The sequence below is a fragment of the Gavia stellata genome, chromosome Z, assembly GCF_030936135.1.
Source record: "Gavia stellata isolate bGavSte3 chromosome Z, bGavSte3.hap2, whole genome shotgun sequence".
Lineage (NCBI taxonomy): Eukaryota > Metazoa > Chordata > Aves > Gaviiformes > Gaviidae > Gavia > Gavia stellata.
The window spans coordinates 47,408,852-47,512,518 of NC_082637.1; the positions used below are offsets into that span (position 1 = coordinate 47,408,852).

Here is a 103,667-nt window from a genome sequence, read left to right on the forward strand (position 1 = left end):
GTTAAAATACACCAAAATCAACATAAGAGACTTTGGTCAGAAGTGTATTTTTTTATTCACTCTACTTTCTCAACTTGCTGAGTAAGCAGGCCAGAAATTTGGATGTAAATCATACATACTGTTCTAAAATGGGGACCTAAGTGCGTAAGGGAGGATCTAGGTACCTAGCTTTAATATTCAAGACTGAAAATGTGGTGTAGAAAGCTCTCATTGTCTCATGGCTGTCCCAGGAGATGCAGGGGGATGTCAAGGGGCAGTTTATACCAGATGTCTGCCACGATTCTGCTGCAGCCACAGACAGTGACTGATAGTCTGTCTCACTTTGGAAAACTCTTAGTTGTAATGTTGAACTCTATCTTTGCCCCCAGAAACCCAGATGTACCAAAATATATGCTACCATGGCTTGCACAGAGTCTGCCAGTATGCTCTTAACCAAGAAAGCTCTTTAAAAAGAAAAAAAAAGGACAACTGACCCTTTACACACAGGTTATGATTAATTTGTGATTCTTGAAATGCCATTATGATGGGAAGATGAGAGGACACAGCAGAATAGCCAAGGGGACCATTTGCAGCCTCTTTGTCTTTCTGCTGTGTTTTAGGAGGACTGACATTTTCTGAAGCGCATACTGCAGTCACTGTCAAGGCCAATCCCATCAGCTGCTCCCTCAGCAAAGCACTCCTCACTCCTACAGCTCCTTCATGCTATTACCACATACCAGTATATCGCAAATAATTTTTTCAGGCAAGCTGCCATATCAAATTCTTTCTCTTGTGGGTGGTCCTTGAGAACAGTAGGGCCCTGTCTGTATTACCAGTCTTGATAACAGACTGTTTACAACATTAGGATTCAATGGTTTAGGTTTTTTTCACCCTGCTGTAAATTGCTTGTCTAGACAGATTTGGAGCGCCAATCTTTGTGAAAGTAAGGCTTTGACTCAGCTACTGATGTAATCCACTGATTGAGTACATCATGTTGTTAAAAGCAATCTTGCACTGCATAATTCCCGCTTTCCTTAATCTAGCAGTTTTGCAAACTGACTAAATAAATTTTTTTCTTTACTGATTGTCTCCTTTACCTGAACATGGGACTAGTTTAATAACTGAAATCTGTGTAAGTCAAAGATTTGCTGGAACCTCTTTAGTCAACAAGCAGTGATTTTGGGGAAAAGAAAAAAAAAAAAAAAGTCAAAATTAAAAAAAAGCCCTCCACAACTATATACTGGCCTTAGCATTCAAAACCATTAGTGAATGCTTTCACTGTGATGCTTAAAGGAGCCTGAAGTTCCACAAGATCTGATTTTCTGCAAACTGGGGCCCTTATTGAACCCCAGCTTCAAGGGAACCCAAGCTGCTAACACTTTGGCATCACACCTGGGTGACCACACTCATGCATACATGCAGGTGCTAAGCAGGGGAATGTAATCAGCACAAGCATATGAAAGAAAGAAAATTATGTTCTTAAAATGTGTTGCTTTGTGTGCTATGCTTTATTTTCAGACCCTGTTTGCTTCTTTCCATAGGTCCAGTGCTCTTCTTTCTAGCTTCCTTCTGCTCACTGATCACTCAGAAAAATAGCAGAGGTTTAGTTCCCTGTAGTAAAATCCCCAAATAAGCCCCTTTTGGGAACAGCTGTGGATACAACACGCTCCTGAAGGGCTTGCTATCCCATGCCCTTCACTTAATGTTTTTGCACTGCCGTCAGTTGGGTGATTGTCTCAGGTCCCCAAACAAAATGGCAGTTCCTCAACCTCCCTGGCATCTGGCCTGTGAGGAAGGTAGCAAGGGCCAAGAGTCTTGTGCCACAAAGGCGCCAGAGCTGAGGGGAACTGGAACTGATGGTGGCCTTCCCTGCTGCCTGCCCGCATAGCAAGAGGGTGTGCAGGCAGGTTTTGGGGTTTTTTGCACTGCATGGCCCTGGTTGGGGCCAAAATTGGCATGCAGTGGGTAGATGGTTGCTGAGGGGGCCCCAAGAAGCACAAGCCTCACTGGATGGAGCTCTTCTTCCAGCTGAAGGCACCATGAAATCTTGAGGTGTCCTGTTGCTTGGGACTGGTGCTGTCCAATATGTCCAATCAATGACTTAGACAGAGGGATTGAGTGCACCCTCAGCAAATTTGCAGATGACACCAAGCTGATTGCTGCAGTTGACATGCTTGAGGGAAGGGATGCCATCCAGAGGGACCTTAATAGGCTTGAGGGGTGGGCCAATGTGAACCTCATGAAGTTCAACAAGGCCAAGTGCAAGGTCCTCCACCTGGGTCAGGGCAATCTCCAATATCAATACAGATTGGGGGATGAAGGGATTGAGAGCAGCCCCACAGGGAAGGATCTGGGGATACTAGTAAATAAAAAAATTACCTATGAGCCAGCAATGTGTGCTTGCAGCCTAGAAAGCCAACCATACCCCGGGCTTCATAAAAAGAAGCATGGCCAGCAGGTTGAGGGAGGGGATTGTCCCCCTCTACTCCGCTCTCATGTGACCCCACCTGCAGTACTGCATCCAGATCTGGTGTCCCCAGTACAAGAAAGACATCGACCTGTTAGAGCAGGTCCAGAGGAGGGCCACGAAAATGATCAGAGAGCTGGAGTGCCTCTCCTATGAAGACAGGCTGAGATAGTTGGGGTTGTTCAGCCTGGAGAAGAGAAGGTTCCGGGGAGACCTTATAGCCATATTTCAATACATAAAGGGGGGTTATAAGAAAGATGGAAAGAGAATTTTTACCAATATCTGTAGTGATAGGACAAGGGGCAATGGTTTTAAACTGAAAGAGAGTAGATTTAGATTAGATACAAGGAAGACATTCTTTACTGTGAGGGTGGTGAGGTACTGGAACAGGTTGCCCAAAGAAGTTGTGGATGCCCCATCCCTGGAATTGTTCAAAGCCAGGTTGGATGGGGCTTTGAGCAAACTGATCTAGTGAAAGATGTCCCTGCCCACAGCAGAGGGGTTGGACTAGATGATCTTTGAAGGTCCTTTCCAACCCAAACCATTCTGTGATTCTATGACCCTGGGGAATGGAGGCGTCACCCTGCATTTAGGGCCTGGATGGGTAGTTTTTCCTCAGACTCCCAGCTAGAGTCAGGGTAGAAGCACACAAGCACAGCAGGGTTTGGCTCTAGGTGGTTAGCCATTATTTTGGTTAATTAATTCGATGATATTCGACTTTCCCAACCCTGGGGCTCCCTGGCGGACAAGGCGTGCGGTTGGGGCTGAGGAGAGGTGGACAGTGTTTGTCCAGAGGTGATCCTCCTTCCCCTCGGCAGCTTAGGGCAGATGCTTTGCCTTTTTGCAGTTCTCCTTCCCACTCTGTAAAACAGGGGTAACGCTGAGTCTTCCCACAGAGTCCGTGGAGGGTCATTGCTCCAGTGTGCAGGCATTTTTATTGTTATTAGCAATGTTTTATCACAAAGCAGGAAATCCTCTGTGATGAGTGCTGGGGGGAAGCAGAAGGTCCCACATGCTGGTCTGCTCCTCTACCTTCTCACCAGGCAGGGAGTGCTGGGAAAAACTCTGCCATTTTCCCCCTCTGTTTCTGTTTCCCCATCAACCAGGTCCAAGTTTAGCAGCACGAGCAGATGATACAGCTTTTGAGCTGTTTGTTCGGCACTCTGAGGAGACATGTGGCCTACAAAACAAAAGGGAAGGCATAACTGCTTCTCCTCCAGGCTTACACACCGATGGCTGATCTACCCACTGACTTCTCTGAAAGGCCAAAGTAGGAGAAAGCTCTCTCTGCAGCCTTGTGTAAATGCCCTGTCAGGGAGAGCACCCTGAAGATTGCAAGTCAGCAAGATCCCAGCCTAATACTGTGCAAATAATGAGTGAAAAGGACTAAACATGGCTACTTTCACAGAGTGACTACGCAAGAGCAGTGAGTAACAAGATCCTCCTGTTCCTTAAGAGAAACAAATCTGTGCTGAGCTGATTGCTCAACTTCAGTAACAGCCTCCAAGGCTCACGAGGCATGCACAACTGTAAACAAAAATGAGACAAGAAATACAGAAATGTCACTTGTCATAGATTACAGGACTTATAAACCTTGGAAACCAAGTCCCCATTGCTCACTAACCTCTGCCTGTGCCAATGCTACTTCTATGTTACCGGGGTCCCTGTATGTCAGATAAGCAGGTATTTGTCTCCAGCGGCATACATACAGACCTTTTGTTATTGTGTGGAGGGTGAAAGGTGTTCTCTAACCTGAGTTATAGAACTCATGTGAAAATCAGAGAACGAGGGAATGTGTAGCTGTATTATGTGGTATTATGACAAGCTGCAGGCAAAGGAGTCCTCAGGGTTTGCTGCTGCTGCCGCTGAATCCCCTAAGTGGCCCCCACTGACTTGAGCAGAGCAGGAGCAGTCACTGCTCTGTAGGAGTTGCTTCACCCTGCTGGGACTACTCACATGTCTAACCCAAACATGCAAGGAGCTGCCTGTGGGCAAGGCCTCAGTATGTGTCTGGAGTGGAGAAGCAAGGGAAGGAGACGTGCACTGCATTTCATGCTGTATCTGAGAACGTACTGCTTGAAAATATGCATCCATGGAGAAATGAGCACTTACATCAATGGCAAACACAAACTCTGCATTCCACACTCAGGCCTCCTAGTGAATGTTCATTTCCCCCAGGGACTTCAGCTTTTGGCCCACATGTAGTATTTATCATATATTATTTTCCATACTTATTTGCTGTGCAGCTGTACAAATATCACACTTTTAGAATATAGTTTAATCACTTGAAAACATAGTCTTTATGAAGTGACGAACAAACCGTTCCTATTTCTTGCTTTTCAAACCAACAACACTGAAATGTCCAGCACAGATGTCTCATTTTCACTTCCAGATGTTTTCTATATTGGGTGGCAATATTCAGTAGTGGTTTTATTTGAAGAATTATTTTATTTTAAGGCATGAAATACAAGAGGCCATAGAGAAATATCGAAGCCATTTAATTAAAAAAGCTATGAGATGTGATGGGCATATAGTACAACAGGAGTTTTAAAAAATTTTCTACAGTCATAGAAAGAAATGGCTTCCTGTTCCAAAGAACAGAATGTCATCATTTGATGATGAGACAAAACCTAAGAGAAAATAATTAGAAAACATTTTGAAAATACTGATTTCATAAGTAAGTGATACTTTTGCTCCTGAACCACAGAACTGATTTTTAAAAAACTTTATCCACTGCTTTTATTTCTACTGATGATTAAGAATCAAAGAAATAATTATTTGATCAACAAAAAGAAATGTCTCCCTCACTCCTTCCTTAAAAACCAGCAAACCTATCTTGAAATGTACACTTCCACATGCACTAAGTAGATGTTAAAACTTCCGCTTGCAGACCATTAAAACTTGTAGGCAAAACTTCTTCTGGGGGCCGGAGGTGATATTTATTAAGCTTTATCTCCTGTAAATGTAACTGCAGCTGTTTTGTCTCAGGGTAGTTCTAGAGAAAGGTTCCAAACAGGGATGACCTCCCAAGTGCACATGGCTGCTGCAACATTGCAGTGCTCCCACATCTCAACCCTTTTTCTACTGTCCTTCAAGTGTATACATAAAATAGTTGTTTGTGGGTTGGTTTGGGTTTTTTTGGGGGGTGGCACAGAAAAAACATTGAAAATGTGACCAAAGCAGGAATATAAAATACTTGCAGTATAGCAAAATTTCATCATCTTAGCTGTGAGCCAAGCCTTTTTTAATGCTGGGTTTAGCAATACTGATCTCTAAGTGACCTACTTTTCCATTCCCAATTCTGACATGAAAGAATGTAAGTGTAGCAGCAGCTTCATTGAATTCAATGGAAGGACCTGGTAACCCATGTGAATAAGGTGATTTTTTATGACTGTTTGCAGACATGGATCAAATCTCATTTTACTGGGGGAAAGATGCATATCATTTTACGTATCATGATTTTCATTATTTCAGTTCAGAGACCTCAGCGCAATCCTTAGTTGTTCTTTTTGAGAATTACAGCAACAAGTATAGGAGGCAAGTGCAGAAAGTTGGGACCCTATGGTGCTATATTATAAGTCTATGACGTAGTGTTGCCTGTATATGTCACTAGCTTGAATGCAGCAGATGGGATTTTCTGGAGCCAGTAGGATACATTTTGTCATTCCTCTCCATCCTGTGTGGCAAAGATTACAGGGACTCTTCCTCACCTTTGGCCAAAACCCACCAACGTATACTTACTTTTACTAATAAGGTCTTTGCTATCTTAATGCAGCTTTAAAAAAAAAAAACCTTTTTGGAATGAATAAGTAAAATAAACCTGCAAAATGAGAAGATACATTAAAATTCCTGATTTTTAACAAACGGAAGTACATCTGAATAAATAGACTAGACTAGACTAGACTAGAGTAGAAAAGAATAGTTCAGTTGGAAGGGACCTACAATGATCATCCAGTCCAACTGACTGACCACTTCAGGACTGACCAAAAGTTAAAGCAAATTATTAAGGGCATTGTCCAAATGCCTCTTTTTAAGGCACTGGCAGGCATGGGACATCCACCACCTCTCTAGGGAGCCTGTTCCAGTGTTCAACCACCCTCTTAGTAAAGAAATGGCTCCTAATACCTAGTCTGAACCTCCCCTAACACAGCTTTGAACCATTCCCACATGTCCTGTTGTTAGATCCCAGCGAGAAGAGGTCAATGCCTCCCTCTCCACTTCCCCTCCTCAGGAAGCTGTAGAGAGCCATGAGGTCGCCCCTCAGCCTTCTTCTCTCCAAACTAGACAAACCCAGAGTCCTCAGCCACTCCTCACAGGACATGCCTTCCAGCCCTTCCACCAGCTTTATTGCCCTCCTCTGGTCACATTCAAGGACCTTCACATTCTTCTTAAATTATGGAGCCCAGAACTGCACACAGTACTCAAGGTGAGGCAGCACCAACGCTGAATACAGTGGCATAATCACCTCTTTTTACCAGCTGGTGATGCTGTGTTTGATGCAGCCCAGGATGCGGTTTGCCCTCCTGGCTGCCAGGGCACACTGCTGACACATACTGAGCCTGCTGTCCACCAGCACCCCCAGATCCCTTTCTGCAGGGCTGCTCTCCAGCCACTCCAACCCAATTTATACTTGTGTCTGGCGTTACTCCATCCCAGGTGCAGAATCTGGCATTTTTTCTTCTTAAATTTCATGACATTGATAATTGCCAATGCTCCAATCTATCTAGATCCCTCTGCAAGGCCTCTTGTCCCTCAAGAGAGTCAACAGCACCTCCCAGTTTGGCATCTTCAGCAAGCTTGCTAACGGTGCATTCAACTCCTGCATCCAGATCGTTGATAAACATGTTGAGCAGAACTGGCCCTAGAATTGAGCCCTGAGGCACACCGCTAGTGACTGGTCACCAGCCAGATATAGCCCCATTCATGACAACCCCTGGAGCCCTGTCATTCAGCCAGTTCTTCACCCACCGCACCATATACCTGCTCATCTCACAGTTGGACAACTTGTCCAGAAGGATGCTGTGAGGGAACGTATCAAAAGCCTTACTAAAATCAAGAAAAACTACATCCACTGCTTTCCCTTCATCCACTAGGCAAATGACCTTATCATAGAAGGATATCGGATTAGGTAAGGAGGACTTTCCCTTTGTGAACCCATGTTGACTGTGCCTGATGATTGCGTGGTCCTTGAAATGCCTTTTCATAGCACCCAGTATGATCTTCAAGGTATCTACAATCAAAAGGTTTGCCTTCTGGATTCATCCAGGAATGCAGAATTACTGCTTATTTTTTGCCTATGCTCCTGCCTCCTCCAGCCCATATCAGATATTGCAGAAGATGAAGTCATTCACAGGCTCCGGACAGAAATACGTTTTTTATGGTTGCAGACTTCCAAAGGTCCAGTGTGTACTTTATACCCTGAAAGCTTTCTTTTTTTCTTCTTGCAAATTTCCTTGACTTTTCAGAAGAAACCAAAGACACAAAACACTCACTGAAAGCATCAAAATACACTGTGAACAAGTTTGGAAATAAAGCAAATTATTGGTTTATTCATGAACATCAAATAAGTGTAAATATCTGTGGACTCCAAACTTATGTTAAAACAGTAACAAATTTTTTAGAACCTATCTAAGGCCCACAGTAGTCACTGGAACAGCTCTAGCAAATTTTATGGTCTTTGGAAGGGGACAGGTATGAATTTGCATAATAGTTTCATTGGATCAAATCACTTATCACTTGATAGGTGATTTGGATGGTGCTACGGCTCGAACTGATTTAATTCTTTCCACATTCACACACAGAGACACAGTAAAATGCATCCTGCTGGGGTTTCCCATTGTACATCTTCTGAAAAAAATGACTCTGTTAGGGGTTCCTCCACCTCTTCTTCAGATAACTGGTAAATGCATGCAGGACTGCTTCTTGAAGTCTGTCGCTATGGAATACCCACAAAGGGATGAACTGCAGGACACATGCCTTCAGAATAATCAAGCAAAAACAATACAAAGGCAAAGGGTTATATGAACCTCTTGCAAGAAATTAACTGAGTATTCAGAAGGGTCGTAGAAAACAGTAAATGCAAAAGCTTTTACTTCATACTTTCAGTATGTATGTTTCTTTCAGAGGGAAACGTTCATCCCTCTCAGTTTTCAGCAAATTTGTTCTTGTCCCTACACTTTCATTAAATGCTCCTCGTTAACAGCTGCCATGTATAAACATTTATTCTATTTTGTTAGCTTGGTATCCTAAGGAAGTTATGTTTATGTGATAGCACAGTCTGTTTTTATGTCCTTGCCCTTCCCCAATAATAACTTTTGAATCTGCTGACCAATTTCTGTAAAGGAGTAGGGGTCTCAGAAATATTCCTAATAGGGTCATGAAAACAGGCAGCTGAAGAAAGGATAAAAACTAACCAGATATCAAACTGAGCTCAGCTCAAGACACAAAAGTGGAGAAAGCCACACTGTGCTGATACCACTGTGGTTTACTTGTGTATTCCTCCCTTCATAGTTTACTGGTGCCGTATTAGCCCTAATAACCTATTCACTGTTTCTCATTTGATGTCCAACCTTAAAGTCTCTGAAATCAGTCAAAAGAATCTGCTGAGCCCAGAGAGCCTTGGTTCAGCCTTTGGGACCCATTTACACACTACCAAAATCAATTACCAGCATTTCATGGGCTAAACATCCAAAAATCTGATCTCCAAAGGTGACATAATCCAGTGATTCACCAACAAACTCTTCTGCCGTCTTTGTAATAAGACTGGGTTTTTGGTACATTGTCATTGGAGTAGAAACACCGTAAGGAGCCACTACCTAAAATAAGAAATCATAGTAACAGTGTAATGTCATCTAACATTTAGATAAGACCATTGACTCTGCAGAATCCTACAGCATCTGGCAAATTATAACAGATATTTGCAGTGGAATAAGGCACTATATGGAATAAGTAATTGTACTATGGTGGAATCAGGAAAAAAGCCTATAGCTGCCTACAGGTAAGAGAGAAAGCTTTGACAGGGTCACCCAGCACTTCACCAAGGATGGCTACACTATACAAATTTAGGCATCTCGGATATTCTCCAAGAATTTGTTAAAATGAAGGCAAATATGGCAAGATATAGAATCACCTGTATGATAATTCCCTTTGCCTTATACTCTGCTTGTAGTGCTTTGGAGAAAGTGCTTATAAAAGCCTAGAATGAAATAAAACAAAATAACATTAGCATAGGGAACTAAGTACTTTCACACATGCTCACAAATATGTGTGAACAGGTCCTTAGTAAGAATGGCCAAGCACCATATAACCTAAGGCACAGTGCAGTGGTGAAAAACATAGAAATGAACTTCACAAGACACATTTTCTGCTGGTGCACGTGAGCAATGACAAGTGTGACTGTTTATCTGCACCAGAAAAGATGGAGCCTGGCATTGGCCCAAGCCAGATGTGAAATAAATACTACTGCGGACTGGACTGAAAGGTTTGTCACATCTATGAAAATGCGGAGATATAAATGCCTGAGTCCCACTTATTCTAGCTCTTGTTTCATGTGGCTCTCATATCTAGCTAACACCTACCCTGCCAGCTCAAGGCTTACACTGCTGTTTCTCTTGCAATAAGAAGGGGAGTGAAATACAACTCATGCCTTCAGTGTACACCTATTGGCATAGCCTACAAATACGATTTTCGAAGTCATGTATTTGGGGGTTTTTGTAGCTTCAACCTTTAGGGTTTATCTTTCTAAGCTTTTCTCCACACCATGAAGAGTACACATAAACTAACCTCTTTGTGTAAAAGTTAAGGTTCTTTAGGAGTGATCTTAGGAGTTAGATCTTTGAGAAATATTCAGAAACTTGACAACATTGGATCACTCCTCTGTAATTAGAAATATAAAATTCCTAGTAAGGAGAAAAAATTACGCTGTTTCAAAGCCATCATTTGATAGGTCTTACAATTTAAACACCAATAGTGTTGTGATATTGTATGAAACATCAAAATGCTGACAAGTAAAATAGTTTTCTTTCAGGGTATTGCAAAAAAAAGTCCATTTAAAAAGAAACAAAGGTAAAAGATACCCACAAATGAAAAAAGTCAAAATAATACAACCAATATGTACTATATTACTTTGAAATAACATTAACTAAACTTTTTAAAGGAATTAATATTGTCTGATTTGAATGTAGTTCAAGTTCTGAGTAATGTGAAACTTATGTTAGAAAGAGAAAAAGGAAATGGAAAACTAGAATCTCTTACCAAGAATAACTAGCTTTTTCTTACCCAGCTGAAATTTAGCTATGCTCAAGCAAATATTGTTAGAATTTTTAATTTCGAGTGAACCTGAGCTGAACAAGTTGCTTTTGGAGTTTCAATAAAAATCATTCACTTCTCATTTTTATGAGCTCTAGGATTTTAATTCAGAGCAAAATTTCAAAGTGAAACCTATGAAGTCAGGCAACTCACCACCCACCTACCAGGAATTTTATTCTTGGTTCCATAAGCAAAATCTAGCACTTCCGTGCATCTACAGTTTTGAATAAACTAGCTAAGCCAGCCTGGTAAAAATCATCACTTCCCGGAATGAGGATAGACTGTGAGCACTGGTATAATACTATTTAATCAAAGGCAAAAGTGTTCCGATGATCAGACATACCTTCAGCTGATTTCATTTACATAGCTTCACTGATTCTTAGTTCTCAGCCAGTGCTCATTTACACCACTTCATTATTTCAGTGGAGCAACACTTATTTATGTCCTGAAAACCTGGCCCTATACTGCTGATACAAATGCTTTGGTAAACACTTGATCGGGATTTCTTTATAAAGCAATGCGAATAACTTACCTTAGAAGCTGAGTACATTGTGTATAATGGACAAGGGAAAGTACCCAGACCAGAGGACAGATTCAGAATAAGACCTTTTTGTCTGAAATTTAGTTTAAACAGTTACATTCAGTTTACATTTGACAATATTATAGTAAAAGCCTGCACAAGTTTAAAACAATTTTTTTCCCCCAGAAGGCATAGCTCTCCTATTATACTGTAGACTACACTTTAAAAAGACCCAATTTTTATGGTTTAGTTAGGTGCAATTAAGTCTAAACCAGCTAAGAATAATGTCATAAGTGAAATTTAAATGCCTAGTGCAATCAGAACCATGGGAACATTGTATATGCTATTGTACATCTAACAGAGCAAAAACTTCCATCAGAGGAAAGATTTTATGCTCCTATGTAATTGGTAGGCCCCTTTGCTCATTAGCCAGCACGTTCTTTTTCCCACTCCATGCATCTGTTGTTCTAGCTTCCCTATTCACAACTCCCTGTACAAATCACTAAAAACAATTCATTCAGCAACAACCACGAAACAAACAAACCAAAACAATTAAACAGTAAGAGCTTATTTTGTTGCCAAAACAAAAAGCATGCACTGTCCCTCTCATTGTTAACAATGTTTTCTAGAAACTCCATCTGAAGACCTTAACTTCTGGTTTAAGGACCAGCATGTCTAAAATACACATTGTATTAAAAGGAGAAAAGGCATCCTTAATTGCATAGCTGAATTAATCCCTCTGATGTAGTACAGGTATTTCCAGAGCTTGAAAACTACTATTCCAAGTACAGCTACCACTCTTAGAAGAATATGACAATATATTCAAATGCCATTTCTTGCCTAATTAGACCCATCACATGCCATTTTATTTCTGCAACACCTGTATGTTTTTACTGGACTCAGACCTATATTTTGTATTTTCTGTCTTGTTCTATAGTTGACTGACAATTTGTGGCAGTTCCCGTCATTTATTCAGACAGCACTAACAGCAACAGAAGAAAATCTTACTGATTGACACACTGTAAAGTGCAGAAGTTAATAATGAAAAAGCACAGCTACCACTGAATGAACTGGAGGTAGCAGCTAAAACCTATTGAAAGTTCTATAAAAAATTATTTTTACCTTGGCTCCATTTGTTTCAAAATTATTTTTGTCATCTGTAAGACAAATATGTTTAAAATTATATCCATTCTCCCTCTTTCTGATTGCGTGCTTCAACTGATCTTGTTTTATTCCACCTGCTCAAGCCCCAGCCATATGTATACAGTTCAAATAGCTAGAATGTGGCACAGTCAAAGTTTTGGAAAATATTTTAGAAATGCTAATGGCTTGCAGATCATCTGACTTGTCAAAAAACCCCAAAGGTTAGTCTTCTAAGTAGTGAAAGTCTTATGCTTAACCAAAGCTTTTCAACAGTATCTGAACTTCATCATTTTTCGATACTGAATCATAACTGTGAGGAGAAAGTCGACTTCACAGTGTTTTTCCATTTTCACTTCTGGCTCTACCTGGATCAGAAATAGAAAATCAAGAAAAGAAAACTTTTTTTCTGCTGCCAAAGAGAGGTTTAGGGTAATTTTTGATGCTAACTATTTAATCATCCATTCTTATTTTAACAACAGACCTAATAGTGCTTGTGATTTCTAAAGTGCAATTAAATCCATTTGTAGGTAAGATATCTGCTTCTGTTTGTTGTATTTGAAGAACGTAACTGATAGTAAGCCTAAGTCCCTACAGAATTCATACTCATACCATTGACTTTTTATAAAACATACATAATGTATGAATCTTCTCAGGATAAAGGTGTGACTTAACTTGTAAAGGGCAGAAATGAAAAGTAGTGCAAAAGAATGATGCAGCGTAATTCAGTCCCTGTTAATTCTGTATTTTTTCAATAGTGTCATTGTGCACAACACGATAGTAAGAGCACCATGGGGTTCACAAGCTTCATTTTCAGAAAGGATGACAATGCACGTGGGTCACACCAGCTTGGGTGAAGGGGAATTTCCAATTAAAGTGGAAAACATGGGAAAAGGTCCTGCTTTTGCAGTGCTGAAAATCCCGCTGGCATCTGTGGGAGCCAGGAATACCTGGAGCTTGAGCACCCCACTGCAAGAAGTGGTGAGGAGGACCCTAGCAGGAATCAAGGCAGGGAGCGGGGGAAAAAAAAATGAAACAGATTTAAAGGTGATTTGGCCCTAACCATGAGGAATGCTGGTTAGGAGCATGATTTCTTCTTTGTGTGTTGGAGGAAGGTGATTGTGAAAGACTGAAAAGGATGTGGTTGCAGCAGTGGGGGAATGGGATCGCCAGGCCCTGGTGAGGCAGAAGAGGTTGATTCCGAGGTATGTGTAAGGTGAGAAATGATAAAGGGAGAATCCTTTTGCATCCAGACTGAGAGGGTACAAAATGTTTGCCTGTTTTTTGTGAGGCATCTATATATAGCATCCAGATATTGTAGATATTTCTCTTTTGACGTATAAATGGAATAAAACCTAGGAGCAGAAAGTTCACCAAACTACTTCATGGAAGAATTTGTTTCAACTGACCGATATTACATGATTTACTATTTGAAGTCATTAAGCAGCAGTACAAATTTGGGATGTAAAGTTTGCTAGCCAAACAAAGATGAACATCTGTTGATAATTTCCATGTCATATTTAGAAAGATATTAGCCAAGGCTGAGATGAATTACAAAGCTCTTGTTCTGCTCTTGTTCGTGTTAACATGCTGCTTGCAAACAGCAGAGCAATACAAATCTTAATCAGAGGTGGAAAGCATGAAATACTAACTGCTCTTGTAAGGGAAGTAGCCAAACAAAATTAATACCAAGAGGTAACAACACAGAACTGGGAGTCAGCTCCTTACGTTTCTGTCCTGCACTGATACAAAAATATTTTTACAGAACGGAATTGTGTCAAAAATGCACATACAGTACAAAAAGTCAAACTGCAGATGTTCCTGTCCTGAAGATTTTGATTCTAAAATGAACCTCTCTGTTTAGCAAAACCAACATGTTTTTGCAAACTGTTTCAGCTGCAGTGTAACGATGTGTCTCAACCGAGCAACTGTGTTAAAATGTTTCCAGTCAGCTCTGATCAAAATATTTCATGGGCAGTAGAAACAGACCGGGTCCTTCAAGTAATGCTGACATTCCTGTTAAAAATTACTATCTGCAGATAAATTGAATGAAAATACACAGGAAAGCTAGTTGGTCGCTCTTGTGTGGGACTAATTTTTTTTCCAATAAAATAATTACAGATGTAACACAGGTGCGAGTGTGTCACATACCTTTGTAACAGAAATAACGTTGCAGTTGATAAGGTTCTGCAGGAAGCAAGAAAAAAGTAAGTTCGTAGTTAACTTCACCGAGCTTGTAGCTTATCTAGGTAACAAAGCTAGCAATTCCAGCTGGAAAGCTTTCTAGCAAGGCAGTTGCCTTTAGAGCTCTCCTCTGACTGTCACTGACTGTGCCTAAGATGTGGGATACTCACAGGCAGGTGGGCCCTGATTAATTTTATTTTAACATGGCATTCAAACCTGCTTTGCACCCCTTTGAGTCTGTGCCCTCCCTTTTACCCAGCCACGTCTTTGCACGTGGCGCAACCTGGGAGGCTGGTGTCCCGGCCGTGACGGCACCAGCAAACCGAGCTGGACGCAAACGGACAACAAATTACAGAGGTGCCAGGCTGAGACTGAGTGGCTCTCAGTGACAGAGGTAGACTGTCTGTGCAGCAAAAGCACTGCCATGTAGAGATATCCTCCCAAGACCAGCAAGCAAACACAAGTCGTAGCAGCAGCAGAGCTGCCATCATACGGCTGCAGCTCTGAGGGAAGCAGCCTGCTTGGGGGTCTCTGGTTTGTAGTAGACAGTGATATATAGACCGAATGGATTCTAAGACAGGTGCTAGCAAGAAATACATTTAGAAACTCCATTTTTTTTCATGTCTAATACTACAGAGGTAAATAACAATAGGGCAATGAAAAACTTGATCACATCCTTAATCCTGTCAAACTATTCTACATGTGTAAATTAATTCTCCCAAAAAAGTAAACGGTGTTTAAATGAGGTTTATTTTTTCATTTTTTTAACATACTCAAGCAATGGTGTTCCAACGAAAGCAAGTTTTAATAACACTAACAAGAACCCAACCCTACAGCTGTGGCTGTGACCAGGCTGGACCCCATTACATTACATGTGAGCAGTGAGCCAGAGGGGCTGCAGATCCCTGCTACAACCACGCCAGCTGCGCTCTCCCCTCTATTGCTGAGTGTTTGCTGCAATTTAGTTGAAATCTACTGTTCTTTTTCTCTTGCAAGCTCTTCTGAGCATTAAAAACAAATCAAAATATGCTCCTTCAGGCCCAGTTCTTTTCCCGCTCAACTGAACAGTTAAATACGCGCTGATTGTAGCAGGGACAGAATCTGTCCCTTGTTAAGTGGAATTACAGTTCCTCATTGTTACATTGGAAGTAGAAACCCACAGAGTAATCCTACCTCATCTATGTCTGGTCCATTAAGGAAACGGCACGGAAGAGGATTATGAAGCATTCCAACATTGTTAACTAATCAAAGGAAACATAATGATAAGAACAAAATCTAGACAAAGTGTATAGTTCAGCTAGTTAAACAAATGGCTCCTCCTCGAGACTGAGAAACATTTGAGCTCTATGTGAAGAGAAATGCTGTTTAGCATTGAGTCTTATTCTCACTGAAGTCATTGGTACTGATCATTACTGACTTGAGGGAACAGAAAAGCAGTCTGTTGCTACAGTTTGGGCTTTTGTTTGTTTGTGTTTTGTTGTTGTTTCATTTGTTTCACTGTTAAAAGGAGGATTTTCTTAAAAAAAAAAAAAAAACACAAAACCAAAACTTCCCAAAAAAACACGTTTTCATTGTTGCTGAGTGGATCGTACCAATTAGTGTTAGCCCCAGGCTCATTTCAGATTGAATGTAAGAATTGCGCACAGCTGTAAAACAACCAATAGCAAAAATTAATTCCTTGAGGCCAAAGAGGGAAGAAGTCACCCCACAAGCTGGATGCTGTTTATAAAGCGGCAGAAGAGGTTTCACAATAAAGAAACCACTGTACAGGGGAACAGGAAGCCTTTGGAGATTCTTAATTCACTTTTAAAACTTCTTCATGTTAACTAATGCTCAAATGCATTAGGCAGCTGTACGCTTGGTTTTAAGTGTTGGCTAACAAGTTGTTATGACACATCATTTATACAATTCTCTGTTTAATACACTGCAGCCATAAAATACTCTTCCATTAACAGACCTTAGTGACTCACCCAGAACACCAATATCCAACCCTTGCAGACTTTTTTCGATGTTCTCATACACTGAATTTTTGGTGAAATCAGCTTGTATAACCTTCACCTTTTGACCTGTGGCCTGCTCTGTAATTAAGAAAAAGAAATAGAAAACCCCTTTGCATCTATCCCAAGAGAGGGACAACTGTAATTAAGTAATGGGAGAAACAATCAGATGTCTCATTTAGTAGTGTCTGCTGTAGAGTAACCAATTGTTTTAACTTTCTTGCTTTAAAAAAAGATCAAAACACAAGCAAAACACTCTCGCTGTACCCAGTTGTTTTCAAGGAAATGGCCTGGCAAATACAGGATTAATTTATGCCCTGAAATCAATGGAAGTTCCCTCACAAAATCTAAACACCATTTGGTTCTTCAGTAAGAAAAATACCCCAGAAATAAACAACACAGGACTTCTTCCCCTTGTTATCGTAATATTTATAAATGAACACTGTCAGCATACATTAGACAAGTGAGTGTGGGTGCCAGATCCTCTACATAAGCACAGTTTTGCAGAATTGTTTTAAAGTGTTTTCATGTATAAGATGAACATTTTAACAAGCAGAGCTTATCTTTTCACGTAGGAGGAGGGAAAACAGGGCTGGATGTGATGCAGTATTTTCGGCATTATTTTCAAACAAGTCCTCGCCTATTTTGACATTTGCACTGCTGTAGATTGAACCTTCCCCAGGACTTTGCAGGACTAAAAGGCATTTAATGAAGGGTATAGCTTAAATTTTACAAGGTCAATTTACACAGAAGGGAAAGGGAAATGTGTATGATTTTTCCAGTGTCATTGCTATGCAGGAGTGGAGCCCAGCTGTACATTACAATTTTTCTCAGCAGTTGATTTATTGGTGTTCATATTTTCAATGAAGCTTCATGAGGAAAAGAGGTAGAGGCTCTTATTTACTCATTTTAAAGGCAAGGTTCTCTTTTAACGGGGCCCAGTAAGGTCTCTTCTAACTGGATGTTCACATTGTAAATTCTTGCTACTAAACCTGCTTTCAAGTTTTATGGGCAACCTGAAATCCAGATGAAGTATGCTGAAAAAGTGACAAGCGAAGCTTGGAAATGTCAGTAGATGATCAGATTGCAGACTCACTGCAAGTGGCAGGAATTCAGGTGCACGTGGATGGCAGAAAGCCTGCTTTCGGTCCTTTTTGGGAAACTGTCTCTGCTTGTTTGGAGCCTGATTTTATCATACAGGGGACAGAGAGCATTGCCTTGAATAGGAATCAGACTTGCTAATTTCTACGCGGAAATCTTGCCTCATCCCTTCTGTACATTCAGAATTTAGGAACAGGCGTTGCAGGAGAGCAGGGCTGGCAGAAAGCTGGCTTTGGGTCCAGCAGGCCAGTTTGTGACAAAACAGTTGGAGGGCGAGAGGGTGTTGTTCCCTCCCAGTTGTTTCCTCCTTGCCCCTCGCTACGCTGTAAGTCTTGACCACTTCACGCTATCCAAGTAACACAAGTGGTCTGAGGAAACAGCAGACACTCTGACTCCAGATCCGAAACGCGGGCTGCGTCTTGTGTGCAATTTTAGAGGACATCTGTCTCCATGACAGAAGAAAGGAGGAAGGAGTGCCCTTTTTCTTGCCCTTTTTTCAAGCTGCAGTTGTGTATATGAAAGGGACGAAACACCCTTTGAACCTTCAACCTATAAAAGCAACTCTAGTGGCAAATGACCCCCCAGTGGTCCCCGGCCGGGGGAATGCTACAACTATAAAGAAAAGGACGTTGTGAGTGTAAATGCAGGGAAGGGAAAGAACAGAGCAACAGCTGGAGCAGACACCTACAGTGACCTTCTGATTGAAGAGCTCTATAAACAAAACGAGAGGGTCTTAAAAAGTGTAGTGATGTTGTGGCCATCTTTCTTGCGGGCAATGAGAAGGGCAGCCAAAACTAGAGCAACATAAAATGGGATCAAACAAACCAGTTGGACTTTCTCTGCATCCCCTTGTCTGTACAGAACGATACTGCTGCAACCAGCACTGTCAGCCAACAAACAAGTACTCCAGATGGCTTTCCTCTGTCTCATTTAAGAATAAAACAATATATTAAAAAACAATAAAGCTATCATGCTGATAAATGAATTATCCAGGGATAGCTCTTCAGAAAACGATAACAATTCTGCAAAAGAGAGAGCCAAAAAATAATTTCCGATGTTTCTTATGTCTCTCCCTCTCTGTGACAAAGATTTATGACAGTCCTTGAAGACACAAGCCATTCCAAATCTTTTTTAAAAGTCCTAGGTATGCCAGAAGCAAAAAGCCTACTTTTTCAAACATCAGGACAGGTTATTGTCTTTTTTAAAAATTAAGAGAAAACTAATTTAAGAAAAATTAAAAACTTGAACTGAGTTGTTAAATCTGATGTGTTATAAACTGTATCATTAAGAAGGATACATCCAACTCCTTCTGACCTCAGATCACTTGGGAATCCCACTTGTCAGATAGGATAATGTGCTGCCTTTCAAAATTTACCAAGAGGAGAATAAATCAGGATGAAGCATGAAGTTGATCAGGACATGCAGTCTGCCAGAAACCCTCCCTTTCTGTTTAGAGAGTTATGAAGATCTTCTGAAAACCCGAGGTAGCAAAGTGAATGCATGAGTGTCACAAGAACTGATCTTTGCAGAAAGAGGAGACCCTTTTGAAGTACTATAGCAAAATTTGAATATGACGAGAGAAGCACTCAGGCTAAGATGGCATTCATATTCAGTGGAAATTTGCAGAGAGGAGAGCAAAATGAGAAGTCATTTTAACAAGAGAAGGAGGTTTAAAAAGATTTAAGACTGCAGAGAAATACAAAATTTTCTGTTAGATTGTAAAGCACAAGTTCTGGGTACGTTTTGAAAGTCTTTTGGAGAAATGCATCTCCCCAGAAATATAAGATAACTCAGTTTCAGAAATAACAGAAAAATAGAGAAGAAACAAAAAGACGGAGTGTAAAAGCAGAACTGCAAAAGATGATAGATGATACCAGAGAACACAAACTCAGTGAACTAAAAAACATGGGAATTGCTACTAGTTACCAGAGCACTCAGAACACCGGTCAAGGCCCTGAAGTGCTCTGTTACGTAGTAGTGCGTATTGGGAAAACAGCCCTGAGCAATAATGCTTTACCTCAAGTGATCAGCAAGGCACAACAGGCATTTTTAACAGCCTTTAAGGATGAAGGAAGGGTGTGCCAAGTGAGTTGTTTTATGCTAGTCAGTGACCTCAGCCTTGTTACTTGCTTAGCTCTTGGAGCCAGCTCTGCAAGGAGAAGGGGCGGAGGACACAGTAGACCACACTGGAAACTGAACCTGCAGCAGCGGGGACAGCTAAATGAATTAGCACCTTTACAGGTCTTAGTGAGAGCAAGACACATTTGGTTCTTGACAATTCTGTGGGGTGACTTTTACGTTCACTGCTTTATTTTGTACTGACAGGCACGATTCAGGTGACAAACCCGAATTCATGAACTGCATGCTTATCTAGTCTAAACTGGTGTAGCTGTATTTTCTAAGGTTTTCTGAGGGTCACACACCTTATCCTTCCTTAAATACAGATTTGTTTATTCTCAAATAAAACCCAAAACCCAAAACTAAAACCCAAAAAACCCTACTCTTGTTGTGAATAATTTTTATGTCTTACAAAAGTGGCTTTTTGTTTGTTTGGCATTAACAGCTAAACAGTACAGACCCTGGTCATATAAACAGATCCCAAAGTGTAACTTTTCAATCAGGACCTAGCTCTGTCTGTACAGCTTGCTTAGGAAGTATAGGCAGAAGAAATAAAAAAGGAGTGCAGCTAGTAGCATTCCATCATTTCTAATCTCCTGGTTTTATGGTTTGATCAATGTTTCACAACCACAGTACTAAATGTGTTGAATGAGCAGTATACCTGGTATAACGGTCCTCTCTGTCTGCCCTCCACAAGACTTACTTTGTCATCTTTTATCTCATTCTAAATGAGCTTTCCTGTCCAAACGGATGGAAATCTGGCTTTTAATTCCAGTGCTTCTTTAAAGAAGTGTTTTTCTTATGGTGGGTTTCTGCCTGCTACAGCTCTGAGAGCTGTTCCCAGACCCACCTGCGGCTCACAGGACTGTTCGAAAGCCAAACACCAAGGCCTGTGGAATTATCCACACTTTAGACTCCTTTCATTTACATTGTTCTGTATGCACACTGAATGTGACAGTATGATTAGGCAAATAATATTGTCACATTGAAAAGGGAGGCAAGCCTTTTCATTATGGTGTCCAACTGATTGGAAAAAGATATATGGTGTAGCTGTTAAGAAAAAGGAAACATGAGTAATGCATCCAGTCCTACAAGAAATTTACGCTGCCTACAACATACTTTTTGTCTCTGTCTCCCTGTGCTTTAATCTCCTTGCATGTTAGTTCAGGGTAATGATAACTGCTTGGAGAGAGACACTGCTTGTTTAAGCAGTTTAAAAAGAAAAAGTCAGTGAGAATTAGAAAATTTAGAAAACAGTAAAACCATTCTAGTTAAGTTTCTGCTTCATTTTTAGTTTCTGCTGTTTATTTACTCACATAAAATCACAGTAAGTTTAACTTTTCTTCCTCCCCAATGACTGCTTAGCTTAATTACAGTGAAGCCTGAGTCTGCAAATTGGAATCAGTGGAACATTTCCAAAGCTTTAACATAAGCTCATGTCCAGAGCTCCCTGCTGATTTTAGTGGCCTCCAGATCAGAGAGTCTGTGCTTTTCATCACTGTATCTTCCTCTCCTTCCTTTTGTTTGTGCCATCTACTTGTTGTTATGTACTCATTTCCAACCTGACACAATAAGTAACACGTGAGTCTCTCTGGGCTTCAGCCAAAACCCAAGGAAAACAATGAAAAGATCTCACTGGGATTGGCCACCAATTCCAGCAAGCTTTGGGAAACCTCTTTATGCCCTCAGACCAGCTGAACATGGCATGGAAACCTGAACGGTGTAGGCTGAGCTCCTGGGCTCACACCATCCACCTTCCCACCCCTTGGATTACATGGATAGTGCGGCTGCAGTCAGGGAAGCTTCCTCACGTGCGAAAAGTCACGGGTTACTTTTGCATAAGGCATAGGAGTGTTTGTAGGCTATCATCTCAGCAGTACCTTTCAGGACAGGACAAGTCCTTCTTTATGTGTTGCTATACAACTCAGCACAGTATGGCCTCAATTAGGAAGGGGGCCTGTGGATGGCCTTATAATAAATCATAGTGCAAAGGAATTTACAGTATGTTATCTTTCGGGGCTCCACCACTTTTTTCCTTTACTTAGCTATGTTAGTCTCAGGAATCTTACTGTTTTCATTCTTTCCTTCTGATCATAATTTACAATGCAAAGAAACTATAAAAACTCCTCAGCCTTCTTTTTCCCGAGGTTTCTATTATTTTAATTCTTTAACATTTAGCTGCAAAGAAATGCAACAATGACACCAGGGCTGGCACAATTCCCAAAGAAGTTGATTTTTTATGGCTGTTTACTTAAGACAGGCTAGTGTAGGCCATAGTCACATTGGTCTCACAGATACAGCTGCTTATAGAGACTCTTCAGGGAGTTAGTGCTTTGCTCCTCTGATACCCCTTGTGTCCTAAGGGAAAACAAGTCTGCCCCTGGAAAAAAAGGGAGGGAAATTGGACAGAAAATTTCAGACTCCAACCCTTGATTTCGGTAGCTGCAGGTTCAGAAGTCACAGGCTTTTTCACCCACTTCAAATCTGCTACATCCCTGAGAGATGCACCGCTCTCCCTGCAGATAAGGATCCTGGACCTGATACTCTGTTGGAGCCACCTGCCAAGGTGCCAACCACCACCTGGTTAAAGGCAAGTCTTTCTGACAGAGGTGTAGTCTTGGGGGGACACATGCTTAACACAGGAACCTGTGAGTCAAAGAATGTAGTGGATAGAAGCCATGAATAGAATAAGAGTCAGTGGGAAGAACAACCTTGATTACAGCAATCTTTAAAGTTAATGGAAGCTATAAACTCATTTGACTCCTAAAGAAAACCTAACTGTCAATCTTAACATATTTAAACAAGCCATTCCCCGCAGTAAATGGTGAATTTCCTTTGAAGAAAAGAAAGGGAACATTAATTCTAAAGACATACTATTTAACCGCTTTATCAAAAGCCAAATATAACTTGAAAACCCTAAAAAGCTATATTAATTTCATTTTTACTCCTTTGCTATGTTCCAAGAACTAGCCTAAAGGTAACTTTTCTATCCCAAGCATAAACTGTTTCATAGATTCCTCCGACAACTCTCCTTTGCCTGTATTTACAGATTTTAAGGGTAGCTGAAGCAAGTAAAGAACCCACATTCACTTTTTTTATACAACCTATTGCACTGTTTGAATTATAGCATGTAAGTGATCCATGACCAGAAGGGTTCCAGCAACACGGTATTACCAGAAATTATTTGCAGCATTGGAGCAATACCTGGGGCTGTATCTGGAATAATATCTGGGGTCCTACTGTACTGAGGAAATAGACCTCCAGATCCCTGTAAAGCCAACTTTATAAATGGGAAGATAAGTTTGAGACAAACACTTACCAACTTCAGAGGCTACTCTCTGCAGTTTCTCAAGAGTTCTGCTTATCATAACTACATTTAATCCACGTTTTGCCAGCTACAAGAGAGGAATATAAAAGTTGTTAGAAAAGAATAAGGTGACAAGAATCTCTACAATTTTTCCAGTTTTGCAATAAAAACAATTATGGATTTTTTAAAATTGCTTTCATTCACCTGCCACCTGCCTAATGGGAAAAAACCAGATATTAAAACCACACCAAACGATACTCAGGCTTCTAATAGTCTTCCAAAACACATCCTTCAGTGTATAATCCTGGACCCTTACAAGAAAAATACACTGGACAACAATCAAACCCCAATAATATGAACAAAAATAAATAATCTGAGCCAATTTCAAATGAATGAAAGTCTGCAGGGAGTGAAAGCAACGTGACATTTTCCAGAAACATATTTTTATTTTGACTTGGATTTGGGAGGCCAAATATGTTGATGACTTCCTAGTCATTTTACAACATCACCTTCCATCCTCACATTTTTTTATCCTGAGGAAGTAGATTAAGCATATTGAATTGAAAGCTCAAGAGTTTGAAAGCATTTCGACTTTATTCATTTTTTTTTAATAGAAATAAAATCTCATGCAGGTCAGCTGGATAAATTTTAACTGTTTTTTTTCATCAGATGCAAACTGAAAAAAAACCAAAAAGGAAAACAACAAAAAAAGGTGAAGTCCATGCATAAAAATTCAAAATACAGTCACACAAATATACATCCACAAAGATGTTGGTAATAGTTGAATTTTATTGCTGTGAACACCATTTAACACAGCAGTTCGTTTATAGTCAGTTTGGTATTACCACGTGCAGAACAAATAGAGAAGAGTTTTCTCTTGTTTTCCCGAGGCCTCCCATTCCCATCAGTTAAAGAGTTTTAGGCAAAGCTTGAGAGAGAAACATGACCCCAGCTTGTGAAACTAAGTTATTAACAAGAGGAAGCTGAACAGAGTTGTGTGGTAAAAAAAGGAAAGATGAAGCTGAAACTAGAAAAATGCCCATGAGAGCAAGGAGAAAGAGAGCTAAATTAGTCAGCACAAAAGGTAAAGCCAATGTCATCTGAAAGTACCAGGTTTGCTTAGAAGAAGAAACTAACTGGTGAAGCCCACACACTGACAACCGATTAATTTCTGTAGCTGACTCCCTGCAACGCTTTCTCCTTAAACCTATTTGAGTGAAACAGTTTGTCTTGTTGGGCTCTTCTGAAACAATGCAGAGAATGTTAAGGAATAGAGACCTTTGTTCAAAAATTCACTACATCAAGAATACAAGGGGCAGATGGTCTATTAAATGTATCAGTCGCAACCATTTGCATTTTCAGGACAAAGACCATGCTCACAATTCTGTACTTTTGGAGACACTCTCACATAATTGACGGGTGCTCCAAAGAGACCTGCACAGACTTAGACACTCAGGAGTTTGACAGCTTATTTTAAGGGCTCCATTTCAAGTTCTCAGGAAGAGAACTCTAAATTGCCTGCATAGTGGAAGGTTTCCCATTGTCCACAAGGAGCTTGACTCAAGCTGTTTCCAGTTGGAGACATGGTCTCTGTTTCCATGGTCACTTGCTCCTTTCTGCCATTTGGAGGTGTTCAGATGGGGATTATTTTAATTCTTGTGTCTTCAAACCCAAAACCAAATACTAGCCATGTCATATACAGAGTAAAAACAAAGTTCTACTTCACTGGGCTTCTCACTATAATCTCAGCTATGTCTCTATATTTCATTTGGTAGAAAAATCCCCCCAAAATATAAGTAAAAAATTATTCCTATTGCTAAGATTGCATTGTATTTCAGCTAAAAGCACATGTTTGTGGCAATCTTATAAAAGTCTTGCCCATTGGGTGAGAGGACTCTCCCTTGCTGCTGTATACCAAACTAACCAGAATTATAAGGCTGTAGCAGCCATTTCTCAAGTCAAAGGAGGCTACACACCTGACTCCTCTTTTTTGCTTCCTCACCCACACAGAAAACGTGCATCCTTTTCAGAAATAGGTTTCACAGGACATTGTAACTACCATGAGGTTCAAATGCACCCTCAAGCAAACAAAAATAACTGCTTAGAAAATAATTTCCTGGCCACCCACAGCGAAGGTTAAATCAGCTTTAACACTACCACGTTTCAAACAAAGGTAACTTTTAGTGTGGACGTCTTTAGCACAAAGCCTTTTCCTAACATAAAAAGGCTTTGACGTTAGAGGGTGGTGTTTCCCCTCACAGGTAGGAATAAGCACCGGCTCCCAGCGGTGTAATGTGAAGCTGCTTGTGTTAGGAAATCCTGTCTCCTAGTGGCAAAGGACTGAAATGCTCCTGAACCGCTCAGAAAGCTAAATGACTCTAGCCGTAACGAATTACAACTTAGTACTTAGCAATGGGGCTAATAATGAAGAAAGATCAAGCAGGATCTGCACTCTGGAATCTCACAAGCTCCTTCTTTAAAAGGTTAAACCAACATTAGATTAGTATAAAGTCACTCTGCATTTTCTTGCACATTTTTGCAGCACAGTCTGAGATGAGTTTTTAAACAATAAAGCTTCATGAAAGGCAAGACACAGGTGTTAGATTCAAACCATGCATGTAAGTACTACAGTTACACTGAAAAATTGGTTATACCCTACACGGATCATTAGATATAATAATTTAAAATCCCTAATCATGCTTTATGGAATCTGTAGCTGCCTACCGTAAATTTCCACCTATTACGAATGAGATTCTTCTCTCTTCTCCAAGATTGTGCTGTTATGGCCTCAGTGTTTCACCCCTTTTCTCTCCTTGCCTGGGGTTCAGACCTGTAAGGTCTCTATGATTCGAATCTTTCAACCCTTTTTGGTCCAGCAGACCAGGACTGAGACAACAGGGCAGAAGGATTCTGCAAGCTTTCTGCTAGCTCTGCACCTGTGCAACACAAGTAGAATAGCAGTATTTCCCGGAATAAATCCAGGACCAAGTGGAGTAATTAGACTGCGTATGCAACTGCAGTAGGAAAACTCAGATCATACTTAGCTTGTATTATATTGCTGGTAATACTATGCACAAATTCACTAAAAGAAACAAAGGTTTAAGATTTGATAAACTGTTGTATTAATAAATGAATGCAGTGCCTGTCTCAAAATGGTCTGCTAAAACATTGATTTAGGCACGAGCACTGGCCTGACTTATAAGAGAGTTATGAACTATTAACAATAACAAAAATGGTGACCATGTGAGCCACTAACATTCTGTTTGTACCCTGACATCAGAGGAGACGTGTGCGGAGGCTAAACCATAAGTCTCAGAATATGACCTGGTCTCATCCATAAAACCAGTATGCTTGAGGTGCTAAGCCAGTAACAGATGCTAAAGCACATCTGTAGTTATTACATCAGAAAAACAGAACAAACAAGACTGCACCGGTACCTGAAATGCTAACAGATGAGTAGAGATGTGACAGCCTAGCAGCACACTCACAGTTGACTTATTTCTGTTCCTTGTTATAAGTCTGGTGAGTCTAAACCCCATCAGCCCAAGAACTAATAGACCAAATCTAACAGAAACCTGGCTTTTGAAGTAAGTATAGCAAACTTGACCCAAAATCCCAGTACTCTGACATCACAGTCAGTTAAGAGGTTGGGGTCTTTATGCTCAAGGCCAATTGTCCAAAATCACCCTGATGTGCTAGAATTATAAACAGAGACTTCATGAAAGCCTGGACTTTCATGCAGAAGAGGATAAGCTCAAGCTGTGGTGCTTGCCTCTCAACACAAGCTCAGAAAATTAAAGGGACAATAATTTGCTCTGACAAACCTGTGTCCTGCCATCAACAAAGTAGTATTCTGAGACCTCACAGCTGCCGGGCTCTTCATACTGCCCCAGTCAGCTCTTGAGCTTAATAGACTTAGCAGAGACCTGTATTTAGCCGTAAACCTTGGAAACAAGGGTACTGAACCAGTAAATATTGTAATCTTTCCTTGGACCTCTGTCTGCCAGGTTTTACCCAATAAACCACCTACTGGGATTTCCACATAAAAGACCGAACAGAGAAAGCCACATCACACTAGCCTTCCAAAACACAAGAACTGCTCTCCTTAGTCTCCTATACCATATGCTACCAACAAATGTGGAGTACTTACATTAGTTTGTGATTAATTTTCAGCCTATGCCTGAGCTCAGGATGTCAGAAAGAGATTCATCACCTGTTGTCAGAGCTCAAACTCTAGAAGAACAGACACTGCGGCCATCAAACAAGGCTTGCCTTCACATCAACCCATAACACCAGAGGGACCTATGCCAGACGAACATCAGAGAATTTTGTACCCTGACATCAGACCAGCAAGACAGTAGTGCTGAGCCAGAAACTCCAAATGTACACAGGCATTAAAACAGCAGGATCAGATTTATTTATCCACAAGCCACACACAAGTGTATGCTTTGACCTCAGCCACCAAGATGATGTGCCAAGCTATGAGCGCATGTGGTGTGGGCTTTGGATCTGCCCCACAGAGCAGTAGCTGAGCACAGCTTCAATCAAAGCGATGGGGAGGAAGGTACATCTCAGCATGGATAAAGATGGCTCTTAGTCATCCCACAAAGGCCAAAAATAATGAACAAATGTTCCACAAAATCTAGCCATGTCCAGCCAAGCTTTTTTTAAAAAAAAAAATCACAGTAGTTGTTTTATTTTTTCTCACGGTGTAAAGAAGCCATTCACGTGCTATAACTGGCCTTTTAAATGGGATTTACTTTTGCATAACCCATATAGCACAAAGGAAGCAGAACAATGACAGAGGCTGTGATCTAGGTGCCTGCAGCCTTCTCATGGATAAAATATCACCAGGTGCTCACACACAAAGTTAGTTCAGCAAGCTGCATGTGCTCCTGACTACACTCAGCGGTGTGGTGCTAAATAAACATTAAGCATTTCTGATGTTTCCTCTCCCTGTCTTGATCCCATCGCATTCCCCCCTAAGTATTCATGAGGCCCTTCCCATTTGCTCATCACTACAGCAACACACTGAATAGACAGAAGGCAACATTTTCCCTTCTTTCCCACAGGAGAGCTTGTGATCTTTATCACAACTATGCTAAATGTTAAACTACAATAGCTGGTATTTGTCTTTGTGCTCCCTACATTCAATGCACTTTCAAAAGTAGTTATTGTATTGCCACTCCCAGTAATGAAAATCATGAGGTAGGAGCTTAAACAATGCACACACTTAAAAAGACTATCTTAAAAATTCTGTAAGTTAATTCAAAAGCAAACTAATTTTCTTTTCCTGTGAGATATATAATTTATGAGCAGAAGACATCACATCCAAACTCTTGCCTATTACAGGCTGCTAATTTTCACCTGGTTACCTCAGCTCTGAAAACAACAACTCATGTTTCATTGCTGTTTAGCTTCTAGAAAGGGAGCAGGTTTTGAATGAAGACACCCAAGAGAAAATGAACCATTCAGCCACTATCACTAACAGCAAGGCTGTACAAGATGGTACAAGGCCACCCTGCCTTCAGTGTTGATTAGCATGGGTGAATAGAGAGGGACTGCTGTAGTGACTGCACAGCAGCAGCTACAGGGTCAGCACAGAGCTCCTCTCTCCTGCAGGCTTCTAGAGCTATCGATTCTTAATTAAACCATTAGGTTTCCTTACAATTCCCATAACATGTAGTTTATATTAATTTACACAGATTTCTCCTTTATTTGTTGTTTGAGATATATCTTTAAAAATCTGTTTGGAAGTGTAAATGTTAGAAAATTACATTTTGTGTGTTACTGCTAGAGCACCCCACTGAAAGTCAAAAAGCAGATTACCTGTGAAACTGGGTAAAAAAGGACAATGCAGGCAACTTCCTAACCTGGACAGAAAATATGAAATTTTTTTGATTACTCAGTGTTTCCATTTTATTTTCTTGGTCTGACAAGACCATTGAAACATGAATGACTTTCCTCTGAAATGCAGTTATCAGCTTTCTTTCAGAACTTGATTAACGTTATTCTGCACATACAGAGGAGAAGGATTAGTACCATGTTTGTCACAGTGGCTTTGAATCCCAGAATAATTTTACTAACTTGCAGAGACTGATGAAAAGGTAGCAATTGCCATTTTGTTAAAATAAACTTAAGGGTAAGTAATCTATCTTACCTCAAAGGAATATGCTTTTCCAAGGCCATCTCCTGCTCCTGTGACCACTGGAGAAAGTAGAAATAACAATCAGGATTGTATTTGTAGCTCTGCTTTAGCTTGTTCTTTCTTGAATTCCTAAATCTTCATCATCTCTGTTTCCTGAATGCTTCTACTAAAGCACAGAATCAATCTTCTTAAAAATTTATTTCCTTATGACTTTTTAATCCGTTACTTTGTTTAGCACATTTTGTCTTCAAAGCAAATCCCTCCCCACAGTAACCTATCTGATGCAGTAGGTAGTTATTACTCTCATTTTCAATGGGGAGACACTCTGCAACAAGTCAATTTCCTAAGAGGTGGTAGCATTTTCTCCTGTTACTTATTTTTACAAGTTCTGCTTTGCAAGTCTTTCACTTACATGCTGGTGGCAGAATTGTGGGCGATAACAACCAAAACTGATACAACACTTTCTCACACAAGAAACCTGTATGTAAGGAAACATCACAGCAAACTTACAACCATCTATAAAACGTTCTTCCTTCAGAGCTGTCCTATTCATTTTACCTTTAGATTTAGTGTAACTGGGAAAGTAAACAAGGTTCAGCATTTGTAAAGCACCCTGAACTTTAAATATTACACAAACAAATACTAAAAAGGAACTTTAGAAAGAAAATCCTTATCACCTTAGAAATAAAGAAGAAATAAAGTAGGAGAGTGCTAAAGCAATTTCAAGGTAAACCTGTTAAGTTTTCAGAGCAGAACTGAGTCAATGTCTAAAAAATGTGGATTAAAGACTTCTAAATTGCAAGAGACAGTGGGGAAGCAAGGTGATTTTGAATGGTTAGGTTCGTTGCCAACCGAAGAACAATTACTCTCATTTCAGAGAGAAAAGACCCCTAAGTTAAGCAGCAGTGGATCTTTGGCTCTCTAGCAGACCTGCAGATGAAAACCAAGAGTCTGTTGGAAAAGAAGCTTCCACACCCCAACTTTAATTCTCATGATTCTCAGGATCTCACGTGCCATGTGATAGAGCAAATCATCCAAGCCTTATGAATTTTACTGGGCCGAGAAGACTTTATGTTTTTAAAAGGACAGAGTATAAAAGGTCCACTGAAGTAAACAAGTCTCTTAGCCTTCAGTGGAAACAAGGACTTTACACAGAAAGTTCCCCAAGCTGCTCCTCACCTTATGCACAGAACAGAGGTCCTTGCCTCACTTAAATCAAAATGCTTCAGAAGCAACTGGTATTCAGGCAGCTCTTCTGCAAAGGAGTGGATTTCATTTCTTATTAATCCACTGTGAGATGTGCTTATTAAACACGTACTCAATCCAGACACACCAAGTCTCTAATGCAGGGCAAAGGAACAAAGCACAGGAGTAGTGTTCGGGTCACTTCTTACCAAGATGCCACCGTCAGTGACATCTGTAGCCCAGGAATTCAGAGACTGTAGTACCTGTTCATTCTTGCTTAATACTGATAATCTAACGAGCTTAAGAAAAACATCAGTGATCAGTAGGAAAAAGAAGGTGTTTATTAAACATTTGTTATTTTATGAGAATGTGTAATATCTTTAAAAAAGTACTGCCAAGTTGCAGTCTTTGAAGTTTCTAGGCTAGAGTAGATTTGGCTCGTTAATGATACCATTAAGGATAGTCACCAATTTGGAAAAACCAGACTGGAACAAAGTCACCAGGAACAAAGAAAAGTTGCTTTGAAGAGTGGAGACCACATGCCAGACATAACTAGTTGCTTCACATATCAGGAAACTGAGGATATAGGCAATACTAGTAAAACTAAAGCATTTGCAGTAGAGAAAAAACATCAGAAGTAGGAATGGGGAGAGAATTCACATCTATACACCAGGTGCATGAGCTGTTACCAGTTTGACTATTTCTCTATTCTCTCCAAACGCAAAACCTTCAGGCTCATAAAACCAAAGTTACTAGGAGAAAACAAAAAGAAATTAAGCAAACCGCAACTAGTGGAAACTGTGTTTTGCTCTGAAAGGACAGGGTAAGCAAATGCAAGGAAAACCTCTCCTGATTAGTAATATAACAATCCATCACTCAGTAACAAGAAGAAGGTGAGGACGTTTCCTTTACCTGCCCATTCTCCCAGCGATCGAAAGAAAGTCTGAGGCAAAGCACTCCAGATATGTGGGAAAATGTATTTCATAAATCTGATGCATTTTACCAGAGTACAGAAACAGATCAGACTGCCAATAAGAGTGAGGAGCTGATGCTGGAACGCTTCCATGGCGAGGGAAGGCAGTGAGCTAGTATGAATCAGTCGCTCTCTCGCCGGGAAATGCCTCTTTCCAGCACGCTGCTAGTCTCCGGGTACTGGCAGAGAAGTGAGAAGTCTAATCAAATCACGTGATTTTCTTTTTCCAAGGAATGTCCAGGGTTTAGATTAGAATAACATCTCTACATTACACCCAGATTTGTAAACTACTGAAAAAATCCAGACTAAACAATGATTTCTGGCACTTGCTTTAGAGAAAAGGTTTCACTTGTTTTCTGGAAACTACCCAAGAACAAAAAGAAAAAAAAAAATTATTGTCATTGTTTAGGATTCATAGAGACTAAAGATGGGTCTAAAGCAAAACCCTGGATAAGAATACTCCAAGTCTTGGGGATAACACACATCAACACATCAGCACTACTTCTTACAGCGCCGAACAGTTAAACACTAGCCCAGACACTTCCAGGGCAAGTTCACACCGAACTTGTGCGGAGGCCAGAAAAATAGATTTATCTACAAATTTGAAGACAAAACAATGAAAGGTTACTAAAGTCACCTAATAATTTCTATACAGAGAAAGCAGTATTCTATAACTTTTCAAAGAACTTTCTGAAAAGAGGTTAATATCATTACACCCATTTTACAAAGAGTGTGATTATGCCATGAACAAGTGCAGTAATCTATTAACAAGGGAATAGAACTTTCAGCTTTTCTCAACAAAGTATGTTTGAACTAGTATTAAAGTTGAGGACATGTATCGAAACCTTAAGGGGAAAAAATGCTTACAAGAACAGTATCTCACTACAAGACGAAGATGAAATCAATGGAATTCAGACTTCAAGTGATTTAAAAAAATTTTAAGTTAACATGGAATTTCTCAGGGAAGACACAGAAACAACCTTCACTCTTCTTCGTAGTGGCAATTTGAAACATTATCAATTTTTTAAATATCAGTTTAAACTGGAGAAGTGGAACACTGATGCTTACACATGCACTTAGGATAAAGTGAAATAAAATTTGTCTATGCATTTTAATGATATTCTTCCAGATTTAGCATGAATCATCTTTAAAACTGAACCTAAACCTGACACCCAGGAAGTTCTCCAACTGAACAGCAGCAATATACGTTGAGTGTCACCTTACTGACACCTTCAGCCAGAAAACCACAATATGCAGACGTATTACAGAGCAAAGATGATGTCTGAATCACAAGGAATATAACACTAACTGTAACAAGAAGATACAAAAATCATTACCATCTCAGCTTAACAACAACCCAGTTTCCTCACACATAAGCTCTCTTAAAGTATATTTACTGTTTTCTATACCATAACACCTCGTTTTACCCCTTAAGTAAGGCCACTCAGATCAACAAAGATCTGAATATTAAATATCAAACAGTATGTACATACAATCACAAATTCCCCAAAGAATCATTCACTATTCAAGGAATACTTCAAATTTTAACAAGTTGCACTGTGTTCTTCATATGCAACAATGATGCTGAATACTTCCTTGAAATGCAAAAGAAACAAAAACTTTTCTATTTGACAATGGAACCAAAATGCAAACTTCTACAGCTGTTGGTCTTTTCTTTTGCACTTCCAGTTCTACCCGTGCTCCCTGGACATTTTGTTTTCCAGAGGCAATGAATCTGAGATATGCTTACAGTACTTCATGGGCCTAATATTTCTAAATCAGGCTGAGATGCTGAGAGTAAAAATAATAAATTCTTATGAATGTGAAGAATTGTTCATACAGCCCAGTCTAAGTTTTTTCCTGAGGTATTGCTTCTCTGACTTTCACAGGAATCATTGCAAGAACCTTACACATTGCATGGGTAGAAAGCTTCTTTGGATGACCACAGCGCTTTTTCACTCTTCACCTCATTCCATTACAGCTAGCCCACTGCTAAGCAATCCCTATAAAATTAAGAGTACAAACAGATCAATGTACAGTACAATACTCCTTTCCAATACAGTTACCGAAGTCTCTTTGTGTGTTCCCTTGTAAATACACCTTGCCACCTACAGAACTTAGAAAGCTTTAAAGTTACTGGACTGACTTCTGAAAATCAAGTTCTGTAGCTACCAGCATGTAACCACAAGACACTTCTGTGAGGGAATGTGACTTTCAGAAACCAATCCAGTATTTCTTAAAACTAGCTTACTTAGTAATTCTTTTAAATATGTATTCTGAAGACTAATGTTTGCTCTAACGGTTTTTACCATTTTTCCGAAAGAAAGAAAAGAAAATGAAGCTTCACACAGCAAATAAGTCATCTAGTTTTACAACTGTTTTAATATTTCATTAAGCTAATACGAAATCTGTAGAAAACTAAGGTTAGGACTATCTACAGATGCATTCTAAGAGAAACCAGTTTTAAATTACTACTATTTTAACTGAAAGACACAATTACTGAGGTTCTGAATGAAACAGCCATTTCCATAATTGTCTAAATTCTAACATGAGAGTTGTGCCTGGTTGAGCCCATATTCCCAGAGTTTCAACCACCAAATTTACTGGACTCAGTATTATCTCCGCAGATACAGAGGAAAATAGTAAGTGACTGAAGCTGAGTTGCTTTGTGAAAGGATGCAAGCACTTGCAAGTTCTTCTAGATAATACCTACTTTTGACTATTCCTAAATTTGTATTTTAAATTATTCTGAGTAATACTATCATAAAGCCTTTGGGAATCAGGTCTGTATTTTAGGTGAGAAGTCTAAGTCTGAAGGACTTCAACATGACATGATCAATTAATTAAATAGAATCACTTCCAGTACAGTACAAAATGGACTAATGAAACTACTTCAAGTACAGTATAGCAGCTGATCATACAGAAAGCAAATATTCATGCTATCCATGTGTGCTTAAAATCATTTTATGTGTCCATCCACACAAAAAACGAAAAACTTCTTAAAAGTATAATCTGCATCTCTTTATTTATAAAAGGTACAGCAAAATATTAATGAATTAAATGCATACAGTAGCTGCTCCTTTGTGGGAACTAGATCTTACTTAGCAGGTGCCATTATGTGTCCATTCATATTGCAATCAAATGGCTCTCATAATCTTTTCATAATTAATGAAAACCTTCCAATGCCTTGTCCCACTGCAGAGAGATGAGGTTCAATAATTAGGATTCTGGAGGTAGAGATGATCTGGAAAAAGAAGAGTCCTATAAAAGAATACACTCAAAAATATCAAAGGCTTTTTAAGGATAAAGGTGTGAAATCCAGCTGGCGGCCGGTCACAAGTGTAGTCCCCCAGGGCTCAATTTTGGGACCGGTCTTGTTTAATATCTTTATTGATGATCTGGATGAGGGGATAGAGTGCACCCTCAGCAAGTTTGCAGATGACACCACGTTAGGCGGGAGTGTTGATCTGCTCGAGGGTAGGAAGGCTCTGCAGAGGCATCTGGACAGGCTGGATCGATGGGCCGAGGCCAACTGGATGAGGTTCAACAAGGCCAAGTGCCGGGTTCTACACTTTGGCCACAACAACCCCAGACAACGCTACAGGCTTGGGGACGAGTGGCTGGAAAGCTGCCCCGCAGAAAAGGACCTGGGGGTGTTGATTGACAGCCGGCTGAATATGAGCCAGCAATGTGCCCAGGTGGCCAACGGCATCCTGGCCTGTATCAGAAATGGTGTGGCCAGCAGGAGCAGGGAGGTGATCGTGCCCATGTACTCAGCACTGGTGAGGCCGCACCTCGAATACTGTGTTCAGTTTTGGGCCCCTCACTACAAGAAGGACATTGAGGTGCTGGAGGGTGTCCAGAGAAGGGCGACGAAGCTGGTGACGGGTCTGGAGCACAAGTCTTATGAGGAGCGGCTGAGGGAGCTGGGGTTGTTCAGTCTGGAGAAGAGGAGGCTGAGAGAAGACGTTATCGCTCTCTACAACTGCCTGAAAGGAGGTTGCAGAGAGGCGGGTGTTGGTCTCTTCTCCCAAGTGACGAGTGACAGGACTAGAGGAAATGGCCTCCAGTTGCGCCAGGGGAGGTTCAGGTTGGGTATTAGGAAAAAGTTCTTTACTGAGAGAGTAGTGAAACATTGGAACAGGCTGCCCAGGGAGGTGGTAGAGTCACCCTCTCTGGAGGTATTCAAGGAGTGTGTGGATGTGGCATTGTGGGATGTGGCTTGATGGGCATGGTGCTGTGTGGTGTGGGTGGGTTGTTTTGGTGTGGGTTGTGGTGTGTTTTGTGGTTTGTGGGTGGTTTTGGTTTTTTGTGGGTGTGTGTGTTTTGGTTTTTTGGGTTTTTTTGTTTGGTTTTTTTTTTATGGTTGGACTTGATGATCTTACAGGTCTTTTCCAACCTTAGTGATTCCGTGAAATCTTTAAAAACAGGTATCTCTCTAAAATAGTGGCAGCAACCCCTTCCCTTCCTAGTTCCTCAATAAGTAGAAAATGAAAGTCACATTTCTTAGCCAGTTGTGAGAAACTGTCCAGACTTCCGTTTCCAGTTGGATTATGCTCTTAAATTCCACTTCTACTATCTGCAGTCACTCCTCCTCTTGCCATTCAAATCCACGCAGGCAGTGGGCAGCCCAGTCATTCCCTGAAGCTTCTGGTGTGAGCTACTCACATGTTTCTTAGGCCTAATCCAGTCTGGTTGTTCATGTGTTACACACAGAGTAGTTATGCGTTACAGATTTAGCTGTATTTTAATTCAAGCAGGGATAAAGTAAGTCATTAGATCACACTGGTTCCATGTCATGGTCTTCCAAAATCTCCTTTTGATTTGGTTATTTTAAAAAATCTTGGCTCATGCTTGCAGGGAGTTGAAAACTTCAACAAGATTAATACTCTGCTGTCCTCCAGTGCTGCAATGCTTCTATGGTGTTTTCAAAGATAAACACTGTATCCGCAGAGACACAGGTAAACATTATCAGCTGTATTTTCAGAGAAGGAAATAAAGATACGGAGCGGTGCCATTATTGTCCCAGATGATAACCCAAACAATCAGGTTCCAGACCTTTTTTTTAACCACTGGACCAGCCTTGCCCACTGTAGCAACCCCTTGGGCTTGTTACGATTCCTTATTCTGAATTTTAAGCATAAACTAGTACCAGATAAGCTTCCATTGCGTATGTAAGACACAACAAGACACTGATCCTTTCTCCTCATCTAAACATAAGTTAGTCTTCCATATATCCATCAGTTTCCCGTCTTGCAGTTTGTATATAGTAGCATCACTTCCCTGCAGCATTGAAAGGTAATTACAGACAAAACATCAGAGGAGGGGACTGTGATATAAAAAGACAAATGTACCTACACAAAAATAGATTTACCTTTGTTATCTCTCCTAATTACCTGTTTGGTACTGGCTCACACACAAAAAAAATCTTTTTAAATATAAAAAATCTTCTATTTCCTTCCTTGATCCTGCAGCAAAGTTATCAGGGTTCACTTGTAACAACAGTGACAATTGCAGCAGAACACCATGATGTTATTGAGGATGAGGAAAAGATTGAGAGAGAATGTCTACACACCGCATACCAAACACACTAGGCCATACCCTGAATTCTTCAGTCGACACACAGGGAACAATCTTGGGGCACATCTCTTCGCTCCATACGTTCTACAGTCACTTACACAAATGCTTACGTGAAATCATTCTGAATCACTAGCATCTTTCATCTCTTCACTGATATCAAAGATTGCGTATGGCATAAGGCAATGGTGAATCAAGCCTCACAATCTTTACAGGCAGTTTTGCCTCAGAGAGTACTGACAGACACTGAAACAAAACAAATCGCACTGAAGTACAGGTAAATGAAGAAATTTACAACTTGAGATCTGCTCATGGCATCCCTTTCTATAAATTAGCTCATGGTGTAAAAAAAAGCTAAAATTAAACTTGTCTACATGGAAGAAACATGGTGTGCAAGAATATTTCTGAACCAATGATTTGTGTGCACATCTGTGGTAATGGAGGTAGATTTTTCTTCTCGTTCCAAATATGTTCCAGCATATACTTAAGTTCTCAGCAACGCTAAACAAACTTGTATCTTCAGTCTCTTTCAAGGCAGGCATTTTGGCTAACTCTTTGACTCACGAAGTGCATTCTCTTCATCCCCATGTTGCGTAGGCTTGCTGTTTCCTCTTAAGGTTAAAAACGAGTATCTCAGTCCTCCTGCCATACTACAGAAAAGAGAATGAACAGAGGTGTGAGACATACCTGATGTTGTACATACCATTTTACAGGTAAGTACCTTTCCTTCCAAAGGATTAAAGAATGCCAGAGAGCTATGTAAGCCATCTGAGATACAAGCCCTGACTAGACAAAGATCAATAACCAGTTGCTCCAACAGATTCATACAAAGAGATGTAACAGTTCATCCAAACACAAAAAGTAAGAACTCACAAGTCATAACTCATATTCAACAGGCACAATCATTCTATCAGTGTTTTCACTTCCCACACCACTTGGCTTTTACTTGTAAGCCTCGCAGCTCAGAACTGTTGCTCATAAAAAAGAATGAACTCAACCCCACATAGTAAAACTACAGGCATGTTTCTATAGTTAAGATCTTACCATAGTAAGATTCAGTATCTGAAAACAGACATGAAAAGACGTAACTAATTGTAATGAGCTTTACATCCTGAATGCAGTGAGTCCTCCGGCCAGTGGTTTCAAGACTGCATCATCCAAGTGGGCCAAATCAAACAAATCATAAAACTGTATCTCACTGAGAAATCCTCAGCTTTAACAAATAAAAGCTATTCAAGTTCCACTCACCAAATGTTTAGCCCTATAAAGTTTAACACGGAGAATATGTAATCTCCACCAATCAACATTCCGATGTAAGCAATAGATATATTCTGAAAGGAAACAAAAGCCATGCATTTATTGAAGTCAGTTTTAATCTCCAAAAATATAGATTATATCAATTAATTTACTTTTCTAAGTAAATAGCTATACTCTGTTGCTGCCCACTCTAAAATCAGTGTTTATATTAGTTTCACAGGATGTCAGTCTTACGGGTAACATAAAAACAAAATGGAATAATAAAATCAGTATGTTTTCTCAATGCATACAATGCACTGAGAGTGACTTTCTGGGGAAAGAAAAAAAAGAAAAACAATAGGAAAGAAAAAAGGAAAAAAGAAAAAAGGAAAAAAGAAAAAAAGAAAAAAGGGAAAAAAAGAAAAAAAAGAAAATTAGCTATTTGATGTTAGGTAAAATGGAGCTATAGCCACCTTCTGAAAATGTACTTCTTTTTAATCTTTGGAAGGCTCATTTCAAATTCTATTTCTTAAAAGCAGGTTTTGGGTTCTCAGGCATAAAAATTATGCTTTAAAGTTACAATAAATGCTCTTTACTATTGCTTTAAAAGGGTTACCTCCTTACTTTGCCAACTAAATATATACTGAAAGCACTTGGCTCAAGTTCAAGGCAGGCACAGTTTAAAGATTCTACCCCTCACCCTGCCCCCATCAAGTTTTGGGAAAATTGTCCCCTATAGACAGAAGGAAAGCTATAGAACTGTGCGATCATTTTACCAACACTTTGTTGGTTTCAAATGTTCTAGCAGTTAGCCTGGAAATGACATAATTTCTACCAATTTCTATTGGGGACTACTGCATCATAAAGTGCTTCTCAACTTAAGCTGTTCAAAATGTCTGAAAGACTAATTATTACTCAGAAATAGTGTTGCTCTATCTTAATGGTTCAATGCAGACATGTAAAATTGAAAAGAACACTTTCAGGACGACAGAATGAAAACTACTAGAGTAATCTTGCCAGCTTTCAGGAAAAAAAACAACTGTAGAAAGAGAAGTACCATCTTCCTTTTGCAGATTTTGCTATGCTGGAGGTATTGTTTTCCTTAGTCACCCATGGAAGGGAGCACCTGTTATCCCTGTGCCTAAGCTAGTTTGGATTCTGATAGTTATTTGGCCCACAACTGCACAAGTTTTATCTTTTCTAAAACTCTTCCAACTTACAGGTCCATGCTTCTCTCCAAACTGGCCTACAAAAAGGTGCTTGTGCAGTCAGTGATCATCCCAGCTCTGACATGCTGGCCTTATCAACACAATTAAACTGGGTTAGAGAAAACAGACTGTAAGGACACCAAGTTCAGTTTTTAAGACAGGCGTGTTTTGGTGTTGATCAAATTGACCAGAATTTATACAAACCAAAATGAAATAGTTCATTCGGCTGGAATACAACCTCTCACACAGAGGCAGAAGCTGTGAACCATAAAGCAATAAACTCCTTACTACAGCTTAGCCATTATTCTGTATCTATGAATGCCCTATTTATTAGCAGCAATGGAAACCAGTTCAGTCCAGAGTGAAAGTGGTTAGTCTGTATCAGTTTGCAATGGATTTGCACCAGGCTACCTTGACTAACTCACGGTAACTTGATAAGGAACAGAAGCAGGTGACAGTACCTGGTGAAATGTGGTTAGACATTTTTTAATTAAAGTGGTTCAAGCTTCTCATGTAGGAAAAATAAAAACAAATCAACACTCACATTGCTTTTTAGAGTATACCTGAGCTTCAATGGAAGAAAACAAGGTCACTTTGTTGTGTGGATCTCCCAAATGTATGGCACAAACAGTGTCTCAGTATTAGCCCTCATTTTGAGTTTCCAGCTCTGACCATAACCAGGATCACTGCTGAGTCAATGCTCTTCCCTGTCTATTTGAGCATTCTCATCCCCCTCTTCTCCATAACTCACCTTGATGGCACCGACTACTGTCGTTGTAAGCGCAGAATTGTAATGACTGCATAGGACAGTAGAATACATCAAGAGAAACCTAAATAAAGCAAAGGAGAAAATTTTATAAATTCCTTCCAGAGGGCTCAGAAGTTTAGCAACAATTTGAAATGTTCAACATTTTCTGGATCAGTATTTTGCTGGAATCTTCAATCACACCTGTTCCAAACCCTAAAAAAAGATTCTGTGGATTGGTATTTCAAGTTAATGATGTGCATACACAAAGCACTCAAAATACACGTTAAAATGTGCTGCCTGAGCTCTAGCAGACTCATCCCTACTTTCTGTCCTTCTTAAATGTCAGTATTTGAAGTTAGTTTGACCCCTTGGTTGGTGACATGTGCAAGAGCAGAACAGGATCCAACGCACTTTTTTATTCTTGCTTTGACTCTGCAGTTCCAACAGGAACAAAGCATTGTTTCCTTACTTTTGAGTCTACCATACTTTTCCAGGTACTTTAAAGAACAAACACACTGAAACAGTTACTATACTAAAGGGCTTACATTCTATTAACTGCAAAGAAGTTGTTAGATAATCAGAAGACACGGCCAGCAGAGAGGTACTGAGTACAGAAAGTAAAAAGCTAAATGTCACGTTGTTGACTGCTGTACTTGTGAAGTCAACAACATAGATAGTATTGAAACAGTTATTTACACTATTAGAAATAATTAAAAGACAAGACAGAAGCCTGGGGGAAAAATGTATTTTCTTTGAATTTTATCCTACTTATTATGATAAAGTTTTACATTTGAGATTTGCAATTTGAAACACTGTCATTAAAACGTCTTACTTGATTGCCCTGTGTCCTTACCCCAACAAGCAGGAAAGAAGAAATTGAAAGACAAATAAAACATTTGTCCAGTGCTGGAAATGTGTTGCCTATTTAAAAAAAAAAAAAAAAAAAAAGAGAGAGCGAGAATTATGTGCTATATAATCAACTGTAAACACATATAAAATGCAGTTAATACGAAAATGTGCAAAATCATAAAATACATTTATTCATATTATAATTACAAAATTTTTATATTACTACTGGAAACAGTTTAATGCATTTAACTTCAGAGACAACAGGACAAAAGCAGCCATAATACCTAGATACATTCTTGTAACATATATAGCAATGCAGACATAAGACTGCACACTGCAAGCAATGAATATAAATACAATATAAAGAATCTGTATTTTTATATTTATTAATACAGATACCAACACTGTGATTAATATTATACAATAAATAGTGTTGATATCAGACAGAGAGAAAAGCAAATAAATAATCTCCTTGAAGTCTATTTCATACCATGGGTTCATTCATGAACAGCTTTCAAGGTTTGAGCCTGCACTTTTGAGCTCAAAAGTAGGTTAAATAAGCATTACTAAGGTCTCTCATCAATGAAGGTCAATAAAAAGGCTAAATCATCACTTCGAAGTCTGCTCCTTAGTGACATGCAGCAAACAAATACACAGTGCCACACAACAGTCACTAAGACACAGGTCACAGATTCTTTTCCATCTCTAGTAACTCCAGGATACACCTCATTTTAATCTGGTCAGTTTAAAGTCACCTGTATCAGCACAAAACTCAACAAAGGCTGAACACACCCCTGAGAAACAGGGTAAAGGCTGTTGTCCATGCTGATTTGTGGCTAGCTGAGCCTCCAACACCTGAGCTAATAGATTAAAGGGACCTCAGGCAGCTCTGCCTTGCTACAATTGTGCTGGTGTGCAGTAACAAATTGCAAAGTATTACAAAGAGACATTCTGGGGCTTCATTTCTCTTCCATTGCATCATGCTTTCCTGTCCTCCTATCCAGCCAGCTGGTGAAGGAGAAGTGAATAACTGGGTCACTCACACACTGCAGTCTCTACAAGATGTGGTAGCTACCACTCCAGAAAGAGCTAGAGGAGCAGAAGCAATCTCCCTATCACATAGACAGGGTACTGATATTTTGACTGGCAAAAGGTACCTACTATGCATTGTCTGTGATGGATCAAGGCAAAAATCTCTGCTAGGGTGAAAGCAAGCCAACTTCTATGGCCTGAAAATCTGCTAAATACAGGTGTTATCTACAACAATTTGTTGACTTTTCATCAGTATTTTTCCATTTTCTACCTTTTCTCTGCGATTTAATCTCTGTGCATCACATTGACACTAGTTATCCACATCATTTAATAGGACTTTTAATATTGAGTGACCAAGCCAATGCATATGCACAATAGGCACTATGCATTCCTCTGATACCTATTTATTTTTTTCAAGTAATTGAGCATTAAACTGTTTGTGCCAAATCAACATATAGGCACAACACACTCTTTATTTTTCCCATGGAATAAATCTAGCAACAAGGTAAATTTCCCTGTCCAGTTCTCCCAAAATGCCTCGAGCAATGACTGCTGGGAAAGCAGTTGAAACCTTACAGCCATACAAATTTGGCCTCCACTAAGACTGCCAAGAACGGCATCAGCTGCATGTTTCCTAAACTGGCACAAGGTCATGCTGGACTGATGTCACAAGAAGAGATTTCATACTCAGAGCAGATCTAAAGCCATAATTTTTCAGCAAGTGACAATTTTTGCACTTAAACAGACTTGGTAAGAATACAATGACAAAATCACCTGAGTCCAGGGCACAACAACATACAACAAAGGACATTGGAATGATTTATGACACCCACAAGCTCTGTAACAGTTTTCAGTGGCAAATCTTAAATATTTCCAAAAGGGAATACAAGTCTCTAGACTCATTCTACTGGTAAGAAAAAGGCAACTCAGCAAGTCTGTGAGGGAGCCAGAAAAACAACACAAACCTCCTGGCCTGATACTTTACATGCAAGGACATACTGCCTATGGTATTATACTGTATTACGATTAGCTATGGAGTGTCATGCTGTTGTTCTACAAGAAGGTTACTAAACTAGACTGAGACTGAGACTAAACAGGAATCTTTCCTGTACATCAGAATGAGACGACTGGAAATTGTCTGGTTTTGGTATTTGCAATCTCATTTTAGAGCATGTGGCAAATCACACAGTGCAGCTGGATTCCCAACAAACTGCTCTAGCTGAGAGTCCCCAGTCATACATTAGTTTTTGAACAAAGACTCATATAACGGCTATCACACAGCTTCAGCTTCTCCTCAGAGTGAACAATCACAAGTCCTTACTTATGAAGGGAAGTCTAAGTCACAGATTTCAAACGCTAGTCACCAACACGGAGGTAGGAGTACCTCTTAAAAAAACCCCAAACCCATCCACCCCCTGCAACTGAAAAAACTGAACAAAATATTGTTATCAGTCTGAGACATGGAATATTGCTCCTTACCTGTTGAAAGTCTCCAGTAGAAAAGCTAATAATAACTGTTGGAACCACCATGAAACAAGCATTATAGAAAAGGACACCATATTTTCCCAACTCCTGTGCAAAATGAAACATGATGTTTGGAATTACAAGCCATTTGGGAGCAAAATACTAAATATTACTCTGGCAATCCTTCTGACACTATTGTCAATGAGCAGACAAAACATAATACGCTTCAATTTAAAATACAAGCTTGTGATAGTTGGATTCACTGTTTAGTACTTAGCTGAGTTTCCATTTCAGTCACTTTGTAGATTCAGCAGAATATCACTGCTCTGCTATACCTTGAGAAATCTCTATACAACACCAGCTGGTCAGAAACTTATCAAGGCACTGGTCCAGAACTGCTTTGTGTTAGACTGCAGATAAGTCTCTGCCTGGCCAAGGGATTACCCATTCCGTCTACTGCAAATCAACCACAAAAGCACAGGGCAGAGTGGCTCCCTGGGGCTAGCACTGCAGGAAAATTCATGATGCCTGACTCCTAGATGGAGCATCTGTAATCACTGGTAACTGATGTAACTTCAAGCAACTTGAAGAATGCCATATATCCTGTTGGTTTACTTGCTTGACACAAAGGCAGAAGATTAGGGGAATGAAAAAGCAGCCTTCCCTTCCTCCAGATTCAGCCATGCTACGCTGCAAACCTCTCCAGCTTATCTCTCGCTTTAAAATGAAACCCTGTATTTTGCAGAAACCCGTGAGGCCGTTAAGTGCTGCTCATAAAGAAAAATATGAAGTCTGGATTCGATGTGACTCCTGAGATTATTAAAAGACACATAATTCCACTGTACAGACTGACCCACAAAAGTCAGTGACAAAACCTCAATCCAGCATCTCCAAGACTGCTCTTTGCTACGGCTTGGTATGTTTTCATGGCACTGTGTTTGAAGAGCAGTCTGCTCAATCTTTACACGAAGTATAATGTATCAAGGTATGGCCTAATTCTTTGGCATACCTGGGTTTGGTGTAGACCTGCTTTTAGATAGCCAAAAAAGGTATCAGTTGTTATTGACTCAAACTGGTCAGGTCTCTGTTCCTACCCACAAGTGTATTTTACATAAACCTCACTTAAAGTGTGTTTCTAGTAAAAAAATAATCTTCCTTAGATATGTGTATATATATATGTCAAGTTTATAGGTAAACAATTTGCTTTTGGTTTGGATTTATTTTATTTTTTAGCCAAAACCAACATTTTAAAGCCACTACAAACTCTGCCTAAAAGACTTGGGAAAAAATAAAATACCCTGTTTATCTAAGCCTGGCCTGAGATACTAAAAACAAGTTTTTCCCAGAGTATTCTGTATTAAGAATGCATATATCAACTGAAATATGAAAGCAAATGAAAGTATTTATTAGTTCATAATTGTGTGTTCATAAAGTTATATAATCAGTAATCCACTGTTACCATATTGTCATAATTCAACCTAATCTCCCAACAGTTACCTTTGGATCAATTTTCTGCTTTGTGTAAACTCCATTTGCTGCTGTGAAGATATCATTTAGCAATACAAATGTGTAGCCCTCCAGATTAAAAGACAGATCAGACCTGGGAAAGAAATATTATATTGTAAAAAAGCAAACATTATACAATGCATTGCACTACACTGTTTACCTAGAGAAGTATCATAAATGAGGAAATGCAAATCCTGAGAACTCCAGAAAGTCACAGGTTTTGCTTTAAGCCTTCTTTGCAAGTCAAGGTACTTCACATTCCTCTAGCCACAGGACCCTCACAAATGAGTCATCAGAGAGTTCCCAGAACTCAGTTCGGAAGTGGCAGGAAACATTCTGTTTTCATTCTGTGAAAAATTCCATCTGTCTCAACCCTGACAACCTGTCCAATTATTACTGAGTATACTTATCTATTTCTTTTAACACAAAAAGTAGCTAGGGAATAAAGTATGACTATTTGTGTTTTACAGTCAGACCAGACATATTGTCATCCTTTCTGTTTCGACTAGTCACCTCATGGATATAGGATAATTCATTCAATGGGACACGGCTCTATCCGAGTCACATCATATGGAAATTATTTAACTTTATACATAGCGAAGCCAACAAACAAGAAATAACACTACATTTCCAGTTAAGTAAAGGAATACCCACACAGAAAAAAAACAGAGGAGACTAACATATGAGTGCTTTGTGAACTTAATCTCACATTTGAACTTGTTAAGAGTCATTAAAAGAATAGATGTTGCTTAACTCAAAACAATATTTGACAACCAGAATATCAGCCTTTCCACCCAGAACAAGAATATATTTTTCTAAGATTATTAAAATACACTGATACTATGAAATAAAAGCAGCATTCCTCACACAGTTTTAACTTGCTTCATTTATGATCCTGCAAAGATGGAAAATCCCGGGGGAAAAAAAAGAAGTTCCCAAATACTTCCAGCTGGGGTTAAATTTTTCCTTTTGTATTACTGCACCTCCCAATGATGTCAGTAGAGAGATCTTCCAGATCAACTTAATTCAGAGTAACTGATCTCAACTTAGGTTTACTTGGCACTTAACAAGCAATAAAATCCCCCTGTTGTTCCTCCTCTCGTAACATGACTTAATATAACAAATTAAAATCTTACCCAGCTGCTATGAAAGCCCCAAGAATGATGGTAAATACGCTGACTATAATACTCAGTGGGTGTCGTTTCCTGTAGACAAAAATTAGACAGTTCACATTTTCATTATTTGAGGAGATTAAATGGCTGTCTGCCTGAAAAGTTTCAAAGTAATTAGTAATCACAGAATATTTAACAGGAGGGCACAGTGTTGATAACCTTACAGAAGCAATGTAATTGACTATGTGCCATGCTGTCAGACTTTGGCCCTGAGAACAGAGATTGAAAAAGCATTGTGAGCATTCTGCTACTAGATAATTTTAAGAGTAAACATTAAAGGTTTAAAGTAACAGTGCTGGAACAAACTGTAATTTAGTGTGTATTGGTACTCATAATGGACATATTTCAGTGTCTTCCAATAATCCAATAAAAGAAAATCACTACACATCTCTCATGTAGTTTTTTGTCTCACCTTTCTTGGGGAAGGTGCTACACAGCAAACTATCTGGGCTATTTTTTGAAATAGATACTTATTTTGAAGTCAAACTGAAACCTTGTACTTGGAGGGGAAAGCACAGAAGCTTTACATTCTTCAGTATGTCTACATCAGCACTGCCACAGAGTACGGAAAAGCATACCATAAAACTATCCTGCTTCTTATAGCTGTATTACTTTATTTAGAAATGTCTTAAGTATTTTTGCACCATACTGCAATATGCCTTACAGACATTCCCTAGTCATTCTCCCAGGCCAGCCCCCAGCTCTGAGCTGGCCTGTGAGAAAAGATCCATCAAAACAAAATGTACAATGCTCTTGGAGAAATCCTGTGTGTCAAAGGAGCACAGACATGGACCACATGGACCACTGTCCCAACAACAAAGCTGTATGCAGTCTCTAGATATATTAGGCTTTGATCATAGTGAATCTCAACAGTAACAACCCAAACCTTGACTACTTTTCAAATCCTGAGGTAAGCCAGTGTAGACTTTCTGGAGTCCTTTTATTTTCAGTCCTGAGGAAATACACTGTGGCAGTCTACGAATACAGCGTTCTGCTCTTAAGCTTCCCTTAGGTTAGGATGTTGCTTGCACTCATACACCACATTGCTGTAGTCCAGCTGAGAACTCATGACAATCTCACTGACTCACATTTTCCTCACTTGCTTGTGGGTGGCCTCAGGCCAACAGGAGAAGACATCAAGTTCTGCTTTCCCTGTGAGAACTTATAACTAAAAAAGAATTGTGGAGCATCCCCAAATATGAATCACATTGATCAACTGCTGCTTCAGCCAAAAGGAGATGCCAATCTACTTGGAGGCTTTTTGAAAAGCTCTTCCCCTGACCATCACTCTCATACTGCCTGGGTTGAGCTTTAGCAAGCTGCTTTTCCCTTTGTGACCTTGCCTTATCCAAGCACAAGCCATCTGGATAGAACTATGATGGTGACAAAGTATGACATATTTATATTCCTGTTCTTCCACATCAGTACAACTGAAACTAGTGATCCCAAGCTGCAATAGCGTACACTTCTTAATTTCTTATTAAAAACAACTGATGTACCTATAATTAAGGAGTCTTCTGATCTAACAGCACACTGCTAGATACCATTTTGCCTCATTAAACTGATGCGATTTTAGACTTCACCCAGAAAGCTACTCTACATAAGCAGACTGCCATACTATCATCACTGTTTTGAGACATAGGATCCATCTGTTTGAAGCAGTTTGCAGATTAGGGGCCTCCAAGACAAGACACAAACCATAATCGCTAAAAGAAGTGTCTGAGTCATGTTCTGCTTACCTGATTCCTGTGCAAAAGTCAAGAGAAGGAGCTGGGTAAATGAGAGCAAGCTGATTTTTTTTTCCTGTATTCACTAAAGTGCATGTACCTATGTCTTCAAAAAATTTTGAAACTTTCTTTTGTTTTCTCTATTTTTCAGTAAAAAGCACTCATTCAATATTCTGATGAGATGTCACAAGTAATCCATTCGATATGATCTAAAATAAAGGTCTCTTAAATGAAAAAAAAAAGGATCACCCAAGTATGATGATTTCCAGCAGTAAAGTAAGTGGAATGGTAAACTTCCTGAGCACTGTAAACATCGGCAAACTGTCAAAAAAAGAAATAAAAATCCAAGCACAGTGTCAGATTAATAGTATTTTTATGTTCTAATTCTTATCTAATTTTACCAAGCAGAGGATGAAACCATTAGTCCCGCAATAAGCAACCAAAACAAATTCCCAGCCACTTAGCATACATAAAAAAGTCAGTCTGACACCAGAGGCAGATTAGATAACCAAATCATTGAAAAATAACAAGATTTGCCAGTTTGTAAAACAATGCAACTGGCTACCTTCTAAAAGGCACCTCTGCATCAGTGAAATGAAATATAAAAGCTATTTTCTACCTAGCATAGCCCCTGTGAAATAATTCTTCCTGTAGAATTCACTGACAGCGTAAGTAAATATTTTATCTATTGTAAACTTAAAGGACACACAATAAACCTGTCTCTGAAAACATGTAACAGAAATAAAATGCAAAGCGAACATGCTTAGTAAACAAGCTGTATATTCAAAAAAGTAAAATAAATCCACAAAAAAAAAAACCCAGAGAAAGTACAAGAAACATCAAAGGTGGGACCAGCTGCAATTACCAAACAGTTACTTTTGAACAACATATTGTTCGTCTACGCAAAGTGAAGCAGTTGGAAACCTTTTTGATTAATTTGAGAAAACACTTGCATCTAACACTTTGGAAATCTGACAGCATGGCCATATGGACCAATTAATCCTCTGTTTAAGATAACTATTAGCAACTGCATTGATGACTTATACAAATCCTAACACAGTTTAACCACTTTACAACAGACATTTTGAAGTTATGCATAGGATCATCTACACCTTACAGACAACCCAAATAAGGTGTAAACAAACGTCACACAATGTAACAAAATGCAATGTAACAAACTGTTCATGAAAATGCAGTGTACAAAAATGTTAATGGTAGAAACACTACAGCCATTCTTACTTTTCTGTTATAAAAATAAGTTATGAATAGTAAATCTAAAGGAAGTAAAACAGTCATAGGAAGAGGAGATGGTACGCTTATGTTTAAAATAACCTAATAAACTTTTTATTTTAAAATTAGTTAGGGAAACAGGGGAAAGAAGAACCCATGAATCAAACTTTTACAGGATTGAAACTACTTCCATATTCACACTGGCTGAAGTGCTACTAAGGACAGTACTGCCAAAGTCCTTATGCCTGCCTGAACAGTCACTTCAGTGGAACAACTTCTGAATGCGTACAACAAAAAGTTGCAGAATCAGGCGCTTAATGTTTCAAAGTTATGAAAAGCTGAAAACTTACAAAATTCTGTGTTTCGATTTAGCTTACTATCAAATCCTTAGCAGCCTGTAATAACATACAAGAAATGACCACAATGGTAGTGCTATATCCTCCAATCCTGGTGCAGCCATCATGTTTCTGCACTCCTCTTCCATAGAAAATTTTGGTCATTCAATCTATTACAGCAGGTTCTCTAAAAGCTTACACCTTTTTAGCACTAGAATGGGAGCAACTTTCATGGATCTATGCTTACGGGCATACAGGAGCCAGCGAGCCCTTTAGCAATCCCCCCACAACCTCTTGGTGCTCAGCCGGGCTACACTGCTGCCACCACCCCACTACAGAGTCTTGTCTTGGTGTGTCCTAAATAACCTGAACCGACATCATAGTACAAATCTTTCCCATCTTCTTCTTCCTTCAAAAACATCTTTCTTACAGCTTTCAAACTCCCTGGTTAGAACACCCAGGAAGAGCTGGACACTTGGGTATGAAGGGAAAGTGAAAGCACTTTCACTGTCACAGGAGTATTGTGATTTTCTGTCAGTACAGGCCTAGCGAAGCCCCCCTTAAAAGAAGCAGACAACCTGTAAACAGATCAAATATTTGGGTAAGAGTTTCATAATAGTATCAGGGGTTTAGACAAACAGACATCATATGCATTTAAGTCCCTAAGCAATGGGTTTTTTTTAGTGTTTATTTTTTACCCCCACAAAAGAAAAGGGTAAAATCCAAACAGTCTACTTATAATTTCCATTTACTGTACCTGAGTTTGCTGGTACTTGATAATCCACTTATGTGGTTTCCAACATAAATCAGAGGCAGAGGAAACAACTGTGATAAAATTAAAAGCACAACTCAGATTATTATGTTTTGAAGTACTGTTGAGAAACCTTATTTGATAGAATTTGATAACTATAGTATCAGATTTTTAAGGGAAAAAATACAACTATGCTGCAAACTGATCTACAGCTCTCATTCATGTGACTGTTCACGACCACAGCTTCACTGATTTCATTAGAGGAGTCATAATCTTCCTCCAATGAGACTCAGACTCCATTTAGTGTAAATGTTAATCAATCTTATTTTAATTACTATAATCCTCAGATTAACATTCATTCTAACATTTGAATTTTAGGTATAAAAGTAATACAAATAACAGTAACTAAATAAGAGAACAGGTGGAATAAAAGAATGAATAAGCTACGCTATATGAATGAATAAGTATGCTATGCTTCCCTAGGTAGTCTATATATATTAGCATGCCTGGAAGATACACCATTTTAGATCTACCTAACAAACTGTGCTATGCGAAATACTACAAGGGAAAGATAAGGATTTGGGGGTAAATTAAACTTTACCATTTCCAGCTTCTAGCATAATGAGACTGACTCCCACAGAAACATATGGGCCCTAACACAATACAGAGAAGCAATAACAGAACTTCAGAGCCTTAAGAAAATGTACCAAAAGTCAGGGATCCTTACACAATATTCAGCTGCAGTTCAAAGCTGTTATTCTCCCACTACAGTAAAGTTGCTGGAGATTAAAACCAGCCAAAGTAACCACTGGGGACAAAGGTGGTGTGTACATCTAATCGCATTCACTATCAGTCAAGCGGAGCTGAAATGGCAGAAAGACAAAACAGATCCTCTATCCTAACGTGTAATAGCTGCTGTTGTTGTGCCTATACATTCTTCAGGAGACACTGTGTTTGTTAGAGGCTATGTCTTCTCAAAGCATTATGTGCTGGAAAAACATACAGAGGAATTGGCTGCATTTTACCAATGTTAAAAATTCTGCCTTTCTTTTACAGTGAAGAGGAGAGAGGAGAAAAGTACAGTAAAAGTTAACTATAGTTAACTAAAGTTAACTTTTAAATGAAGGTAACAGCAAAAGTAAACTGGAGTATAAAGTAAGAGGATTGTAAGTAACAATAAAGATTCAGCCTGTCAAGATAAGCTTGCACAGATTTTTAATATACTATCTCTTCTGCAGATTTTTGTTTAGAAAACTATCTTGATTCATAGCATGAAAACAGAGCTGACATTACATTCTCTTTCCTCTGAACTTCATCTATTGTAAAGGCAAAATTACAACATGCAGCACAACATCAGAGATTAATGAAACATTTACTTAAAAAGTGTCAAGAACTCCAAAGCTTCCTCACTAAAATAAGCACTTTGCTACTTTAAAACTTTAGCTGAAAGCAATGGTAATTTTAGTGTCAATGAAAGAAAAAGTTGTCAAAAGGGTAAAGAGTCAGTCACAGGGTGCTTTAAAAATTAAAGAAATCAACAATGAGCAATCCAGTTGATTCACTGTGACTAGTCAAACTCGGCACTACAAGCAATACGCGAGCCCTGGATGCTGCAGTGCTGACTGCTCCTGGCATATCCAGGAAAGTCTTCAAAAGCATAGATATTATTAGGACAAAGAAAATGGGTGCTGTACTTTTTAATGCCCTTGTACTGATTTTAAAGTGAAGGCCACAGCAGAGAGGGAGTGTAGTGGGACTGGAGGGGTGCAGAGGGAAGAAACCTCTTGAGGTCTCAACAAGTTGTTTATAAGCTGAACTCAAAACTACCCACTGGGAAACCTTCTTCATTCATGTTCTGGAAAAAATAAGGATTGTCCGTTTTAGAATCGATGCTATAGATATTGCTACAAGATTTCTACATGCAGAAATGCTAATGATTTCCGCATGCATTAAGAAAATACAGCATTCACCAATGGCTGCGAGACATTCATAATAAACATCATACTGGTAGTACAAGAAGATTCTGCAATGAAGATGCTGACCTGAAACACTATATCTGAGCTCTACAGCAGAGCTGGCAGCTCTCTCTCTCTGTATCTCTGAGCAAACACTGACCAATATCTTGCAACATATCTTGCATACGTAAGACATAAATATGCAGGCTTATGCATCAAAGCAAAGCTCCAGCAACACTGCACGTGGATGCAAAAGTCTACAAGGATCATTGCTATTGTTTCAGATTCTAGTTCCCAAACTGAGACAATAAAAGATCCTCTCTCATATTCTTTCTATCCTGCCTCTTTAGATCATATGTATTTAAGGTCTGCACGATGTAGCTAGCCCCACCTAAGGCATCTTTGGTGGGTATTATTTTAGCCCCTCCTTTGGAACATAAATCTTACATTTGGAATCAGCTGTTGATGGGGATTTTGCACTATCACATATCCTTTTTCTATTGTTCTATCACATGTCCCATTCAAATTTCCAAACAGCCTTTCATGCTGTCATCAAAATTCTTTCTTAAACACAGATCTCCCATTGATCCTGCAGGGAGCTGTATACATCCAGAAAAATACTTCAGGAATCTGAAAGAGTTCATCCAGCTGTATGAAGGTACAGCATGCTTTCCCACGTACTGCAGAACCAAATGACACCAGATTTCTCTGCAAACAAAAGGCAAGAATACTGCAGTGAAATTAGAATTATCAGATCTAATACTAAAGGAAACAAAGATACAAATAAATACATTTGACAAACAAAGGCAAAATTGTTTTCTGTTCTTCTTTTATATCTTGTCTCCATAAGAAAGAATGCCATTAGAGGAGGTAACATTTTCCGATTAATATCAATCCTTACCTTCACAGGTATACTTTTGTCAAAATCGGGGAAGTGAACAATCTTATTTAATTTTGACACATACAAGATAAGTATAGTGGCTGCCATCTAAACAAAAAGAAAGAAGTCATGTAAGAGCAAAATTGTAATGTATGACAAAGACAAAATCTTTATATGCATTTGACAAATGCTAGGTGTTATGTATTTTTTTCCAAGAACAACACAGCACGTAACGAATAAACTGGAATAACTTTATTCTTACCAATTTTGCCTGCTACTTATTTCAAAGTACAATACAGACATATGTTTTACTGGCTTGAGAAAATTAGTGGCACTCTGTGAAACAATGCATGCTGAGAAGGAGCTGAGAAAATAAAACAGGAGAGGATCCTGGAATAATCATGCTATTTTCACTCAGGAAGTTTAGTCTGCAGAATCACTCCTACAGCTTTTTTGGTAATGTGAGGTGGGGGTTGTGCATTGATCAGTCCGTTGACAACAAGAGGAATGAATAATAAAGATATGGACAGAATGAAGAGGAGTACCTCAGCAATCACACATCATAAAAGTTAATACTGGCCCCAGGAAGGAAAAAAAAACGTTAAATTTTCCTTATACAAAAATCCATTAATTGTCTATCTAGAAAATGGGGTGGAGTCATGTTCTACAGACTAAAGCATTATACCATATTATATGCACTTTACAAACCATTCATGGAAATCTTTGAAGGATCAGTCAACAAAAAATGGAAATGCCATTGAGTCTTAGGTTCTGCAAAGAAACAAGGCCATATCATTGCCATTAATATGAAGTATTGCTACATTTTCTAATCTTTGGCTTCCACTGAAACATGATGTGTGGTTCCGTGAGCAGTCTGGATGTGAGAAACTCCCTTTCTCTCCTCCTCCCATACAGCAAAGACTTCACAAGACATTTTACTCTCTTCAGCACCAAAGAGCAGAGATATCAGACCTGCAGTACCCCATTTTTACCTCTTCCTCACTACCCCTTAGCTTGTAACCTTGGCAGAAAACAAATCCTCTCTTTTAAATGTATTTGCCTAAACAACACTTGCTTCAAGGCCCCATCCTTCCCAGCCATCCCTCTGCAGAGTCACAGGTTCTTCTTTATGGACCACTTACACAAACTGTTGAACTCTGGTTTTACTATGATGCCTACTAAAAACAAAAACGACAACAAAAAACATATTTCCGCTGCAGTACTGCAGATTGCCTACAGGCAAATAAGGCAACAAAGAACCAAAACTGAGTGGCAGTCCTGTTGGAAAACTGCTGGGAAAGGGGGGAGATCTATGAGGAAATACACAGTTTGTCTACTAATAGAGGCAATGTCTCTTCATATAATCCACAAATGCTCACAGACTCTCAGAAGATCTATGCACCTGTTAGAACAAATCTTGGCAGTTTTGAAGGCCAGGCCTCTTAACTACTGAACTCCACCAGGGGAAATAAATGGCATTTCCAGTCCTTCATGTGACTCTTCCCAGGCAATAGTTTTGACTTGAGCTGAAATTTCCTTGACCTCACTAAAACAAATCCCTCTTCCTTATGGTGTATCTAATACAGAAGACAAGCAGTGCAGTATAACAGAGATTTCCCCTCTAAAATACATCTCTATGCTAACATTAGTTTAACTTATAAAATAATGAGTATGTTTAGTGTGCTTTACTTCTGAACATACCTGTCCAATTCCAAGAAACATTGGTGATGGGAAGCTGAAAAGCATAAACAGATATTTAATACTAAGAAAAGGGGGAAAAAAAGAAAACCAAACAAGCAAAACAAAACAACAAAAAAGAAGAGTTTAAATTTAGCACTGAAGTCAACAACTGGACATGTGGACTGTGGATGACTGGCCAGTCTTTCAGAAGAGCTCAGGAACCGCTACAGTTATCGGAGTCTTAAAATTTTATTTCTGCAGCAAAACATAAGCTGCATCCAAATAATATAGCGTATGCACAGCTGATCAATTCTAAAGAGCTAATTGTTTTGGGTATATTTGTACGCAAAGGTAACAGACTTGTAAAAACTCTAACAATGCGTAATTTTGTGAGTGGCCTCACATATACACTATACATCCTGAGGTGGTACAGTAGGTTAAATCTCTTGCACTTGCCCTAACTTGGAAGCTTATCTCCACAGCCCAAACACACCGTTTTTGTGAGAAGAAAGTACCTAGGTAAATGTTGTAGAAACATCTGTTGTCTGCTGAAATGGATAAATTCCTACCATACCCCTTCAATGAGCTTTAGCTGAAAGCATGGATACCTGAATGTTAAGAAAGCAGAAACTTTAGCAGGACACTTGAAGAGCCTGAGCCCCTCCATTTTTTCCCCTAATTCTACATCAGGTTAAAACTGATAAAGGTGTGGCAGTAACTGCTAATTCTCTGTATGGGTACTGAAATACAAGCAAAGAAGTTATTTACGATGGATGGCTGCTTTACGCCATCACCAGCAGTGTCTGGAGCCTCTCTGCCCAAAAGCCTTAGGTGTCAAGGAGCTCCCTGAACTCTGACAGCTCCTGCTGCGTCCCAGGAGTCACGCAGCATTTTGCTGGACTGCACTATCAGGGATGGTCACACACAAACCTGCATCCAAGGAATCTAAATAAAACTCATTCTCTGCGGACACCTGCACTAACAAATGCCTATGGAGGGTCCATGTTCTCAACAAGCTTTGCAATTTTCCATTATCAAGGCTCCTTGAGGTTGTGGCTATTTATCACAGGAGCCACCAAGAACTGCTGTACTACTACTACTAGGTGTGCTGAGAAATGTACATTTCAAATGAGCACCACTGGGATGGGAACATAGCATTAGCAAAAGAAAGAAATGCTCTGAACTGCAGCAGGAAAGCCATAAGGACACTGGAGTCATAACATAGATAAAGGGTTATGAGCAGCCAGTAGCAAAAGTGATTCCGGGAAACAGAGGTATTAAGGGGGAAAAAATGAAAAAAAAAAAGAGCAGAAGAAACAAGACTTCCATGTATAATCACGTGACACCTAAATTGTGTTGTGCTTCCAGCTACGCAATATAAATGTGGAAACTTCACTCATCTGCACTACACAGATTTCTCCAGACTTTTTTGATTTGCAGAGCCCTAAACATTACCAGCAATGCTGTAAGCTTTTATTACAAAATTTAGGCTTACTGATGGACATACTGTCCTTGATTGTCTTTCATGGATGTGCTAGATGTATACCAGGGACTTACAGGGAGCTGCAGATTGCATGATGAAAACCACTATAAAACAAAATCACAACTTGCCTGTTGTATTATTTCTGGGAGATGTTATATACAGCTCTTGTGTGTTCAAATAGCACTGAATGTTAGAAAATAATGGCAAGTTTTGCCTTTTTTTTTTTACTTTTTTCCTTTCATTGTGTTGGGGTTTTTCCCTCTTCTGTTGTTAGCTCAGAATGAGTTAAAACAGCAAAAACAGAGCAAACCTTTCAAGTAAAGAATATGTACATTGAGAAGATCACAGCTACAGGATGATGACTCCATATGGGACCCCACATCAAGTCAACAGACATAGTTCTTCAGTGTTTTTATGATTAAGAGGCTGGCTGAGGTTCACGTTTCGTTTTTGGCTACCTCGGAAAAAAAAGGTGCTCGCAGGAAGGTACCAAGATTGTGCGGCAGGAACAGCTATGGGAAATGCTGCTTCCCTGAAGGGTCTAAGCTGGTGCGACCAGCGAAACGCCAGCCTCGACGGTGGGAATAAAGACCTCTGAAGAAAAGCCTGGCATGTTTCAGAAATATGCCTGCAAAGGACTCTGCCATCGGGTGGTGCTGCAGAAGCAGCACACGCTGGGCTTAAATCGGGTGTGAAAGTGGAGAAACCGACCCCAGTCTCAGCACATTCCCCGACATCTCCGGTGTCAAAGGGCCGGTGCAGACGGCCCCGGGACCCGAGCAGCACGGACGCCCCTGGGTTGTGCTAACGGTCATGAAAACGCTTCCCCGGCAGGCGGTGTGGTGCGGCCCCGCTCCGCTTCGGAAGCCACGCACCACCTGCCCTCGCCGGGAAAAGAGCAGCACCGCCGCCAGCCCGCGGCACGGCCGGGCCGGGACAGGCCCCGCCGCCCCGCGCTGCCCGGCAGCCGCTCTGCCGCGGCCTGCCGCCCAGCTGGCGCCGCCGGCCCTCACCTGTAGGCGCTGAGCAGGGCCTTGTTGACCAGCACGATGAGGAAGGAGCACGTCCCGTAGAAGAGGGCTGAGAGCACCTTGGGTAGCGCCGGGGCCGCGGCGGTCCCCGCCGCCTCCCCCGCGGCCTGCCCGGAGCTCATGGCGGCGAGGAGCGGCGGCGGCGGCGGCGGGCAGGGCCCCACCCCGGGCTGCACGAACGCGGCCCGCCGGGCCGCCCCCCCTCCTCTCCGGCCCGGCCCGGCCCGCCTCAGCACCGAGCGGCGGGGGCCGGCGGCGGCCGCAGGGCGCCCCCTGGCGGGGCGGGCCGCTGCGCGCAGCCCGGGCGTGGGGGCCCTGCCGGCGGGATCCCGCGGCCGCGCCTCCCCTCGCCTCCGGGGGGGCGCTGCCGCCCGGCGCCCGCGGCCCTCCGCCAGCGCCGGCCCACCGCCACCGCGGCCTTCCGGGGCTCGGCCAGAAGGGAAGGTGCGCGGGGTACGGCGTGCCGCCGCCTCCGGGGGACGCCACGCCAGCAGGGCTGCTCCCGAGGCGCGCCGGTACCCTCTGCCGCCCTCCGGCAGCAGCTTGCTTTGCTTTTAAATCAGCCTCACGGGAAGGGAGTTCAGCGTCTCCGAGCACTCGCCCTCGAAGAGGGGAGGCGTTCAAAGCAGGCGAAGGCGGACGGCCGGGCAGGGCTGCGGCCCACCCCCGGCCAGCATGGCTTCCACGGGCCCCGGCCCCCTCCGCGCAGGGGCAGGGGCTGCCACAGCAGACCGGCCCTGGACATGGCTTCAAAGGAACTCCCCCGAGTTTGCCAAGATCTAGAAACGCTCTAAAAAAGTTGCGTGTGTCAACTTCCAACAGCCAGGGAAAACAAACACCTTCGTGCTCTGCGGCAAGTCAGGCTGACGGGATGACAGAAACAGGGAACAGCCCAAGCATTTAACAATTACCAAACACAGTACACACGAAACTTGAAAATTAAAACCAGTTTTTATTCAAAGCATCTATTAAAATGACAGCACATCCACTCTTCTGCTGTTAAGTCACACCAAACTACAACTTAATCTTCCGAAGCACTGAGCACTTCAAGATTTCTTGTATGTAATCACTTCTTAATAAAAAGCAATCTTCCACATCTCAATTTTTTTTTTTTACTTGGTATTTTACCCAAAACTTGGCACAACACAAAACTGCTTCAGCTGTCTGAATTTTGTCTACAGCCAAGTACAATTCAGTGTACTTGTTACACTTGAAGAAATACTCTGCAAGTTGCCTGAAGCATTACAGCTGACTGGGAAAAACACACACAAACAAACAACAACAAAAAAATCAATCCTAATGAATAAGTTACAACTCCAGTCTGCAACTGGCTGGTAATTACACAGTCTTATGCCCCGTGAAATATACTCAGGAGCAATCCTGAGTTACAACAGATGTACACTCATTTTGGGATCAGACTATTTGCATGCAGCCAACTGAACAGTCAAAAGCATGTAACTTATTTGAGAAACTCCAAATCTACACATGCAAATTACCAGTTTTACATAGGCTAAGAAGCCTAGAACAACTACAGTGTTTTTAAGCCTACAAGATTTAAACCAGAAACAAGTGAGCCTGATGTCAGCTAAGTTTAGGAGCTGAAAGCAAAAGTTAAACCGTATCACTGGTGCAAAATTACTTACATTCAATGAAAGTGATTTTTTTTTTTAATTATTCAATTACTCTTCAGTTAAGTGCATCAATACATGATTTAAATGAACTGGGTTAATGAGATTTTCAACCACAACAAGTTATCAGTGAGAACATAATCCATCAGTTGCAGTTTCTGGTGTAAAATCATGCTACTTTTCTGGAACAGCTGTACACATCTGGTCAATCTGTATCAAGTGACTGATAAAATGATTTCTTCCTCTTTTTTAAGTGAAAGGGAAAGTGGCTTCCCTTCTCATCTGAATTTCCTGACCTTCAACGAGGAAGGAGTTAAAGCAAGCAGGTCAGTACATACAAATTATTAATATCCCCTAAAGCAGTAGCTTAATAAAAAAAACCAACAAAACCACACAACAAGAAGTCCAATCTGAAAACAATGTTTCATTAGCATATTAGAAATCTCTGGTTGCCTTCAAAGCAAAATACGGAAAAAGATCACCGTGAGACAATGCTATTTGAAAGTATACAACATTCACTAAGTGACAAGATATCCTGCTAAACATTTTATATCAGCATCTGAGTACTAGGCAGCATTCTGTAACTTCATTTATTTGGGAAATACATGAAATCACACTGTTAACACACTTGTAACTATCTTTGGAAGCCTATTTTCTAGTTGTATAGTGAGTATTTTTCTGCAGTGTTTAATTGATAGCTGTGCTACAGTTAGTGAACACAAAATGGGCATGTTATCCTGAAGTAAAGCAATAAGGTGGCTTTATGCACAGAAAGTACGGAGGCTTCTATTTGCTAATAATCATATAAAAGCAATACTTTAAAACTTAGTGTTTGCTAATAGGAGATCTAGAATAGTTTACTACAAATCCATACCACCCTGTAAATACCCCCTTTATTAACAAAATCAAGTGCCAAATCACACAGGGTCCAAAAATACCTGAAAAAAGAATTACCAATTGTTTACCTTTGTCTAGACTTTGCAAGACTAATCATTTTCAGATAAACCCAACAATGTGCAAAAGTTCCTAACATCACATGTCAGGAATAACAACAAGTGCTACCAAGAGATTCTGCTGAAATCAGATCAGAAAACGTAGAACAGCAAAGTCAAGCCTCATACCTTGAGCAGTCACAGTGAAGATCCTGAATGATCTTACAGTTTCCTGCCTGAAGCAGTTTCTTCCCCTCTACAAGTTGAGATAACTAGGCTTTGCCTTCTGCCTCAGTGATACTAGGTAAAGATATACTGACATTAGAAAAACACGGTTTCATTGCTGCTGAACAGTATCTTCAGACCTACCACTTAATATAAATTTGCTTAAATAGTCAGATAAATACTTTCCTTTTTGTCAGCCTTCTTTGGCCACGTGTACCATTCTGCTAATCACGAACACTTTATTCAGAAAGTGCTTCCTATGAAAACTGCTTCAAATAAATGAGTTAACCTTGCAAAATCTAGCTTCCCACAGCACGTAAATTTGTCAACCCTGCATTATGCAGTCCCATATTTACAAAATACTTAGAAACTTTACATCTGTCTTTTTCCTTACAAAAAGTGCAATTCTCTCACCCCATGTTATGGGGCAACAACATTCTTCATAAATTCTACAGAATAGCAGCCTATGATAAGCAAATAAGGTGCTTAGCTTATGCCCAGGATCTAACTGGTTCAGTACCACCAGGAAGTACATCCTGTGTAGGCAGACTCTCTTCCTATCTACTGTCGCAGCGGTGCCACAGCTAGGTTTGCAAGCTCAATGAGAGCCAGCGCACCATGCATGCGTTCACGCTGTTCCTGGAGGCGGCGGCGGCGAGCAGCTGAATGAGCGCTGTTTTTCTCTTCATCATCCTCTTCATCAGATTGAAGATACTCCATTGGGTCCTGCTGTTCCTGATCCGTTTTCTGGATTGTTTTAGTTTTCAAAGCAGGAGCACGCTGTTCTCTGGTCTCCCAGTACCTACAAAATCAAATGCAGGGAATGCTTTTAAAATACATACAACTGACTCACACACCAACAATTCAAAGCTGGCAAAAACCTCCCAAGCACTAGCTTGCATCCGACTAAGCACTGCATTTGGCTTTATCTTTCAGCCCTTATGTGGTAGTATTTAAGCTGTCAGAAACCTCCTTTATTCAGTATTTTAAGTGTGAGGTGCCCAAGTGAACACCTGTGAGGGACTTCTCCTCTACACGGGTGTTCCCAGCAGGCATTTCTCCCTAGGCATACACAATTGTTGCCCCTCATACAGATGCATAATTCAGCAAGACTGTAGCACTAAGTAATGAGGTATTAGCAGGTGTTGATCAAGCAAAGACAAGCATTTAAGCAGAGAATAAAAACAAACAAACAAAACAATAAGAGAAAGTCTTATGAGGAACTTTGTCTTGACCAGGAGTTCACACTTCTTTAAGGAAAGGCAAGGCCTGGCTGATTTGTACTGGAGGAACAGCTGGTTTTGGTTTGTTGGGGTTTTTTTGCCCCTAAGAATAAAATGCTTTCTCAGACCATCCTTACAAGTATTTAGAGAAAGATGACACCATGAGGGAGCTTACTTTGCTAGCCACTCAGCCACAGCTTTATTGTCAGCCGTCTGCTTCTTACTCAGCCTGTCTGTGAGCTCTTCCCTCTTCAGTCGGGCATACGGATGTTTGGGGCAATGACGGTTTGCATGCGTGAATCTGCTTAAACAGCCTTAAAAAACATGAAGTGACAATTGTTACAGAGAGCAGCCAACCAACGAGTAAGCGTAATATCTGTGGGATGAAGATGCTGCCAAATCCAACCTTCTTCACTCACAAAACCCTAGGTTTGGTTGAAAACAGCAAGGTCTAGTTGCAAGGTTCATAACACGCCCCATCACTTTAAACATTAGTATCAACTGACAGAATTACTGATAACCTACTTACATAATAACGTATGCAATCTTTAGATACATTATTTGCATGATTATGCAGATTCTGTGTGGCTCCTCCCTTCCTTAGAAGGAACTCCAAAATTAAAATCCAAATTTGCCATGTGAACATGCATACATTTCCAGTACTAGACTGACCCTAGTTCTGAAAGCTGCAAATTGTTCTCTGGTGGCTCACCATTCTCTGAGCAGACGAAAGGTTTCTCCCCTGTGTGGAGACGCTGGTGAGTTTTGAGCTGCCCACTCTGAACAAAGGCTTTCCCGCAATCTGGGTAGTCACACAAATAAGGCCTTTCACCTTAAAAATAATAACAGAACAGATTTAGGAAAGCTGTATATAAAAGAATAGTCATAGTATCCAGTGGTGGTCCCTGGCTTGAGCCTTAAATAAGCAAGCTCTCCTTTTACCCACTGAGATGCTTGCACCTGCTTAAAAAGCCCTGTTGTACTAAATAGCAGAGATCCACTTTTACTCCAAACAGATTTTTACTTTGAAGTACATGCGCAATGCTACTGGATAATACAATTCTTTCCACAGGAGGAAAAAAAACACCACCAAAATTATGTTTTTCCTTGTCATATTTTCTGATTTATGCCTCTTGCACAGCACTACATAAGCTTTGTCCCCTGAAACTATGCACCTATAGAGCAAGAAATATATGAAGTGAATGAGTAAATTGACAAGTAATGTAATTCAAGTTGTAACCAGATAAATTTTATCCTTAACATAGCCTGAACTAGGGTAAAAATCACTGAGGTTAACAGTATAGTAACATATGAAGTTGTAGGAATATCTCATTAGGGAAGACTATTTGAGAAAAGCTGTAATGGATAAGTGGAGGTCACAAGAGAAACTTATTCCAGACTTAAGCCAAGAAAGTTTCCTTAGGCCAGTCATCAAGGAAGACTTCCCCATGCAAACTGCAATGAGAAGAACAGAGATAGCAGGTGTGTCCTCCCTCAAGAGGATCCGACTGCATGCAACTATGCGAAAGCATGCCATGCCACGGCTCAGGAAGGACAAGACGAGGGTGATGCTGACTTACTAAGTCAGAGGAGTAACACCCGGGTAAGCTCTGCTCAGTTAAGTAGTTCATACAAGTTCAACACCTAATACAACCAAGTGAAATAAAAACATCTTTTGACCAAAGTGCATGAGGAAACTGCTGTTTAATACTAGTATCTAGATTAGTCTTAGTGACTTGAGTCAGAAAAAGAGACCATGGGATCGAAGGTTTTTCCAGGGTTTTGGTTGGTTGGTTTGGGTGTTTGGGGGGAGTGTTGGTGGGCGTATCCATATTGTGAGCTACATTAGTTCACCCTTCATTGCAAATACAGAGTCCTGTTGGAACAACAAAAAACCCCACATTTGCTTGCTTTAAAAAACCCAGCATCTCCTGTTCAGTTCAAGCTTAGATAGGTATTGCATTGATCCTACATTTCAACTTAACCGTGAGTTACAATTCAGTAAATTAGTGTGGCCACCTCCATCCCAGAAAATTAATTCCAGGTGGTGGAAGAGACAACTGGATGGTGATTTTAAGCATTTGAACTCTTTTCTCAACACATAAGCTACACTTCTAGGGTGTTACACTGCCCAAGTTACCAGCTACTTTTTAAGTTACTTCTCTTAAGTACTTTTTAAAACTTGCACGTGTGAAGAATACACCAGCAAGAAGGAAACAAATCACAAAGAAGCAGTCAGAATGAGAAGTGCTACCACGTACAGAGCACCAAGCTCAAGAAAAGTTCTCCCTCATACAAAGTAAGCCTGTGACAGCTGCAGATAAAATATTTACGTGATTTGCCTATACCACTATAGCCTAAATTGCTGCTACGCTTTCCCATGACAAACAGGGTTACAAAGGCTTTGATTGCACTAGCAATTAGAAGAAAAGTACAACTGATTTTAACAGTTACAATAAAATATTAACAGGTCGAGTCTGTTGGGTTTTTTTTGTGGTTTCGGGTTTTTTTTTTTTTTTTTTTAATTCCTTCCCTGCTGCTTCCTAAGCTGCTCACACCAGCTATTCACACCTTCCCTTTACTCACCAGTATGAGTTCGTTTGTGGGCCTGCAGCGATTTCTCTCGCGGAAAGACCCTGTTGCAGATATTGCAACGTATTCTGCTGGAAGAGTGCTCCCCTTCATTGATCAGGTCACGGACGGTGTCTGCTCTGGGCCGGCCACGCCTTATCCCATCCTGCATTGGAATAATGACAGAACTGAACTCCCGCTCGCTCCGCCTCCGCCGTTCAGCCAAACCCCGCAACTTTTCCTGAAGCGACTTTTAAGGGGCGGGTGCAACCGAGGGCCGGTGCCGCGACGGTGTCAGCCATTTAGCCGTTCACCGAAGCAGGGCGTGCCGAGCCCCCGCCGAGCTCGCTCCGGACGGCCGGGCTGCGGCCGGCAAGGGCGGCGGGGTGGGGGACCGCCGGGCACCGCCAGCGCTCTGACGTGCGCTCCGCGAAACGGGGACGAACGGACAAAACAGCAGGCAACTTCCCTTCTTCTTTAATTTCAAACGGCGGGGAGGAGGGGCAGCGGCGCCGCGCGCCGCGCCGCTCCCCGCCCCGCGCCGCGCCGCTCCCGGCCCCGCCTTCCCCCGCCCCCCCGGCCCCCGCCGGGCGGCACCGGGGCGCGCGCGCCGCTGCCGGAAGTGACTTCACTTTAAATCTCCAGGCGGAGGCGGGGGAGGGGCACCCGGCGCGGAGTCACCCTTTAACTCCGCCGCCCGCCCGCCCGCCCCGCCGCAGGGCCGCCCGCCGCCGCCGCCCGCCCCGCCCCGGCCCCGCACTCACCTTCAGGTGCAGGTGCCTGCCGCCGCCGCCGCCCGGGCTCCCCGCCTCCTCCTCGTCCCCGGCGGGGGCTCTGCCCACTCCCCCGCGGGGCGGCGGGAGGGCCGAGGGGGCGGCGGCGCCGCCGGGGCTGAGGGTCACGTTGTGGGCGTTCTCGCCCCAGCGCCAGGGGTAGACCATGAAGTCGCTGAAGCCGGGGCTGGTGGGGACGGGCGGGGCGGGCGCCGGCTCCTCGCCGCCCCCCCGCAAGGAGGGTTTGATCGGGGTGGTTTTGATAACGGAAACCAGGACGCGCTTCGGGGAGTCCTGGCAAAAAATTACTGGGGGGCCCGGCGGCAGCCGCTCCGCCATTGCCGACCCCTCGCGGGCACCGGCGCGGGAAGGAGGGTGAGGGAGCAGCGGCGCTGCGCGGCGGCTCAGCCCCGCTGTCCGAGCCCGCGTCCCGGGATGGGGGTGTGGAGCGGCACGGAGGCCCCGCGGCCGCCGCCACCTGTCGCCGCCCGGGTCCGCCTCAGCCGCTCATCGCCGGGGACGGCGGCTCCAGGCGGGGTCTCGGTGCCTCCCCCCCCCCCTCCGCGGCCACCCCCGAGCGGATCCGCAAAGTCAGCGGCAGCCCCCGGCCATAGCAACGGCCGGGATGAAGCAGCCGCAGCCTCCCCGCACCTTTCCGAAGTGGCGCCGGCCCCGCTGGCAGCCCCGGTCCCGGCGATGCCCGACGAGGAGCCGCCGCGACCCCTCCGTGCCCACAGCCCAGGCCGAGCCCCAGATTTTCCCGCGTTACATTTCGCGCCTGGGCGTAACCAATCACCCAACCCGGCGCTGGCGTCACGGAGCGGCGGTTCCCGACGACCAACCGCTAGGCGGGGAAGTCAGAAGTCCCGCCCCCGAGGGCGGGGTCCGAGCGGGACGCGGATTCGCTTTCGCCGCCCTATTGGACAGGCTCCCGGCTCAGCGGCGGCATTCGAAACTGAGTGGGCTCGCGGGCCGGTGGGGCCGTCCTGCCCCGCCCCGGCTCCCGGCCTCGGAGGAGACGCTGATTGGCCCGCCGCGGAGGGGGAGGGGGGAGGAGGCGGGGCTGGCGAGCCTGGGCAGGCTTGGCGCGCGCTGCCTGCGGCCGGGCTGCCTGGGCCAATGGCCGCGGCAGCGCAGGGGTATTGGCGCGCCCGGCTCGCGGCGCATCACGTGCGCCGTTTAAAGGGGCCGCCGCGCGGGGCAGCGCTGCCCGCCCCGGCCGTGCGGCGCCCGCTGCGGCAGGGCCCGGCGGCGGCGGCTTCGCTTTTCCGCGGCGGGGGGAGCCCTTCCCCTGCCGCGGCTCTGCCCTCAGCGACGGGCGGAGCTGGGAGCGCAGTTGCCGGCGGGGAGGGCTCCCTCGTGAGGTGCGGCCGCCGCCGCGGCGCTGGGAGGGCGGGAGGGCGCCGTGGAGGGGGCGGCGCCGCCGCCGTTGTGGCGCTGGCGGGGCGCGCGGAGAGACGCCCCGTGCAGCGGCGGCCCCCCGCGGTGGTTAGCGGCGCGGAGCCGGGGCTGCGCGCCCCCGCAGGCGTTCGCCGCCGGCAGCGCGGCCTGGCGGGGGTCCTGCAGCCCGCGGGGCTGTCCTGCCGGGGCTGTCCGGCCCGGCGGCCCCAGCGGCGCCCCCGCCGTGTTGCTGCAGAGCAACAGGCACCCGTCCCCGGAGCGTGCGAAGTGGGTAGGAGATGTGCCAAAGGGCGGCGGGGGCTGCCGCGAGTCGGGAGCTGCAGGAGGTTTTTCAGGCACGTGGTATTAAAAGTTTGTGCAGGTTACTAATTTTAGTGTATGACTCTTCGAGGGGTGGGTGGTTTGGGTTTTTTTTTTTCTCTCAATCTGATGCAGCAGTTTAGGTATTTTTACTGCGATTACTGAAACGGGATCTTAAAATCTAGATTTCCATCCTCTGAAACCGAGAGCCGATCCAGTTCTGCAGCCGGTTAGCACAAAGCACTGCGCGCAGGGAAGCTGCAGGTCCGCTTGGGCCACAGGAAAAGGGGATTTCTGTCGGCTGTAACCCATCGGCGTGAGTAAGAGGTGTGTGGCTGCTCTGTGAAAGATCTGGTGGTAGCAGGGAATGATTTGGAAACACGATGGCGTACACTGATCTGACTTTAGGTGGTAAAAACATGGAACAGGTGGTATGTTCAGTTTTTAAAAATGCAAGTAGCCGCTGTGCCTCATTTACTGAATCCTTTGGAAATCTCGTTACTTGAAACTCAAAAGGCTCTAGCTTTATCAGATACAGCAGTACTTCATTTATTTTATGCTGGTTTTCTGCATTTTTTAAGCAGTAGATCTCACTGTTCTAAAGCAGGAGCACATTTCTCGGCACTTGGTGTGGGCCTTTTATGCTGAAGCTAACTAGTAGCATTACATTAACATGCTACTTTTGCCTCACTGTCTTACCATCACATTGAGTTTTACTGACTATTTAGTTATAGGTTGTGAAATAAGTAACTCACATTTCTTACACTAACAGCTACATTTTGAGACAAATATCAAGAGCACAGAGAAGCCACGAGGCTGTAAAAATGGTGCAAGGTTTTTTCCCCCCATTCTGCTTTGTTCACTGCAGTTTGTACTGTAGGCTGCTGCCCTGTAAGAGTGTTAGCAATCATCACTGCTGACAGGAACAGGAAAGTCAGGGGAGACCAAATTTGCAGCGTATAACTACTAACTAACCCACCTCTCGATAATGGGAATCTCTACCAGTTCTTCCAACGTAGAGACTGTAGTACTGGACTGCAGTATTAAGTATCCCTCCAGACATAGGCAGACTTTTTATTATAAATTACAGTTCAGTTTGTCACAACTATCCTTTTCAACTAACTGAAAAAGCCCCTGATTTTTGCTTAGGTAAATTAGTGTTGGTAGTCATGGTGCCCCAGCTTCTCAAACTCAGTGTTGCGTGTCAAAGTCCTACCACTACTGTGCCAGGTCAGGCCATACCTACCAGGCCAGAAAAACACTACAACCTGTAATTTTTGTTTCCAAAATGAGCAAACAGGTTTCCACATGCTTAGATCTGACCCAGTTAAAAAGCTTCAGCCCTAAAAATAACCCATGGAAGAAAGTTCCGGTAGGAGAACAATGTTGTAGAGGAGTGGTAATACAGAAAGATGTGTTAAAATCTATTTGCGAAAAAAAATGACTCGTGTTAAAATAATTGCATCCCTAAACCAAACTGTGAATACCCTTCATAACTTTCCAAAGCTACACGACTGATGCTTCAAGTAGTACATGTAGCTGATGAGGAACTCCAGTGACCGATGGAATTAATGTTATGATTGGGTACATAAAATTGTAGATACTGTGAATGGTGCAATGCATTGCGAGTAACTGAGTATTTCCATACTTACCCTATGCCACCTCAGTGTACACATTAAATTTTGTAATGACACTCAAAGGCCTGGCAGCAGGTTAACTTCTTTACATGGATCTTGTAAATTTTTCTAATGCTAAAGAATAGATCTTTGTTAATGGAGGCAGCTCAAGAGAAGGAAGAGGTGAGCTGATGCCACTTCCGATATTTTAACTGCTCTGAACAGTAGTGTTTCATGTAGTAATAACAGTGACCCAAAAGAGAGAAGTGACCTCTCTGTCCAGATCCTGCTCCTGGAAGAGGAAACTTGCACGCAGAATGCACGTGGCCTAAAGGGCTTAAAACACTGCTTTTCAGTACATACAGCCATATGTATTAAACCAATAGTTCATGTAACATGATGTAAAACCAGTTCTAAATTAATCATCTGAGCTATAGTATCTTAACAATATTAAATATGTTCGCTCTTTATAGTACTTTGATGCTATGCTGCTAGCTTAATGTATAAAAGCATTAATATTTCAGTGTTAGTGTAGAAACAAGAAAAAGTTCTCTCTGAGAGGTAAAGGACGAAGATAATGAAAGATTATACAACCTATAATCAGATCAAATCCTACTTATTATTACAACAAAGCATACCTTTTATTACACACAACATAATACAGAAATAGTGAAAGGATAGGGAGCATGAATTCAACAGAAAACAAGGAAAAAGAACCTGTGTTCTAGCTGGCTGGTTGGACTCAGGAAGGACATCGTGATTCAGGAGTTGGAGGATAATAAACTCTTTTAGAAATAAAAAGTACAACAGTTAACTCTCTGAGGTGGGTAAATGCTGTATTTCTCCAACTGAAACAGAACACAAATATATGATAAATGAAGAGGGAGGAAGATACTTTGTCTCTCTGAAGCATGCTTCAACCATTTCTAGTGATATTCCAAAGATCAAACGAGAAAAATTTGAGACAGTGATGGCCTTTAGGTAGGTAACAGCAAATACTTAGTCATACTGCAAGTAACTTTATTGTATGTTGTAATACGGATTTATATAATAACTTATAAATAGACATAATATCTTTTATCTAAGCGTTTATTACTACATTTTCCAAGTTGCTTTATCTCAAATCAATACATCAAGACAATAAAATGGCTTATGTTAATAGCTCACTTGAGGTCAGCTACTCAGTGTTCCAGAGGGAAGGACACAGCATGAGGTAAGCATGCCCATAACAAAGATAATTTCCTATTTCTTCCTGTGAAGGTGATGGAAGAATAGTAGTCATCATAAGCAGGTCCGTCTTCAGTGACATAGCTCTTTACTGCTTAGCTTAAAATTTCATGTAGCCAATTGAATTCAGTAGAATTACGCTGCTGGAAAATGTACGTGATGGCTAGATCCACTAAGTGATGCAGTGTTACCCTCTCTACCTGTTTGGGTGCCCTGTGCCAGAATGGGACCTTGAGGCCTGCGGTGGGTTCAAGATGTTTCTACTCCAGGCAGGGAAGATTCAGGCACTACAGAATGAGATTCATGTCCGGGGGTGAGTGGCTGTAGGAAGGGTGAGGGACAGGATGCCCCTCACTGGTGATTAAATGGTTAGCTGTAAAGGTCAGAGGAACATCATACTCTATTCACAATTCTCTGTCTCTTGTTATTGGGCACCTTTGCCCTTTAAAAAAGAATGAAGCAAGGGATCTTTTGGTAAAGGTGCCATATTCCATATCTATACCTGCTTGGGAAGCTTGTATAGGGCTGCTGTTGTTGCGCGCATCAAAAATCCACTTGCAGAGAGAACCTGGGTGGGGGAGTAACTTTGGCAGGCACCCTCATCTTGACTGAAATAAGATGAGTAATCTGCTGTCAGAAGGGTTAGGCATCTGTGGTCACCGCTGCGAATGCGAGAGTCGGGCTTTGCGTGCAAATACGTAGTCATACCAGATCCATCACTGCTACTTATTAAGTGTGAAAATCCAGGCAGAGTCAGAGAATCACAGAATCACTAAGGTTGGAAAAGACCTGTAAGATCATCAAGTCCAACCATCAACCAAAAAAAACCACCACCATACCCATTAAGCCATGTCCCACAATGCCACGTCCACACGTTCCTTGAACATCTCCAGGGATGGTGACTCCACCACTTCCCTGGGCAGTTTATTCCTGTGCCTCACCACTCTTCTCAGTAAAGAAATTTTTCCTAATACCCAGTCTGAATCCCCACTGGCGCAACTTGAGGCCATTTCCTCTCGTCCTGTCACTTGTCACTTGGGAGAAGAGACCAACACCCACCTCTCTGCAACCCCCTTTCAGGTAGTTGTAGAGAGCGATGAGGTCTCCCCTCAGCCTCCTCTTCTCCAGACTGAACAACCCCAGCTCCCTCAGCCGCTCCTCATCAGACTTGTGCTCCAGACCCCTCACCAGCTTTGTTGCCCTTCTCTGGACACGCTCCAGCACCTCAATGTCCTTCTTGTAGTGAGGGGCCCAAAACTGAACACAGTATTCGAGGTGCAGCCTCACCAGTGCCGAGTACAGGGGCACGATCACCTCCCTGCTCCTGCTGGCCACACCATTTCTGATACAGGCCAGGATGCCATTGGCCTTCTTGGCCACCTGGGCACACTGCTGGCTCATATTCATCCGGCTGTCAATCAACACCCCCAGGTCCTTTTCTGCAGGGCAGCTTTCCAGCCACTCATCCCCAAGCCTGTAGCGTTGTCTGGGGTTGTTGTGACCCAAGTGCAGGACCCGGCACTTGGCCTTGTTGAACTTCATCCAATTGGCCTCGGCCCATTGATCCAGCCTGTCCAGATCCCTCTGCAGAGCCTTCCTACCCTCAAGCAGATCAACACTCCCACCCAACTTGGTGTCATCTGCAAACTTGCTGAGGGAGCACTCAATCCCCCCAAGTCCATCCAGATCATTGATAAAGTTACTAAACAAGACCAGTCCCAAAACTGAGCCCTGGGGGACTCCGCTTGTGACCGGCCGCCAACTGGATTTCACTCCATTCACCACATTGTTTGGTTTCATGTCAACTGTAAAATCCAAGTTTTCTTTGTCCATCTCTTGTTGTTTGTGTAAGTCTGTAACTTGACAATCACGCACTAATTGCACACAGTGAAAAGCTGCAAATGAAGAGATGACCGATTACTTTAGTCTTCCATGCAAGACTTTTAATCAGTTTGTGGTTTGAAATCTGTATTACAGAAATTTCATTTTGATTAATAGAGCATCCAAAAACTAAGAGCTTTTTCTAAAGGTTTACATTTGTTTTAGAAAACAAAGACAAGTCATATTTGTAACTAGTGCTATTTTTAGGTATCATTGTGGAATCTCTCTGAGAAGTTGTACTTTTTTTTTGACTCATTTGAAACTTTGTGAAAACAAAGCCATATTCCACAAAACACCAAATATCTAATCTTACTGCTGAAATATTTCTGAATTCCTCATATTCGTCCCTCTCCAAAGATACTATGACCTTCAAAATGCCTATTAAATCTGCAAGTGCATTGTCTCTACAGTCAATAATGATACCCTTTTGTCTGCCATCTTTCATACACAGCCAAACTTCAGGAGGCTTTGATTCAAGCTTGTAGAATGTTTTAAATAAAAATAATGTTTCAAAAATTTCTAAAAAGCTTTCTGGGTACAGTGTTTGTTGAGGAAATCTAGTGTGGATGCTGTGATCAATACCAGAAGGCTCCACAAAGGCCTAGAAAAGATTTGGTTGGGGTTTTTTGTTGCTGTGTTGCGGTAATCTGGTGGTGTTAATGTGTTTCTCCAGACTAGAACAGGACAAAGTAGCATCCCATTTCCTTCTTTTCAGTTCTAGTCTGAACATGTAGTTTCATCTTTCTGCAAAATAAAGCAACTATTCAGCGGCAAGCAGAGTTGATCTAGGTAAACATTTCTTATACAGTATTTTATTACTGTATCATATTAATAGAAATATCTTCAGAAATTTTCATTTTGTTGTTAATTATGGCTATTTTTTACAATTTAAGAACTGTGCAGAAATAATGGTAATATATTCTTTTTGCTGAGTTAGAGTTTCTGTCACATTAAAGGGCAAGGCAATTTGTCAGAAAATAAACCCCCTTGCGTTCCAGCTTGTCCTCAGATATCAGAGGGGCTGGGGGTGGCTAGGCTTAGATTCTGAGTGATGCCCAATTTTTCTGTGTTACAAGTCCGGTCGCGTTCAATGTATTGAACTCTCATGATTACGGAGACAGTCGTAACACCGTACACTTTCAGTCTAGTCGCGTTCCATGAACTAGCACGGCCACACTTAAGGGATTTGGTGGTGTTCAGTGAGAACTCTCACGGCTAGATTAGTGAATAGTGCAGTTTTTTGAAGCAACAGATACACAAGTTCTTTTGGATTGCCGGTGATAAAATTACTGCTTGCAAAGCATGTGCAAATACCAAGAATACGAGTAACATAGCCTCGCTACAAAGGCGTTAAGTTATAAAGCAACTCTATAGAGATTTCTAAGTTTCCCGGGGAAGCACTCGGTATAACCAAGTGTTCGAATCTTACCCAAAGGCGTCCCTGTGGGGGGGAAGAGAGGCTCAGTCCGTCGACTGATCCCAGGTGTCAAAGGTGGTCTGCGATGGTATCTTCCCTGGCATCCTTCCTCTCTTAAGCCATTTTTATATTATTTGTCCTTACAGGTGGAGCTTGAGTGACTCTAGTCATACATACCTCTATTGTAATTGGTGTAAAAGTTTCTCATTCTGCTTTTAAAGGTATCGACTAAGAAAAATCCAGAGCACAAGCTCAGTGAGGGGTGGTCGCACCTTGGAGGTGGGTAGCTTTGGGATGGAGGTGTGTTTTCTGGTATTATAATGAGATTATAATGAGCAAAGTTCACCCAAAGGATAGTATTTTGTCAAAAAATGACAGACTGTTGGCTCAGGGTGGTAAATATGCAGCTCAGGGTAGTAAATATGCAGCTTGTCAGTTCCATAGTACCTTCCAGTTCCCGTCTTATCACAGAGCCTGGCCACAGTGTCTGCACTCCGCTCCACTCTCCATGTAGTTTCTCTTAGAGTCAGCACACCAAGCTCCCCTGGTGTTGCCAACATCTAAGGTTGCCTGGGGAACTTCTGTGGGATGGATTCCTTGCATATTCGCCACACTCCACCCTGAAGATTTCTTCAATGCTGTACCTTTAATATAAATTTAATTCCTAAATTACCTCCAGCAATTATTCCACAGTTTCCTACTTCAACTCGAAGCATGTCAGATCTGACTTGACTACCAGGATTTTGTAAATCTGTGAGCAGATAATAGCCCTAACTTAGTTGCTGTCATTATTTCCATTGATGCAAAACTGTTTGTGATGTCTTGAATGAGGATGAAGCTAGAAAGGGCACTGTCTGATGAAATTTTTTTACTCTGTGGCAAGCACGCCCTGGCCAAGGGGGTCTATGTGAAAGCTAGGGGAGACGCAGTGATTATGTTCAGGGCTTGGAGTAACTTGTAGGGGATGCACCATATTTTGTTTTATGGTGGTGTACCCAGACCTATCTGCATTCCGAGACGGAGGGAGGAGACAGCTGTTACGCTGCCAGTGCTGTCTCCAGTCCCACATTTTGAAGCACAGCAAGGAGTCCGATGTAGTTTCAAGGACCTGCACTAAGGATAATATTAATTTCAAACCAAGGTGGGATGTACAGTGAAGTTATCAGAATAGAGGAAATGTTAGTTTCCCATGAACGATCAGGATGAAAACAGCCTCATCACTGAAATCACGGCTGCAATCAGCATTCTTTGGGCAATGGTGTCTGAAGGGCTGATATTTTTACAGCATGTGTTTGGGGTTACTGCCGCTGAGAGAGGGGGCAGGGATGTTTTGTCTGCGCAGTTGCCTGTACCCTGCGAACGAACCCTGTTGGGTCTCCAGCAGTGTTTGCACTGTTGGTTGTATTTATAGACCCGGGAGACAGTAAAAGGGCTTGCAGCTCACTCCAGCCATCGCTGTCTGTGACCGACATGGCTCCTGCAGTCACAGGGGCACCTGCACGTAGGGTCTCCCATCGCAGGGGCTCGGTGATGGCTGGGGAGCTCTGTTCACCGGTTTTGCTGAGCAGAGTGGCTCTACAAGTTAAACTGTGAAACCCGTACATCTCACGGTAGTGCGGCATTTGTAAGCTGTGGAAAGCGTTGCTGCGCGTGCTCGTGGAGGTCCGCCGAGGTAATAAACACCTCCGCAGCTCTTAAGTAGAAAGGGGTAATTCAGCAACTTCGTGAACCAGGCTGGTTTATGCAAGTGTGCTGGCCACCTAAACCGGAGCTGCCCTTGGCGTGCCTAGTCCATCTTTCATTAAAGTCACTCGTCAGTGGACATGGATTATGTCAAAAGACCCGTGGTGACACAGTTACGTGATGACATCAGATTATAACCTCTTACTAAATAGTCTACCCAGACACGCATACAAATAGGCAGGACGTTTGCCAGCTTCCTACGATCACTGCGTCCAAAGAACCGATGGGCGAGTGCAGTGCGGGTGCCCGGACCGTAGCCCGGCGGTAGCCCGGCTGCACCTGCCGCTATCCGCGCCGTGGCCGCTAGCGGGCCGCGGGCAGCCCGGGGCGGGCGGGAACAGCTCTTGAATAATGCATAGCTCATGAATAATTAATCACGTCGAACGCCCTGAGCAGCACTCCGCATTGGTCAGTGAGCCATTATTGGCTGTTCTGGCGCTGCGCGCTAATTGGCCGTAGCCGCACGTCAGGGGCGGGGCGGAGCCTAAAGCCGGGATTGGCTGCTCGCTCCTGCTGTTATTTAGTATTGGTCGCGCCTGTTGGCGCTGGGTGGGTCAGACGGCGTTGATAGGCGGTGGCTGCGGGGCTCCTCGGAGCTCTGAAGCTCGATTGGCTGCCGCGGCTCGGCGAAGGCCGGGGCTTCGGCAACGGCAACGGCGCGGCGGTCTGGGTAGCGCTGAGCCGGAGCCGGGGTCGGGGCCGGCGCGGCGGCCCTTCCCCTGTCGCGCTCTCCCGCCGCGCGCGTTGTTTCAGCCCTGCGCAGCGGCAGCCGCGGGAGCGCGGGTCGGGGGGGGAGGGGGGGAAGTCGTCCGCCGCGATGATGAAGGGGACGGTGGGCAGCCCGGTGGCCGCCGTCATGCAGGAGAGCTTCGGCTGCGCCGTCGCCAACCGCTTCTACCAGCTCCTGGACGACGAGTCGGACCCCTTCGACATCCTGCGCGAGGCCGAGCGCCGCCAGCAGCAGCGCAAGAAGCGCGACGAGGCGGCGGCCGCCCGGAGAGCCGGTCCCGGCGGCAGGGCGGGCGGCGGCAAGAGGGAGTCCCAGAAGGAGCGCAAGCAGCCTGGGAGTCCCCCCGCGCGCGGGGGGCCGCCGCAGCCCGGTACGCCGGCGGCGCCTCCTCAGCGGCGCGAGGCGGGGGGGCGGGCCCGCGGGGCGAGCGGCCCGGTAGCCGGTTTTCCTGAGGAGTGGGCTGCTGGCGGCTGCTCCCGGCGGCGTGATGCCGGGTGCGGGCAGCCCGGGCCCTGCAGCGCGGCGTGGCTCGCCGCAGGCTCCGCGCTTGCCCCGCTTCTTGGCAGCCGTGGTGTGGCGTGCAGCCCCGTGTCCGAGCAGGGCCGAAGCAGGGCTGAGAAAACCCGGTTTACTGTATTTTTTTCGTTGTGAACGCATACCTGAAAGGCTCCTTGGAGAAGCAAGGGACAACCGGAGCACACTCCGGACGCGGTCTTGCGGAGCTCTCCCAGCCTACGCGGGAGGCTTCGCGTGGGGGGAATCGGGCCTTTGAACGTGTAAATGAAAACTTCGGAAGTAGTCCTGAGAGGCAGATGGAAGAGCATTAAATCCTCCACTGCAGCATCTGTAGTTTTCATGCTGGTCTAGCATCCCTGCTGATGCATTTCATCGCTTGTCACCTTGGCCATTTTCCTTCAGTGTTTGATGCTTCCAGGCTTGTTTTCTTGGTACCTGTGAGTTTTCTGGCACTTCAACTTCTTCAGCGTTATAACGTGTCCGGCAATCTGTGCTTAATTTGCCTTAAGCTTGCATCGATGCCCAAACCTTTGAAGAAAAACTTACTTCCTGGGTGAACTCTTTAGCACAGTGTTCAGGAATGGTCTAGGTTGTTTGTCAGCTGCTAGATTTTGATGCTAAATGTTGCTTGGGCCACGGGGAGCCAGTCAGCTTTTATATCAGAATGTCTGGCACAGTCCTCTTTGCAGCTGAAGGCTTTGCGGGGCTATAGCTCCTTGTGTTTGGAGGCATTTTTCTGAGTGTGATTGTTATTACTTACCTGGTATTGAGCTTCGGGTTGCTGGATTCAGTATGTAAAGTATCTGAGAGCTGGCTGGTGGTTTCCAAATGTTGAGAATCTCTGTACAGAAGACTCTGGTTTTACTCTCTTGAGTTGTTGTAAATTCCCATTCTCCTGCAGCGGGGCAATGAAGCTTATTAACTATGGCTAAGATACTAATTTCTTCCTGTAGTAAAAGCTCCTGTTAAATTCACAGTAACTGAACTGTGTGTTTTAATGCCCTAGAAAAAGGTGTGGCTTTTAAATCAGGATTATTGCTCCATCAAGTCATTGCCAGTGCTACCAGTTCTATTGCTTAGACTTACAGTCTTGCACTGCTCCAACAGCGATTATTTGACCTTGTGGAGCAGAGAATCTTTCAATGCCAAATAGGCACTGGTTAACGAGCACCTTTGTAGAGGATGATACTAACAAGTTGTCACTGTTCCTTTGGACAGTTCTATGAAACCCGTCTTTTGAGATTCCTCTGCAGTTGTTACGTAACTTTGTCGGAGATTTCTGTCTATAAGACCAATACTCACACTAGTAACAGACGTATTTTATTTAAAGGATACTTTGCTGTGGTTGTCAACAGAAGGCGAAGGAGCCTGTTCAGTGAAAAGCAGAGTCTCAAGTTTTGATGAAAAAATTCTTGAACAAGAACTGGTGGTTATCTGAAACCTACCAGGAGCGTGGAAGTATATGAAGAGCATCCTTTACCTCCTACTTGTCTGTAGGTATCTTAAGCATACAGGTTCCGAGTGTAATTCTGTGGTAGTACACAGTGACCCTGTGAGTGTCTTTGACTATTTTCTGCTACCTTGGTGTTAAGAAACCCAGTTTCTCATATAGAGACATCAGGCATGTACACCTTGTTTTAATTTCCTGCTAATTTAAAATGGAGGAAAGACTGCTAGCTTATAGTAGCCTTTTTGAAAGTGAATTAACATCAATCTTGAAAAGAGTTGTTTGCTCTGAAAAATGCTGCACTTTCTTCTTTAAAGAAAGTGGCTATCCTGGATTCTGTGTGTGCTGTATGTTTATGTCTTGCGCTTGTTGCTAAGTAAGGACTGTAAACGTATAGTGGTCAGGATGCTAAACCAGGGCAAAGAGTTGAGACTGGGTCCTGTCTGCAGGCTCCTCCGTTGGATGTGGTGTCTTAGCAAGTCTGCTCTGAAGGACAGAGATCATCCTGTGACTTAGGGCAAATACAGTAGCTGACAAATATAAAGGAGGTGGTGGGTTGAGGGAAAAATCTAGAGGTTTTTTTGGAAGAGGGGGTGCAGCTTTTTATTTGGGCCGCAGAAAGTTGATTTATTATACAGGATTCAACCAGGAAACTTCTGGATACAGTAAAAGATTCAGGGGACTATCAGCTTAATGGTTGAGAATGAGTTACCACTCGGGAAGGTCCTTGTACCCGCTCAATTTAGCGTAGAGCTTCTAATGATGGATGCATTGCTAGAAGAGTGCACCTCTGTTTGCGGAAATAAATAATATTGATTAAAATTACTCAATTGTGAAAATAATGACTAAACTTGTATTTAGAAAAAAAAGAAAACTTAAAAGATTTTGTTTCCAGTCTTTCTTAGTGATTTTTTTTTCCAGATTTCGGACATAACTCCCTCTAATTTCATTTCACTGATTAGGAATTAAACACCATAAAGAAGCATCTAGACCCATCTGAACATCTGAATCAGATTCTGGTATTACGGTTAAAACGACAAAATTCAGTCTGTATTGTACTAGTACTCCATAAAATCATCACAGAACAGCCCAGGTTGGAAGGGACCTCGAAGGATTGTCTGGTCCAACCTTTCCTGGGAAGGGCAGCCTAGAAGGGATCATCTAGCACCCTGTCCAGTTGCATCTTGAAAACCTCCAGTGATGTGGACTCCACCACACCCCTGGGGAGGTTGCTCTGGTGAATGATCGTTATCAATTCCTGATACTGAGATTAAGCCTGTCCTCACGCAACGTGTACTTGTTGCCCCTTGTCTTCTCCATGTGGCTCCTTGTGAAGCGAGAGCCTCCATCCTCTTTGTAGCTGCCCTTCCAAGTACTGGAGCACTGTGATGTGGCCTGCACTGAGCCTTCTCTTCTCCAAGGAGAAGAGACCTAGCTCCTTTTCTCATAGGGCAGGCTCTCCAGCCCTTTGGTCATCTTCATGGCTCTCCTTTAGGCCCTCTCCAGACTGTTTTATCTAATTACTGGGGTGTTTTGCTTGTTTGGGTTACAAGAAGTCTTGTTAAAAGTTTCACAATTTTACTCTATTATTTCTTGAGCATGTTAAATCTGAACAAAATAATCTTTACCTTTAGAAAGACTTGAAGTAAGCCTAGTCTTCGATCTTGCAATATATAAGAAGTTTTACACTAGTCTTGAGAGATTTCTTTCGGTATTACGTTTTGATGTTAGAGTGGAAGGTTTACTCAGAAGTTCTATAAGTCAACTTTTTTAGTTCTTCACTGCCTTTTCCAGAGGAGTTTTTACTTAATTTCTGGAGATGTTTTCAATTTGAAACAAACCTCCTAAGAGGACTTTGCCACATAATCCAGTATTTTGACCTTTAGAATCCAAACTGTTTATTATGAAGTGACACAACTGTAAGGAGACTATTTTAAATCTTTCTTTGAGGAGAAAATGGACTCCTATTTCATAGGCTACCAAAACCTATGCTTTTGACTTTAATGATGTGTTTTTTTCTCTTTTACTGACTGTGGTGTTTTGTGATTTTTAGACTGTATGCTGAGGATTTGGGTAAAGGCTGTATGTAGGTATTACAGCTCTTATAACTGCACCACTTAATGTTAAGTCCGTTCATTCTTAGCACAGTGGCCAAACTGCATTTGCCAGCTCTTTATTCAAAAGGCCCAGTTGCAGAGCTTGCATTCTTTACTGGTCTAGGCAAATTAAATTTGTTGATCATGCAGTAATAAGCTCTGTTCTGTTGAAATCTCTAAACCTTTGTTGCTAATACCTCTAAAAGGTTTTCTTCTTTCACGTACATTTGATGACTCATGTAAAATTTAGATATAGTTCCTGAATACTATGTGTTTGAGGTTTTTAGCTATAGTTTTAAATTAATATGGCACGGAATGTTTCTGGGGAATTTTATCTTACACGGACTGCAATTTTCTTAGTTCTAAGTAACTTATTCTGGTATCATTCTTTCAGCTACATAGTCATAAGGATTGCCCAGGGGAAAGCTGCAGTAGGCAATTCTGTAATTGAATATGGGCACACATGAAAACTAAATACCACAGAATAGAGCCTAACTCCATGTGTCTTTCTTTGGTGTGTTGCATGCAATAGCTGAAGCCTTTTTTGTATTTTGGGATACTGTGGTATTATTTTGCAAATAGTGTACTTAGCCATGCTTTAGTTCCCAAAATTAATTGCTTGAAGTTTGGAATTAGAATCACATGGACACACACATTCAAAGGGGAGGAAGTGAGATTGTGCAGTCTTAAATCTGCTATGCTCTGAAATACAGCAAAATAAGTCCCTTAGAGTGCAAACTGTTTTTTACTATTTCCAGTTACGCAGCTTTATTGTAAAGGAAGATCAGTTGTCCATGTATAGGTATTATTGTGTTGCTGAAAAGGTAATGAAATAGTGTCTTTGCATGCAGCCATAATTAATGACAGAGGTCCTTGAATTATAGAACAATTTCTCCACTTGCCCTCATTCCAGACCAACTGGAGCAGTATTCCTGTTTGGTTTTTTACTTACTTCATCTCCTCTGAACTCCCATTAAATTGTTTCTTGAGGGTCAGTTTTTCTCATTTAAAAATGAGCTGTTAAGCTGAAAGCAGAGGAAAGAAAGGTCTCTTGGAATAAGTGGAAAGAGAGATTTGAATTTAGAACCAGTGATTGTGCTGCTGTTAGCTTTGTTTTAACATCTACAAGGCAGTTGAAACTTGTCTGAAATGAAAAATTTTAAGCACAGTTTAAATTTTTTATCTTATGTGTGTAGGTGGGTGCAAAGTCTGTGCTAGAAGAGCTGTGAGAGGGATAAATGAATAAATTTTGCTGGTACAAGGTTATTTAGCCCAGTGGAAGAAGAATTGCAGGGCAATGACGCAAACTGCATACTGTAAATGAGCTATAAAATGACAGAGGAAATTTACTATCAGTAAGTGTAAAGTAATATGTATGGGAGAACGTGGATCAAGGTGGGGGGCAGCATTGCAAGCTATACTATAATGTGAAAGACTTTTCTAATTCAAACTATTGTAGTTTAGGAAAGAGAGCTTGGAGTCGTTGGGACTGTTAAGGTAGAACAACACAATGTATTTTCAGTTGCCATCTTGGAGAGAAGCAGTGTTGGGAGTTACTGAGGTAGCAGTAGCAATGAGAATAGAAAAGGAATTGTTATGCCTTTGAAGAAATCTCACCTTCCCATGTCTTGAAGTGTGTCTGCTCTTTTGGTCACCTCAGAGATGTTAAAACTAGAAAAAGCACACTAGAGTGACATGCATGATGAAACTTACAGAACGATTTATGTATTGGGAGAAATTTAAATTAAGGTTTTTGTTTTGAGAGGAGGTGTCTGAAGATACAAAAGGAGTGTATATAGAACTGCAGGTGAGACTTGGAGAAGGCAAAGAATATTTATTGTTTCTTATTTTACATCAGTAAAGGGATATGATTTCAGACAGATTTTTATGAAATAAGGAAAAAGAATGCTTTTTCTACAGAGACTGTGATTGACCTGTGGCACTTCTTGCTGTAGAGTGACGATATTTCAAAGCATGTATCTATGCAGAAAGCAGTCTGGATAAAGACATGGCAGATCTGTCCTCCATAAATCAAGGCTTATAGTCTTTGATTCAGAAAACCTCTAAGGGTAGATTGCCAGGTGGAAAGTATTTTGTTGTTGCTTTTTTCTTTCTTCAAATACATGCTCTAAGATATAAAAGTCTTTCATCTGGCTACTATGGTTGCTGTAATGTTCATACTAACTGAATGAAAACTACACTCAGTTTGCCTTTGCTTTGTTCCTGTGTGTGCTACTTGGGCAAAATAGAAATAACTCTTTGTTTGGGACTTCTTCATCCCAGGCTGCATTTGTGGAAATGGAGTGTTGATGGAATTGTCTCAGTGGGTTTGGGTCTCACCTATTTTGGTGGGATGAGTTGGTCTCAGGCCTGTGGGAATTCTTAAAACACTATGATGCGGCGTTGTCAGATGGATTTTAAGTCAGAATACAAGGTTTTGGTGCTGTTTGCAGCAGTGACCTCCCTCAACCTGTAAATTGCATGCCAGCTGCCACCCTCACTTGCCATGCTCCTTATATACAGGAATGGGGGAAACAGAGTAAGATTTCTGCTCTAGCTTGTAGTCACTGATAGCAGTTGCAGGCTGGGCTTCTTGTGGTGTTTGTCTAAAGTCAAGGTTTGCTGTACAAACCCCATTTTTTCCCCTTAAAACTGAAAATTAAAAAAAAAAAAAGATGAGACCACACTGTCACAGTGGGGGCCAGTGAAGAGCCCACAAAACCAAGAAAATGATCTCTTCCCAAGCAGAAGTCCCACTTGGTTGAGGACAGATGATATGGGTAGAGAAACTTGGTGAGAGCTAGATAACAACATTGCAAAGGCAGCTAGATTTTGCTGCCTTGTTTTAAATCTGTCTGTTAATACATTGATATCCATTGTCTGGGAAACCAGGCAATGCAGGTGTTAAAAACCATTTTTGCTTTCCCAGTTGAGAGTTCTGTGAGACATGCTTATTAAAAACACTTTTCTAGGAAGTCTGCCTATCTGAATGCTGCAGTATGAACAAAACTAATACTGACAGTAAAATATTATTGTGGGGAAAGTGAAAACTACTTAAGTATGTTAGCTCTATATGATTTAGAGTTTTAACAACGGTTTGTAAAACTGGGCTTTTCTCTTTAGCAATGTCTAGTACTATACCTAGTAATTTTAGTATATACAGATGTCTTTCTCACTAATAATAGCTCAGCTGCTTCTTCTGAAAAAAAGCTGGGTCTTTTGAAACAGTTTAAGCATCAGATTTATTTTCTGATTCTTTAGTTTAGAAAGTAAAGTGACAGGCAACTCAGCTGACAGACTGGGCTGCTGCAGTAACCTCCCGGGAAAGCGGTGGTGAGGTGGGGAGTGGTGGCAACGTCTTCAGCTGATTACAGATGTAACTGTAAGACACAGGAAAACCACCTTAAAGAGGGGCTAAACTTGGTAAGTAGGAAAGAGCAATCTTCAGTTTTCAGCATGATGTGTGTAAGACCACAAGTAGATGATCTGCAAAACTCCAGAGCATTTTTTGTGGTTTTGAAGAAAGTCTGCATACCAGTCTATATATGCAAACAAGCAGACAAGGGGTGTACTTGGAGAAGTAGTTAATGAGCATTCGAAGTGTAGCCCAGTTCCTTCTAAGTGAAAGGTGTTATGGCAGCACTACACAGGATTGCTTATGTGTTGGTTTATTTTCTTTCCCAAAGGGTAGGTAGCCCTTCAGCTCCTTAAATAAAAACAGACACATGGCAGAGGATTGAAATGGGATAGCTTATGCTGTCACTGCTGCTAAGGTCCAGTTTAGTTTGCCCTTATATGCAGAGCTGAAAGTTGTGCTGGTATTTGATCTGATTTCACAAGCAGGTCACAAGATTCTGCCCTGAGGGTGACTTGGCTTGTTAGAGAGATACAGTTGCTGCATACCATTTTAATCCACTGCGGCATATCTGTCAAACCAGTTAAAAATGTTTTTATACAGGTAGTAAGTGCCACAAATAATCTTTCTAGTATTTAAAATCCATCTGTAGTAATTATAGTCACCTGTTAGAATCAAAGTCAAATAGCTTTGCACTGAAATCAGAGTGATGACTGAAATCAGAAGATGACTGCTTTGTCTAGCACAGTCAGTGCTAGTGACGTGCAATACACTGGCATATCTGGCAACAAGACTTGTTCTGAAGTACTTTTAAGTGGTACTGGGCAACAGAACCAGAGACCATCTTTTTAAAATGACTTTTGCATCTTCATCTGTTTGGCATTGCTTTACTAGTTCTAAGGACCTTTTTGAATCTGAAGGTGAAATTGAGGTTAATACTAAGTACGGAGGGAAGGTGATCTCTGACTACTGCATTCTTGCCAAGTTAATTCTGTTTAGAATAGCTGATGTTTCTGATAGCCAGAGAGATGCTCAAAAATACATAACAAGGCACTCTTGTACTGCAGTTGCGCATTCAGATCCAAGTAAAATAAGTAAAAGTGAGGTCAGAAATGAGTAGTCACTTTTTCCACAGCAAGATTCCAATTTGGAATTAACACTTGTATAGTTGGTGGTATAGTCGATATGTGCATAAAGCAAACATTTCCCAACAGCCTGTACAATTCTGTGTTCTTTATAATTTTGCTTTTCATTAAAGCATCCTGGTTTCAAAAGCTTACTCAGAAACTGATTTCAAAAGTTGTCCTTTATCCAGATATTACATCGTAATTTTTGGGATTGGGATACGCTTGCTGCTTTAAGGATTGAGCAACTCCAAATCTTGAGAAGAGGTAATTACTGGAGTATATTATGTCAAGTGGTTTGTCGTTTAAAGAAAACCAAAGCTAGGGTCGCTTCTGCAGCACAAATAAAACTGTGTACAGATACAACTGTCCTTACTGCATAACAAAAAGCTTTATTTACCACTCTTCTACCTTATTTACTGAGTGGATAGTTCTTTGAAGTTTTCTTTTTAAAGATGATGTTACAGACTTCATGCTTGGGACCTAAGCTTTGATCACAGATCTTCTTATACAGGCATTTCTATGGAGCTATGAATTAATTTGTATCTTAATATTGTGACATAGAAAAGGCTTTTTTTCCCCTCTTTATGTGCTAGCAACAGAGGCATGGTAGTCAGGACTGTCCCTTGCCCACTAACCCGTGTTCAGTAACTTACTCAGCATTGCACAGGTACTTCTTGTGGAAAGAATAGCTCAGTTTCATTTGTCTGAGAGCAGTGTTTCTGTAGTTCTTTGCTTAATTGACTGAAACCAACACCTTTTTCAGCCAGTACTGTAAGTGTAGGGGCCTAGCAGACAAAAGGTTTGCTTCCTTCTGGAGAACTTTGTCCTAAATACAGCACAGAATTTGGAAGAATAGGGAGGGAAGCACATAATGAACTTTAGTCTTATGCTAGATGTAGATGGATTGAGTGGATAACCTCAATTCATTCTCTCTTATAATACACAATTTCTCAGCATTCATCCTGCCCAACCTGCTCTTCCTTAACCCCAACAATGGTTGAACAAAACCCCCAGAAAGCTTAAATATGTTTCATCTGGGAATATGTTGACATTCTAGAATCAATTAGTGGTGTTGGAGCCTTTGTATTTACTGCTTGGGTTTCTGCTACTTGAACTCAGCGTTTGTGACTGGTCCTCTCCTCCATAGAACCATAACAGAAGGAGGTGACCCTCTTCTGGATGTTGGATACTATACCTGTGAGCTTAGAGTAGAGGTGCAGGCTCAGACTTCTAAATTCAGCTCATCTGGCAGGAAGTGTGTTGTCTCATGATCAACTAATGCCTGTCTCAAACAGTCCTATTTCCCCCACCTTCATTGCTGCTGCAGCCATCTTGCTTCCATGGAAGCTTCTCTGCCTTGTCCTGTAGTACACTAGCAAGATCTTTGAGAGAACGTGAGAGGAACAGTTTTTGTTCTCTATTTCTGTGACTTAATGTGAACAAAATGAGATTTTTTTATTTACCCTGTCTTTTCTGGAAATGTCTGAGCCTTGTCAACACCCGTAGTGTTTTTGCCTGAGGCAGATTTATCAGTACAGAAGGGAAAGTAAGATGTCTTTAAAACAGACAGTGACTGGCAACATTAACTGTAAGTGCTTTTAATATTTTGGTGGACTTGGGATTGGAGAGGGTAAAGCAGAAGACTGTAAGGTGTAATCGTCTCATTTCAGTCAGTAGTTTGGTAACTGCAATCCAGTTATTAAACTGTTAGTAATCTATATGTGCGTGTGTAGGCCAGAAGCGAGCACCTAAGCGGGGAGAACAGCAAGGATTCAATAACAGAGGAGCAGAGGTGAAACAAGACAAAACTGAATGGAGACCGTCTTTCAGGGAATACCGTTCCTATGAAACAGAAAGACAAGTGGACTTCACAGTGGAAAGGTATGTATCATATAGGGCAAAGTAAGGTGCCTCACAGAGGATCTGCACAGGGTTGGGAAGGGAAAGACTTAACCTTGCTAAAACAGATCTAGTAGCCATATGTGACTTGAATGCGTGGTTGCATTATTAGCATGTAAATTTGTTGCAAAACAACTTAGTTCATGCCTGTCAGAGCTGTAATTTCAGCTTCCTCGCAGATTGATTTGGAAGCAGTGTTGTTAAATGTTAGAAATACAAGGTGATACTGAAAAGTGTAAAGATGTGAAAACGTAACCCCTACTCTGCAACATAAATGTTCATTTCTGAGCTCACGTACCAAGCTTTGCAGGTTCCAAGTTGCACGAATTCTACTGTTCAAACTGAAAATAAACCTTTGTCATACTACTTACTGCTTGGACCGTGAATGCATATCACTTTTGCTTTCTTTATAAGTACTAGAAAATTCCACCTGAACCTTTATTGCTTGAGAGTGTGGCTGTTCTTACTTTACATCACAATAGTTGGTATTTCACAAGTTCCCTGAAATTTTTAGCAGTTGCATATAAATTTGGGTTTAGACAGTGGAGCTAGTGCCAGACGAAGTGGCTGAAGATTTGACAGTTTTATAGTGTTTTATTTAACTTCTCTAATGTTTTCAGTGTTATCAGTAAACAGCTGAACTTTCTATTCATTTTATCTGTAATAATTTCCCCTGAGTTCATTTTATGTCCATTTTTAATGACAAAACTAACACAACTGTACTGTGTGCTGTGTAAAGATGCACTCTAAAAATTGTACAGTGGCTCTTATATACTGATGTCTCTCACAGCTGCACAAATACAACCATACAAAATTTTTTTCTCCTTGTTAACTGAGTTCTGTAGGAACAAAAATATGACTAGAAATCTTCTTTTTAGACCAATTGAAAAATTAGACCGTGAAAGGCCAATAAGAGGTCGTGGCGGAGGAAGAGGTGGAATGCGAGGTAGAGGAAGAGGTGGTGGAATAAATAGAAGTTTCGATGGCTTTGACCAAAAAGGAAAACGGGAATTTGAAAGACAAAGTGGGAATGATAAAACGTAAGTGTTCTGTGTGCTGCTTCTTACTTGGTGTACAAGTAAACAATAGTCAGCACAGCAGTAGTGTCTCTTAAGCTCTTAAGTATTCTCTTCCCTTGTTCTGTATCCAAGTTGGCTGGCAAAAAGTCAACACCTGGTTTTAGTTTGAGTTCCTAATGAAAAAAAGCTCTTAAACTCACAGAACCTTGTTTCTGTCTCTAGAGGAATGAAAGCAGATGACAAAAAGGGTGGAAGTGGAGCTTGCAACTGGGGAACAGTTAAAGATGATACAAGGTACAACATATACTTGTGTCCACCATAGATGGTCACTTTCTGTTCATCAGTTTCATCTCCGTTTTGAGCCTTATAAGCCTTGCTTTCTATTAATTGTTGTGATGAACGTAGTTCTACAGTTTCCTGACCTCATCTCCTTCATATTGGTGAGATTAAATTGTAGCAAAGGCATGGTGATGTTTCTTCAATTAAGACTGCCAAAAACTATTGACTGGGGCCAAGTTGTCTTTTAACTGAAATAAGTTACGGCTTTTCTCAATAGTCAAGTAACTGGGACTCTGGTATTTAATGGCATGGCCACAAAAGGCTGATTAAAAGATGGAAACTCTGTTAGTGTCCAGCCTCTTTTTCTCAAGTTTTATGTATAATTTCTAAATTGCAAAGCTGTGATACCTCCAGAGCAACACTGAATTGTGATATTTAGCTGACTCTACCACTGAAATACATTTTAAAGTGCACAGGAGGATCCGTGACAGAATGTGATGGCTTATTTATGCTCAGTTTTTCAATTTTCAATTTTTCAAAATTTCAGTTGAAATTTTCAATTCATTTCTGTATTTCTCTTACTGGTTTCTGTTCAGACTTGTAAAAAGCTCACTGGAAACGTCAGCTTTTGTCCATTCTTTGCGCCTAGCAACATGCTACTCTTTCCAGTAGCTTTTGTTCTCGTACACATCTAGACCTCTTTAATTGAAGGCTGATAAAGGACAGAGAAAAGGCAGTTCTTTGAACTTAGAGCAGACATCTTTGGCCATGTACACATTCATTCACAAAATTGTTTTAAAAATAAAACTTTAAATCTAAAACTTAGATCATGGGTTCAGGCAATCTGGCTAAAAAGTTGAAAAATACAGCCTTGATGGGTAATAATTTTGGGGCTTGATATTCCAAGTTCTTCTGAAAGGTTGTACTAACTTCTATCTTTTCTATAATATTTCATACTAAAAGTAAAAGATTGCTTAGGTGCTCTGGCTTTTCAAAATAAAGGATCAGCTAGGTTAACATAGTTCTGAGCTGATAGCACAAAACTAGCTTCTGTAGGATGTCAGGGAATGTTGTGTGAACTTCATAAAGTACAAGAAATTTAAGATCCCTTTGATTTATTCTCCCCAGTTAAGTTTTTTAGTTCAATAGCATCAGAACTTACATTACAAACATGAGGTATCAATGCTTTCTTGTGATGTGGGGGGTGTGTGGTAGAAGTGACATTAAATTGGAGTTGTCTAAACAGTTCTAAAAGCATGTCTTTGCCTTAATTGTGCTCAATGACGCATCGAAGCTTGAAGGTGTTAATTTTATGGTTTGCCTACCAGTGGAATGAAAGTAAGTATGCTATTGCTCTTGTTTGACAATGAACTAATGTCCGTGTTACAGAAAATATGAGCTTGGAATTTTACTGTTTTAATAGTTGAAAAGAAACAAAAAGGCAAACCCAAACATCATTGATAAACTGTAATCAAGTACTGGTATTAGTATTCACGAGTTAATTACTTTCTCTTCATGCATACTTTCTCTTTTCACTTTTTTAATGAAAAGTACATAGAAGTCAGACTTTCCTAATACTTCTCATTTTGTTAGTCACTCAACTAGTCACTGTTGAGGTTTTTTCCAGTGAGACCCATGAAGACTTTGTCTTTTTTTTTGTTTACTGTTTTAGTGGGATGGAACAGACTGCTCCTATGGAAGAGACTGCAGAAACAGCTGAGCAGCCAGGGGCATCTGAAGGAGAGCCTCTAAATAAGTATAGTCTGACTAAAATATTCTCTTTCTAAATGCAAAGAAAACAATTGACTGTTACTGATACACTTGTATTGGGAGGCACACTTGAAATGTGAACTATGAAGTTTTGCTAGTGCACATATTTAAAAATAGGAAAGCTTTGTCTATATTTGCAAGTCAAGAAAATGCATCCCTAATTCTGACTAAAGCTTGGTTTATACAGCTGCAGATTACATGTAATTGCCCAGTGATGCTTATGTTCCTAAGATTTGGTGATAATTTAAGGAGGACCTACATATTGTCTGTTACCTTTAACTTGGCTAATTTGTAAAAACTACCCTGCTTTTTGAAGTTCTCTATGAGAAAAAGGTATTTAAGGTGCCTGTGCAATCGGACAAACACAACTAAAATACACTAAGATAAAATTCTTTCAGTCGGTATTCATCAGTCACTAATACCATGCAGCTGTTGTCTGTTCATGAAGGGCCTGTGTAGAACCTGAAAAACTTGCTGGAAGTGGTCTTGCAGCGAGCCTTAGAGAAATTGAGAGAGAAATCTGCCCCTCATCTTCTGGCTTTCATCCTGATTAGTGGCCAGTGAGAATTTACTTCACAGCAAATAAACACTGGCTTAAGAAAAAGTAACTGGACAATCTTGTCCAAGTAAGACTTTAAAAAAATAATCAAATTGCATATGATGAATATCTCCTAATGAGTGAAGAGGGTTGGTGCAATATGTCAGGCTTCTCTTCTGTTGTTATGAAGCTTCTTTTACCTAATGATGCAGCTCCAGTTATTAGTGGCCTTGGTTCATTTTTTAATTATAAAGCAGATTAGACTACAAAACCTGTTTTATATGTTCAGGTTGTATAACCCTGTAAGAAGTTGAGTTGATACAGCTTTGATTCTTTTAATTTTAAACTAGCTTTTAATATATAGCTAGAGGTGTGTATACATGGGGAAATCTCTCTGAAACTGAGTGACTATGATTGGATTTCCAGAAAGCTGTTTCTAGACTAACTTAAATCAGATGGGTAGTATAGATAAACTGTCAAAAATGCACTGTATTAGCTAAATATCAGAGCAGTTATTCAGCTTTTTTGTCAGCTACTGGTACCTTTACTTGTTTCAGACTTGTATTTGTTTCTACTCCAATTCAGACTCTTTGTAGATGTGTCCTGACATCAGTTCCTTGTAGAGCATAAGGCATGAGAAGTATACGTAGTGGCAAAGACATCTAACAGAATCTGCCAGTTGTCTTTAATTCTTTTCCCTTTCTCAGAGATCACTATTCAGTCAGACTGTGAGCCTTTCTGGAGATTTTACTCCTCTTCATGTTTTTTAAAAAAGCTTCATTATGGAATAGGCCACTGACATCTGTAAGATTCAAAAATGCAAGTAACCTACAAGTACAAAATTCTGCATTGTGTACTCTTTTCAGTGTGGTAGATATTGTCCTGAAGACTCACAAATCTGTACACAAAATACAAATTAGATACACCTCATTGCCCTTACCTTTGGGTGTAGTCTCAGCTTGGTGACTGTTTTTTAAAAAAGAAGAGGAGACATGCAAATAGTGCCTAGGTAATTAGGGATGGTTGTGTGGCATACACCTTAACAAGGTGGAATTATTTTTGTTGTTCTGCTAATATTTAAAAGCAAAAGCTGACTAAAGCTTGGTTTATACAGCTGCAGATTACATTTAATTGCCTAGTGATGCTTATGTTCCTAAGATTTGGTGATAATTTAAGGAGGACCTACATATTGTCTGTTACCTTTAACTTGGCTAATTTGTAAAAACTACCCTGCTTTTTGAAGTTCTCTATGAGAAAAAGGTATTTAAGGTGCCCGTGCAATCGGACAAACACAACTAAAATACACTAAGATAAAATTCTTTCAGTCGGTATTCATCAGTCACTAATACCATGCAGTGGTTTTTCAGGCTTCAGGATGTATTTTAAGGTCTTGTATGCTTAGGTTGCCCCTGCTCTCCAGAGTTGCTATCTTCTGGCAGGTAACATACACTAGGAAAAGATTCTAGCTACACTAGCAAAAGATTCTTATGCTTTCACTACAGCCTCAATATTGAGGGTGTAGGGGTGTGTGTTCGCTTAAGCTACTGCTAGGATTGTTCTCATTTTGACTCTTAAATGCAGTGACTCTAAGGAATCCATTTCTTTTCTGCTGCTTTATTGCAGGTGTGTGTTTGTATTGAGGAAGAGATCAAAAACTTGTGTTTCTTTCTTCTCTCTTCTCTTTCCTGTTGTAACTCTTCCCATTTAAAAGAAAAAAAGTATTCCTGGAAATCGGGAATAATCTGTCTGTGTGGAGATACGGTATAGCTTTCTGGTATGGTACTGGCTAATTTCAGTGCAACTCTGGAAAGACTTATGTGGGCTCCTGTAACTTACTGCGAGACTTATGTGGGCTCCTGTAACTTACTGCGTCTTGCCTTCAGGACTGTGTCCACATTGCTGTTCTTGAGCTTCCATTTGCAAAGTATTGCGGGACAAGAGTTTCTTTAATACTTCTATTATATAAATCAAGTTATTTCTTTCCATATCTTCAAATTCCCTTGAGTGTATCAACAATATCTGTCTCTGTTTATAGCATCCCAAACTGCATGCTAATAGTTGGTTTGGTTTTTTTTTCCTGTGACTAATAAATATAAAATACGCAAGTAGTACAGCAGTGTAAGCTTTGCTCACAGCTGCTTTCTGTTGAACTTGTCTTCACAGTCTGAACAATGTAACACACTTGTGTTTACTGGTAATTCAAATGAATAGATGTTTCTTTTTATTCAGTATGACACATAGTCTGATCAATTCCTGTCAAAGGTATTTGCAGAGTTAGTGTTTATTCTGTGCGGTTTTCTTCCATTTCTTCACATAGGACATTCTTCCTTTTTGGTGGAGCTTTTTTGGTGGAGCTATGTATTCTTCTGGTCATTTAATAGGAAGCTTTCAAAACTTGTCAAGTTTGAGGTATTTACCTCTTGGTTTTTTTTGTTTGGTTGGTTGGTTTTTAATAGTGATGTAAAGCTATCCATAGACCAAGCCAGATCTTCATAAGTATTTGGTTCAGTGTTTTTCTTCTGTAATTAACTTGTACAGCTGTTGCTTGGTCTTACCTTGTTTAACTTTGAATTTTGCTATAACTGGTGTTAATGCTCCTGTAAACGATGTTTAATAGGGAAGATTCATGTCATTGATTTCTTGATAAAAGCTGAATAAAAATTCACTTTGTGCAGCTGAATAATACAAAAACTGATCTGAAAAAGACCTCTATAATTTTTAATGATATGAAAATAATCAGCTGAACAACTGGGCTGAATGCCATTCTCTTCCATTCAACATTTCTTTTGCATATTGATGTCTTCATGTAGAGCAGTTCTTCCAAGAAAGGTATGCACAGTAAACAAGGCATAGCTAGAGGGTTATGGTCATCCATTGAAAACACTGAAGCAGTAGGAGCCGTTACTGAAGGCTCCTATTTGGTGTTTTGGTATGTACTTGCATTGTGAATTCAATTTGTTATGTCCAGAGGCCGTGCTTAGGTGTCTGGCAATATTTTGTAAGCATGATTGTTGGTGTCCCAAGGAGCTTATTAACTTGATTAATGAAAATGCACACCAAGCAGTTACTAAAAATGCATAAGGTTAGAAGGTAGAAAGTAATGCACAGAGTGCACTTCCATGCAGGCTCAGTGCCCAAAATAATCTGCTACAATCAAGTTTCTGTCCAAAATGTGATATGCAGGTTCCTGTTGCGGTGTCACTACTGGGAGGTGTTTTGCCTTGGAAGTCTCAGCATCCTAAAACAAAATCCTACTGCTAATAACCTAGCAGCTGAAACCATCCTTTGGAGTAAAAATCAAACCATACTTTGCAGTTGAAAAAAACCAAGTATCTGCAGTGTAAATCCACCAGTATTTTCTTTAGAACAGGCAAGTGGTTATTTTTGATAGATGTGTACTTTTTTTTCAAAGCAATACCTGTGATTTCTTTTTTGAGAGGTCAAGTTGCTGTGTAGTGAAATGTCCTCATGTTGTTTTATGATCATAGAAATTTCGATCTGAAAGGGGTCTTGCTGACACAAGGCATGACCAACCATATCTGTGCTGCTTCTCGTACCTGTCTAGTTGATTCTCATGTCCCTTACTGATAGATATTTCAGTGTCCTTTGATGGTCTTCCCAGTACTTTGAAAATAGAAACTACTGTGTTTGAGTTCTTTTTCTCCTGAGTGTCTTGCCTTAACATCATGGGTGTGCAAAATTTTCTTTCTTTTTAGCGTTATGTGTGTTTACTCCTCAGCATCTCTTTAAAGGCCTCCCATGCAGATCATGTATTTCATACCTCACATCTGTCTTGCAGTTCTATTCTGGACTTTCTGCTTGTTCCCATGTAGAAGACATCACTCAGTTGAGACCTTGTTCCACCCTACCAGCAGTGACATCTCTTTCAGACAAAACTGTCGATGTGTCTCCTTGTAATAGTACGCTGTTGCAGAAGGGACAAATGCTGTTGATTAGAAGTTCAGCTTGACTGGGTTACCTGCAATACTCTTGCATAGTTTGGGGCGTTGGGGTCCCTCCTTCAGAGCTTCTGCCTTGCTAGTGGTTCTTTCTGTGTTTGGGCCACTGATGCTTTTGCATGAGAGTACATATTTCTGCTTGTCCTTGGGACTTCCTGGTGCCCTTTTCTTTCACATGCTTTGTGCCATAGAAAATGCAGTAAATATATTATGTGTTACACTGTGGATAACTGCACAGAGTTGACCTTAAAGCTCTAGTCATATGCTTGTTTTTCTTTTGCCCGTTGAAAGACTGATAGCTACTTCTCAAGTACTTGTTGCAACCAGTTCTATATCTTTCTACAGCCCTCGCCAAGAGCTGAAACAGTGTCTCCCTGATGTGGTGAAAACTTAATGGGAGAGGAGGACAAAAGACTTCCTAAAGTTCAGATGTGTAATTTACTGATTCTGTCCTGAGTTAGTGTCTCAGGACGAAATTAAACCAATTTAATAGAGCCCCTTTTTCTTAGTTTACTTTCTCGTTTTTGCTTCCTCTGGGTGCTTGCAACTAGTCTTGTTTTTCCAAGACTTATCTGAAGGTTCAGTTTTGGGAGTAACTGATCAAAAATTAGCTGGCTTCTTACTCTTGAGGACAACAAATTGAAATGTTTGGGGTGCAGTTGGTTCTTAATGTTCTTACACATGGAACAGTATATGTTGGTGTTTTCCAGAAGCAGCTGCATCTTTCACCAGTATCCTTTTTATTTAACTCAGTAAATTGATTAATTTTTTTCTTAACAGTCCTTCTAATATAGTTTCAGATCTTCTTAATCAGTATGGAACTACAAGCTGCTTACCAGTCTTCTAACTTTTAATTTCTGGCTGATATAGCTGGAATTTTCAAAATAACAGGGCATGAAGGCATGTCAAAGGGTAGGCATATAGTACAGGACTTGCATATTTTTATTTACTTTTTCTGCAGAGTGCATTTAAAACTGTGTTCATCCTAGAACCAAAATTAAGGATTGTCTTACTGTTCAGTTCTGCTTCTACCTGTCATATGCTGGGTGCTTCAGGAAAATATTGTATAACTTTGACTGGCAAGAAATAGAATGGTTCTCTGCAAGATCAAGTAGAAAGAAGGAGCAGGCCTGTTCCTATATAGGCTAGATCTAAATGTACAGAACTCTCCCAACAAATGTTTGTGTTCTGATGGGGTGCTTGTTTAACTTCAGAAACAAAATGCACAGTTCACTGGCTGTCATTTGACTCCGTGTTTTTCCATGATAAAACAAATTTCCAACTTGCATCTAATCAGCTCTATATTTACATTGGAAAAATCATCAGCATTTGATAGCAGAAGACGTGGAACTGTGATTGAGTGAGGAAAACCAAATCCATAGTTCTCCCACCAGAAGGGACCTAATGAAAGGGTTTTCTGGAAAAATCAATGTTAGGGAAATACTTAACCAACTTCGACTGCTATTGCAATGCATAACATTTTTGTGTGGGAGAACAGAGAAGCGGTTTCTCAAGCGTCTGGGAGTAATCAGTGCAGGTTTTCCTGTAGTTCATGATATTTGACTTGGTTCTGCAGCAAGCAATTATGGTGATGAAGCGAGTTGTGTTCCCTGCTTGTGATGCTGTTTAGCAGGAAAAAGCTTTCTGCAGATATCATTAAAAGGTATACTTGTAGTGTACTCTAATAGCTGCTGGTCCTGGGCAAGTCAGTCTTGGTCAGCATCAGAAAAGTGGGAGAAGAGTAGTCAAGCACTGATGAGTGGAGAATAATCTTTAGTTTTGTCTTGCTTATCTTGTCTTATGGATACAGACATAAAGCCTTGGACTTCTTTCTTCACACTTCAAACATATGCAAGGCAGACTCTGACATACTCCATATGTTTTCCTTGAACGTGTCATCATTATTGCACTTTGTGGCAGATTAAGACTGGACTAGAGTTAATCTGGTTTTGCCAGGTGATAAATACTGTCTCCTTGTGTGCTACTACATCTGACAAAAGAAATCAAAGAAGCATCTTGTTAAATTAACAAAGGAAATGTTAATAATTACCTAGAAGATCCCATGGTGTGATCATCAGTCATCAAAAAGACCTGAAACCTGCACTGAAACATGAATACATCTCATATTGTCATCCTGCAGTATGAGTCAATAAAACCATGCAATTGGGGTGTTTTAAAACTGCTTGGTGTGGGTTTTTTTACTATGGCTGTATTTGCTAGGAGTAGGTCTACTATTAAACAGTAGGGTTGAGAATATACCAGCTCAAAAGACAGACTGGTTTTGTCTAGAATCCCAAGTGCTTGAACTTACTTATAACGAGACTGGATAAATACCAGAACTTACTACAGGAGGCTAGAGACAGCATTTGTTCATACGACTAATTTCAAACAGGCCATAAGTATATTTTCCAACTTATATTAATGTAAAACTTGCACATAAAGTTACTGTGGGGAGTAAGTGAAATCGAGCATAGTGATTTGGTGAGAAACATTCCAAATGTCTTGTTTAGTATCTTTACTTTAGAGATTAGTGTTCTTGTTCATCCTGGCGTGTTGCAAGCTAATGGTTTTTACTTTACAACTATAAACCTTTAGAGTTGCTGAAGGAGAGCCAATGGAAGAAGTAGTTCAAGAAATGACGTTAGATGAGTGGAAAAATCTTCAGCAACAGAATCGACCAAAGCCTGAATTCAACATCCGGAAGCCAGAATCCACTGTTCCTTCCAAAGCAGTGGTGATTCACAAGTCAAAATATAGTGATGATGTAAGCATTGCCTCAGGAATTCTCTAAACTCTGCTTTATGCCCAGGGGCTCTATTCTTTTTCTAGTAGTTTTGGTATAATCTGAACAGACTAGGAATCAGTATCTAAGCTTTGTTACTGTAATGACATATGTGCCCCAAAACTTGCTTTAAACTTACTGTCTGTTCATTTTCTTCTCTGACATCATCACCCCAATTTTGTATGCAAATACGTAATATATCAAGTTGTTCTACCTTATGGCTCAGTCTTAGCAATATAAAACCTGTGTCCTTGCTGCCGCCAACTATGTAGATCTCTGGTAACATTGCTAGAGAAACTTGGTTTACTAAACACTTCTTACCCTAACTTTGAATCCTGTTTAGCTTACATGCAAATGTATATTGGCAAGTATATATTAAACTCGGGTTTTGACACCTGTTAGTCTGGATGGTAAGTGTCCTGTTTCTCATCTGTGCTGGATCCCAGCTTTCATTGCACACTCAGAATATATTTTTACAAAATTTTTTTTTCAGTTTTAGGGTCCTGCTTCTTAGAAGTAACTCTGGAGAGCTTGTTCTGTAGTAATGTGCTTCCCCACCCTGCCCTTTTCCCTAACTTCTATTCTGTCATATTGCTGGGATTGACACTTCAGGGAGAACTTCTAGTTTATTGATAAGATTGGGGAGAGAGGGGAGGCTTCTTTCACAGATTCTTGCTTACTTAGTGTTCAGATTTGGGGGGGGTGTCACAGAGGTATGTGCATATACTTGTAGTCTAGCATGATGGAATTTTGATCCTTAAAGTCTGCATGCACATATGAATACACATTATCCTTTGTCTCGTTAGAATACTAACATCAAAACTTGCAGCTTTTTAAGTCTTAATCACTTGAGGTCATTGAGCGCTTCCAGGGACAGACACTAATACTGAAGTGGCCTGCATCCTTTTTAGCATGGCTTTTGGTGGTCACAGTTGCCATTATCCCCTCTTCCTTCTCTGAGGGAGATGGTGGTAGGGGTGGGGAGAGTATCTTTCACAAGCTCTGAAGAGGGTATGCAAGTGTGAAGAATGCATGCAAGCTTCTGTTCTTTTTGCCCATAAAGTTTCTTGGCTGGCAGTATCAAGGGGCCTTGTTAAAATGAACATAGAATAGGAGGTACAGGGACCGTGTAACATGGACAAGTCAAATCCCTGTATTGGACATTGAATAAAATAAGTGATTCATCACTGCATGGAATGAGTTTACATGTATGTTGTCATTACTACAGTGCACATTAAAATTACTATGGGAAATAGTCTTACATCCACTAGCTACTAGGAATGCACAGAGTTAAAACAACAGTAATCTCACAGCTGCAGACAGATAGGCTAATAGATCAGTTAGTAGCCAAATACCGTACTTCACTATGGCCTTTTAACCATTACTTGAAGATAATTGTATGAGTAAGTAGCTTAAGCCTTATTCTCTAGTCCCCTCGAAGACCTTGTAGATGATATTTCTGAAAAACCTCTTCAGTGTTATGGAGCTGGTACAGAAGATTTTGTTGTCAGGACTTCCTGAGCCAACAAAGAACTATCCCAGGCATCTGGCAAGCTGCAATTGCCTCGCCTCTGTTAAAACCCGGTGCAGTTAAGGCCTGTCTTCTATTCCGGATGTCATCTTGATTTATCTGCTCCTTAGTCTGTAATACAAGTGTGTGTGTATTCGTATCAGGGAGAGGAGAGGTTGTACATGGAAGGTATAGGTTTTAACCAGATCTTCTTTTTAGTTGCAAAAAGAAGACTTTGAAGATGATTCTCATGTCTTTCGAAGACCAGTGAATGACATAACGTCTCAGCTGGATATTAATTTTGGGAGTCTTCCTCGCCCTGGCCGTGGATCAAGAGGAGCACGAGGTGGTCGTGGTCATGGCAGACGAGTTGAGCGGGCAGAACCTCGACCAGAATTAGTGGTAATGGTTTTTATGATTTTTGTTGTTGTTTGCTTGGGGATTTTTTTTGGTTGTTGGGTGGGGGTGGTGGTGGTGGTGTGTGTCCCACCCCCTTTTGTGGGAAATTACTTATTTCTGCAGTGATAGACTTGTTTCTAATTCCTGCCTTACAGTACATTCGCCTGGTTATTTTGAGTTCCTGGTTATTTTAAGTTCAAGTTACTTAAAATTAAATACCAGTTCAGGCTCACAAATGTTAACACATAAATTTCTGATTACTAGTTGCTGTAATGGTAACTAGAGGAAAGGATGCAATTAAGATTTGTCCCTGCAATGAGTTTTGATACAAATTGGGAAGTAATTAGAACGATTAAAGGCTTGTATCCCTCACAAAAAAATTCAGTATAGTACAGTAATAGTACTTTGATTACTGTGAGTGAGATCAGTAAATCTGGGATCCTACAGATGAAGACAGAATTCTGCAGCATCCTACAGAATAATACAAGTGTTCAATATAACCTTTAAACAAACTTCCACTGACCTTTTTCTCTTAAAAAAAAAAAAGCATTTGTACACTGAAAAATGACATTTTTATTCTTCATACTAACTGAAGGTCTCAGTTTACTTCTGTGTAGTATGAGTAAAATACTGTAGGGTTGGGAACTTACAGAGTGATATTGAAGTGATTTGATGCATTTGTTTCATCTGAATGTAAAAGGCTCTTTATAGTAACATAGAGTTTAAAACTGCAGTTCAATATGTGCAATAGCCTTAGAATGTAAAAAGATAATAATGCCGCTTCTGAAAACATGGTATTTTGGGTGAGATTGCTTCAGTGCTGCAGAACTTGTGATCTTCTGGTCCTCCCCAGGCAGTAGATCAGCCCTGTAAGTATGTTCATACTGAAGAAATTGTAGTAGTCATAACTTCTGAGATAAATGCTTAGCATTTCTGTGATAGTGATGGATACAAAGCATTTAATTTGACTAGAAGACTGAACCCTTTTCAGGATAAAATACATATACATAGCTGTCAGATGCTTTTGAAATGCATTCAGTTTTATAAAGCTTGCTTTCTTACTTTATAGGTGCAGCTTGTTGCTCCAAATCCTGATGATCCTGAGGATTTTCCAGCTTTAGCTTGAAGAACCGTCTTGAATGGTGGTATTGCAAAGTAGCTTTGGTGTAGCTGTGAAGAGACCAGTTTTATGCTGGTCTGGATAAAGGAAGTCTGTTTCTACTGGAAAAGCTGTTTGGGTGTTTGGTGTGGAATGATTGCAGCCCTCTGCTAATGGAGTTGGGTTCTGGAGATACTGGTGGACTGGGATCCTGTCACAGGTTCCAGCATCTGCCTCCATTTGTGAAAACTGTGTGAAGGCTTACAGTACTTCACTACAAGGCTTCAAATGAAGTTCAAGAATATAGTGTTTAAAAATGTGTATATAGAGATTATATCAAGTTCTCCATGACACCATGGTGAAATGTAAACTGTACAGCATGGTCTGCAATCGGAATTCTATCTTACTGTACATTTGAAAGCTGCTTTTCCTGTTTTGAGTGAGGTGTGTATTTCACACAGTCACAAGTTGCAGTTCTTTAGAATTTGGCAAATAAAGAAAAGTGCTCATTGGTTTGGGTTTGAGGTATTATTTCCACAAGTCAGAGTAGCACATTGATGCTTTTGCTATTTGGATGTAGTCTGGGGGGGAGAAAAAAAACCCAAACCTAAACAGCAGACCTTACTCACCCAAAACAGTGAAAACCTCTCTGATCACAAGTGATCTTTAAAATTAAGGCAGCACAGATGCTTTTAATTGTTAGATAACCATAAGTCTTGCTTCAGTAACAAGATATAATCTGCAACTACTTTGAAGATGTTGAATGTGAAGCAAAGTAAGAATTTTGAACTAAAGACAGAACTAAACTGTTAAGGAAGCTGTTAATTTTAGCAGGAGCGACTACAAACTAAAATGTTTCATGCCTTACCAAGAAGCTTGTGTGACATCGCTGATGAGGTGGGATGTCCTTTCCTTGCAGCTTTAACATACTTCCTCACTTGAGCCAGACACCCTAACTTGTTGCCTGTCAAAGGGGACACTCAGAGCCGTTCTCGGAGATCTGAGAGAAACAAGGAATTGGTGCCGGAAGTGATGAGGGAAAGAAATGAGAGGACAACCACACTGAACGTCTTGGAAGTAGCTTTCAGCCTCAAAGGAGTCTTCAAACGCCTGTTCAACTTGAACTCATTCTTTCACTTTACTGGGAAAGCAGATGAATATAAACGTTTCTTTTTTTCCTGTTCTCTGCCTCACTTTGGTTTGTATCACTTCTAAGCAGTCTCCTTTGAGAGCAAATAGTGGATGAGACTTGTTTTGCTTTGGAGTAACCTCTAAGAATATGCAGAAATTTAAAGTAACTCTTATCTCAGTGGTAAGGAAGGCTTCACGCAAGTAGGCTATAATCATCCTGGAAAGACTACTGACTCTTTTCTGTATGCTCCAAACAGATAGTCTGCAAAGTAGTGCTGCCCAAAGGATTTTTCTTGCATTGTTAAATTACTTACATGTCAATTTGCTGTAACATGAGATTTCAGATTCCACAAGGAGCTCATTTTAGTGGCTTAGGGATACTCTGACAACCTGCAGAAGAAAGAACACGCAAAAGCAAACAAAGTGCTGGTGTTAGAGGAACCCATGCTGCTGCTTTTTGAGTAGTTGAACTGGATGAAATAACATAAATGACCCTTTCATCTTGTAGCAGCAAGCTACTACTTGAAATCACTGCTGCTGCTCTTTTAATAGGTGTTTGGGTGTTTCTGCCAAATATGGCAATTTCATTGTTGTGGAACAGAAATGATTTTGTCTATGGGGGTCTTCGAATTTTTTTGCTTGTTCTTGCCTTCCTGTTCCTCTTGTTCCATTGGACAGGGAAGAATGTGTCTGTATTTTTATTTATGTGTTTGCTTGCAGGGGTGAGTGTATGTACCGGTGCAGAGAGCTGCTTTGCAAGGCTCACCTCTATTTTCTGTCATGTTTTGAAGGTGTAGCATCTTCTTTTACTAACACCTCTTTTTGCTAAGGGAAGCAGTAAAATACTTAAAGGCAACTCTTTTTCTACGAAAAATATGAAACCTTGTTATGCTACTGAGCTGAATCTGGTGTAATGCAGCTAGTTCAGTTCTTACTCTTCTCTGGGAAGGCTGAAAGGATTGTTTTATTTTTCAGTCTGGTTCCTGCTGCTGCAAAGTTACTGTTTGTTGCTCAAATTTTGATCTGTTTTCCAAAACAGAATGACAGATAGGTTCTTTGGGGAATGCTTTAAAGGATTTGTCAAAGTGTATCTGTATAATCAGCATTTGGTCAGCAGATTATTTAAAAACTTCTGGTTTAAAAAAAGTGGGCTGGTTTTAAGACTGTTTAATAAAAAAACCCAAAACAAAAAAACCAAAAAAACACCACGCACCCAACCCAAGACCTTGTGAGAATGAGGCTTAGTGTAGTTGGTTTTACTGCTCATTAAACCGAAAGTGTCTTAAAGCAGCTAGGTGTGACAATTTTCTTTTTCTGTCTGTCAGACTTGAATATGGCTTAAGAGTTTCTCTAGTTGATAGTATCTAAGTATAGAGAAGAAATTAATTGTAAGTGGTGACAGTGATCCGATTCCTTTGCCTAGCTGTGAAAAGAGAACTTACTAAGTATCAGTCATCTGTCATATTTAAGGTACCAAAATAGCTGTATCTGTTAAGCACATGTCTGCTGCTAACAGTCACTCCTAGTTGAGCTTTACTCCTTCATGTAAAGCAGATGGTAGCAGGTGTAAACATACACACAAACACTAGTAAAACATGGCCTGCATCTTAGGAAGAGATTAAATTGTGTTGCAGATCTTAGTCATGTTACTCTCCAATGCACTACTACAAGGTACTCTGCTGTTCAGATTACTGTAGTGAGTGGCCTAGGAAAAACTACTGCATTTTACATTTATGTAAATCACAGTAAGTTTGCAAAAAAAGGAATTCACCTCTCCACAGCTGTCACTTATACATGGTAGTGTTGGTATTGTGTGGTCCACTTGAATCATACGTAATACCATGGTAGAGGATTGGCAAGAGTGTGTTAGTATGAAAGTGCCTTTAAAGGAAAGAGGAGAGGAATGTCTGTGCTGAACATAAGAATACTGAAGAACAACTAAAAAGACTCAGAAGTAAAAAGGCCTGGTAAAAAACTTCAGTTGATAAATAGGAGTATTAGGCAATTGAGCCCATGCAAGATGAGATTTCAGTTCTGCTTACACTTTATGTGAAAACAGCATTGAGGGTATGTGCAGACTTTGGGCCCCAAATCAAAATCTGTAGCCATAGTACATGTATGTCATCATTAAGATTATTCTTATATAATGTTCAAGACTTTTTTTCCCTTCAGAGCTGTCACAGGCACATGTGCACATACACACACATCCACATAAAAATATGTATGTCTACACGCACATATATATGCGGTGCTGAAAGTAATGTAACACTGATTCGTTGTCACTGGATCAACAAGTGAATGTGAAATATTTCAGTCACTGTATAACAGGCATGGAATTAGAGCTTTTCTCTTTCAGTAACATGCTGGCCAAGTACTGAACAGGTTGTGCTTGGAGGGGAAAAACCTTCAGTCTTTGGAAGAAGTAACAACTGTTACACTTTGGCTCTATTACTTAGAATTTGATATGAAATACGTTAAATTTTCAGCTGGGTTTTATTTGTCTGTAGATGCCTTTTTGAAGATGTGATGCAACACATCTGTATCTGCAATAAATGTTGCAGATTGCTGCGTCTTCAGAGCAGCTTTAGATACTGCATCACATTTAAATGGCAGCATTATATTTGAGACAAACTAGCACTTAATGAATTGAATAAAGTTTTTCTCCCTATTTGGGTAGCCAGTGTGAATATCCATACCCTGTGTTCTGTTGTCTCTACAATGTTTTGCAGCTAGTTAACAGGACTCAATAAGCTGCTGTCTTGCTTTTGGCAATGGTAGTTCCTCTGTCTAGATTTGTGCAGTAGTTACTATTTGAATGAAAGATACTGAGTCAGTTTTGCATAATTTAACAGAACTAGCGGAATAGCTTTGCCAAAAGGTGCCAAAAGGTGAGAATAGCAGAACAAGGTACAGATTTATTCTCTTCTGGCAAAAGAAAAAATAAGTTGACATACTATAATCCAGGGATTCTGTGCTTGTTAGTGGTTTGGTTGTATTTCAGTTACTTATGGATGGAATGCTGCTTTCAGAGTTTTTCCTGGCTCTAGCAAAGGCTGTGGACCTTGGAAGCTGTTGAGGGAGAAGTAAAGCCTAGTAACCTTTTCAGTGAAACTTCCACTGAAGGGGAAGAAGACCATAGGCTGGAAGAGGTCTGATCTGAGGAAGGGAAGGAACCTTCAAATAAGGGGGAAGAAAACCCAACAAACCAACATTAAATAATAGTTCACGTTCAAACAGAGATGATGTTGGCGTGGAAAAGATTTACAAAAAGCACCTAGAAACATGACACCAGGACAAATGTCACCTGTTGTGAGTACTGAGTAGATTCAGTCCTAGGAGCAGGACATTTTGGGAAGAACAGTGAAAGATGAATCTGGAGCAGAACTCACACTTGGGAAGAGACACAAGTGGGTCTAGAGAGAAACAGTATTTGAAGGGAGGGGTAATGAGGAGGCTGAGCCTTTCCACTGAGTAGAAAACCAAGGAACTCTTAAGAGAACAGCATCAAAGCACTGATGGAGGTAAAAGGTGAAAATCGGTCTGCTTTGGCATTTGCATAGTCTCTATCTTCCTGCTATCAGCAGCAGTCACTTCAGATTTTCTTGCATTAATAATAGCTGCTGCCAAGGGTAATCTCCTGTCTGCTTCCTCTGTCCTGTCAGGGCACAAGGAGTTCAGGATTTAGCACTTTATCCTGCTTGTGGGATAACTGGTTGGAAGAGCCTGGAGTCAGAGATGCTAGTGACACAGAAGTGCTTTGTGTCTGTGGTTATGCGAGGCTGAG

The 103,667-nt window shown here is 41.2% G+C and overlaps 4 protein-coding genes across 4 annotated transcripts; 1 reads left to right on the forward strand and 3 right to left on the reverse strand.

Moving 5' to 3' along the window:
* Positions 1-8,311: 8,311 nt before the first annotated feature.
* On the reverse strand, positions 8,312-31,519 carry HSD17B3 (hydroxysteroid 17-beta dehydrogenase 3). Its single transcript, XM_059834216.1, has 11 exons — positions 31,366-31,519; positions 29,281-29,327; positions 23,133-23,208; positions 16,568-16,675; positions 15,771-15,838; positions 14,565-14,600; positions 12,396-12,430; positions 11,286-11,367; positions 9,576-9,641; positions 9,112-9,261; positions 8,312-8,422 (listed from the first exon to the last, which is right to left on the reverse strand). The coding sequence occupies exons 1-11, from the start codon at positions 31,517-31,519 to the stop codon at positions 8,312-8,314; spliced, it is 933 nt and encodes a 310-aa protein (XP_059690199.1).
* Positions 31,520-35,805: 4,286 nt separating this feature from the next.
* On the reverse strand, positions 35,806-57,412 carry SLC35D2 (solute carrier family 35 member D2). Its single transcript, XM_059833701.1, has 12 exons — positions 57,273-57,412; positions 54,798-54,831; positions 53,118-53,204; positions 50,268-50,335; positions 48,195-48,266; positions 46,183-46,251; positions 45,038-45,140; positions 43,556-43,648; positions 41,049-41,116; positions 40,199-40,277; positions 38,252-38,334; positions 35,806-37,653 (listed from the first exon to the last, which is right to left on the reverse strand). Exons 1-12 carry the CDS (start codon positions 57,410-57,412, stop codon positions 37,551-37,553), a joined length of 999 nt encoding a protein of 332 aa, XP_059689684.1. The 3' UTR covers positions 35,806-37,550.
* Positions 57,413-58,234: 822 nt separating this feature from the next.
* On the reverse strand, positions 58,235-64,981 carry ZNF367 (zinc finger protein 367). Its single transcript, XM_059833849.1, has 5 exons — positions 64,634-64,981; positions 63,885-64,035; positions 62,011-62,130; positions 61,474-61,612; positions 58,235-60,877 (listed from the first exon to the last, which is right to left on the reverse strand). Exons 1-5 carry the CDS (start codon positions 64,979-64,981, stop codon positions 60,637-60,639), a joined length of 999 nt encoding a protein of 332 aa, XP_059689832.1. The 3' UTR covers positions 58,235-60,636.
* Positions 64,982-75,044: 10,063 nt separating this feature from the next.
* On the forward strand, positions 75,045-99,078 carry HABP4 (hyaluronan binding protein 4). The gene is made up of 8 exons (XM_059833809.1): positions 75,045-75,327; positions 85,232-85,379; positions 86,276-86,437; positions 86,639-86,710; positions 88,368-88,451; positions 95,558-95,726; positions 97,474-97,656; positions 98,723-99,078. Exons 1-8 carry the CDS (start codon positions 75,045-75,047, stop codon positions 98,777-98,779), a joined length of 1,158 nt encoding a protein of 385 aa, XP_059689792.1. The 3' UTR covers positions 98,780-99,078.
* The last annotated feature ends 4,589 nt before the right edge of the window (positions 99,079-103,667 follow it).

What these genes read in the sequence shown, in the direction of transcription:
- HSD17B3 (XM_059834216.1), bottom strand. Translation starts at nt 31,519, where the DNA reads ATGGAAGCGTTCCAGCATCAGCTCCTCACTCTTATTGGCAGTCTGATC. An exon ending in TTGAAACAAATGGAGCCAAG is followed by an intron (nt 11,368 to 12,395) that starts GTAAAAATAATT and finishes ACTAAATTTCAG; the next exon opens with ACAAAAAGGTCTTATTCTGA. An exon ending in CAATGTACTCAGCTTCTAAG is followed by an intron (nt 9,642 to 11,285) that starts GTAAGTTATTCG and finishes ATTTCATTCTAG; the next exon opens with GCTTTTATAAGCACTTTCTC.
- SLC35D2 (XM_059833701.1), bottom strand. Translation starts at nt 57,412, where the DNA reads ATGAGCTCCGGGCAGGCCGCGGGGGAGGCGGCGGGGACCGCCGCGGCC. An exon ending in CTACTGGAGACTTTCAACAG is followed by an intron (nt 41,117 to 43,555) that starts GTAAGGAGCAAT and finishes TTTTTTAAATAG; the next exon opens with GCAACACATTTCCAGCACTG. An exon ending in CAGTAGTCGGTGCCATCAAG is followed by an intron (nt 38,335 to 40,198) that starts GTGAGTTATGGA and finishes GTTTCCTTTCAG; the next exon opens with AATATATCTATTGCTTACAT.
- ZNF367 (XM_059833849.1), bottom strand. Translation starts at nt 64,981, where the DNA reads ATGGCGGAGCGGCTGCCGCCGGGCCCCCCAGTAATTTTTTGCCAGGAC. An exon ending in GCAGGCACCTGCACCTGAAG is followed by an intron (nt 64,036 to 64,633) that starts GTGAGTGCGGGG and finishes ATTCCAATGCAG; the next exon opens with GATGGGATAAGGCGTGGCCG. An exon ending in TTTCGTCTGCTCAGAGAATG is followed by an intron (nt 61,613 to 62,010) that starts GTGAGCCACCAG and finishes ATGTTTTTTAAG; the next exon opens with GCTGTTTAAGCAGATTCACG.
- HABP4 (XM_059833809.1), top strand. Translation starts at nt 75,045, where the DNA reads ATGATGAAGGGGACGGTGGGCAGCCCGGTGGCCGCCGTCATGCAGGAG. An exon ending in GTGGACTTCACAGTGGAAAG is followed by an intron (nt 85,380 to 86,275) that starts GTATGTATCATA and finishes TCTTCTTTTTAG; the next exon opens with ACCAATTGAAAAATTAGACC. An exon ending in GAAGGAGAGCCTCTAAATAA is followed by an intron (nt 88,452 to 95,557) that starts GTATAGTCTGAC and finishes ATAAACCTTTAG; the next exon opens with AGTTGCTGAAGGAGAGCCAA.